At 39.8% G+C, this 144,179-nt stretch overlaps 1 long non-coding RNA gene and 1 other non-coding gene across 5 annotated transcripts; one reads left to right on the top strand and one right to left on the bottom strand.

Moving 5' to 3' along the window:
- Positions 1-41,017: 41,017 nt before the first annotated feature.
- Positions 41,018-104,959, top strand: LOC124231499 (uncharacterized). Of its 4 annotated transcripts, none has more exons than XR_006886572.1 (5): positions 41,018-41,145; positions 59,725-59,903; positions 70,863-70,939; positions 86,500-86,608; positions 104,751-104,959. It is a non-coding gene; the product is annotated as an uncharacterized LOC124231499 (long non-coding RNA). The 4 variants fall into 4 exon arrangements; XR_006886573.1 differs by lacking the exon at positions 104,751-104,959 and adding an exon at positions 89,682-89,895; XR_006886574.1 differs by lacking the exon at positions 70,863-70,939.
- LOC124231574 (U6 spliceosomal RNA) lies at positions 49,469-49,573 on the bottom strand. The gene has a single exon (XR_006886601.1). It is a non-coding gene; the product is annotated as a U6 spliceosomal RNA (small nuclear RNA).
- Positions 104,960-144,179: the final 39,220 nt, after the last annotated feature.

The raw sequence follows: 144,179 nt of genomic DNA, 5'->3' as shown, positions 1-144,179 counted from the left end.
TGATGGTGGCAACGATGAGATAGGAGTTTAAAGACTTTTTGGAGTATTAAGACAGTATTTCCTTCTTTGACATTTCCTTAAGAGGCAGAAAGAAAAAAACTTTGGAAAGTTCTTTTCATTATTTATGGCTGTCAACTATAGTTCTTTGATTACAACCCTAGGCTAAGCTTGGACCACGCTGGGCTCCAGAATTTAATTGGGTTTCACAATTTAATTGAATGCGTTAAAATAAAACCTTTGATTATTTCAAAAAACCTGACTATGTTTACAAATACCGTTTATAGAGATTTTAACATTTTGGATGACGAAGAATTTATGATTTAAGGTGATTATGTTCCAAAGCTCAAGATTTAAAGATGTGTATGATAATCCCATTGGATTAAAATCAATGTATTTTCAGATTAATTGTTTAGGAGCCAAGAGAACATGAAGTGTGTAAGAAATCGAGAGAAATGAATTTTTCTAAGATTTCTGCTGCCTGGAACTTTGAGAAGCAAGTTGCTCTCCTTTGGGAAGTACATTAATATTTTGAGTTGTCTCTGCTGGCAAATACAGTCATGTGTACAAGCAGGGCCAAGTTCACGTGTGCGTGACGTGTGTAGTCTCACAGGGCCCATACTAAGAAGGGCCTTATGCTTGGTTTCATGCTCTGTTGCCGCCATCTTTAGATTCTTAAAGACTTTTTAACAAGAGGCCCCATATTTTCATTTTTCACTAGGCCCCACCAATTTATGTAGATGAACTTGTGTATAAATGATAAACAGACGTCTTTTCCAGATTCCTTATTAATTAGTCACAAGACTAATTTATTTTTAATTTACTTTTTTTTTTTTTTTACATTTTTTGAATAGGTAATGCATTCACCTGTCTCAAAAAGCTAAAATTATTAAAAGCTAGGCAGGAAAATATATTTCCCATCTCTGTCTCCCATCCATCTTGTTTCACTCCCTCTGCACGTAATTAATGTTATTCATTTCTTATGTTGTATCCTTTCAGAGTTTCTTTACGCATACAAAAGACTATGAATGAAGAGTCTCTTGTTTCTTTGTTTTATCTTACACAAAAGTTTACACGAAATACACAGTGTTCTGCATAATATTTTTTCCATTTAATATTTCTTGGAGATCTTACTATATCTATACATAGGGGACTTCCTCTTTCTTTTTTACAAGCTACGTAGAAAGTCATTGTATCAATGAACCGTTATTTATGAACTGGTCCCTATTGCTGGACATTTGGCTTGTTCCCACTCTTCTGCTACTATAATCAAGGCTGAAATGAATAATATTGTGCGCTCATTATTTTGCTATGGATAAGTATAGCCATAGGATAAATTCTCCAAAGTAGAATTGCTTAGCAAGAGGTTATATGTATTCATAATTTCAGTAGATATGCCAGTTGCCTCCAAAGATAAATTAACTTATACCAATGATGCTTAAGAGCAAGTTTCGCTACAGGCTAACCAATATAGTGAGTTTCCAAACTTTTGAAATGTTTTTTTTGCCAATCTGATAGTGATGTTTTAATTTGCATTTCTCTCATTATGAGTGGGACTGAACATCCCTTTACATGTTTAATAGCTATTAATTTGAACCAAATAAAATTGCCAATTTTTGAACATTTTTGACACACAGAAACTGCAATTTCATATGATTTAATTTTACACTTCTTTTTTCTAAACTATCTGCTGATATCCCTTGCCTATTTTTCTGTTGTGTTAGTCTTTTCCTTATGAATTTCTAGGTGATCTTTATATATCAGTGAGATTAGTCTTTTGTGATATGTATCAAATATTTTTTTCCAAAATGGCTTTTTGACTTGCTTTTGATATTTCTATTCATGCAGAAGTTTTATGTTGTCAAATTATCACCTTTTTTCTTTTATGGTTTATTGAATTATAGTTAGAAAGATCCTCCACAGTCCAGAATTATAAAGGAATTTCTTTAAAACTCCAAGGTTATAAGGGAGCTATCGTTTTTGGGGGTTTTTTTGCTGAGGAAGATTAGCCCTGAACTAACATCTGTTACTCATCTTCCTCATTTTTTTTGCTTGAGGAAGGTTAGCCTTGAGCTAACATCTGTGCCAATCTTCCTCTCTTTTGTATGTGGTTCGCTGCCACAGCATGGCTGATGATTGGACTAGGTCCCTGCTCGGGATCCGAACCTATGAAACTGGGCTGCTGAAGCAGAACATGCTGAACTCAATCGCTACACCACAGGGCTGGCCCCTAGCTATCTCTTTTTAAAAAAGAATATTTATAGTTTTATTTTTCCTATAAAATCTTTAATCCATTTGTAATTTGTCCTGAAATAAGATATGAGCCATGGATACAATTTTATTTTATTCTTTCTAGTTGGCTACCCAGTTGTCCCATCTGGGACCTTTCTCCCCACTGGCTTGGTATGGCGCCTCATCATATGCTAAATCTCGACAAACATTTGAATTTATTTTGAGACTTTCTAGCCTCTTCTACTGCTGTGTCTCTTCATGTGCTAGTACCTTACTGCTTTAATTATTGAGATCAGCCTCATGACCCACAGCAACATCGAGCAAGAGAGAAAAATCTGTGCCAACAAGGACAATTTTTCATCTTAACGCCCCATTAACTTCAGTTAAGGACATAAAAGTACTGTGTAAGCAGCTTTGTGTCAAAGATTTTTCTGGTAGAAGCTGACATAGCAGTAGAAAGTAGAAAAGCAAGTGTGATTGTTAATGCTACGTGTCATCTTGGCTAGGCCATGTTTCCTAGTTTTCTGGTCACACACCAGTCTAGATGTTGTTGTGAAGGTATTTTTTTAGATGTGGTTAACATTTACAGTCAGTAGACTTTGAGTAAAGCCCATTACCCTCCATAATGTGGGTGGGCCTCACCCAATCAATTGGAGGTCTTAAGATCAAAGGCTGAGGTTTCCTAGAGAAGAAGGAATTTTAACTCAAGACTTCAACATAGAAATCCTGCCTGAGTTTCCAGCCTGTGGGCCTGCCCCATATATTTCGGACTTTCCAGCCCCCACAATTGGTATGAGTCAATTACTTAAAAGAAATCTCTCAGAGGCTGGCCTGGTGGCTGAGTAGTTAAAGTTGGTGCATTCCACTTTAGTGGCCAAAGGTTTCACTGGTTTGTATCCTGGGCGCAGACGTGGCACCGCTCATCAGGCGGTGCTGAGGGGGCGTCCCACATGCCACAACTAGAAGGACCCACAACTAAAATATGCAACTATGTACTGGGGAAATTTGGGGAGAAAAAGCAGAAAAAAAAAGAAGATTGGCAACAGTTGTTAGCTCAGGTGCCAATCTTTAAAAAAAAATAGAGAAATCTCTCTCTCCATATCCTATTTATCCACGGAACACTTTTGTCAGGGCTGGTCTTTGACAGAAATGTGAAGCTCATCCCCCTTTTCCTTCCACAGCAGTTTCTCTCCTCCTTCCTGACAGCTGTCCCCTGTTTGGTACCCTGTCCTGCCCACAGACATCCGTCTTGCACCCTTTCCCCCTACCATTCTCTCTAGGTTGCTGTATTTTTACTGGGGAGAAGGGCTGTAGGAGATGAGTGGAAAGATTCTTTAGTCAAGGAAGGACCTGAAGCTCATTTTATTTGGGGGATAATATATTCTGCTTTTCTTTTGAAGTCTGAGATTGCTACAGAATAACATGAGCCCCTTGAAATCATTGAAAATTGGCCTTTTCTAAAAGAATGTTTACTCAGGAATTGATATTATCACTCTCTGTTTTGAAAAAAAAAAACTTCTTTTTTTAAAATGCAGAGATTGGGCCGGCCTGGTGGTGCACTGGTTAAGTTCGCATGTTCTGCTGCTTGGTGGCCCGGGGTTTGCCGGTTCTGATCCCAGGTGTGGACATGGCACTGCTTGGCAAAAGCCATGCTGTGGTAGGTGTCCCACATATAAAGTAGAGGAAGATGGGCATGGATGTTCGCTCAGGGCCAGTCTTCCTCAGCAAAAAGAGGATTGGCAGTAGTTAGCTCAGGGCTAATCTTCCTCAGGAAAAAAAAATACAGAGATTATTTAACACTTTTCCAATCTTTAGAGGTCTCCCAATCCTCCACTTAAACCATGTATATGTATGTATACACACACACACACACACACACACACGATGATGGTTTTACTACAAAGGGTGCCGATCAGGACCAGCCAAACGAAGAAACACACAGAGTGAAGTCTTCATGGATCCTGAACACAGAGCTCCCACACCCACTCTTTGCCTCCACTAAATTTTAAAAGAAAAAGATTACATTACAGCTTTGTTTTAACTAAACTTTTTAGTGGTTGAGTTGGTTTTTTTCTCACAACACTAAGCAATCCAAGATTGTATAGTCTGAGAATTTCACACGTACGTAAGCATAGTAAGATGAATAAGTCTGGTGTTTATCGAAGTGCCACTGCTTTAAAACAAAGGGGCTGCTTGAAAGCAAGAGGCCGATAACTCATACATGGTGACAGTGTTTTGATTTCCCAACCAACTGTAGGTCTGGCCCAGTGAATACAACCATTAGAGGTTTCCCTGTCTTGGAAAACACCACGGCACATAAATTGCGCATTACACGCATAGAACAGGATTGGCAAAGCTATAACGTGAGTCTGAGTGTACCCTGCTCAACTCGAGTGTTCTCGGAAAAGACCATGACTTGCAGAAATGAAAAAAATGAGTATCTGGGTATTTGATTGAAGCTGGTCTTTCTCATCTCTCAACCACAAAAAAAGGAAACTCATAAAAGAATTTTCCAAATTTGGGCATGCCAAACTAAACCTGATCAAAATCAAACCATCAGGATAATTTTGTAGAAACAAAGACACAGACCTAGGAATGCAAAAATCAATAAAAAATGATGTTTTCTACTCACATAAGAACATTTTTGAAAATCTCATAGGACTTTGCAGGCTTTCAGGAATTAATGCTGATTTGCTTATCAAAATACTGCAGAGTTTTGATCTGTCACTTTACATGAGGAAACCAAGTTTAGTGCAGTGGCTTTCACAAATTTTTGAAAACTGTGAGCCTTCTGTCTAAACATTTTATGAATGAGGTCGAGGTAGGGGTGGGGTCAATACAGAAGACAAATCAAAGCAGAAGTACTCTGAGTGAAAGGGGTCTGGCCTTGGAACCCAGCTTCTTGGCCATGCCACCTGCCTTGCCATTACTAGGGAGGAGCCATGGAGTCTGGAATTCTTAGTGCTGTGCAGAATGCAGTTTGAAAACTGTCAGTTCAGTGTTTGTTTGCAATCTTAGCACAGCGCTCAAATTAGGGTTCCAGCAGGTTGACAGAGCATCTTGGAAGATCCTCAGGAAACTACACACATCTCAACTTATCGAGTGAGAGAAAAGGCAGCCTCTTGCTGGAGGAGACGTGACTGCTCTAGGATAGGCTGCATCTCTGGCTGTAAGGGTAGTGGTAATGAGAGATGCAATGGAGATGTGTGTCCTTAGCACAGTCCCATCCACAGAATATTAGCTGTTACTATTACTGCAGCTGCTAGTACTAATGGCGTGATTCCTACTAGGACTGCCATTGCTACTGCTATTAGTGTCTACTGATTGATGATCTGACACTGCCATTTTTTTCCTGACCCCAAAGAGCAAAGTGTGAGTATCAAAATGAAAAAACGAATGGCCACAGACCTCTTATTTTAGTTTTCATTTATGCTCCAGAGTTCCAAACTTCATTGATGGTAAATAGAATAGTGAAATAAATAACTAAAAATAGTTGATCTTGTTTATCCAGTTATTGGCATAGTGTAGCTACAAAGTAACTGCTGAACATACAGGATGGCATTGTATTCTCATGGCAACTCTGTGGGGCGGGTACTTATATTAGCCCCATTTTACAGAGGAGGAAACTGAGGCCCAGAGAGGTCGATTCAATTGCCCATAGTCGCAGAGCAATGAAGTAAAAAAAGTAGGACTAACTGTTCTGTTTATATTATGATTGTTTTGAGATTTCATCCAGAAAGGGTTAAGAGACATTGAGGGAGTGATGTTAATCACCCAACCCAAACCCCACTCTGAGGTTTACACACTCAGAGCCCCTCTGTACCATGTGTGCAGAGAAGCCTTGGCAGAGGGCACCTGCTGCTTGATGATCGAAGGGGAGGCAACCTCAAGCAAGGGGAGCAGAAGGATGGATTTGGAATGCTCAAGATGGCTTCCAGCAAAAGGGGGTCACTTTTTTCCAATGATTCTCTGGACTGGGGGTTGGCAAACACTAAGCCAAAGAGGAGGCAGGGTTCAAGGTGCTCCAGCCAGAAATCAAAGGACTGAACATTCATGAATAATGGAGGAGAATTGTTTGGTGGGTATCCATCAGTTCAGCCACGCAGATAGAAATCAACAGAAATCTTGATTGTCTGTATCAGCTCCAAATACTCCTTTAAGTCTTTCAGTAGCTCCTTTTGCACCCCTACATTACAGAATCTCTTATTTGTACCTTGACTACCAGGCAGTACCTTTCTACCTTCCACCCATCATCTCCTATTTGACAGTAGTCAGTTTTCTTCACTATTAAACAGTTGGGTTTTATTTTCTTATGCCTGTCTATTTCAAGCTTTTAGCTCTCATCCAAGTTATTTTTTTCCTGTCCTTTAATATTCAGAATTGGATTCTTAAGTCTCTAAGTTCCTCTTTTTCTTTTAGAAACTTATCTTAAAAGCCTTTTCCTAACTGACCCCCTTGCCTGACACCATTGCTCACCTCCTGTCCTTCCTGTGCCCTTCAGGACAGGGGCATCATGTGCATTCAACAATGAGGAAGGCATTGGCCTCGGTGAAGAATTAGTGTCTACAAACTGTTGTGACGATTTCTGCGAGGAGTGAATAAAACAAGAATACTCAACTCCTAAGGCCATTTACCAACGCCTCAGCTCTTCTGGTAGAAAAACATATTTTTCACCCTAGAAACTTCAGAAGAACCAATCAATGGCCAAAGGAAGACTTAGGGGCCACCAACAAAACTCAGAATAAACCAAAAATACAAACAAATAAAACAGGGACCCTAGAAAAGCTTAAATCACTTAAAACTTTGCCTAAGGTTCATATGGAAGTGGTTTTGATATTAGCTTTCACATCCAAGGGAAATACCAACAGACCTTTAAACAATCAAACTACTAATTGCTTCCTAACTCAGATTTGTTATATTTTCATCGCATACGGGCCAAACTTTCAGCATCACTTAGGGGTAATTTATTTTGGTCACCTACCCAAATATTACAAAATCCTGAATCAAATTTCCTTCTTGACTGGGCTCTAAGTTCCAAAGAGTATGCCCCAAATTCACAGTGCTAATGGTTTGCATTTAGTGAACATTGGGCTACTTTTAATGTATTTTATGGATCAACATGTTGGGATGTTTATATATGATTGATACTTACATATGGAAATGGCAAATACTCCTGAAATGTTCTCTATTTTTCTTCCGCAAACCTTTCCCTTTTTTTTTCTGTACCTTTAATGGGTTCATTTAGTAAACACTCTTTAAGTACTTTATGAGATCTTATTGAGGATGGATGATTGCTGTGCTGGATGTTGCAGATGTAAAGATGACAAGACATGGCCACTGTGCTTTACAAATATCCAAGAGAGTCAGACGGAACCAGAGAGAGGAGGCTCTTGGCCAATGGTCAGGTGATTAGAAAGACCTTTATCTGAGGTCCTCATTAGGTAGTGTCTTGCCATCAACCAGGAAGTAGCACAGGCTCTGGAAGAGAAGGACTTTATTTATTATTACTTATTATATAATGCTGGGGAGAGTTCCTCAACCACTCTGAGCTTTAGATTTCTTGTCTATTTAATCAGTATTATTTATCATAGGTTTATAAATGAGAGCCATCATTATCTGAGTAATTCTTTTGCTCTCTTCCTTCCTTCTCAGTCTATCTAAAAAACTTTGAAAACAACATAGATGAAAAATAATGGAATGAATTCAACAAAGACACCGTTCTCCTCTCCCCAGGGACATTGTTCATTCTCTGCCAAAATGTTCATTTGACCCCACGAGGTAATTTAAAGTTTGATGTAGTGTTATGCTTGGATAGACTTATTAAGAAAAATGGCAGAACCTAATCCTATGACACATCAAAGTGATACAGAACCAGGTGTGGACTTCAATGGTACCCACTTGTAGACTCTTGGGCTCCAGAATTCTATCAGCACATTTAGTGTAACCATCTCGTGAGCACACCACAGAATCCACACTTCTTACCTGAGTCTCATATTACATTGAACCTCTCCTTCCCTAGAGAACGAATCGCCTTCACCGAGCCAGACTTCAAACAGAGGCTCCTGGTGGCCAATCTCCTGGCTCTTTAGTAGTTACTTGTCAACTCTGTAGTCTGTGAATAATTTAAAACAGACTCTTCATGCATTATTCAGTAAAGCCAAACCTGTAATACAGTGTGTGGGTACCACATTTCCTGAAGGGAATTTGCTGCCTTTGATTATTTGTACATTTCCTTTCCCCCAATTCCCAAAAATTCAATTTCAAGATTATCTGCTGATCTGAACCCCTGTTTTATTAATGTCCCCATTCAATTGTATTGACATTGTTGTTTTCAGTGTTCACATAGCTTCCAGATACCTCATATAATGGGCAATTCATGAACATTCCTGTTGAATTTACAGTGTTGTCCCAGCTGGACCTGACATCTGAGTTATTCTGATTACACATACCCATATTTAGGCAAAACTCTCATTCCTTCACTTTCTCTCTTAGAAAGGAGAATTTTATTTGACTGATCTTTCAGCTTCAGTATTTTTAGTGAAAAACTTCTGACATGAAAATTTTGCTATCCAAAATACTTTTGGAAATAATGACTAGGCCGTGAAGTATGTATGCTATCAATTGAACAGCATTCTGTAATGCTGTAGACTAAAGAATCTAAAAGTATCCTATTAAAAAAGAGAAATTTAGGGTACTAGTTCCAGCAGAAGCCCCAGTTTTGGGTGAAAGCTCCCCGATTTGATTGGGCAAATGTTCGCAAGAGGTTTACTCTCCCACTTTACTGTTTTTTCCCTTGCCTTCTGTTGGGCCAAATCATTAAGCTCCTCCTAATTCTGTTTGTTATTGACCGAAAGGTAAGTACCTCCCCTGGAGAGGAGTCCTCGAGTCAAGCTCATATTCTCTCTGGCACAAAAACAAACAAGTGAGCAAACAAACAACTTTAGGTACCCAGGTCATTTCCAAACATGCTATTTTTGTTTCCTGAAGGAATACAGTGAAGAGAAAACTGTTTCCTGTGCCTTCCGTAAAAAATCCCCACAAACTAGTTGTTCTGAAACAACAGAGATGTATTGCCTCACAGTTCTGGGGGCTAGAAGTCTGAAGTCAAGGTGTCAGCAGGGCCACATTCCTTCTAAAGGCTTTAGTGGAGATTCCTTCCTTGCCTCCTCCAGCTTCTGGTGGCTTCTGTGGTTCCTTGGCTCATGGCTGCATTAACTCCAATCTCTGCCTCAATCTTTACATGGCCTTTGTCTCTGCTCCCTGCGTCTCCTCTTTTCTGAGTCTCTTACAGGATTGTCACTGGATTAGGGCCCATCCTCACTTCATTACACCTGCAGAGACCTCTTTTTCAAAATAAGATCACATTCATAGGCTCTGGGGATTAGGATGTGGACACATCTTTCTAGGAGCCACCACTCAACTCACACCATAAGCTGAGCTTTTATCGCTAGCCATTTCTCTTTGAGTGTATATAAACTATTTCGTAACCACCATTTACTTTCATCCTATCAGTCACACAACCTTTGAATTCACTTAAACAAACTTACTTGCCAGAATCAGGAAATTACTTTTCCTTTATAAGTTCAATTCAGTATCAATAATTTATCCTGGAGACTTTTGCACAAACAGCTTGAAAATGGCAAAGCTACTTTTACCAACAGGTGCAATTTGTTTTCGGCAGATGAGTTGTTGAAATTGACCAGCCACTTCCCCAAGAGCTTTGTTCAAAGTTGAGAAACCCAGTGTTTGCAATTCAGCGGTAGTCACCACTAGATGGCAGTCTTGGCTCATTGGAGGGCATTCATCGCTTGCCTGATAGTTTCTCCAGGAAGTGGTTGCACGGAGACCACCACTTCCTAAGGCGGCTTTTGCTTCCCTTTAAATACAACACAGTTAAGACACTAACATACATATGAATAAGTTTATACTCCACAGGAAGAGAAATGAGATCCCGAATTAAAACAAAAACGCAAGAACAGAGTTCCCAGGCATTTTGAGAAAACTTCTTCAAGTTTTTTTTTATTTTGGGCTAACGCTATGTGTGATTATTAACCCAGGTTGCCTTACCCATACCCCTTTGGTGCAGTGGTTCTCCACCTTGGCTGCACATTGGAACCCTCTGGGGAGCTTTCAAAGGTACTGATGCCTGGGTGTCACATGAGAGATTCTGGTTTGTCTGGGCATTGGCAGCAAAAGCTGAAAAGATCCAAAGAGAGACAGAAAGCAGCTAGGTTCATAGGAAGGCAGAGGGAGCTGTACTCTGGAGTAAACACGGAGGTAGAGGGGAGATGCAGGAGGGAGGGAAAGAGGGCTGAGAAGGTAGAAGCCGACAGAGGGAGAATTGCCACATCACCCTAGTGGCAGAGGTTCAACAAACAGCTGTGGTTGAGTGGGTCCATTGGTGATTTGGAATTCACATTTCTTTCATTGCCCCAGATAGCCACCTAATAAGTCCTCATGACTTGAGACAGCCTGTGGGACTCTGTTTCTTGCCACCACAAGAGCAGAGCAGGGAGGACCTTCCCCCGGACAGGATGTGGCCTCGGGACTTGAGCACAGTTGATTTGGCTAATCCTCCTCCTGCTGCTTAAAGTTACCAGGTGACGGACTCATTGCCAACTCAGGCACCAATAAAGCCAGAAGCAGAAGACACTGGAGCAGGGGTTCCCAACTCTGACGCTCTCTGACGTGAAATTCTGTTTCTATTAGAGATTTCTTATAAGTTCGTGTGTGTCTCTTTTGAACATTAATGTTTATAAGTTTATGTCAAATGGAGCACCATGAGAGGGATCTTGCTGGAAGAGGAAGCATAGAGCACTCAACTTCTCTTAGCCCCTGCCCCCCATTTTTGTGACCCCCCAGTTGGGAACATAATGCAGAAGAAGATGAATGGTTCTCAGCCAAGGAGGGACGGTGCAACACTGTCTTAGAAATGGAGGTGGGTTTTATCCATTCTTTGTCTAGAATAGAGTTCTATGCACACTTTTCTTGGACAGAGAGGAGAATCACTGTCTCTGTCTGTCATTCTCAACTTTGATTACATAATGAAATCCCTCTTTAAAAATACTGATGCTGGAGTTCTACACACACAGATTTTGATTGAATGAGTGTGGAGTATGGGCTGGGAATCGGGGTTTTGGAAAAGCATCTGAGGTAATATTAATGTGCAGCTAAGCCTGAGAACTCTTGGTCTATGTACTCTCCCTAACTCACATGGTTATAGCCATAATTTTCCGTGTCCAACCACTGGCTCACGGTTAGAACGTTGTCTAGACAGAGGCATTTGTTTTACTTTATTTTCAACATATCCTTTAGAAAAGATAAAAAGGCATTTAAAATGTGCATATATACACTATCACTTAGATTATTTCCAATATGCACTTAGAATTCATTTTTTTCCTTCATTAATATTTCTCCTAAAAGTTAGAGGGAAGATAGAGAAACTTATTGGTTCAACGAGTGTGTATCGATCACCCCCATGTGCCTGGCACTGTTCTGTCAGATACTCACGGTGTGTTTTCTTCACACCAGCCATGGAATAATCTTGTGCTCTGTTTTCCACAGTTAACGACAGATGGAAACTGCCATACTCAGAACAGTCACATCGTGTCCAAAACAAAGATTCAGCAGAACACCTCAACTTTGGTACCCCCTGTGGCAGTCCGCAGGATGCTTGACAAGTGCTGGTTCACTCATTTAAGTTCTCTCTGAATAATACAAAATATTTTTAGCAACAACAATAAAGTCCCCAAAACTGACCAAATAGCACTTTGATATTCAGTGGAACTGGGAGAGTGGTTTGGAAAAATGTTCCTACTTTATTGCAGGTGTTTATCATCAAAATGGAGTCACGCTTCCAAGTTTTTGTTTTGAAAGCTGGCATTTGAAAAGATTTCAGAGATGTTTTACGGTGGAGTTCATCGCTTCAAGTTGCTGAAATTCATTTAATTTCTATAAATATATTATGTTATAAAGTGATTTAGCCACAAAATGGCCAAGCTTGTTAAGTTGTTAAAAACTTAGTTAACTTAGGTGTAACTAAGTTAATTAAAGTTAACTCACAAGGCATTGAGTTAACAGTGCTATGTTGGTGTTTGACCTTTATAGTAATATAATAACATAGCCAATGTTTAACAATAATAATAATAATAAAAATCTTCATATAGGTACTGTCATAGTCTTCCATGGGTAGGATATCACTGAAGCCCTTGTCTATGAGTGGTTAAGGCTGTGATTTTAGTCTGGTCTGGGTCCAAACCTTCTTTTATATTTTCTCAGGAGCTGCTGTCCACCAGCCCTAAGCTGGTGTACTTTGGTTCACATTTATTCAGGGTGGGTTTGCGGACCTGCCGGTCTAGAGGCTGAAACGAATATATGTGGACTTCTTGCTTGTAAGACTTTCTCCAGTTATTCATGTAATCCATATATGTGGGCTATTTTGTGCTAAACTTTCAGTAGGACTTGGCACCTTTTAGTGGCAAAAAAGAGTCGACTCAGAAAGCATCTATTTACCCCCATCCCAATGCGTTCATGAGCAACGTGGATTTTACTGACGTATTTGTAGAGGGTAAGGAAGATGATTTTACATCTCTGGAAAGTGGCATAAAATTTCATACATGTCCCTTCCTTGTGTCCCTTTTCCCATGCCCCTCGGACCTCCACCGAGTGTCTTGTCTTCTTTTCCTCTCTTTGCTAGCACTAATCTTCCCAGCTTTCGCTTGGTCGTCCATCTCTCTCCCTTTCATGTGAAAAGCTTTTAGTCTCAGCACCTTACAGTCAAGCTTGCATACTCAAATCCTTATAAAGCAGGAAGGCAGTAAAAATAAAAATAAAAAATAGCCTCCTATCACTAGGGTTTCCAGATTTAGCAAATAAAAAATACTGCCAAAGTTTCATGGGACATATTTACACTAAACACTTACTTGATGTTTGTCTGAAATTCAGGTTTAACTGGACCTTTTGTGTTTTACCTGGCGAGCCTAACTGTCGCTTTCAGAAGACTTTCTGATCTTCTACCATTTAATATTCTTCAGGAGTTACAATCTGACCATTATCATAAAAATTCGCCCTTAGCTACAGTTTTGCTTTTTAAAAGTTTCACATTTAGCACACATGAATTACAGTGTTATTTCTTTTTTGCCCTTTGTCAAACTCTGGTGAAAATTGTCAATGTCCAGACTGACCTGGCTCTTTTAAGTGAGAACGTGCCACAAGGACTATTCCTCTATACACGGACTGAGGCTCGTCTCTGCCAAACCGCTCACACCAGTGGTACCCACCTTCCCGCTCTGCTGGATCTTATCCTTCCAACTTTCTGCATACGTTAGAATACGTCCAATGATAACAAACCATAAATTGTAAACTTCAGTTAGAAAGTTGGTGTTTTATCTATATACAGTCAAGATGGGGATATTAGATATCAATTTTGAACTCACTTTTTCAGTGTTTACAATTGGATGTTTGGTAAAATGTAGAAAAAATTTTAAACATATGTTGTGGGGCTGCATCTGCTTCTGGAATTGTCTGTGGAAATGGAAATTGTAATCATTAGACATGGCAACTTATTTTTCAGACTTGTGTCCAGACGTTTGGTAGGGCAGCAAGAAAAAGCTTGAGTTTAAGATTTTCATGAACCTTTCCTACGAAAGAAGGCTTTTGGTCCAGGTCTCATTAACTGATGCTCTGTAAAATTCTTATGAGGTCTTAACATAACATATTTAGAATTACTAAATTAAATTATGTTAGCAGTTGCTGTTCTTAAAGGTGTTGATATGAGGCATAGAAATTGCAATCTAAGCATGTGCTGCTCTGAATTTCTTCAAGGATCCTATTGATGGAGTTTTGGAAGATAAGAAACTTATGTTGATCGAAGTTAGAAAGTTGGAAAGGCACTTTTGGCTAAAGGAGGTGGATATTTGGCCAATGTGTAAAATCTCAGCAATTAATAGATATTTAGATTCTTACCAAAATGAACCAATAAATTGTCTTTCACAAAATGAACACAAGGAATCCTTTATCTATATGTTGATAAACTGTTTTTAATCACATGCGCAAATGAAAACATTCTTTCACAGTCACATGGCAGAACCAAAATACTGTCTCTGGGAGCAGAGGGCTGGCATGCTGTTTCCCACGAGGCCAACAGGGTGGCATCATTGCCTTGGTAGATGTCATGTTTGCATTGGCCTTCTGTCTTGCAGGCTCTTAAACTGGATTTTGGCAGAACACTGAAAGCAGATCCATCTCTCATGAGCAGACTTGTTAAGCAAGCTCACAAGGCCCAGGAATGAAGTCAGAATGTCCATCGACCTCTCCCACTGCATCTCCAGGCCTCTTCCCCATTGTTCCTTCTGCTCCAGTCATATGAGTTTTCTTTTAGTTCTTGAATGTTTCCTGCTCTTTATTTCCTATCAGTGTACTTACATATTGTTGCCTTTTCCAAGGATGTTGATTTCTGCTATCAATGCCGCCCCCACCCCATCTCTCTCTCTTTCACACACACACACACACACAACACAAGCTCAGAGAAGTCTTTATGTATGTGTTACCCCTGCCCCCTCCCCCTGGCCCAGATTATGTTAGGCCCCCACATGCCATAACTTTTCTCATGCATGGCATTTATCATTCTTATAATTATTTATTCAATGTCTACCTCCTCTTTGAGGTTGTGACCTCTACGAGAGCAGACGCAATCTAGCACTGGGTGGCATGATGGCTATGGAATTAACGGTGATGACTTCATTGCAGAGTGTTCTCTGCAATGTCCCTTTGACAGCTTGGGAGCTCATATCTCAGTTCTATGAGATCCTAGTTCTACGACTATGCTAGCCATCAGTGGGCATCTCTCTGGATGATTCTCAAGAAAGATGGACATTCTGCTTCTTGTTGTTCAAATATGCTTCTTCAAGGATTTCTGCCCATGTCCAAACAGAGAAAGGAAGCAGCACATGGCATGAGGACTTACGTTTGTGGTTTTCTACCTAAGCCATAGATTCTGGGAGTGAGTGGTGTCTAACCACGATGGCTGGCTCAGGCCTTGGCAGCTTGACGCATGCTGGCTAAAGTTATTGGGCATTACACCATAAACCAACCCAAAAAGTTCTTTTGGGAACTTTTCAATGACTTCCCTGTAATGACTTTGTCTTTCAATGTCTTCCTTTTAATGCCTCTTTCTTCTAGGATGAGAAAACTGTTTTTTGGAAATTAAATTAATGTCAGCAGGTTTTGTTTTGGCATGGATAGAATCAGACAAAGGGAGTTAGCTGATCTTGTAGATTTCCTTCTGGCCTTGTTGGGACCTGGAAGGAACTCTGGGCTGGATTCAAACGCAGAGAAGTTGTGTCACTGGTAGCCTGGCCTTGCGTGGGTCAATTTCCTCATTGACATGCTTTCTACAGTTCATTCAGATTTGAAATTTTTCATTTAGTATAAGGGGAAGAACATATGCTATAAAGGAGTCCAGGGATCTTGGAATCCCAGTGCCACTGTTAATGCATGTATGATAAACATTCTGAGCCTCAGTTTCCATTTCTGTAAAATGGTATAACATTGGCATTCACTTAATAGAGTTATTGTGAGGCTTAAATGAGATAATCCATGCAAAGTCTTCAGTGTGGTTCTTGGCACAGGAGAAGCAGTCGTTACACTGTTACTCCTATTTGTGAAATGGGATCAATAATGCCTCCTACTAGGGTTGTTGTAAGGATCAGGAAAGAAAGCATATGTAGATGCCAAGCTTTATGTCTGGCCATGTACTTATCCAGTAAAAGTAGCTTCTCTCCCCTTCTCTTTCCTCTTCCACTTCAGAATAATGATATATCTTCCTGAAAACTAGAATGGGCTTCCTTCTTGCTCAGATAGTTCCGAAAACACAACACATTTTCTTCTTTTTAAAATTATTTATTTTTCTTCCGACTAAGCTGGTAAGTGATCATTATTGCACTGATGTTATAATGACCAGCCCGTAACCCAAACCCTATGATTTTACTCCATTTCTTCATCTTTTCCACTATCATATATTCCTTGTAGCGATCTTGGTCTTGAGTGATTCTGAGTTATTTTATTTGTGGGTCTCCTCTATGTTATTTAGATCTCTGCAATCCCGAAGAAAATGAGGGCTACTGTGATTTTTGCCTGTCTCTTCTGTCATCTAATTATGTAGGTGCTCCTCAATTTTTAAACATGCTACACTTTGAAATTTCTTTTTGATTGCTTTTATGAAAAACGACACTGACAACTCGTTTGGTTGTGAATTTGATTCCTTTTAAGCAGAACATATCTGAATTCTGAGCCCCCTAGCGAAATTCCAGATCAAACTCCTCCTTCTGTTTCATTCACTGGAAAATTAAGAGCTTTCTAGAAGAAAAGCTTCCTTTATTTCATGGGTCTTTTTATATAGGACTGGCACCAATATTATTTACATCTGTGTTTGTGACACCAAAGATGTCACATGCAGGTTTCTTTTACTTACTCCAGTACGTTTGTTTTGATTGAATGTTCTTTCTCCTAATGAGTTTTGGTCAATATGTTCCATTACCAAAAGCCGTTGCCAGTTTTATAGCTTATTTTCCAAGAGAGGCTTTATTTTCCCTTTTTATAGAATTTACTTGAGTTTTTAAAAAATTTTCTACAGGAAAGTTAGAAAGAGCCATTCTGTCCCTTCTCTCCCATTTATGCTTGTGTTCATTCGTCTTCCTCAAGAGGCTTAGGGTCATGACCTGGGCTTCCAGAAATTCCATCAAGATTGACTGTGGTCTCCTGTGAAGTCATTGCTTGGTTCTGTCACCGTGCTCCCTTCGTTCAAAGCAGCTTCCTATTGCAAATAGAAAGAAATCTTGTCTTCTCGTAACAAGATTGCAGTTGACGGCTCTCTGAGAAGTTATTCTTTTCTTCTTCGCTTATGTAAGTCTGTGTCCATGCTTACTCTTCTGTAAAGTTCAGCTCCTCTCAGCCATCTCATGACAATAATTTTTAAAAGATTAGATCATTGGCTTTTTTCAGATTCCATCTGGGAATAAATTTTTTTTCTAATTTTATATTGTTTCCCATCCTAAATTCAGGGCATGCAGCATGGAGAGAAGTCTAAATAAAATAAATACCTACTATATTTTCATTTTATATGTTTTTCTTTAAGTTATGCAAGCTGCTTCTATCAACAATTGAAAGTCTTACGATACTTTTGTTTCAGTTTTTTGGAGGTATAGCTGAGAAATAAAATTGCAAGATATTTAAAATGTACAACAATATGATTTGATATATGTATACATTGTGAAAGGGTTCCCCCCATTGAGTTGTTTAAGACATCTGCTACCTAACATATTTAACTTTTTTTTTTGGTGAGAACATTTAAGTTCCATTCTCTTCGCAAATTTCAAATATATGATACAGTGTTAGCAACTATAGCTGTCATGTTATACATTAGGTCCTCAGAACTTATTCATCTTATAACTTAAAGTTTGTACCTTTTTACCAACTTCTCCCTATTTCCCCCACTCCCCAGCCCCTGGCAGTCACTTTTCTGCTCTCTGTTTCTATGAGCTTGACCTTATTTATTTATTTTTTTAGATTCCCCATACATGTGACACCATGCAGTATTTGTCTTCTTCTGTCTGGCTTATTTCACATAGTATAATGCCCCCAAGGTCCATCATGTGTCACAACTGACAGAATTTCTTTCTTTTTGAAGGCAGAATAATAGTCTATTGTCTTTACATTCACGTTTTCTTTATCTGTTCATCTGTTGATAGACACTTAGGTTGTTTTCCATATTTTGTCTATTGTGAATAATATTACTCTTTTTTTGGTAAAAAAAAGTAGTCATCTGCATAGAAACATTTTGCAAATTGATTTTAAAAATATCATCAGTCTTTCTTATATGAAAGTAATATATCTGACAACAGAGAGCATCAGTATTTCTAGAGAATTACAGTTCCATGATGGGGTATTAGATTACTTTTTCTTTTTTGTATTTTAGGACTATTTTTTAAGAGCAGTTTTAAGTTCACAGGAAAATTGAGAAGAAGGTAGAGAGATTTCCCATATATTCCTTGCCCCTACACAGGCATAGCTTCCCCATTATCAACATGCCCCACTGCATGGTACGTTTGATGAACCTGCACTGACACATCATAATCACCCAAAGTTCATAGTTTACGTTAGGGTTCACTCTTGGTATGTGTCGTACAGCTTCTGAGTTTGGACAGATGTATAATAACATGTATCCATCAGTATAGTATCACGTAGAGTATTTTCACTGCCCTAAAAATCCTCTGTGCTTCTCCTATTCATCCTCCCTCCCACTAACCCCTGGCAAACACCGATCTTTTTACTGTTCCTGGAATTTTACCATTTCTGAGATGCCTCTTTCATGTCTGTTGACCTGGCTCTGGAGGAGCATATCCCAAGTTCCTTGAGATAGGACCTTGAAAAGAACCCGAAAAGTGAAAATAATAAAAGCCATGTTAGTAGAAGTTATTTAGGAACCAGAGAGAGAAAGGATCATGCTTTTGAGAAACTCTGGAGATCTATAAACATGATGAGAAAGCGCTTGCTGTCTCAGCAAAAAGCCTTGACTGCAGAGTAGTGTAGCCTGACTGGGGGACCTGGTGATGGCTGAGTGATGTCACTGAGCAAGGATATCACAGTCATAGCTCAGGAGCAACATCAAGCGGGGAAGTGGTCAAGAGCCAGAGCTGCAGGGGCAGATAAAGGCCACCAGGAGAAGAAGATGTTGTCAACTGTGGCTACAGAAGGACTGTAATGGCAGCTTAGAGGAATTCCTCAGTCTTCCAGGACTCTTCCATAGAGTTGGGTATTGAGGGGTTTGAACAAATTTTTTACTGTGTAGACACTGAGTATGACCACTTTAGAGAATAAAGCCTTAGTTCAGCAAATATTATTGTGATCTCTTTGAATCTCAAGGTTTGAAGGAACTTTAAAAGTTGTCTAGCTCAGTTTCCCAAAGTTACCCTAGCAAAACCCAGTGAGGCATCATTTGCCACATCAGTACCTGGTCCAAAGCTATCGTGTTCATGATGGGAATCCAGTCCTTATTGGATTCTAGGCTCTTCCTTCCATGGGAGGTTTTAGTTGGAGGGTTTTTGTTTGCTTAAAGTGGAACCCATGATCAGTTGGCAGAGGGTGTTACATGTCTAACATAAAATAATGTGGCAACAAAAGAAGAAATTCTCAGGTGACAACAGTATTAATCTCAGCTATAGATGACTTCTTTTTTGTAATTTTAAAGAAAACATTTATAATAAGCCTTTCTTGCATACTCAAAGAAGGCCAAGAGCTGTCACAGGTAGGCGTTTGGAGTTGAATTCCTCCATCTTATAAAGGAATAGACATCTTGGAGCTGTCGCTTGGTGCTTGAGATGTTGGGAACTGGAAGAGGGATGACAGGAAAGGTCTGGGGAGGAAGTGCCTGAGAAGCACGGCAGGAGGCCGTGGACCAAGGAGACAGAGGACCCATGAGAAATGCTTGTGGAGTGGCTAAAAGTTTTCAAGAATAAGGTGTCTGATATTCTATTTGAAGTTCTTATTTTCCTTTCTGGTATGTTGTGTCTTGATTCCTTTATTAAAATATAATTTTCGAAAAGTTAAAATCATTATTATCTTACAGAACTTTTATTTAATTCATAGTTTAAATTCACTTGTTTAAAGGATAGCTATACACATATACACACGTGTGCGTGTGCACACACACAAATATATATGTGTATGTATGTAATATGTGCACACACACATACATGTTTAGATAGTCAAGAATGCTGAAATGGATGCAAAATTGAGTAATATCTTACTAGGCAATAAAATGTAATGTTTGGGGTCATTTTTATAAGGTAGAAATCAGTTGTAGTTATACTGGATAAAATTTATTTATGTCATTATCAGTTTTCTACAGCTTACTCTTACAGAGTAGTAAACTAGCCTAGTCAGTAGGTAAGACAAGCAGAAGCGCATACTCCTGGGATCTTCCTTTAGACAATGCCATCACTGTATGGAAAGGGCACCTGATTATTGGTTTTGCAATTAGTGCACCCATTTCCAAGTCTTTGATAATTTATCTTGACATCCTCCAGAACCCTTCAAATATCATAAAATTCTCTTACAGCAGCCATGTTTTAATGGTGCTTTGTGAAAATGAAAGTGGAGTGAATGTGGACAAATGTAGAGCAAAGCAGAACAGAGCGGAAACAGCACATAAAGAATGCCAGATTATCAGTGGATGCCAAAACTCAAGCTGAGAGTAGGATTGAAGCTGAGATCCTCAGGAATCCCAAGGAGTATTCTGGCCTTTGCAGCATTGGGATTGGGGACTTAAAAATTTCATTTGGAGAGTAAAGTAAACGATATCTCGGAAGCCTGGAAGGCTTATGGACAATTGGGTTAATAGATTGTTTGATTAGTAGGATTTGTGAGAAAGGAGGAGGAAACACCTTAAATGAATTCTTTGAACTTTTCCTCCCCATTAATGAGCATTTTTAGAGTTTTAAGAAAGATAATACATGGTAATTAAAAATAGTTTATAGATAATACTTTCACATAGTTCAAAATCTCAGATGGATACAAAAACACACTTATTGAGAAGTCTCATTCATGTGCTGGTTCCTGTCCATCCTATTAGGATAACATTTTATTACATTTATATATTCTCCGATTGCTTTTATGCAGACATAAAATTCTTATTTTTCTCCCTGTTTAACAATGTTAGCATCATTTATGCTGTTTTGTACCTTTTATTTCACATATCTTGGAAATCTTTCCATGTCAATACCTAGAGGTCTTCTTCATTCTTTTTGACAGTTACATTGTAAATCATTATGCAAGTGTACAATAACTTATTTTATCAGTTCCTTATAAATGGACACTTGGATCGTTTTCAATCTTTTTACGTTGTGTGATAATGCAATAAATTACCTTGAACATGCAATATTTCCTGTGAGTTCAGGTATAACTGTGAGATAAATTCCCAGAAGTGGGATTACTGGGTCAAAGGGGAGGTGTACTGTAGTTAGTTGCATTTGAATAATTGTCCTCTATGGGGTTGCACCATTTTGCACTCCCATCACTAATAGAGAGAAGAAGATATGATTCCCCACAGCCTTGCCGTGCTCGATAGTTTCCATTTACTTCTCCCCACCCACTCTTCAGTGTTCTCCGTATTATCTGTACCCTAGGAGGCTAATCTTAATGTTCAGCATTAAGAGACTGCTTTGTCCTGTGGCTTCCTGTTGGGTTCATCTAATGGAAGGAAGAGAAAGAAGCCAGAGAGGGAGCAGAGAGAGGTCTCAGTACTTATTCTCATTCCTTTTCATGTTGTAGATTGACTGAATCCCTCCACCAAAGACCTCACATCTGCCTCCTCCTTCTGTCCTCTCGGGGTTCGGGTCATAGCTTCCTCTCCTTGCTCCTTCAGGCCTAAGGGTGGTAATGGCTTTCAGCTTTTGCTAATCTGTGCCTGTTTTTTCCCCTTAACCCACATCTTTGTAAGTGTTCCCTTTGTAAATAGTCACCCCATTCAAGTGTGCCATCTCTTTCTATAAATGACCTTGACTGAAACATATGCCAACAGAATATGTGGCTAAACTTTAGTTGAAGGCTGACATGTGGGATCAGTATTTCAGTGCAGTTTTAACTCATTGTTTTTTCATATTTTGAGAAAGCCTGAACATTTTTTCATATGTTTAAGGGCCATTTGTAATTTTTTAATTCTGTGAACTGCTCGTTTCCTTTGTCCATTTTATTCACTTATGTCTGTAACTTCACTTATACATTATTCTGAAATATTTTTGTTTTACTCTTTTGTATCTTTACATTTGATTCATTTGGAGTTTTTTCTCATTATGATGTGAGGTATGGATCTGACTTTGTATTTTCCAGAGGCTACCCTGGAGAAGGGGTAACAGACGGATTAAAAAGACCATCTTCCAAAGAGTTCTTAGACTTGGCCCCAAAGCATGATGCATAAAAGGAAATTGATAAATTGGGCTTCAAAGTTAAAAAGTTTGCTCTGTGAAAGCCCATGTGAAAAGGATGAAAAGGAAAAATATATCCTGGGAGAAATATTTGCTAACCACGTATCCAACAAAGACTTGTATCTAGAATATGTAAAAATTCTCAAAACTCAACTGAATTCAAGTAAAAATATTCAATTAGAAAATGACAAAAGACATGAGTAAACATTTTAGTAAAGAAGACATACAGATGGCAAGTAAGCACATGAAAAGATATTCAACATTATTAGCCATCAGGAAATGCAAATTCAAACTTGATGAGATACCACTACATACCTATCAGAATGGATAAAATATAGTGACAACACCAAATGCTGGTGAGGATGCAGAGAAACTGAACCACTCACATGTTGCTGTGGGAATGTAAAATTGTACAGTCACTTTGGAGAAGTTTAGCAGTTTCTTATAAAACAAAACCTGCAATTACCATATGACCTAGCAACTGCACTTTAGGGCATTTATTGCAGAGAAATGAAACTTTATATTCATATGAAAACCTATACACAAATGTTTACAGCAGCTTTATTTGTAACAACTTAAAAGTGTAATCAGTCTATTTATCCTTCAACTGGTGAATGGTTAAACAAATTTTGGTATATCCATACCAATCCATACCATAGAATACCACTCAGCAATAAAAAGGAATGACTATTGGTACACACAGCAACTTGGACAAATCTCCAGGAAATGATGCTGAGTGAAAAATGCCAATCCCCAAAAGTTATATACTATGTGATTCCACTTATATGACTGTGGTAGTGGATACACAAGGTTTCTTGTTGTTTCAACTACTTCAAATCAGATATTCTGTGACTTACATCAAAAACATTCTAACAGATACATCTAATGCTTACAGAAAGCCAAAGGAACAAATTTTAGTGAAAAACATGTTCAATAATAAATAGAGTAATCACAGTTCACACTCCTTCCCTACTCTTACCACACTTGTGTGAGTACCTCCAGAATAGGATTATGTGCAGTAGCCTTGTGTATCATGGGGTGATTATTCTGTGACTTGCACTTCATTCTGTCCCTACTGTGAAGTAGGCTGATGGAGCTGAGCACAGGCAGATAAGCTACTGGTCCTGTGACCTCCACTCTCATGTTAAAATTGTGTAACTTTTATCTTAAGCCAGGCTGCCTATACAAGATGTAGGAAATTCTACCCATGTTTTCTTCATGCCTCAAGTTTTGAAAAGCAACCCTGACTCCAGTATTGCTTACCCTTCCTCCATACTGGAGGTGTCACCGATGAAAGTCTCAAAAGTCTACCAATTCTTCTGTTTGTTGCCTATCTTTTCTGTACGATCACTCCTACTTACCTCTTCAATCTCTAACTCTCTACTGGATCTTTTGCAGCATAACCTAGACAGTCTGTCCTAGCTTAACAAGATCTGCCCTCCACCTTACTTTCTCTCCCAGCATTGCCCAATTTCTCTTCTCTTCTCCAGTAACAACTGGAGAGTGTGTACTCTTAATGTCTATTTCCTTCCTTCCCACTCACACTTCAATCTTTTATAACCTGGCTTCTATACCTATCACTCCACTGAAACTACTCAAGTTAATGTCAACCAATGACCTTTTATATCACTAAATTCAAACACCCTTTATAGTCTGCTTTGTTGAACTTCTCAGAAGAATTTGATATTGTTGGGAAAAAACCCAAAACAAACCCAACCCTAAATCATTTCTTGATTTGCATGGAAACTCATTCTCTTATGCTCTGGGTTTTCCTTCTGACACTTGAGTTGCTCTTTTTCTAGCTCCTTTGCATTCTCTTTATCAATCTCCAGTTCATGGTTAGGGTTAAAGGTTATATATATATATATATACATACATATATATATATATACATACATATATATATATGTGTGTGTGTGTGTGTGTGTGTATACACACGTTCTCCTGAGCATTACACCTGTGTTATCCATCTGTTTTCTGGACATGTCTACCTGAATTTGTGTAGGCAACTCAATAAATCTCAATGAGTGCAAATATCAGATCCTCATCTCCAACTCTCCCTTCTACTCCCCAACGCCGGACATCATCTTCTACAGCTCCCAATTTCAGTAAATGGCAATATTAGTCACTCATTTGCTCAAGCCATAAGCCATGGCCTCAATTTCTTAATCTCTAAAAGAAAAGGGTTGCATTAGATTATCTCTAATATTACTTTCAGCTCAATAATTTTTAAGATATTAAAAAAATTAAATGAATAAAAGGGATTTGAGATGAGTTTTGCTTGAAGGTCCTCCTTCATTAAAATTTCCCCATTACTGAAGCAAAACTCTTCCTTTCAGGAATATGTAATTGTCCTTTTGTAAGTTTCTTTCATACCAGATTTTCCTCATGGAATTCTTTAGTAAAAACAAGACAGATACAAATTTAGATGCAAGTTGAAGATAAGTTGAAGAGATACTTCTTCGCAGAATTAAGTACATATTATCAAGATGCTCATCTTTTCATTTTTGCACATCATTCAGGAATACATAATTTAGGAACAAAGGAAATAATGCTTATGTCTTCCAATATAGTCTTGAAGTACAGAAACATTTCTACTTTTAGTGACCTTGATGACATCCATATGAGATCATCATATCACTAGAGAAAAGAAAGGAATCAACAATTAACAAAATTTCAACGGAAGTGTGAATGGTTATCTATATGGACATTTCTTCATATTGGCAACAATTTTCAGTAGGTAAGCTTGATTCTCCAGATATCTTGATAGAATGCTCTGGGAGGAATCTCAGATTGGTTGAATTTAGAAACCAAGTAAATCATAGTTAAAGATAACCTTATCCATCTCTTTTATTTTGAAAATGAGAAAACTGAGCCTGGGATGTTCAGTGATTTACCCGTACTTACACAACTTGGCAAAACCAGCCAACCCTAGGATCCGGGTCTCTGTGTTTCTAGCCAGAGTTGCAGGATTAAGAATGCAAATGATAAAGAAAAGTTGGGAATCTACTCTTAAATTGTGCTTGATTTCCTTCTCTACAAACATAATCTCACAGCATCTGTAAGATTTGTGCCATTCTCGATATTTGTAAGCAGAATCCCGGCCACAAATTGCAGCCTGGGAGTAGTTTTCCTGTTATAGGACATCAGGTTTCAGGTCATAGAAAAACAAAATCCAACCACATTAGTGAAGTTTTGGCTTTCAGGGAGATGTGGTGGTGAGACTGGTGCAGAACATCAGTACAGCATCACAGCTGGAATTTTCCCAGAGATGGTCCCTGTCTTTGGATTCATCTTTGCAAGTACTCCCTCCACGCATGGCTGGTGACCTTGGTGTGTATTATTCCTGTGATCTCCATGGCACATTGTATATATTTGAAATGTAATTGCTAGAACAGCCCCTGTCTTTCCTGATAAACTCTCCTTGTCCACCCAAGGCGTATTCTGGATGAACATTTTCTCTTCAAACAATCTTTTAGATTTTTGGATATTAAGAGGTAGGATCTTCTATTGATATGCTCCTATGTTTCTTTATATGAGGTCCGTTCCATGTCCTTACTGAGCACTGTATTTCCAGTTGTTAAACATGCTTAGTATCTACTAGGTGTCCAAGTGTCCTTTGTTGATAATAAATGAGGGAGTTACTGAGTGAAGGAATAAGTGGGGGAGTTTAAAACAAAGCATTTATAGAAGAGCCTGCCTTAATTAATCATTAGCCAGCTTTCCTGCAAGCACCTAAAATCAGGCCAGATATCTAGCGTATTATTCACGCACTTGGACTGTGGGATCTGGTGTGGTCCCAATCCGAGACAGCGTATGAATCAGAAAATGTTTTGCTTATCTTCTGGCACCTACTGGAACTCAAAATTAAGACTGGAGGAGAGAAGGTACTAGAACTATTTGTCCTAACTGATGGAGGTTTGGGTCTCATAATTATTGAAATGAACAAACTCCTTCAAACAAACCGAGAGTACAAGCTGCAAAACAATTTCTAGCTGATCAAACCCATACAATTTTATGTAAGTTAATCAATCACTATTGGATGCTTACTAATTCCAGGCACCCTATCACTTTCCTGGGATGCAAAATGAATAAGATGCTGTCTGTCCCACTGAAAGTATCATAACTCAGAAAGATAGACTCAGGCAAGTAACAGTAACGTAATGCAAAATGATCATTATAAATTCTTAGTGACGACAGAAGCAATGTAGTTGGGAGCAAAGGAGAACATTTGGTTAATGCTGCTGGAGAATTAGGAACAGTTTCATGGAGGAAAGTGGTATCTGAGTTAGGCCTTGAATGATAAGGAGAATTTTAAGAGACAGAGAAGGGGATAAAAGGACATTCTAGGCTCAAAGAATTACCGGAGCAAAATTTTCCCAAAACATTATAATTTAAAAAGATATTAAATGAGGTAATAATTGTAACTCATTCCAGATTTTTCCTCTGACATGAAGCAGTTAAGAACATTCTTAGGTATAAATAACCTCTATCCAGAATTGGATAAAATCTGAAATGGTTTTTAAAAAACTGACATAATGATGAATAATTCTTATGGTGTTAAGACAGTGTAATGAGCTGTCGTATAGCCAGGGACAAGTCAGGCAACATTTTAAACAAGCTGAATATGCCCCATAAGAATATTTTAAAGGCCAATTAAAATATTTTCTTGAGTCATAGCGTGCTTTCAAAGTTTACGTGTAAATCTTTTAATGTAAACAAAGATGTTCTCGGCTAAGGTCGTCTTAACATCTCTCATTTTTTGACTTCTAGGTCTTGCTTAATATAGGCAAGGTTGGGACATACATTTTATTACTGAAGCCTCTTGAATTTATCTTCTGACTAATTGGACTGTGATTTCAGAACCACAGAACAATACATTTTCTCCACATTGTCTCTTCCATTCTTGCAAACCCCAGAAAACATGCCATTTGAGTGTGATGGAAATTATTTCACTTTCTCTTGATTTATGGTTAGTGGAGAGAGTATTGAAGACGGGCATCAGGTTACAGGTTTTTTTTTTTTTTCCTTTCAAGTTTTCTCATTGCAACGGCATGTTCCAGGGTAACCACTCTCCCCACCCCCAACCGCTTTCCTGAAACAAGATTCCAGGAAGCACCAGTCCTGAAAGTGATGGGTGTGGAAATGACAAACAGTTGGTCTGCTGGGTCACGGTTCTGAAAATAGTGCCCTCAGAGCATTTTGTTCCAAGCAAGGTGCTGTCCCCTCAGGGGATTCTTGGAAAGTCAGTTTGTGTGTCCTTTATCCATATTCTTCCTTCTTCCTAAACTTGAGCTGCCTCACAGTAAAAGATTAACATAATATCAAAACAGACATGGAGAATAAAAATCCACAACAAAGATTGGGATGGAGAGTGGGATATGTGCCAACTAGACCAAACCCCTAGAGCTGGTGTCTTGCCCTAAGCACAGTTGACATCCTAGGCTGGGTAATTCTGTCTTACGGGGAGTCCTCCTGTGTGTTGTAGGATGTTTAGCAGCATTCCTGGCCTCTACTCACTAGATGCCAGTAGCAGCCCCCGGTTGTGACAACAAAAAGTGTCTCCAGACATGGCTAAATATTCCCCAAGGGCAAATCACCTCCATTCAGAACATCTGCCCTAGACTAATAAGAAAATATCCACTTTACACTTTCAATTGCTCTCTCCCTGAATCATAACTCCAGATGGTGCACATACATTCCAATATTGTAATCTAGCACTTAGCTGTCATACTTCCTGTTCTCAGAGCACAGTGGCGACTACAGAGTGGGATTCAAATCTGGGCTCGCCACTTACTAGTTGTATGGTGACTACATCTCAATATCTTTATCTATATAATGGGAATAACATCTTTATTTGTGAGGCTGAATTAACATTGTGTTTCTAAGGCACTTATCACAGTGTCTGGCATGGAGTGGGTGCCCCATAAACCCTAATGAGTAGAGTATGGGTCTTTTTTTTTTTCCTTAGGAAAAACAACGTCCTTTCTCCATCCTGCGTCATTTCTAGGGTAAGAGAAGAGAGGTGGCATATGGTATTTACTTGAGATGAAGGAAGAGACACATAGCATAATTATTTCAGGAGATATCTAAGAAGAGTGCTGGGAAAGGTCTCAGGGTCTTGTAGATATCTGACTCATGTTGGGAAGCCTCCTTCCCCATCCTTTTCCCTTCTCCTAGAAAGAAGTGGAGCTGAATAGCTGAGGAAAACTCAAGGAGAGCCCAAAGGGAAAAGAATAGGAGTTTAAGGAGACTGGGTGGCCGTGGAACGTAGAGAAAAGGAAAAGTCCCAACAGAAGGATTTTTTCCTATCTATCATGAACCCAGTGGCCCGTTGAGGAGGAGGATGTGTGTGAGAGTTTGTGGAATGCTCGTAAGTGGAGGAGCTTGTCCCCAAACTGTACCTCTTTGTGGAATCCTATGTGAGCTGGATAAATCTTCTTCAACAACAAAAAACCTTGCTGCAGAGATTGCAAATAAGAATCACTCACTTATGGTGCAGTCAGAAGGTAAATTCAGCCCTCAGACAGTAGTTACTCTGGCCTTGGAAGTACTACCCCCTCGTGCCCAGAGTGCTGGTTGATGACTTTGGTGCGTCCAGATTTAATTATGATGTAGCCCATGAACTGAAGGGCAGAGGATGGTTAGTCAACATGTGACCCTTGTATGCCATTCATTCAGTGAAAACTATTGCTCACACAAGAAGTCTTTTCAGAAATGATTCAGAATAGGAAACCCTTACAGTTAGAAAGCTCTGAATTTTTGTCCTTGGAACTGGACAGCTAAAACTTGAGAAACATAATTTTAGCCTGTGCAGGCTCTTTTCACGTAGGACAAGAGAGCCTTCACTTCACGGATTTTCTGGAGAAATTTTTCAGTTCACTGCTCCCCTGTTTGAATCATTATGACCAAGTAGGAGAGAATGAGGAACTGTTCCGACGGGAAATATTTAAATTAGGAGGGATTAAAAAATATCTACCAAAAATACCATTATTTTGTATCATCTCCAAGGGAACCCACAACCTCACTTTAATAATATGCTAGGAAATTTCCATCTGGAATAAAAAAGACAATGGAGTCCAGTTATAGGTGTCCTGGTGTACACATGTGGTGCTGTTAGGACCCAAACCTCTGGCTATGTCCTGCTTTGCTGAAAGTTCTAGTAGATCTCGACCTCCATTTTGGGGGAGACAACCAGGACACCTTCGATGTGTTACTGAGCCGAAGTGTAAGTCCAAATATTATGTTGGCTAACTCACGGCCTAGCATAAAACTTTTGCAACTTTAAAATTTTTCATAAGTACTTGAACATCAGCCAGGGGCAATGCCAGAAACTGCAGGCCAGAGATTGGGTCTCTTTTTAGAACCTGGGGGTCCTAGGTGGACCTAAGATAATTGACACCTGGAGGCATTTCATATCTGCTGGTGGACCAGTCAGGATCCTTACCAGTGTACAAAGTGCACCTGGATCCAGAGCAATGGTGCTCAATCCATCAAGAAATTGGTGGAGGAGGAACCTGGTCTACACACTTTGGTACCTGTGAGATGCTGCATTGGTTGTGCTCTAGATGAGACTGAAGAGGAGCTGGATCTTCCCTCATATCTGCCCTATCTAGGAGTGAGTGGTAGGCTGAACATGAGGAGAAGGGTACTTCTTGGCTGAAAATTGGGGAAGAGGAGAGAAAGGCCCCAGTGACTTTGAGCTAGGAAGTGAGGTGTGAGATGGTTGGGCCCTGAAGTGGAGAAGAAGTGGTATGTCCATACAGGGGACACTTGGAAATCCTCCATGCTTTAGGCTGACACATGAAATAAGGTGGATGTGAAGAGTGGCCATTGTCCAAGTGGCTGGATGCTGCTCACTGCATGCCTAGGCAGTAAGATACCTCAATCCTTTTCCAGGATTCTGTGGCTGTAATGGGGAAGGAGAGGCACTCATCCTTTGAGCAGACTCAGAGAGTTAGTTTAGCTAGAGAGTGTGGCTGGATGGCCTTTTGCTTTCCCTAATCTCTGAAGCTCCCTATAGCCCTATTGCAGCTTGGTACATGGGTAAGAGAGTGAAGCCCAGGGTAAGAGAAGTGCATGCTGTTTGAGCAGAGGAATAGCACATGGGAAATGTGCTCTAAGAGGAGGTTACCTCCAGCTGTGAGATGACTCAGTCCCTCGGAGATACAATGAGAGGCAGATTGTCTTCTCCCCCTTTCCCACACTTTCCTGACACCTTGATTGCCTACTCCTCATCCATAAAGGAAGCAAATGGAACAGAACAACTGGCAACCATGTTAGAGGATGAGATGAATAAGAGGGAAACGGGAGGATGCATACAGGAGCTAAAGGGACTGAGCGGCCCTGGGAGAGGACATTTATTTCTACCAGCCGTAAGACACGTGGCTATGAGGGAAAGTCTCATGAGCCATGTCTATCAAGAAATTGGGGGGCCAGCCCGGTGGCGCAGTCGTTAAATGCGCACGTTCCGCTTCTGGCCGCCTGGGGTTTGCCGGTTCGGATCCTGGGTGCAGACATGGCATGGCTTGGCACTCCATGCTGTGGTTGGCATCCCACATATAAAGTAGACGAAGACGGGCATGGATGTTAGCTCAGGACCAGCCTTCCTCAGCAAAAAAGAGGAGGATTGGCAGCAGTTAGCTCAGGGCTAATCTTCCTCAAAAAAAAAAAAAAAAAAAAAAGAAAGAAATTGGGAAGGATGAACTCAAGAACGAAAAGAAGCCACTTCTGAGCCCTATGAACTACCACCCATCCACATACACACCAGCCATTTATGGGTTACAAGATGTGACCTGAATGTGCAGCAAAAGCCTGTTTTATCTGCTCTTCTGGGTTCTATGTGTGGTTACAACAGATTACAGTAAAGACATTTCATAATGAATTTTACAACCCCTTTCTTTCATTATTAAAAGCGTTGCACTAATTGGCACTATATTGTTGTTCTTGTCAATTCTTTGACAAGTATTCTTAATCAGATAGGTTTATGTGCAGGCTGAAGTCCTCAGTTCTGAGTTCTGGTCACTGTATGGTAATTTCACCAATTTTTCAAGAACATGATTGTTTTTTTTAAATCTCATGACTGTGTTTCAAATCATGGCTCTTTAGCTAGTCATTACTCACATTTCTGACTTTCTCCAATTTTTCCTGAAGCTCAAATGGAGGAAAATGGAGCCCAAGACACTGAATATTTCCTTCTGTTTGGAGGTTGATGCTGACGCCTATCAGGCACAGTGGCACTTCTCTAGTTCCCCTTCAGATCTGGTCATGGTCGGTCAGGTTTCCTCTTGTCACCTCCTCAAGGAGTTGTGTGTTGTTGGAAATCTTTTTGGCCAGTTTGGAAGCCTCCATATTCACTATAACAGATTTTTGAAAGGCAATGACAAAAATCAATAATTTTCAAATCAAATGGTTTATTGGTTAGAACTTATTCAAGATAAACAGCCCAATTTTGGGATTAAGAGCCAATGATAAGTCAATACAAGATTATTGTTAGCATGTTAGTTATCTATTGCTGTGTAACAATATTACTACAAACTTGCTAGCTTAAAACAACATGTATTTATTATTTCACAATTTCTGTAGGTCAGGAGTCTGGCCATGGCTCAGCTGAGTCCTCTACTTCACACGGCTTCAATCAAGATGTCAGCTGGGGCTGCAGTCTCATCTGAGGCTTGACTGGGGTAGGATTCACTTCCAAGCTCAAGTGGTTGTTGATAGAACTCACTTCCTTGTGATGTGATGGATTGAAGGCTTCAGTTTCTTGCTGGTAGTTGGCTGGAGGATGCCTTCAGTTCCTTGTCTCATGGACCTTCCCCACAGAGCAACTTGCTTCCTCAAAGGCAGCAAAGGAGAGAGTGTCCTTGCAAGACAGACATTACAATTTTATGTATATCCCTCCACCTTTGACATATTGTATTGGTTAGAAACAAGTCACAGGTCCCGCCCACACTCAAGGGGAGGAATCACACACAGGATTGAGTACCAGGAGGATACTATGATTATCAGGTGGATCATGGAGACCAACTTAGAATCTATCTGCCAGTTAGCAGTGCTTAAAAACTAATAATACCCATGGCCAGAATTAGAAGTCAATGTAGCTGTCACTGCACACACATGCTTTGCCAAAGCACATGGGGGAAAGACATGGAATGATCCTATTACCGATTCCCGGCCACTCAGGAATGGTGAGCCTGTCTCCCTCTCTTCCCGGATGGGCACAACCTTCTGTTGTACAGGAGGCAGCATCTACTCAGATCTGCAAATACGTCTATTAGAGGACAATACTAGATAGGGGATTAGCTGCCCTCTCCGTTCTCTCCTGGTAGGTAGATGCAGAGTCAAATTGGTGGACTGCCAACGGGATATGTGTCTTTATTTTTTAAAGGACTTTTGTGTGTTTGTGCATGTTCTGATCCAAGATAGGTGTGTCAGAGGTAAAATAGGCTTCATTGTAGCTTCTCTCGGTCCCCTACATTCTTTGTTTATTACTAGGTCTTTCCTGTTTTCATCTTCTTTTGCTGCCTGTTGGGCCTCTGCAGAAGTATTTCCTGCTTGAGTTTTCTCTTGCTCTTAGGAGTTTTGAACACACTTCGAAATTTTTATGTTTAAGCTAACTCACTCTAAGCTCTCTTTTCCACACCGTAAATGGGCATGCACAACAACTTACAAATACAGTTTGTCCTTCTGACACAAATCTTAGGCTTGTATCTTGGACTAGTGCTAATGCTGGGTGTTTCTGCTTGGCTATCTTGGGTTGGATCTTCCTAGTAACAGATTCTACAAAAAGGATTTGAGTATAAGTGGTTTATTTGGGAGGCAATTCCAGGAAACAGCAGCAGAGAGTGGAGAGGTGAGATAGGAAAGATAGTGAAGCTATTAAAGGGTATGATGTCAAGCAGGTTACTGCTGTGTGTGGCAGCTCTTTAGTTCTGCCAGGGTCTCTTATAGGACCTGCTTCAGACGTGTTGCCTTGCTCCCGCCCCCAGGGCGAGGGAGCTGGGATTTTTCCGTCACTGGTTGAGGAATGCCTCTGGGGCACATTAAATCCTTAGCATTTTTTGCCTGCTCCATCTGGTCCAAATGGGCTACAAGGGCCAGAGATTATTTTAGGGAGAGAGTGGCTGGTGCTTGCAGTTGAAAGCCATTGGTTTGGGAGCATCTATCACATCTGCTTAACTGTCTCTCAGTTTTTCCCCGAAAAGAACATGGCCATACTCATCACCTCTTTTTCTGTCAACATATCTCTTCCCCTTAACACCTCTGTCTGTCAACATCACCACTCCTCCATCACCTAGGCTTGAACTTACTGGATTATCTTCATTTTTCCAATGAGGAAGCTGCAGTGCAGAATGCTCAAGTGATTTGCTCAAAGTCACGTGACTGGTTGGTAAGAGGTCTTTCCACTAGTCTGTGTAGCAGGGTCTCCCAGGAATGTAAAGAGGCCAAGCAGCTTTGCCTGCAGACACTCTGGCTTCGACAAAGTCAATGACCTACCCTAAGGCAACAGGGGTCACATTCCAGTAGCATTTCTTTCCTTCTGTTTCTGAACTTCCTGTTTCCTCCTAGCTGAAACTGGTGCACCAGCTCTCTGTAGTTACGTAGATGGTTTAATAATTCTCCTGAATCTTTGCCCTGCTCCCAATTCCAGTTAGTTCTAGAAGCTTAGACAAAGCACCAGCCCTCTCTAGAACTGATTTTTCTCATTCTATGAATTTTGGGCACCCTTCGAATCCTGACAGTGTGAGACAGGTGACAGAGGCCTTGCTTTTTATAGCAGGCTGTATACAAAGGGAAAAAACTCAGCCTTATTTATTTTTAATATAGACTGTGGTTTGGATAACCTTCATATGTCAAGCAGAAAATATTGTAGACCTTTTCAAAAGATCCATGGGCATGTTCTTCGTCTTCTTGTGCAAAGACTTAACACTGTGACAGGAAGAGCAGCCGATGTGACTAAATACGGCCATAACAGTGGCCGTGACACGTAATGTGCTAGAGGTGGCATCTCCAGAAGTAACACACAAGCTGCATTCCTCTCTTCCTGCGTGAGTTCCTGCAGGTTGTCAGCAATCTGAAGGCGACATCCTTTCTTAGGGTAAGCGAAGATATTCAGTTTTACCCCAGAGGGAGTATCAAATTATCTGGGAGGGTAAGGAATACACAATGGGAGAGATTTTATTTCTAAGGAGCAGAGATTGAAAACACATTTGGAAGTCTATCGTGATGTTTCTTTTCCTACCTCAGTCTAGTGATCTCATTGGGTTGAATTCTCCGTGGTTTGGCTTTGAACTTTTTTCGTTCCCATCTTCATCTTTCCAATTTGCTGCCCCATTTTTATGGTATGCATCTCTCCCTCCGAGTTCTTGCTCCTTTTCATCTTCTTGATTCCTCATCTTTATCCAAGCTGCTGCAAGCCCCTGCACTTAGTTTTGTAAAACAGATTAGCGCATGTGGCAACCGGGGAGACAGAGCAGAAGAGAGACCAGCAAGCGTCTCCAAGCCAGGCTGTATGATTCTCCTTTATGGCTTTCTATGCACCCCCCAAATATCAGATAATAAATTGAAGAAAAGCTTTGTACAGCAGACAGGGAAAATGAGTCACCATGGGAGTAAAGACTCATTTGGGGTTATACAAAGTAAGTAACCAAAAGAACAAACTTCAGGTCATTTGATTTTCACTGTAAGCTTTGATTCAATGAGATGACTCTTCCCTCTAGAGGTGGGGTTGGCAAACCTCAACCCCTGGGCCAAATCCTGCTCACCACCTGTTTTTGCAATTAAGGTTCTATCAGCATACAGGCACGCCCATTAGCTTATGTGTCATCTTTGCCTGCTTTCCTGTTATCATGTGTTGTCATGGCAACACTCAGTAGTTGCAGCAGAGATGATTGAGCTGCAGAGCCTAAGATGTGTCTTCTCTGGTTCTTTGCAGAAAGGGTTTGCTGACTCCAGAGGTGATGAAAACTTCGAATTTCATGGGTTTGATATTTCTCATAATAAACTCTAGCAATATGGTTGGAAGCCTAACTGAAGCTCCAGAGGCCTCCAAGAAACTCGTCTATGTACGGCGATTATCTTTCCCATCATTGTATGAGTCAGGGTTCTCCAGAGAGACAGAACCAATAGGATGTACATATATAATTTATGTATATATGTATTCTGTATGCATATATGTTATATAATTATATGTGTTTGTGTTATATATAAGAAGTTATATATTTATATATTATATATCTTATTATATATTCTTATTTTATATGTGTAAGATATTATATAAGAGATATATACATATATATGAAATTTATTATAAAGAATTGGCTCACACTTATGGAGGCCAAGAATCCAGACCTAGGAGAACCAATTCCGAGTTCAAGTCTGAGTCCAAAAGCAGGAGAAGACTGATGTCCCAGTTCAAAGACAGTCAGGCAGAGAGAAAGAATTCTTTCTTATTTAGCCTTTTATTCTATTCAGGACTTCAGCGGGTTGGATGGGGCCCACCCACCCTGGAGAGGGCAATGTGCTTGACACTGTCCACTGATTCAGATGTTAATCTCATCCAGAAACACCCTCACAGACACGCCTAGAAATCATGCTTAACCAGATATCTAGGCACCACGGGGTCCTGTCAAGTTGATGCATAAAATGAACTATCACAATCCTTCTTCCCACCCCGGGAGAGGGAAGTCGTGATTTCAGCCTCTTCTCCTCCGTCCAGATAGGAGCTGTGAGACATCCTGGACCACTGCTGCATTATGAGACCTCCCAGACTCCATGTGGTAGTTTGTGCTCTGAGGACAGAAGTCCTGAAGAGAGGCTGTGCATTTGTGGTCCCAGAAGTGAAGACACATCAGTCCTTGTCCAGTCAGAGTAAACGACAGGGATCCCAGACAGGACCAGCTCCATAATTTGTGAGGCCCAGGGCAGGATGAAAATTCTGGGCCCTTGTTAAAAAACATTATTATGAATTTCAAGATGGCAACGCAGAGCGTTAAACCACATGCATGACCCATCTGAGCACATGTACAGGTTGCATGCCCAGGAAGCCAGCCTCGATCCTAGGACATTGGAGCTCAAAGGGACATCAGAGGGCAGCTATTCATAGATTATGGCGGTTGCACTTTGAAGACTGGCTCTGCCACACTTCTCAGCTGACTACCTGAAGTGAGAGTGCAGTCGACTCTGGCAGGCCTGGAGAGGGGCCCCACCAGGAGTGTCTGCTTCTCCAACTTGGCATGAGTTGCTAGACTGTGCACTTTCTGGATCTAAAGAACAAGTCTGGATGCACAAGCCACTCAGCTCCAGCCTACTCCCCACCTCTCCCAGTACCTGGATATTATTTTTAGGTGACTCGTGGTGGAGAGGTTCGACTTGTAATTTTCATGTCTGAGGATGAGGTTTCACAGGAAATGTTTCAAAGAATTTAATACAATGCACCACACGCATATGAACAAGGGTATATTGGCTTTGTTCTTGTTGCCTTACCATTGAGAATTTCTGTTCTTAGTCTCTCTCTCCTTCTCACTGCTCCTTCCTAACTCAGTTTTCTCCACCTTCACAATTCTCTCTTGTGCCGGTTCCTGAGCCCCTCACTGCCACACGGAATTTCTTTCCCTCATTTGCTGCCAACCCCTCTGGTTCTCTACAATGAATGAGTTCGTGTTGTTACCAGTTTCTTTTTAGTTTTTTCTAGACTCCCTTCTTTTACTCTTTGCTCTGATTGGATTCTCCTAATTTTTAGACCTTGAATCTAAGGACTGACTTTCTCCCTTTGTCCCTCTGAACTGATCTCACAGCGTAACTCATACTTAATCATGGCTCCTGCCTTCCTGTTGTTTTCTCAACCCTCTCCTCAGACTTCCATCTTCATTAGATTGGTAAAGGGTCAGGAAATAAGTGACTGGCCACTCTGAATGCCTTAGCTCATTGATCTTTTGTCTTAGTTGTACTTACCCTCCCATCTTCTTAGAGCTTTACTTGGTTTAGATGTCTAATCCTTTTATATTGCTGAGAGGAAAATCATCCACTGTACTCCCCTGCCCCAAAGTAAAAAGAAAACCTGCACATAGTATGTGCATGATCTGCCTGCATTGGAAGATGAAATGAAGAAGACATTGGAAGTTAAACCACGTAGCGATTTAGCTACCAGGTGGTGCCTGGGTTAGCCGAGGTCAGCCTGGTTGTGCTATGAGGTGGCCTCAGGGTGGGCGGGTGCACAGCTCATAGGGAAGGCATGGTTGAACAATCCGCCTATTGTTCAGAATAACCAAGTCTATCTATAGACACTGGTAATGAATCAAATGCCTGACTTTTCCTTGTGTCCTTTTGAGTTACAGAGAACATTCATGAAAACTGTGCCAATGATCAAGTCAACTTACTTGACTTCAGTCACTAGAATTCAGGTCTTAGAAATGTGGGGTTGGGCTTACACATTTATTTTAATGTTTGGTTCAATATACATTTTTTTTTTTTTGGCTAGAATATATCTTTTGTTTTCTTTCTATACCTTTCTCTCTCCCTCATCTAATTTACTAATAGATGGGCCAATCCTTTCTTCATAAAGATAGGGCATTGCTCTCATTTGTCTTATTAACTATTTTCCAGGCATGATTTTTATCACCTCATAGGTGTATAGACATTGGGTACTGAGTAACTGCTTGTTGAACGACTGTGTACTAGCCACCTGGCTGGCTCTATCTGATAGTGTCAAAACGTGGTAATACATCCTCTCCATAAGTGCTAGATAGTTCTTCTTCATCATTTTAGAGGTAAAAATAAAGACAACTCCTGAGAAATTCTCCCAAATATCTTACCATCCAAGATGTTACACCTCTTGATTTACTCCCCCAAACTCTACAGTGGAAATATTGTTGAAACCACGAGGTTCAGCTTTTTTGTAAATCTCTGATGGGTGGAAGATATTTAAAGTAAAATCCAGAACCAAGAAGATTTGGGTTGCTGAGAAAGAAAGAACGACTGTGCAGTGAAGGGCCTTGAGTGAAATGTACATACATATACATTTGTGTGCACACGTATGTGGTAGCCTAAGGACAGCCCTTTAACATGCCACCAAACGAGGATCAAGCTTGGCTTACCTTCAGCTTCAATCACCACACTTGTGGTTTTGGCCATTTTGCAGAAATGATATTTTCCCTCTCGTTTAGAATCTGCTGCTTTATAGTGCATTTTCTCCATTGCAGGGATTGTGGGAGCCATTATCCTGGTGCCATTAGCCTTCTCATTTTGGAAAACCCCATCCCTCGTGATAATGAAAACAACTTGAAGATCTCACACCCATTTTTCTAATGCCCTGCACTTTCTATCTCTGCACACTCATGTGCTTCTTCCGCCTAGAGTTCTTCTCCATCTCTGCCTGGCCAACTCTATCTACTCCTAAAGGCCCAGATCAAAATGCCACCATCCTCATGAGGCCTTTGTCAGTCCTCGCCAGCAAAATTAATCTCTTCTTTGTCTCTTCTTCTCTAGCTTTTGGTTTATGCCTCTTCTAAAGCAGGGATCATGGTTTGTCTGGCCCAAGAGCAGCTCATTCCCAGGAAAGGTCTCAACTCTTCCAGCACTGCAGTCAGATTCAAAGTAAGGACGATTACTTGCTGGATCTTACATTGTTCATGGGGCCCAGCAAAGTGCCTTGTGTATAATAGGTTCTCAGTAACTATTTGTTGAATTAAATTTGTTTACATGTTATACATGTTTATAAATGAGAGAGCACTGCCTTATATGGTTTACAAAAAAAAAATCTGTTGGGATGAAGACAGACAAGTTGAAGAGTTACGTCTTACACAATGAGGTTGTGTCATTGAGATTTTTGGAAAGCCTCTTGGAATTTATGCTTCCTAAAGTTCCTGCTGCTCTAGCGTTTTGCCCTCATGCTAAAAGGCATCAGAATGGGTTTTGATAAAAACAGAATATTTTTAGGCATTCTAATCAGCCCAGCTCTGACAAATTCCTGGCCTTTGGTATGTGCTGCTGAGTAATGTCAGATGCTCACACGTACACACAATGACATTTACAAGGCCTGAGGTGGGCTCAGCCAAGTTCACAAACAAAGCCCCCTTTTGATTGGTTCACCAGAACTTCCTCAGATGCCTTTATGGTTTGCTACTAGAGGAACTGACAGGCTGCTGGGACCAAACGAATTTCCATTCATTTCTTCACTCCTGGAAATAACATCTGCATACAAGGGTCAGGTACTCCGTGAAGTTTTGGACTCACAAGGACTCAGTCGTATTCACTCATATTCAACTGTGTGAGGGGGACCTCGGGCCCCCTGGCGTTGGCACTGATGGAGTCTGCGTGTAGGGCTAGGGCTGTTTAAGAACTCTCTGGAGTAGGATTCGTACAAACGAACGTGAATAGGTCTCCACTCCAAACATGTACTGGACGATCTCAGAAAATCCAGATAAAAATCCAAGAGGCCTACTCTCTTCTTTATGAAAAATGTTACCTTTTGCCTAAAATAAAATAAAATAAAGAGAAAGCACTCTTTTATTTTTGCACTCCATAAAAACACCTGAATATATTTAGCAACCTCTGCAATTCCACTGCATTGTAGATAGGGGGGCATCCCAAAAAGGAGAGAGCGGGACAGTGTGTGTGTGTGCATGTGTGTGTGTGTGTGTGTGTGTGTGTGGAAGGACTGAATCTGTCTAGACAAAAATAATAGCTAGGTAGGTTATAGGAAAGAATTTTATAAGACTAAACAAAATGAATTCTATTTCCAAAATAGAGCTGTCTTATGAAAGATATTTCTTTTCACATTATGTAGTTAACCCTATAAGAGTTGTGAGTAGCTACTTCCAGAGATGAAGTCCTGCTGGGAATTCAAATCGCCACTCTTAAAGGCTCATACAGGCTTTCCGAGTTCCTGGGCAGTTTTCCAGTTAAGGCCCAGGGTACCACCCATTGCACCTTTTCTTCACCTGCTGAGAATGTTCAACAGTAGGCTCCCATCAGGGCTCCATGGGATGGGGAGGACCCTGACAGTCTGGAATGCAGGCCAAATGCAGGAGGGCACGTACTTTTACGATTGAGGGCACTTAGGCATTCTGGAAACATCTAAGCTGTGTCCCAGCACCTTTTACCTCTAAACCCTGATGCATCATTATCGTTAAGTTCTGAAGTCATTCTGTGGAAATGAGGCTGTGGCGAGGCCCATTCAGAGGGCAGCCATGGATGGAGAAGGATGGGATCCCTCTGCACACGGGGACGTCTGGTAATACCTGCCGCAAACCGCCTGGCCTCTGCCTTGAGTCACCGCGCTGGGACAGTGGGATGGTCCTGGCTGCAAGCTTTGGGTGGTAGCACCTCCACCTTACATTGTACAGTGATTTCTACTTTTCAAGTTCTTCTCACACTCACTGTCTGTAAAATAACCCTGGGAAGCATGCAGAACTGGCCTTATCCCTTTCTTCTCTCTTCTTTTCCCCATCAGAGGAAGACACGTCTAAGGAAACATGGTCAGTAACAGACCAAGTTGAGAGTGTAGCCTGACAGCTCATTCAGGACTCTGCCCACTGTGTGCAGGCACCAGTACCCACAGCCAGGCAAGTTCTGTCTTTAGATGGAATAATGCAAGCAGGGCCATGTGAGCACCTGTGGCTAATTGAAACACTTCCATTTTTTTTATAGCAGAAGAGGAAAATGTATCTATATGGCAAGAAGAATAATTTTCTAGAAGAAGCTTCTAGGTTATTGTAGGGCATTTCTATGTCTGAGGTACGACTGGGCAGTCTCACATACCTCATTTAAAAATGTCTTAGAGGGACTTCATGACGTCAGAGACAACGCACAGCTGGGTGAGGTGTTATTTACAGAAATAGCAGCTGTTTATTTGGTCTTTTAAGCTCTCATGAGGATGAGTTGACTCACTCTGGTTGTTAGGAGAACCCAGCGGACCAGATGATGATCCTGCTTTCAGGTATTTTGAATTTTTATTTGTTTCAGCTCTGTAAGAATGGACATTTTTGCTTTGGGGCCAACTAGTCTATTTACTGGCAAATAGGAACTGATAAAATGTAGGTTAGAAACTGGTTTCACATCTTAAATGCAATAACCAAATTTTAGAGATTTAAACAAGTTGAGTGGGAACCAGTCATTTTACAAACAGGATACTAGACTAACTGATTTAGACTTAGAAAAAGAGTTTTATCTTCCATTCAATTTACCATTTTTCTATAGCCTCTCTGTGAACTAAAGTTGTTTTTTTTTAAACAGAACTTTTGGTCATAGCGGTTCTGAAAAGAACAAAGATGTTAAAAATTGGCTTTTTAATTTTTCTGTTTAAATCTTCATTTGTAACATCTCTCTGCCTTCAACCAACTGCTGGCTTTAGGTACAGGGTATTTCAAAAGAAAATGAAAAGAGAAATATTTTAAGTCTACTCCTTCTAGAATAATCTGTCGCAGAGTTTTTACTTAGCACATGGTACCTATATTAACTAACCGTCTTCTCTATCAATCATTCTAAGCTCAACAAAGTCCCTTTGAACAGTAGGTGTGTTTACAAGCATCATGCAAAATGATGCCTGGTTCTTTTCAATGTCATTTAAGAATCTGTAGATTTGATAGGATGCCAACAGCCCTCAGAAGTATTAGGCAACGAATGCCTTAGGAGTTCCCTGTGTCACGATCGTGAACTAATGTATCTTAATGTTCTTTGAAGTCTCCAAACATGGTGAGTTTGGAAGAGCTGGCTGAAAAGTTGTGTAACTAATATCTAAGGCCCAGCTGTATTTTTGTTGCCCGAAATTCTTTCTTTCATTTTTTGCAAGAGAGACTGAACCAGCTTCTACACTTGACTCAGACACCAATGAGTTGTATTAACCTGGAAATTCACTTAATTCCTCTGAGACTTTGTTTTCTAATCTGTAGAGTGGGTTTGGCATAGTAGACATCAACGGTTGTTTTCAAAGCTATTAAATTAGTCTATTAAATTGTCACATTCTCTACTGTGATGTTCTATACAACAGTGGCTCACAAAGTGAGAACCTTACAGCTAAGGATTACAAATCTAAAGAGAACCTGCTTTCATACTTAAAAGCTTTTTCTTTTCTCTCAAAACTCATTCTATAATAAGATTTTCAGGTGCTTCTTTTTTCTTAATTTAACCTAGATATGTGACTGAATTCCTTCATATATGAATATATTTCTCCACTGTGTTATGAACACCATAAATTAACACACTGTCTGTGAATTTCAGAAATATTACCTGGCCATTATTTCTTTCTGCCTTCAAGCTGAGCATAGATTATCTGTTCTTGGCAAAGCAGGGGCCCATTCAAACAGGTTGGTTAAAATAACAGTGATAAAAGGATTGACAATAACTGATTATTTTTATTTCTCAGCTGGTTGTTTGGGTGTGAGTTTGCTGTCTTGTCAGAGATTATGCCAATTTTTGGAAGAGAATGTCAGTGTTACAAAGACATGAAAACACCTCTGATGTTCTTGTAAGAGGTGCACACACTTTCTCTGGCCATACTCATTTCTTGATAGACTGATCTGTTAAATTGGCTGAGGGCCATGTCCTTCTAGCCTTCTCCTGACATATTCATCTTGCTTTGGAAATTACCACCCTCTTAGTGCTGAGAGCAAAGACCATGTTATAATAGCAAGATTGCCTCTTAGAGGCTCATACTACGAAGATCAAGTTCAAGGTTGCCAAGTGCTTAACCATATTGCTATTCACACCTCTTGATTCGACTCTTAAACTTACAAAAATAGCTTTTTGGAGCAGTTTTAGGTTCACAGCAAAATCGATGGGAAGGTACAGAGATTTCCCATATACCTCCTGCCCCCACACATGTATTGTCTCTTCCTTTATCAACATCCCCCACCTCAGTGGTACATTTGTTATAATTGATGAACCTACAGTGACACATCCTAATCACCCAAAGTCCGTAGTTTACATTAGGGTTCACTCTTGATGTTGTATATTCTATGGGTTTGGACAAATGTATAATGACATAAACCCTTCATTATAGTATTACCCAGAGTATTTTCACTGCCCTAGAAATCCTCTGTGTTCTGCCTATTTATCCCTCCCCCTCCCCCACCTTCTGGCAACCACTGATCTTTTTACTGTCTCTATAGTTTTGCCTAGAATGTCATAAAGTTAGAATCATACAGTATGTAGCCTTTTCAGATTGGTCTGTTTCACTTAGTAATATGCATTTCAGATTCTTCCATGTCTTTTTGTGGCTTCATAGCTCATTTCTTTTTAGTATTGAATGATATTCCACGGTCCGGCTGTACCACAGTTTATTTACCCATTCTCCTACTGAAGGACATCTTAGTTGCTTCCGAGTTTTGGCAATTACGAATAAAGCTGCTACGAACACCCGCATGCGGGGTTTTGTGTGGACATACATTTTCAACTCCTTTGGGTAAATACCAAGAAGGATGATGGCTGGATCGTATAGTAAAAGTATGTTTAGTTTTGTAAGAAACTGCCAAACTCTCTTCCAAAGTGGCTGTACCATTTTGCATTCCCACCAGCCATCAATGAGAGTTCCTGTTGTTCCACATCCTTGTCAGCGTTTGGAGTTGTCACGGGTCCAGATTCTGGCCATTCTAGACTCTTAAACTTTTTAAGCAGTGACGTGGCTGTTAGAAATGTTTTGTGGAATTTTCACTGTGTGTCTTGTATGCCAAGAAAGAGATTTGTGCTCTCAAGTATCTTAAAATGGACTCTGGAAGCAAGTACCTTTGAGCCTCCAACCTTGAGGAAGTTATTTCAACTTTCTGAGCCTCAGTTTCCTCCTCTAGAAAATGCGACAACAATAGCACCTACCTTATAAGTTCTTGTGAGAAAATATGTGCGGAACAGTGCTTATAAGTATATACTATTATGATTATAAAGATATTGATCATTATTTTTACTATTGAGAAGCAAATCACATTCTTCTTTCTGATGGAGGCATAGAATCACAGGATTTTAGGGTTCTAAGGGCCCTTAAAGGTTAGCTAGCCCAACCTCTTGGCCAATGCCCGAATCTCCTACGATAGCAATGTTAAGAAGTGGAACAAACCTGGAGAGCTGAACACAGCCCACCACTGGGTGGGCAAATTCACCCTGGCTGAGGAATCTGAAATACCAGGTCTCCAAAATCTGATGTCTTAAAAGCAGATCACAAAGTGCCTGGTGTTTATTGTACATCAAGATTTATCAAAAATCTAGACCAATCTGCTCAAGCATAGATGATTTAGTGGTTTTGGCAACATGAATAATTCAGCTGCCCTCCAAGTATTTGGAGAAATCAAACTAGAAAATGGAAATTCTATAAAAGTTCTAAGGAACAGGGCAGAAATATTCCCACCCCACCCTTACAGTCTCCCCTCTGAGAGCGGAAAGAGGGACCAAGTTTTAAACGCAGCTTAGCTCCTATAATTGATAATTCTGCATGTTTTCCCAGAAGATGGAATATTTCTTTCCATTTCTCTATTTTCACTTCACATATTCTGTGTCCAGAATCTTTTTGATTCCCTGGAATTTTCTGTAAGAAACCCAGATATTCTAGCAATAATTCTCAAACCTCACAGAATCCTCTAAAAATAACTTGAGGAAAAGAATTGAACCCAAGTGGTCCAATACTTGAAGGAAACTGGTGTAAAAACAATGATATTGTCAAATGAAAAAGAACTTACTCCAGTCTACAAGATTCGCTACAAGTGTCTATAAATCCACAAGCACAGGATACTTCTGTTGTCTGGAGGAATTTTCCCTCCAACGTTTTCAGAATTATGTAACATGAAAATTCATTTTAAACTAGTAATGTGGTAAGAGTATTGTGACTCTGGAATGTAACTTCATCTTCATTTCTGGAAGTTTCTTTTGAGGGTTGGGTACTACTAAGGCGTGTGTGTGTGTGTGTTTTATGTAGGATCATCCAAAGTAAGCTAATGTGTATTTCCATCATTACCCATGGGTTTGGAAGGTTTTAAAGCCGTTCTGTGCAAACTGCAATAAATCCCGCACAGACTCAGAGAAGGAGCTGCTAAGCAGAAGGATCTGCTCCAGCATTTTAACAGATGAGTACAGTGGGGCTCAGTGAGGCTCAATAGGCAGGCTACAGTCATACAATCAGAAAGACAGAATGTGGCTCCTGCTCTGGGTCTTCAGCGCAATTCTAGATTTGCTCCCATCCACTCTTACACTTTCTCCTCCCCAGGACATAGCCACCCCCCATATCTGAGCATTATTTTAAATTCATCTTCTCCCCTCCTCTTCCACATTGAAAGCATCACCTACACCTGTAGACTCCACGGCCACAACATACACAACAGATCCCTCCAGATCTGCCCATCCCCATTCCTGTCAGTAGAGGGCATCTTCCCATCCTGTGCCATTGCAAGTGATTTCTGCCTGGGGATCGTACTCCGTTCTTTTCTCCTTAATACTCTTTCTCCATAGAGGAGCCAGAGTGATCTTTTTAACAGGCTTAAAGTCTTCCAAAGGCTTTTCTTCCCACCTACTATAAAATCTCCAGGCTGGGCTGGCTTATCCAGTCACCCAAGGTGCAGCCAGGCCTGGCTCTCAGACCTCTGTCCGCCATCCTCTCCCTTCCCTTCTTCACTCCTGACGACAGGCCTTGTGTGTGCTCCTCAAGCACGTCAAGATGCTTCCCCTCTCAGGCCTTTTCACCAGCTCTTATGTCTTTCTGGAATGTTCTCTCTTCATAGAACTTCACATAGATAATTTTTTTTTTGATTGGCTGTAGCTTAATATCACCTCTTTTCAGTCCACTTACTATAAAATAGCCTCTCAGTCACTTTCTATCACATCACTCTATTTTGCTTCTCAATATAGCTTATATATTTTATAAACTATATTTACCACACATATATTCCTTTTTTGAAAACATCTATTATCTGTTTTTCTCCTTCATATTGCATGTATGGTAGTGAGCAAGGTCATTGCTTGTCTTATTCACCTCTGCGTTCTCTGTGCCCAGCAATACTTGTGAATGAATGCAGGCTGGTGCTATGTCTAATTTTTCTTATCTCACAGCATCACACTTTCTTGCTATCATCCGGCTTAATGAAAGGACAGGGGTTCACGCAATGGCGAGGAATGGACTCTGAAGCCAGATATGCAGGGCTCCAGTCCAAGCTCAGCTACTCACTAGCTGGGCTGCTTTAGACAAGTTAATTCCTTGGAAACTCAATTTCCTCCTCTGTAAGACAGATAGGCTAATAATAGTATCCACCTCATGGAGTTGTTGAGACAATAAAATGTGTAAACCTGGTAACATTGATAAAATACACAGAACCTTGTCTGCCACAGAGTAAGCCCCATGTCAATGCCAGTCCTTCCTCCTGTAGGATGTGTCTATATTATTCATATCCACACAGTTTTGTTATATATATAAAACATGACATTTATTACTTATTATATATGTCTACATTATATATATAGTGTTAGCTGTTTTTATCATTCTCGTATTTGATACAGTAGCAAATAAAATGTGTTACAAGATTTGTGAAATGCCAAATACTAAATGTCAGCCACTCCTCCCTCTCTCCATTTCCCCTCCTTCCCCCTGCCCCCTTCCTCCCTCTCTATTTTAAATAGCTTTTATTTATTTGTTGTAAGAGCACTCAACATGAGATCCAGCTTCGCAACAAATTTTTAAGCTCACAGGGCAGTATTGTTAACTACAGGCACGATGCCGTACAGCAGATCTGTAGAGCTCGCTCTTCTGCTGTAACTGAACTTTATGTAACATTTTTGACGAAGTAAACAGCCGCAGTAGAACATGCTGTTACGACAAACGTCCTGGAGGTGGCAGCAGAGGTCTAAGGTTTGGAAAACGCTCCAGGGTTCTTGTAGACACGATACGTGATTTGAAGGGGGTGGGAAGGGTTATCCCATGGGCCTGTTTTTGTATTTTAAAATTCCCTTTCATTATTATTATTGCTGGGAAGGGGTGTGTCTGGATATTTCGGGAAGCTGCTCCAATGCAAATGATATCTGGGAAGCGGGAGCCAGTTATTATTCATTAAAACCTCAGACAAAATGAGAGCGTTAGTGCATAATAGGATGCAAGGAAGTTGAAGCCTTGGTGGAGGCCACAAAGAGGGTGAGAAGCAGGAAGAGAAGGACTTGGGTCTGCGCGGGCATGTCCCTTGGCTCCAGGACTCCTTGATCTGTAGGGAGGGGCACAGCCAGGGGAAATCAGAGCTGAACCGTCTAAATGGGAGGCGTGGGGAGCAGAGCAGGATCCCTCTCGTCCGGGTCTAAGGCGGTGAACGCCTGGAACAGCCTCATCCATAAGCTTTAAATAGCATGTAGATTCTACAATGTCTATGCGTACAAATCGGATTCTCTGTATCTGTTAGCGATCAGGGAAGTAATAAATGGGTAAAAGGAGACCTGGAACACTGTCAAGGGTTGGGATAGTCCCTCTCCAACGGACTATACAGTGCATGTAACAGGACTAAAGTGAAATACTTTGTATAGACCACCAGATGACAGTATTGCCCCACAAAATGCTACACCAACCGGTTCCCTCTTGTAAGCTCAGTCAACCGCCTACAGTCACATGTGTTTCCCATTTGTGGCAGTAATTGAAATTATGCTTATAAGGAGCAATTATTCTTTATTTGCACTTTTTCCATAAATGAATAATACTCTTGTTGCTGTTAATAGCAGCTGCTTTAGGTATACTTAAGTTATTATCTTGGGAAGATGGGAGTCTAAAAGTTGTGTTGTCTGTGACTCTATGCATTTACTGATTCAAAATTATCAGTGAAAAAAACTAAGTGGTGTGTGAGTTGACGTATAATATCCCCATGGGCAGAATATAGCAGCTGCTGCAAAATCGCAACAGAAAAACAATATAAAACTGTTCAGATCATAATTTATTTTTTGCTTTGCAGCCTATGGATTTTTCCTGAAAGCATAAAACAAAATGGTAACCATAAATGTACAAAATGTAAACCATATTTTGTATAAAATAGCTCTCTGTGGATGCATTGATGTTGTTGAAGAATTTGAAAAGGGGATTATCAAATAAGATCATGTATGCAAAATGCCTAGCAAAAGCCTCACAAATAGCTGGAATCATAATAATTGGAGGCTCTTGTTCCATTTATCAAGAAGCAGTAATAGATTAAGGAATAAGGTCAATACTCCTTTACTAGCGTGTCACAGGAACAGCCAGACAGTGAAATACCAGGCTGTTGCTTTAGTGGAAACATCATGGGGTGAGCTGTCTGCTCTGCGTCCCTAGCTGACTATGTCAGGGCCTGAAAAACAACTTAGGGTTCTCTCCTTCAACAGATGCTGTGGGCCAAAGTGTTCAGCAATGAAGCATTAATACCTTTTGAGGGTAGAGCATCCACGTTTTTCTATTTTACTTAATTTGGATTATATCTCCAGTGCAAATTTGAAAGAAAACTTCAGGGGACAGTTTTAGCTGGGATCTGGCGTCTGGTTTCTTTGGGAGCCTCAGAGCAATAGGACTTTTGGTAACCATGGTGACATTGCAGCTTCAAGACTCTATTGGACAATACAGGACATAGCTGGCAAAGATGAATGGCCTTAATGGCGGGGATCGTTCAGCTTTCACCATCTTCTTGTTTTAGACTCCTTCCTCCTCCTGTTAGGCACAGATGGGGTGAATTCTTTAATTAAGCAAGATATCTTGTTTGGACAAATTTAGACTCTATTTATTAACTGAGGGTTTTTTTTCTCCCTTCCTTCCTTTCTTCCTTCCTCCTCCCTTCCCACTCTCTCCCTCCTTCCCCTTTTTCTTTCTTGGCATCCTAATGCCTTGCTTCTTACTGTATTCAATTCATTCTAGGTCCAAACCTTAGAAGCACGTACTTTATTTAACTTGTCTCCTGTTATGAGCTGAATTGTGTCCTCCCCTTACCCCGTTCATATATTGAAGTCCTAAGCCCCGTATCTCAGAATGTAAGTGTATTTGGAGATGGGCCTCTAAAAAGGTAATTAAGGTTAAATGAGGTCATTAGGGTGGATCCTAAACTAATGACTGGTGTCCTTACAAGAAGAAATTGGGGCACAGACAGACACAGAGGAAGGACCATGTGAGGACACAGCGAGAAGGTGGGCGTCTGCAAGCCAAGGAGAAATCAACCCGGCCAACGCCTTAACTTTGGACTTCCAGCCTCCAGACTATGAGACAATAGTTTTCTGTTGTTTAAGCCTCCCAATCTGTAATACTTTGTTATAGCAGCCCTTGCAAACTAATAGATCCTCTTAGATTCTTACCTTTTTGAAAAAATATGAAACACTTCAGGAATTTGTACCTCATCCTTGCACGGGCGCCATGCTCATCTTGTCTGTATGTTCAGTTTTAGTGTATGTGCTCCTGAAATAAGTACTTCTCTTAGATTCTTTAACCCTCAAATACCGAAGTTTTTTTTAAAAAGTTGGCTTCCCTAGACTTCAGGTCTCCTCTCTGCCGTTGCCACACCCCACCGTTGCAGCACACTTGGCATTTGCCTGAGTGTGAGCACAGAGTGAGTCACAGCATTTCTGACCAGTTTTGTGGCACTTCTAACAGGTCCGGCACACTAAGTCATTTTCACGTGGAATATCACCATGCATACATCAGCACGATCAGGAAACAGAACAAACTTAAAATGGTGGCGTGTGGGCAAGGAAGAAAGCAGACCATGACGAAAGAGAAAATTTTGGTCTAAAACGCTTTAGAGCTTTTGTGCTGGCAAAACTTTTCTCCCTCAATCGGTTGGTCACGTATCTACAGAGCTCATTAAAATTCCCGCGTTTGGATGAAAATATTGAAATACTGCAGATGGCAGCATGACATTACACATGATTATTTTAGAGCAAAACCACTGTGTACTGTCCTCCTTTAGTATTTCTTTTTTCCTTTTTCTTTTTTCCTAGTGGGCAGATTACTGGAACCTTTATAAAATGATTATTTATGGTGAAAACTTGGAAAAGCGATTATGCCTGTTTTTCAAGTTCACTCCCATGGCCTGTGCTACAAAGTTCCAATCAGTAACATCCCTTTGCAGAGCCTTCAGGCGAATACATTGTTATTCTAACTCCCTACCTGGAGGATCCCAACATTAGATGTAAACATATTTTGAAATTAAATCTCTGAGATGTCCCCAACCTTCTTTCAAGTCCCTAAAGATAAGCTCACCAAACGTTAGCAAAGAAATAATTATTCTCAGAACTTAAGGCAACAAAGCGATGAGACTGTGAGCTGCCATTCAGAGTGAGACACATGTGCTACTGTGACAAATGGACAGACACAGTTCAATGTCTCCCCCATTCATTTTCTAACCAGAAAAAATTGCTTCCGGGAACTCCAGTAATGAGTGTTTTCAGCAAAACCTAAAACTCTAAACCAGGGATCAGCAAACTCTTTCTCTTCAGGTCCAGGCAGTAAATATTTTCAGCTTTTTGGGCCATGTGGTCTCTATCACAGCTCTGCTGCTGTACCCAGAAGGCGGCAGCAGAAGATACATACACCAGTAGGCGTGGCTGTGTTCCAATAAAACTTATTTACAAAAGCAGGCGGGCAGATGTGCGCATAGGCCATAGTTTGCCAGCGTCTGCTCTGACCCTGGGCTTGCTGTCCCTCTGAGGAAGATTCTTCTGCCTGTATTAGATTTCAACTCTTCTATAGCCATTTTGCCCTCCCTCATCTTTCTTTTTTTCCTTCAATGCTCCACTTTACACACATATTTCACGCATGGTCTTGTGTCATCTTTTTTGGAGGTAAAATGTTGGGTTGGGTGGAGTAGGGAACTGACTCTTGAGCTTGACATTGGAGACGAGTCTAGTCAGAATGTTGGCCTGGATATATCTCATTTTTTTCTTATTTCTTCCCGTGGGGCCCATCTGGCTTGGTCTCAACCTTAGGAATTAGAGTTTAGACTTCAGACTGTACTTGGGTCAGAACTGGCCCAGTAAGTGTGAAGGTCATGGAGCAAATGCTCTTCAAGTACCTTAGAAGTAAAGTGTGCATCTCTTAAGCAAACAGCCACCTTAGGGAGTAAATTACATTAGTAATTATATTAGACGTCATGTGCATATGCATGTAGGAACAGTGCCCTGTATGTAATGAAGTGCATTAAACAATTCTCAAAAAGGTGATGTATTTATTATTATGTTTATCAATAGTCAGGTCCCACAGATGCTAATTCCAAATACAGTTCTCTCAAGGCAGATGTCTAATCTCTAGTTGAAGATGCTCCAGATGTAGATGATGATGATGAGTTTGTATAAATCAGCAAACAAGAGCTCCCCAAGGCCACCTTAAGGCAGACCTGAGACCTAGTTGGCCCCAGACTCTTTTGTTTCTTGAAGGGATTCCCACGAAGGGGATTGATTCAGTAGATTGTTTCCCACCTATTTAGACTAGAGCAGACCCCAGAAGAGTAGAGTGAATCATTTCCAGGAATTCTCCATGGTAAACTTCTTCTGTGGCAGGTAGAGATGGAAGGATGCTTTTGATAGCTTCTGGCCTCACTTTAATTCTAAGCTTATAAGAACATTATAAGAAAGATGCTCTTGAGCACGAAACTGAAGCTAGTTAAGGATATCTCTTCTGTCACACAAAATCCACTGAGACTACTCTTGATATACTTTGTATGGATTAATTCATGAATAAACTCCATCACCAGCATGTGGACTATGATGCTCATTGACTGCAAAGTCTGTGGTTGGTTTTCAAACTTTAACCTGGGGTCATTTGAATTCCCGTTTCATGCCAGCTCTCGTAGGGAAGGCATTCCAGAGGCTTACCTATATACAAGGAAGGACCTTGTCTATTTTCATCTTTCTTGCCAGTTTGGAAATCTTATTGCGTGGTTTGAGTTGCAGAAATACACAAAACTAAATAGACAAACCTGCTTCATGGAATAGCCTTGGAAGTGTGGTTGCTAAGATATAGATAGGCTTTATGTAGGGAGAATTTCCATTATAAGTATGCTCAAAGGACCAGAAAAGTGAATTCACATGAAAAACATACATTGGGTGCTTGGAAAGTATGCTTTCTATAGACAGGGTGTGTAAAACCATATCAAGGGAATTCTCCAGAGGAAGACTTGAGAATTTGCTCAAGACCTTGGGATGAAAAGTACTACTAACTTGTTTTAATTATTGGCCAAAACTTGACGGAAAAAGGAAAAAATTCCGCAGATCATACAAAGTGGACTTTTTTTCTCATGCTCCACAGAGGTTTTTTGGGAAACATTTTCCGTTTCCACCCTTATTTGGCAAGCTTTGAATATGGATGTTCACTGCATACCTAAAGATCTTTCATATTTTCTAGAACTTGCTGTCCAATGTGGTAGCCACTAGCTCCATGTTGCTATTAAGCACTTAAAATGTGGCTACTGTGATTGAGGAACTGAATTTTTAATTTTATTGAATTTCAGTTAATTTGAATTTAAATAAGTCGTGTGACTTTTGGCCACCTCATTGGGACTGCACAGATATAGAACATTTCCATCATCATAGGTCTCGTCATTTAGACCACACCCTGTTCTAGACTAAATTTTTGCTCACCGGGTTGTTTTTAATAGTGAAGACTTAGTTTTCCACCAACTGACAAGTTCACAAAAGAATGCTATGGAGACGACAACTCAACTCCCATTTTGTTCACACCTTTTTAAGATTTGCTCAAACTTCTTTTCACCCCTCTATTCTCAGTAATTCTTTTTATTTTTATCGGTAGCATTTTATATTTAGTTCCTTCAAATGTTATTAAATCCAAATATACTAATTTCAGGAAACGCTTCTTTAATTAGTTGTGCTTGAAATGTCCTCACTAATCCTTACTGTAATAACTGAATGGCCAATTTCATGCTCTCAGTGGGAAAAACAAAAAAAGAGAAAGACCTGTTTTCTTTATTCATGCCAAACAGGAAAATGCTGTGGTTTAGCAATAGAAAATTAAGAGGGAGGAAGCTTTTTAGGTCTTCAAAATGGAGTAAAAAACACAAACGTCAACTTACCTTGCTCCTCTCCCTAATTTCTCAGAAGAATATCTGTGAATACGTAACTTTGGCTTTTTTAGGGTCTCACTTTAAGTACACGTTAGCTTCAGGAAACAGGGATCTTTATTTTTTAATCATGGTTTACAACATAACGTACATGTTTCAGGATGCGGCTCATGTTCTCAAAATGGTCATATACCGTCAAAATGGTCATTTTCTGATAATTCTATCAGGAAAAACTATTTGAAAGCAAAATGCCCTCAGGGTGCAATTCCCCCGAGGGCACCAGTCATGTCTGTTTTGTCCCCATGGTAAACCCATGGGCCCCCAAAATGCCTGTGCTGTTGCTGGCTCTATGGAATGGATATATTTAAATGTGAGAGCCAGGTCAGGTAATATTATTAGGGGGTGAGAAATGTTATAACTACAGAAATGTTGGGGATCAAGGCCGTCTCTGTATGATTTTCCTGGGCCCTAAGCCCTGCTGGGGTCCACACAGCAACTTGGAATAAGTAGCCCTGAGCGTAGGGAGCCAGGTTCCTTGTCTCTCCATGTGACTATTTCCTGTGCCACAGAAAGGGTCTTGAAAGGCAGACCCTGGTGTCAAGAGACTGACAGACTGAACTGTCCTGGTGGGCATTTACACTTTTGAGAGGGGAGTGATTCCCTAGGTCCGCATCACCACTCAGTTTCCCATTCCCTTCCCTTTGTCTTGTCTCATCCTTACATTGTCAGAAAAATACATCAGCAACACTGCACCCCACTCGAAAGATTGCCAACACCTCCAAATAATAGTGATCAACATATTTAATAGACTTCAGCTGTCTTTTTGGGAGATCTGGCAACAAATTTAACTGAACCAAAAGTCAGATTTTTAAAAAGGAACACTGCTTTATTGCTTAAATGTGGAAATAATACAGACCACCAGCTAAGCTAATGGTTTTTTGAGAAAAAAACTTAAATGTGTCTGTTACTACTTCAATAGCACATACATAAATGGAAGGTGACAAAAATGACTTGTATTCATAAAGGGGCTCATATTTGCCGGCAAGTTACTGCTGTTCTGAACCTTCCACCTGCAACAATGATCTGATCGTCACCTGAAGGAGCCACTGAAAGACAGTCCACAGACCCTTCAATAGCGCTGTCGTGAAATAAATAAAAACACAGCGCAATTCAACTTTTCCGTGTCTTCCTCTAGCCTGCTCTTGACTTGTGTTTCTCCCTGAATGTGATTCTTTATTTTCTGCTTCCCTTTCACCCTTCTTGGAGGCTGGGGTATATTGCTGGCTAGACTCCAATCAGCAATGGAAACTTCTGAGAGTTCTGGCAGACCCGGCCTGTGAAGTTATGCAGAGCTTGGTAAATTTAGCCCATTTAGCTGAGATGTGAGAGCAGTACAGTGATGTATATAGAGAAAAGCATGATTCCCGACAGCTGTTGAGAGCCCTTAAAAATAATATATGTTCCCTACAAATTTTCATTCTGAAGTTGGTGCACATTTCCAAGGCGGCCCGGGAAGCACATATGGCGGCTCATTTTTTTCTTTTTTTCTTGACATTCCATGAACCAATTAAGCTCTGAAAAACCATTTAAACACAAGTAGGCCATGATTTCAACACTTACACAAAAATAAAAAATTAAAAAGAGGCTGATATTTGAAGTCCTGTTTTCTCTGGCCCTGCCCCTAAAGCCTCAAAAACATTTAATAATAAATAGATAAAACTCCACTGAGGACAGAAAACCTTTTTTGTTCCCACCTAAAATTTTTTTGTATTAATTTTGCATGAGTATTGTACTAGTGGGGACTCTTGTCTCTTTCCACGTCTGAGTTTAAACCTCCCCAGCCCCTCAGTTTTAAATATGGAAGGGAGACGAGAACTCCTAGGATTTAACATAAAGATAAGATTTAAAATTCCACGAATTTTGAAATATCAGTAAGTGAAAGGAAACCTATCTGCCAATTTTGACTTTCCCATCTGGACTGATTGCGACTTTTATTTCCTCTGCACCTGCCTCTCTCATCCTTTTCGTTGGGAACAAACACAGTCAGCAGATTCTCTACAAAGGATATTAACATTCTTAGGTTTCTGGTTTGGGAACAGTAAGCTTCCACCCCCGGTGCCCAGCAAAGTGAGGTGTGAGAGCATCCTGAAGTTTTATCGCACTGACGAGAGAGCAGGAGGCAAAGACAGATTGGTCTTTGTGAAGTGGAGCAGACAGGAAATAAAGATGGCCGGGTCTATTTCCAGGGACAGTGCGGGCCTGACATTTACTGCCTCCTGTCCATATTCCCATCCTCGTAATTAGAAGTGGGCTTGCTCTCCAGGTCACTGTGTTGCAGCATGGACTTTGTAAGCAGGTCTCATGCCTGCTGTCTTGGCAGATTGCAATATATGGTCTCAATCCCTCACCCCTCCTTGTGTCTACACTTTCTGCAATGCAACTTTGAAGCTTTTTCCATCAAAAGTTAACATCTTGGGGCCAGCCCAGTGGCCTAATGGTTAAGTTTGCACATTCTGCTTCAGCGGCCCAGGGTTTGTGGGTTTGGATCCTGGGTGTGGACCTATACACTGCTCATCAAGCCATGTGGTGGCGGCGGCATCCCACATACAAAAAAGAGGAAGATTGGCACAGATGTTAGCTCAGGGACAATCTTCTTCACCTAAATAAATAAATAAATAAATAAGTAAATAAGTAAGTAAATAAATAAATAAATAGGATAGCATCTATTTCCCCAGCGTTTGCAGTTGGGCTGACCCACATTGGTCTTTAGAATGTGGTGGAAATGTTGATGGGCCAGTGGTGTCCAGGCCTCTGCAGTAGGCAGAGTTCCAAGGTGACCTGCAGTGACCTTCACTCTTGTGTCATCTCCTTGCCTTGACTGTGGTTAGCACCTATGAATATGATGAGCTATTGCCCTTGTGATTCCATAATAGGAAAAGGGATTTTTCAGATATAACTGACTTTCCAAATCAGTTGACCTGAAGATAGGGAGATTATCCAGGTGGGCCTGCCCTATCACATGAGCCCTAAATCTGGGTCTCGAGGTCAGAGACTGAGGAAGTCAGCGATCTGAAGCATGAGAGTGATTTGAAGTGTCCTTGCTGGCTTGGAGAGGGCCTTGAGAAAGGGAGTGTGGGCAGCCTCTGGTTGCCGAGAGTGGACTCTGACTGACAGCCAGCAAGGAAGCAGGGACCTCAGTCCTATAACCGCAAGGAATTGAATTCTGCCAACACCAAGTTTGAAATTGGAAGCAGATTTTTTCCCCCAAGGTCTCCAGACAAGTACTCAGACCAGCTTGTTTTCAGCTTTGTGATGGCCAGAGCAGAGAAGCCAGTCATGTTGTGCTGAACTTCTGATTTACCGAACGGTGAGCTGATAAATGATTGTTGTGTTCAGGTGCTAAGTTCGTGGTAATTGTTATGCAGCAATAGAAAACTAAGACAGTTTCAAAAGACCTGTGCATGTCTGTTCTCTCCTGGAACCTTGCCAAGGTCATGAGACCGTGCCCAGACTAGGCTGCTGGAGACTGAAAGACCACGTGAAGCAGAGCTGAGGCACCCCTGCTGACAGCTGGCCAACTTCTAGAAGCACAGCCACCTAACCAACCCGTGGTTGACCCCACATACCTGAAGGAGCTCAGCTAAGAGTAGAGCCACACAGCTGATCCTAGCATAGGCTGCTGACTTGCAGAATCATGAGTGCTGTGGTCTGAATGTTTGTGTCCCGTTAGATTCATATGTTGACATACCCAATGTGATGGTATGAGGAGGTGGAGCCTTTAGAAGGTGATTAGAGCATGAAGGAGGAACTCTTATGAATGGGGTTAGTGCTCTTTTAAAGAGGCTCCAGAGAGATCCCTGGCCCTTCTGCCATATGAGGTTACAGTGAAAAGATGGCCACTTATGGACCAGGAAGCAGGCCCTTGCCAGATACCCAATCTGCCTGCACCATGGTCTTGGACTTCTCAGCATTCAAAACTGTGAGAAATAAAAAATGCTGTTTATAAGCCACTCAGTTTGTGGTGTTCTGTTATAGCAGTCCAAACAGACTAAGACAATGAGCTATAAAAATAATTGTTGTTTGGTCCATTATGTTTCGGTTGGTATATTACACAGCAATATCTAATTGACAGGCTACCTGTCTTCATGAGCAGGCACCACACCTTGATGTCTTTACTTAATGCTAAGGTGTACATTACCGCGTTTGGAGAGGATGGAACTGATGGAACCGACTGTGCTGAAGATACGAAGCTTTTCTCTGTCTAGTGATGAGACCTCGTTTCAATGAGATATCCAGCCGTCTACGACCTTAGAGCTGATGAAAACTGTGGCATGGTTTTGATCAGGATTATCACACAGGCTGTGTCAAAATTCCTCATTGCCTCTCCAATTCGTGGTAGAAGTATAATCAATTTATAAACATTCGTTATGACCAGGAGCTCAGGGTAAATTATTTTAACAACCCAACTCTTCATAATTGTAAATATGACTTTAAATTGTAAATATGTAAAAAATAAAAGAAAATTGTCTTGCCAAATTTCTGACTATAGTCAAAAGCAGACAGGCTGTGGCAGGCAGCAAATGTGAAAAAAGGAAGATGGAAGATTTCAATGGTGTACTCATGTTGACAGAGTTTACAGCTGTACAGACATTTATATATAAGTGCAATATGTCTCCATGTGAGTCTGAACTGTCCTCAGTAAACTCAGGGAGGCTGTTTTACAAAGCTGGGTTTCTTCTTCAGCAGATCACAGCTTATTTTGTTTCCTAGATGAACAAGTAGGTGTGAAACAAAGATGTGGGTTGCTCAATTTCATTTTGAACTCCTGATATGGATGTTAAGGATCTTAGACTTACAAAGTTCGACTTCTATAGTATTATAATAATAGGAAGACTGCTATAGCATCTAATGTTAGTATCTCCATCAAGGAGCTATGATGATGGCTTGCCCCCGTTCCCAAATACACCAGGAAAGGAGAGAACAGACAACTGCGGTTGGAGGTCGCTGTAAGACTAGTGTGAGGGAAATAGATCAGCAAAAGGGCTGCCATTGCTGACAGATTCGGTGGCGGGGGGGTGAGTGCTCTTGCAGGGGAAAAGTAAACAGTGGCTTGCAAAAAACAGCAAGTGGGTTGTTAAAAGGTCAGACAGGGACAATGTCTCTGTATGAGAAAACTGGAGGTGAAGTGGGTAGGAAATTTAATTCAAAACATTAGTGACCCATAGAGAAAAGGAGAGCCAGTGTAAGGTGGGGATGGAGGAGGTGAATATTCAAGTTCAACTGCAGAGAGACCCATGGATATATTGTTGGTTTCACTGATACAGAGACCTGCAGATATCTCCCAGGAAAAGCCAAGTACTGGATGCTTAGTGTGTTTGACAGGATATTCAGCTGGACATTGTTGTGGATGCCTAGATGAGAAATACCATCCATGTTACCTAAGAGGAATTCTGCCACATCCCAGTAAATGAAGATTGCATGATTTGTATAAACAAAATTGCTCCTCATTTGCTATTTGGCTGGAGAGAGGTGATGAACAGAGGGCAAACCAGCTCTCAGTAACTCCTCAATCTTGCATAGTTCCTATTCTAGAAAAATCTAGGTATCACCAACAAGCAAAATTTGATCTGGAGGGAGAGAGAGATTTCTGTGGGAAATTCAGAAGAGGAGAATAATGATTAGGACTCAGCAAAAGCCTAGGTTTTTCTTGTGTAGGTGGAATCTTTCCCTCTGGCGGGTGGGGAATCTCAGAGGATTTGGATGTGCATGTCGGTCGTTGCTGGCCATCCATTATGTGAGTCTCTCTGGGAAACATTATTCACACAAGCTCTTTTATCCTGACTTGTGGACCCCTGTCTAGTCCCTTTCCACATCCCATTCCTCATGCCTACAGCTTTCTTTTGTTCTGGGCAAGGGAAGAGCAGCTTAGTGAGGTGGGTATCAGAGAGAAAGACTCGTAGGTGTGCCCATGACTCAGAATTATCTGCCTTTGTCAGTACCATTCACATGGGCAGCCCTTCCTTGGAGACCCCACATGACCTGACACATCCATTTACGACAGCACTCATTGCATTGTTTTTGGGAGTCCACTGATTTCCCCCCCACCCCCCCGCCCCCCGACTAGACCTTGTACTCCTGGCACACAAGTCTTTGTTTTATTTATCTCTGACCCTCAGTGCACATCACCGTGCCTGGCACACAACAACAGCACTCAAATATCCATTGAGTCGATGAGACTAAATATGAGAATACACATATGACCATGCTTCCGTTAAAATGTATATTTTTGGCCATTTCCTTTAAAAAAGGATGTGAAATGTTGAAGAGACAAAGGTCTCCAGACATTATATTTCTGTGCAGCACGTAGGGCTAGAAATAGCTGTCTTACTGACCCTGTACTTCAAAGGCAGCAGGAAGCTAAGTGTCGCCATCTTTGATCTATAGCCTACATCAAAGAACAAAAGGGCAGGAGTGAATGGGTAGTTGATGAAAGCGAGTATCTTGTTTCAAGTTCAAAGCAGTGCTTTTGTGACCTGTTATGTTATCAGGAGTGACACATCCTACCCGTGCACTCTGGACAAGCCTTTGGATGTCACCACCTCTGTCTGGGCTACAAGCTATTGGCAAGTCTTCCAGCTGAAAGTCCCAGTTGCACAGTCCCAAGGCGCTCCACAGCATTCCCAGGTCGCCGACAGTTGACTCCAGAGACTGCTTGCTTCCAAGCCAGGTGTGTATTTTATTTTCTGGCAGAGCTATTATTTCATCACTGTCATAAAACTTCAGACTTAGGGGACATTCAAGGACGCAGAAGGAACAATTGAGTCTCATTCCTGAAATGAGATATTTTCACTGGCAACTATAAATGGCTTCATCAAATAGTTGCTTCCCAGCAGATGCTGAATATGGGGAAGTATAATTATAATACAGAGTATGGCACTCTTTCAGAAGTTGGGTATTTATAGACTCTGGCTCCATCACATAGTATCTGCATGACCTTGGGTTACTCAGTCTTTCTAAGCTTCAATTTATTTATATGTAAAATGGACATCATAATATAAACAGGCTATTGGTGAGTGTTGGGGGCCGCTCGTTCCTTACTCCTGATGTTTCTTTCCATCTGAAAGGATCTCCTCCTTTCCCTCTGTTCCCTTCCCTTATTAGCCTGAGGCTTATAGCCTCCCTCCACTAACCCCTTGCTTATTCAAAATTTACTCACCCAACTGGTGGGTGTGAAAGAGCAAGTATAGTGCAGTCCATCCTTTATCATTTCTCCTGGGGCAAACTGCTTCTGGGGAGTAGGAATTTTTTTCTTCTGGGTTGGGGCAGGGAGAGGCCAATGTCCTCCCCCAGCACTGCCTGACTTGTCTGTCATGGTGGGCTGCCTCTGAGAAGATTCTGTATGATCGCTGCCTCATGGTGTTCATGTGCTCATATAATCTCCCCCTCTTGAGTGTGGGCTGGACCTAGTGACTTGCTTCTAACAAACAAATATGGCAAAAGTAATGAGATGTCCCTTCTGAGATTAGCTTACAAAAGGATTGTGACTTCTGTCTTGCTGGCCCTCTCTTTCTCTGTCTTATGGAGCCCTTGCTCTGGAGGGAAGCCAGCTGCTGTGTTGTAAGTAGCCCTACAGAGAGGTCCATGTAGCAAGGGACCAATGTCTCTGGCCAACAGCCAGCAAGGAACTGAGACCCTCAGTCCAACAGCCTGTGAGGAACTAATTCCTGCCAACAGCCAGTGAGTCTGGAAGCCAATCTTTTCCCAGTTGAACCTTTAGCTGACCACAGTCCTGGGCAACACCTTGATTGCAGCCTGTTGAGAAACTCTGAGTCAGAAGACCCAGCTATGCTGCACTCAGATTCCTGATCCACATCAACTGTGAGATAATAAATATTTGTTGCTTAAAGCTGCTGAGTTTGGGATTATTTGTTACACAGCATAGGTAACTAATACAGCTGAGTAGGTCTGGTTCATTCTTGTGTTCAGTTTTAGGAAGCCCTTTGTCTCTCTGACGAATCTTAGCCTCTGTTGGTCATGAAGGTGATAGTTTGCTTCCCATCTGTGTTTTTCTTTTTGGGTTACTTCTCAATTGTTTATTAATTAGAACCCTGGACAAGGGAGAGGTATGTTATTTCCGTCCACTGACCCCTCCACTAAAATCTTCAATTGAAGGCTCTCCATAGATGTTACTTGCCTTCCAGAACTACTGTGGGGATCGCTGCAAGCGAAGTAGTAGGGATCCGGCTTTGCTGGAGACAGAGCTTTCCCAGTTCCTCTTCTATCAACAAAAATGCACACGCTCTTTCTAGGCACTGCTACTGGACCTGACAAAGCCTGGTGTGCTTTGAAGTCCCGTTACCTCCAAACCTAATTCACAAACTTCTCCAAGGCCACTGTCTTGGGCTCGTCATTTGCTCCTATCAGAACATCCCCGTTCAAGCTTAGATCTTAGCAGTGGAAACCTCAAGTTCATGTGAAGCGAGTGTAGGAGGAATTCTGGGGCTTAAACAGCTGCTGAACTTTGAGGTCACTTCAGGAGGAGGACAGGCCTTCCCACTCGATCATAGTGGCAAGCCCATATAACTTTAGGGAAAGCAGACAGAGAAACCTATAATATTATTAGACAGTTAAAGACTTTCTAGAAAGTGTTAACAAGGCCACAAGCATTTGGGCACTCGTCGCTTTTTCTCACTTGTTCTCTCTCGGTTTAGTGAGTTTAAATGTGAGCACACTTAATTTCAAAGCTTTGGCCGCTCCTGGACATTTTTCACACATGGTCCAGGAGTGGGCACTCTATGAACAGCCTCTCACTGGGAGTCACAGCTCCCTGGAGGGAGAGGAGTGGGCTTTACTTGACCCCCTCCGGAGAGATGGCCTGGCAGCTCAAGAAGGTTAAAATGTGCTGTCTCCACTTCTTCCTTTGCGTCTCATTTCAGAATCTGTTTATTTTTTTAAAAAAAATATTTAAAAGCAGAAAAACAGCATTTGGATTTTATAAAATACAACAGATCAATTCCTACTTGTGGTTTTACCCTGGAACCTGGCATAGAGAAAAGTTCTAACAGATATTTTTCAAAAATCATTAGATTCACCAAAATTCAAGCTGGCCCACGACGTTTGGATAGGATCCATTTTTTTTAATCTAATATTTTTCCACCCCAAGTGGTCTCTGGCCTTTAATCCTGTTCTCTGCATCATGAATTTAGGAAAAAACCTGGATTTTCCCACTGAAGATCTATGAGTTCTTCATATCCATGGATTTCTGGGCAAACATAATTACTGGAGTAAGAAGGAAAAGCACAGTTGATAAATTTCCTGCCATTTAGGGAGGCCCCATGATTTTTAATAACCTCCCAATTTCTGCTACTCATCTCTCTCAATTTCCCTGGGCCTCCCTTGATGCTATGCTTATTTTCATATCTGCGTTGGATGACTTAGGCTAATCAAAAGTCATAGGTGATAATTACGAAAAAAATGTTTTATGTTAAATATAATTTGTATGGGGGTAGAATGATAGGCAAGATTTTTTACTTCTTGTTCCACAATTTCTGGATGTATTATTTTTGTGATTAACAACAGTGTGTTAAAGTAAGCCCAGCCTATTTCTGCAAAAAATAGAAAAAAATATTTTATTTTAGGAGACATTTATAATTTTAAAGTGTGGTTAATATATAATATGTCTACATAGTTAATTTGTAAAAGTACATGTCATTTCATTAGGGCGCTATTAGATTCCTATTGCTGCTGTAACATATTACCACAAACTTAGTGTTTAAAACAACACAAATTTGTTATCTTACAGGTCTGGAGGTCAGAAATCTGAAATGGGTCTCCCTGGGCTAAATTAAGATAACAGCAGAGCTGGTTTCTTCTGAAGGCTGCAGGAGGAAGCTGTTTTCCTGCCTTTCCCAGTTTTTGGAGGCTGCCTGCATTCCTTGGCTCATGGCTCTGCATTGCTCCAATCTCTGCTTTCATCATCACGTCTCCTTTGACTCTGACGTTCATGCCTCCCTCTTTCACTTATAAGGACCCTTGTCGTCATGTTGGGTCTACTCAGATAGTCCAGGGAAAGCTCTCTATCTCAAGGTCCTTAACTTAATCGCATTTGCAAAGTCTCTTTTGCCATGGAAGGTAACCTATTCACAGATTCTGTGGATGAGTATGTGGATACCTTTCAGGGGAGGGGGTCATTGTTCTCTTTACCATAGGCATTTTCAGAAGAATGCTGACTTGGGGGTCATGATGTAAAAGGGTCCTAGACTGTCTCTGCTTGTTGGTATCAAGGCCAGGATGAGACAAAAGACAAGAGTCCTTATCATCACTATTGCTATTATTTAGAAAAGATACAATGAATTTTGGGCTGGCTTGGTCGTGCAGTGGTTAAGTTCGTATATTCTGCTTCAGTGACCCGGTGTTTGCCAGTTCAGATCCTGGATGTGGACCTACGCACAGCTTGTCAAACCATGCTGTGGTAGGCGTCCCACGTATAACGTAGAGGAAGATGGGCATAGATGTTAGTTCAGGGCCAGTCTTCTTCACCAAAAAAGAGGAGGATTGGTGGCCGATGTTAGCTCAGGGCTAATCTTCCTCAAAAGAAAAAAAAAGATACAACAAATTTTTATTGCTGTTCTCTTTCTCAGGTAAAACTAAGGTAATTCAACTCTAACTGAGACCATTTTGGTATGCCAACTTGCCCAGTATAGAGGAATCACCCTGAATTCAATAAATAAACCATTCTGTAAAGAAATTATTAGTTTAGGAACCAACTGGTTTAGACTGCCTGAAACTATGCATATATTGCTATAATTGAATAACAGACTGTTTCAGATTATTACATGTATGCATACACACACTACGGGTAAAAAAAAGGCACATTTAACATCCACATGAATCTAAAACCAATTGCTGGAAAGTTTGCGCAAAGGCAAGACATGCCAGGCTGTTTTTTGAGTTTATCTACCTGCAGATTTTATTTAATGTCCTGACATACTTCAAGTGGAATAAAATCCTGATGACCTGTCCATATTTCATTTGCCGTAATGAACATTACAGATCATTAAAGATGGCCACTTCATGTGACTCTCCAAGCTGGAAATCTCCATTCATTCCCCACTGACCACTTTAACACTTTCTGTATGTCTCCCCCTTGTCTGTTACATGAACATCAACAAAACTCATGTTTCCACTTGTTCCTGAATATCCTTAGTGATTTCCAGCATCTCTATCTTTTTTCATCTTATTGCCCTCTGGCTAGAAGATGCTCCCACTTTCTCCACTAATCTTAAATCTATCAACCGAAGGCTCAAATCAGGTTATTTGGACTGGGTGACTCCTATAGCACGCAGGCTGCACCCAGTTTGCTTGTAATTTTGAGCAGGTTCTTTTTATTTGTGGCAAGATGCAATTATGAAGTCTACTCCAAAGCCAATAAATGATAAACAGGGGTGTGTGTGTGTACCCTGGAGTACACAGGGAGCACACAGGGACATGGGCAGCATCAAGAAGATCAGCTTCCGGTCCTAAAATTCCCGACATCCTCTTTGCTGAAACGGATCTGCCTATAGGCACATGATCTGCAGACTTTCTTCTTCTTTTCTTTTCACACTCACCCTTTTCCCATGTTTCCCCTTATTCCTCCTTATTCTTGCTGGGGGAAGACCCCTGAGTGCCAAACCAAGGGACCCTGTGAAATACTGATAATGAGAAAGCAAAGTACTCTAATGACTGGCAAACACATCCTTTTACAACTCAGGTGGTTTCTAATGTTTTGCTCTAAGCAAAATTGAAGATTTATTATTATTCAGGATTATTCAAAATAATGTTTGATGATAGACCTCTATGCTATGTTTAGGATGTAACTCTGAAAAAGGTCAAAGAATTGAAGGACATTGCTGTAACAAAATCTATTCCATTTCCAGCTACTTGTCTTTTTTTGATAAGTCCTATCAGTGCTATTTATTAAAATGGAGAATAACATTAATGCTGGCCTCTATCTCATTCTAGCAACAAGTAATATTCATTCGTGGAGATATGAACTAATTAGGAAAAACAAACCAGTCTTAGCTGTCTTATTAAGAGGTAAAATTCTGGTGGAATTTGCATTTTTATGTTTATCAACTTTTAAAGTATATTTGCATTCTTTTGATTAATTGTGTACTAAATGTGAAGTATTATGATAACTTTTCAGAAGAAAAGTTTTTAAAAAACGTTTGGATGTGCATGGTCACAGGGAATTTAAAAAAATTGTCAATTTACAGCCTGTTTTTTTTGGAGTGAATTATGATGGGCTTATTTAGCAAAATTCTTTAAAGTATAATATATTATTGTATTAGGGTAAAGGTCTATGGAGAAGATGAAATGGAAGTAAGACTTGGAGGAACATTATAAAAGAGATATGTATGTACATTTATATTTTTAAATGGACAATGCTAAGTATCAAATTCCTTTGGAATTTAGATTCCATTAGAAACATGTAAAGAGTGTAGTAATAGCTTTATTTTAGACTTGCAATATTTACACTTCACTGGAAGTCTTGTCTAGCAACTTCTTAACTTAGGATAAAAAGTGAATAGGTAACTTAAAAATGTGATAGGTAGGACACAGTCCTTTGAAATTACTTTAGGGAATAGATGAGCAAAAAGTGTTGAAGAACAGACAACCAAGATCATCCATAATGATTTAAAAGCAAGATTTCAAATGAGATTAATAACTATAGGCTAGGGGTGGCAGAGAGCATTGTTTCAAAGAATGATAGAGCGTGGACTGGCCTCTGACAGCAGGTGGGGTCTGGGATCGGAGGATGATAGAATTTGCAGAATCCAATCTGAGAATTGGCAGGACCCAAACCCTCACTCTCGTCTGCAACCCCAGGGAAGCAGAGGATGTGTGGACAGGAGCAGGAGAGTAGAGATGGCTGCATGGGGGAAATGCCCGGGATTGCATAAAGTTCCACTCATATGGTTCCTCCTAGTGTCTGCTCTGGGTTGGAAGCCAGTTGTCTCATTAATGCACCCTGTTTAGCTTATCTCCCTCCCCTGTCTCACTTTCCTCCATGCCCCTCCCAAAGAAGCTACCTGCATCCGAGTTCTATCTCAGGATCTGCATTTGGGGGAACCCAAACCAAGACATGTGCAGTCAGTTACTTTCTTAAATGGAATAAAGTTAAGTTCCATTCAATTTAGCGTGCATTTATTGGGTGCATTCTAGGTTGGCTCTAAGGATACCCAATAATTATTTATTGATTGATTAATCAGGATGGCATGGCCAGGAGTATCAACTGATCCCATCTCTACTGAGCGTACATGAACAGATTTGGAAAAAACTGACCTTGAAGAAATTAATCTTAGAAAGAGACGATATGTGTAGTGAGAAGCTGATCTGTCAAAAGCCAGAAAGGAAATGGAGAGACATAATGAAAGCTGAACATTTAGTGCAATTCTTTTGGAATAACTGTAATTTTTCATTAAACATTTTTTCCTTCTTACGAAATTTGCTGCTGTTCCCTTGTTGCAACCAGGAACCTTAAAAGAACCCAAGTGCAGTGTCTGGTTTTAAAACAACAGTTCAGCTTTATTCATAAGGGCAAATAAGAATCAGGTTCTAGTCTGAAGTTAATAGGAAATAAGCAACATTTCCCCCTTAACTTTCACTATGGCTCATGTAAGTGCTAGAAATGCAATTACGTAAGCGTCTAGCTGACGTTTGGAGTGTTGCCTTGATTATTTAACTGTAGTTATAAAATGTCTAATTTGCATATTGCATTTTTTTCTTTTGCAGCAGTGGTCTAAAGCTTATAAACAAGGCTTTATTTCTTAAGAAAAGTGTTTAAAACAGAGGCTTCTGGCAGTGAGAATACAGAGACTTAACCAGCATTTGGCTTTGAGCTTCTGTAGGGAGGTATGTTTATAACTACTATTGGAGAAAACCAAAATTAGAGAGAAATAATGAGAGAGAAATAGAAAAGTTATTAACGAGTAGAACCAGAGAGCTTGGAGGAGAAACTGAGTTTCAAATCTCTCTTAAATGGTTCCTCCAAAGGTGTGACCTTGAGCAAGTGGTGGCCTCACTTCTTCCATCTGAAATGATGAGGACCACTTGTGATGCTTAGAATCATCACTGGGGCTTGCTGTCAACTGGTTGCTTTTTCTTTTCTGTAAGGAAGATTGGCCCTGAGCTAACATCTGTTGCCCATCTTCCTCTTTTTGCTTTAGAAAGATTGTCGCTGAGCTAATATCTGTTCCCATCTTCCCCTATTTTTTATGTGGGATGCCGTCACAGCATGGCTTGATGAGCAGTGCTCAGTCCACGCCCAGGATCCAAACCTGTGAACCCCGGGCCGCTGAAGCGGAGCATGCAAACTTAACCACTACGCCACTGGGTTGGCCCCTGGTTTGCTTTTTGATGCTCAAAATTATTGAATAAGTTCTTCCTTCACCACAGTGTTGCAGTGTTTTAATAAGGAACAGACACAGATCAGAAAAAAAAAAAATAGAGCATGACAAGGCAATGCTGGTTCTTATATCCATAGAATGTCTGAGTTGGAAAGAAATTATCATCAACTACTTAAAAATCATTTTAGGGCTCTTACTATGTGCTAAGCACTCTGCTGGACACTTTACAAAGATAACCTCATTGCATCATTTCACCAATCCCATAAGGGGGGCATGATTATGTACATCTTATAGAGAAAGAGACAGGCTCCCAGAGGTAATGTGGCCAACGTCTTAAACTAAAAGTCAAAGAGGAAAGATTTGTTATGCTTTTTTTTAGCAACTTTTTTTTTCTTTTCTCTTTTTTCTTTTGGTGAAGAAGATTTGCCCTGAGCTAACATCCGTTGCCAATCTTCCTCTTTTTTTATCCCTGAGCCAACATCTGTGCCAATATTCCTCTATTTTTTGTCTGTGGGATGCCTCCACAGCATGGTTGATGAGTGGAAGAAGTCCATGCATGGAATCTGAACCCGTGAACCCAGGCCACAGAAGTGGAGCACATGGAACTTTACTCAGCCATGAGGCCAGCCCCCCTTTTATAGGAAGTTTTAACTGAATTTTTGTTAGATCATTTTATTAATTGATATATATCTGTAGTGTTCATTTTTATTTTATTTTATTGTGGTAAGAACACAATGTGAAATTTAGTTTCTTAAATTTTTAAGTGGACAATATGTTATTGTTCACTATGGGTGTGCTGCTGTATAGCAGATCTCTAGAGCATATTCATGTCTTGCTTAACTGAAACTTTATGCCCATTGATTAATAATTCACCATTTCTCCCTCCTCCCTGCCCTTGACAACCACCATTCCTTTCACTTTTAATTCTATGAATTTGACAGTTTTAGATACCTCATATAAATGGAATCACACAATATTTGTCTTTCTATGACTGGTTTATTTCACTTAACATAATGTCCTCAGAGTTCATCCATGTTTCTGCATATAGCAGAATTTCCATCTTTTTGAAGGCTAAACAGTATTCCATTGTATGTATATAACACATTTTCTTTATCCAATCTTCTGTTGATGGACGCTTAGGTTGTGTCCACGTCTTGGCCATTGAATAGTGCTGCAATGAACATAGGAATGCTAATATATCTTCAAGATCCTGATTTTAATTCTTCTGGATAAAAACCCAGACGTGGGATTGCTGAATCATATGGTAATTTTACTTTTAATTTGTGAGGAACTTCCATACTGTTTTCCATAGTGACTACACCATTGTTTTCATTCCCACCAACAATGTGCAAGGGTTTCAATTTCTCCACATCCTTGGCTGACAACACTAGCTGTCTTTTGTCTTTTTGATAATAGTCAACCTAACAGGTGTGAGATAATATCTCATTTTGATTTTGATTTGCATTTCCCCGAAGATTAGTGATGAGTATTTTTTCATATACTTGTTGGCCATTTGTGTATACTCTTTGGAAAATGTCTATTCAAATCTGTAGCCCTTTTTGTTTTTCTGAGGAAGACTCACCCTGCGTTAACATCTGTTGTCAATCTTTCTCTTCTTTTGCTTGAGGAAGATTAGCCCTGAGCTAACATCTATGCCAATTCTCCTCTATTTTGTATGTGGGTCGCCACCACAGTATGGATGACAAGTGGCTTAGGTCCCTGCCCAGGATCTGAACCTGTGAACCTGGGCTGCCAAAGCAGAGCTTGCCGAACTTAGCCACTATGCCATGGAGCTGGCCCCAGTAGCCCATTTTTCAATGGGGTTATTTGTTTTATTGAGTTATGTTGTATGATTTTTAACCACTATGCATATGTCTTCCTCTTCTTCCTCCCCCTCTCTTTTAAAATGAGACTGTTGGAAACTCTGTGATGTTCCAAGATGCCTGGAGTAATAAGCGACAGAGGACGTAGAATGTAGGCTTTGACTCAGGCAAGTAACTTGGTGCTGCACCGCTTGCCACCACCCCAGGCTTCCCTGTGCGACAGAGGAGATGGCTGACATGCGAGTGTGCCGTGACACGTAGACTGATTGTTCTCAGTGTTTCAAAATGACATCTACAAGCCCTGTAGCAGGTTTCGGAGGCCCAGATCCCTGGGGTACCAAAGGGAGTCGAGCTCCTTCGCTTCCTTTCCTGGACGCCTTCCTTCCCAGGAATAAAGAGCACAGGAAAGATTTTAATGGCCTTTGGCTGATAAATGGATATAATTATTATTCTTTAAATGGAAACAACTCACTCAAAGACTTTTCGGATGACTTTTGAAAGAACAAACAAGCAATTTTATGCCGGTAGCTTGGGTAGTTCTGTGTTACAAATCCCCTTTCCATTCATTTACCAGTTTCCTGTCTTTTCCATTAGACTCCTATTCCTGTTGACTTCGCTTTTCGTTTACCTAGAAAAGCTTAGTTCATCTAAAAATGGGGGACTTCGCTGTACCCTTTTTAGTTTTTTTTTCACTAAAAAACTTTTTAGTAAATTTAGTTCAGTTTTTCAGTTTTTACTAAAAGTTATTCCTAAACTCTCCCTATTTATTTTATTTTTAGTATTCTCTTTTATTATTATTATTTTTACCATTCTCTTATTTATTTATTTATTTATTTATTAAAGATTTTATTTTTTCCTTCTTCTCCCCAAAGTCCCCCGGTACATAGTTGTATGTTCTTCGTTGTGGGTCCTTCATAGGTGTGGCATGTGGGACGCTGCCTCAGTGTGGTTCGATGAGCTGTGCCATGTCGGCACCCAGGATTCGAACCAACGAAACACTGGGCCGCATGCAGTGGAGCGCGCGACCTTAATCACTCGCCTACGGGGCCAGCCCCTACCATTCTCTTTTTACGATTTCTTTTTACTTTTTGACATCTGTTTCTACACTACTTCTAGACTGAGACAAAACAGTCACCTCAAACTCATGATGACTCAATTTTTTTTTCCCTTGAAAAATCTCAAGTAACGTTTAGAAGTTAGTGATTATTCTTTACAGACACGTTTGTGTCTTCAAAGAGCACCACTGAAGGCACAAACCAAGTTTTCTTTCAACCAATAAGTAATTTTTATTTCAAGGGTTCGATGTCCACATCAAATAACCATCTATTGATGTGGATGTGTGTGTGTAATAGTTAAGAATGTGACCTAAATTACCTTCGTCAAGTCTGGCTCAAAACTGGTGTGACTTTGGGCAAATTGCCTAACCTTTCTTTGTCTCTTTCTTCTCATCTTTAAAATGGCAAAAAACGATAGTACCTATCTCAGAGGGTTCCTGGGAAGATGAATCAAGTCAATACCCGGAAAGTACATGGAATGGTGCCTGGTTCAGAGTAAGTAGCATATAAGTGTTAACTACTATATAGTAGCATGAATTCTCACAACTCTGCTATGGCTCTAGTTCAGCCTTGTCTGGTGCAAACATAATGAGGGTCATATACACAATTCAAAATCTTCTAGTAGCCACTTTTAAACAAGGTAAAAAATAAACAGGTGAAATTAATTTTAATAGTACATTTCTTTTAACCCACCATATAAAAATGTTTCAATGTGGAACCAATAAAAAAATTATTCACAAGATATTTTACATTATTTTTTATCATATTGCATCTTTGCAATCAGTGTGTATGTTTCACTTACAGCATCTCTCAATTTAGATTAGCCACGTTCAAATGCTCAATGGCCACATTTGGCTATTGGCTACTGTACCGGGCAATGCATCTCTAAAGTGTCAAGCATTAAGATGAAAATTCTGACATAACACTTCTTTTGCCATGGATAGTTTATGTAACATTGTTGCCAGACTATTTTAGTAATACTACTAATCTAGGAATAGGGTTGGGCTCAAGAAATGTTGAGAAGAATTTGAAATTTGTCTCTGGAGTTCCTCTCGCCCTGGCTCAGTGCCTTCCTCCGATCCGACACAGTGCTCCCTGCTGCTGTCAGGATCTCTGGTGAAGCCCATCCAACTTGCCTCCAGGCCACACTGCTATCTATTCTGTGCTCTGTACCCCCAGGACCCTCATGTGATGAAGTTGTTGTCGATTCTTCTTATTTATGGCAGTTATGTTCTATAAAGTCTTGCAAACACCGAATTAGCAAATACTGAAGCATTGCTCCTAGGAGAAATACAGGGTTAAGTTCCTGTGAGCCTCTGGTCACAATATTTTCATCAACTGATTAATACATAACCTCATTTGATATGTTTCTGTTTAAAGACACCTTATTTACCCTGCACTGTTGATTCGTTAACATTCAACTCATGGACAACAACATTAGAAGTCATGCCAGAATGAAGCTTATTTAATAGACATGCTGGACAGTACTTCAGTGCAGTGCTTGGGAGATCATTTTAAATAGTGAAATCGCCATCCAAAAACAAAAAAATGCAAGAAAACATGGCAGTAAATAGACTGCAAAAAGGACACTAGTTTTATGATATGAGAGCTGTAACGAGAAGGCAGAGAGCCCCGCCTTCTTCGACCTCAGCTGGGAATGTGTATGTTGGGCAACTCCAATTTTTTACTGCTCTGTGTATATCCGTGAATGACCGTGAAAGCTCCATGAGTATTGATTTAGGGGTTACAAATAAATTTTAGTGAGTAGACGAATCTGGGAATAATGAGGATTGGCTGTGTTCCTTTTTGACAGCATCTGCATTTTCAGAGATGTGGGTGGGCAATTGGGAAGCTACTGGGTTCCTTCAAACTTTGTCACATGGATGATTGCTCATACATGGTGAACTGCTCCTTCCTACTCCCGGGGAGTGGAGCAGCCAAATGAGTGTTCCCTGGGACTTGGTTGGGCAGAGTCAACTACAAGCAGAAAGAGCCAGAGAATGAGCAAGGCTGCACCTTGGGAAAAGGTAAAAGTTGAGGAGCTCAAAACAGTGATTCTCAACTGCAGCAAGGGTGGGAGATAAGGTCAACTGATGAGGATCCCATAAGAAGAGGCATTAACCGAGAGCCAGACACCACCCAGAAGCATGTGGAACAGGCCAGGACTCTTAGCTGAATAGGGATGGGGTGTCCAGAGTTGCCTTTTTTTGGGAACTTGCTGTGTGGTGCATAAGTAGATTTCTCTGGGATAAAGGCACAGGGTCGTGGGCCAGGACAATACCCTGGCTCACATGTAAGCTTGCCGCATATGATCAGTGACAGATTATGCAAGAATTGTTGATACTTTCATCTCCTCTTTTGTCTCCTCATTAATCAAGTTGACCTGGTTTTCTTAATTCACTGGGACCTCACCCTTTGTCTCTTTCTTCAAACCACTTTTTGTTTTAAACAAACAGAAGTGTAGGTATATGTTGTAAATGATTCTAATTTTACCAAGAAAACAGCAGCATATTTAAAATATATAGTGATTCTATTATTATACAATTTTACCCATTATTCTGAGCTCTCCTTTTGGTAATCTTTTTAAATAATTTGGGCTTTTTTTTGGAACAAAGATTGTGTTTAGCTTTCTGTGTATTACTCAATCCCATGGCACAGTAGACAATTTTTTATTGAATAAATTTGATGTGTAATATTGCATAAGTTTAAGGTGTATAATGTGTTACTTTGATACATTTATATGTTGTAATATGATTGCTAATGTGATATTTATCATATTACATCATTAAGTACAATATTATTGTCTATATTCATTATACTGTGCATTAGGTCTCCATGGCTTATTTATTACTCGTTTTAAGTTTGTACCCTTAAACACCATCACTCTTAGCCTACCCCCTATCCCCTGGTAATCAGAATTTTACTCTGTTAATTACAGGTTTAACTTTTTTAGATTCCACGTATAAGTGATATCATGCAGTACTTGTCTTTCTGGTTTTGACTTATCTTCCTTAGTATAATGTGCTCAATGTCCATCCATGTTGTTGCAAATGGAAGGACATCTTCCTTTATTAGGGTTGAATAATATTCCATTGCATATATGTACCACATCTTTTTTATCCCTTCATCTGTTGACAGGCATTTGGATTATTTCTATATCTTGTCTGTTGTGAATAATGCTGTGATCAATATGAGAGTGAATATATCTCTTCGTAATCCTGTTTCCATTTCCTTTGGGTATATACCCAGAAGTGAAATTGCTGGATCTCATGGTAGATCTATTTTTAATTTTTTGAGGAAATCTCATAATGTTTTCCATAGCAATTGGACCAATTTACATTCCCACCAACGATGTACAAGAGTTCCCTTTTCACCACATCTTCGCCAACATCTATTGTCTCTTGTCTTCTTGATGACAGCCATTCTAACAAGTATGAGGTGGTATCTTATTGTGGTTTTGATTTGCATTCCCCTGACGATTAGTGATGTTGAGCATTTTTTTCATGTGTCTGTTGACCATTTTGATATCCTCGTTGGAGAAATGTTTGTTTAATTCTTCTGCCTATTTTTAAACCAGATTGTTTGTTTTTCCGTTATTGAATTGCCTGTATTTTTTTTATATTTTGGATATAAATCCCTTATCTGATCTATGGTTTGCAAAAATTTTCTCCCATTCTGTAGGTTGTCTTTTCATTTTGTTAATTGTTTATTTAGCTGTGCAGAATCTTTTGAGTTTGATGTAGTCTTATTTATTGATTTTTTCTTTTGTTGTTTGTGCTTTTGGCATCATTCCCAAAAGATTATTGCCAAGACCAATATCAATGAGCTTCTTTCCTACGTTTTCTTCTAGGAATTTTATGGTATCAGGTCCTATGTTTAAGTCTTTGATCCATTTTGAGTTAATTTTTGTAAGTGGTGTGAGAGAGGGGTCCAATTTCATTGTTCCACGTGTGTGCTCCAGTTTTCCCAGCACCATTTGTTGAAAAGACTATCCTCTCTCCATTGGGTGTTCTTGGCTCCTTTGTCAAATATTAGTTGACTGTATATGCTGGGGTTAAATTCTGGGCTCTCTATTCTGTTCCATTCACAGTAGGCATTCTTTAACCATGTTTGTTCTTTTAACTGGAAATACCATCTGGTTGCATTGTTTCCAAACTGGAACTGATTTTTCCTAGACTTTATTCTATGTACAATTCAGCCATATCTCATGGTCTCTTCCTGCCCTATTCCAAAACACTCTCTACACCCTACCTGTACATGAAAATGCATTTATATTTTGTTATATTTTGAACAAAATTAACAAGTCTCAATGGGTGTATTTTCCCACTTTTTTGCAGCTTTACAAAAATTAGGGGAGAACATAAGCAAAGAGTAGGAAAAATGTATCTGGAATGATATAATATGGTACCATTGGAAGCTAAATAACCAAATTGGAAAAGGATGCTAAGAAATAATCAATAAATTAGAATCTGGATAAGGCAAAGCTTCGAAAAATTCATCCATCATTTAGAAGACCACTTTTATTGAAGATGTATTAGGACGATGATATGACAGAAAATTTTGAGAAATAGAAAAAGGATCCCATAACTCTTAACACTAACATGACTCCATAAATGTTGCTTATTAATTATTCTGCCATGCAGTATAGAATGGTGGTCAGGAGTGTCAGCTCAAGTCAGACAGACTTGGCAATAAATTCCAGGTCTGTCATTGCTGATTGAACAAGTTATTTAAAAGTCTCTGAGCTTTAGTTTTCTCAGCTGTACATAGGCCTAAATAGGTAATGCATCTAAAGTGATTAACAAGATACCTGAGGCAAGTTAACTTCTTGTTAATATAATTTCTTTCAACGTGTATCTCTTAAGCCCATCTTTATGTGCCGTGTGCCATCTTCATGGAGCTATCTCATAGACCATAGAGCTTATGGTCTAGAGAGGGAGGAAGACAATCAAATAAGCATGCAGATGGACAATGGCAGATGGAGGAGGAAAAATGCAGCATGTTAGGAGAGCATCAAACAGAGATCTGGCTTGATCTGGGGGCCCAGGGAAGATTGCTTGAGACAATGAGTTTGGGCTGAGAAATAAAGGAGGATTGGGGTTAAATAGGTTAAGAAGGAGGGGACCCTGGGAAAGGAGTGTATCCTAGCAAAAGAACTTTACATACAAAGCCTCTGAGGTAGTGGGGGTCGCAGGCTTTTCGGGGAACCGAAGGTTGGCTAATGTGGCTGGAGGACCAAGAATGGGTGTGGGAGTGGCAAGCGATGAGCCTGAACAGATGGGCAGAGGCCACATCACACTGAGCCTTTATCTTAAGTGCAGAGGGGAGCCAACGCAGGACTTTAAGCTGGGGAGAGGCACGATCTCTGTGAGAACAGAAGGAAGCAGGACAAGGGTGAATGCGTGCTCTGGCCATCCTTAAAGTGAGAGCTGATGGCGGCTCGGACAGAGTGGTGACACAAGCAATTGAGAAAAATGGAGAGATCTGGGGGATATTTAGGAAGTAAGATGGCCAGGAGTTTGATAGGCTGAGTAGGGCGGTTGAGGAAGAGAGAGGTGTTGAAGACTGGAAATTGAACATGTCGTGGCACCATTCATTTGCCATAGGTAATACAGGAAAGCTACCAACTTGTAGGGTACTTTTGTCCTTCCTTACATGCAGACACATTTCACAAATCTGAAACCACAGTGTGCATTTTGCCTAAAAACTTACTTTTATTCATGAAAGAGCATCAATATTCACATGTATGTATCTATGCAAACACAAGTCAGCCAGCCCGGGTGGTCAAGCGGTTAAGATTCTGCACTCTCACTGCCACAGCCTTGGTTAATTTCCTGGTCAGGAAACCACATCACCTGTTTGTTGGTTGTCGTACTGTGGTGGTTGCTGGGATGCTGAAAGCTATGTCACCAAGATTTCAAGTACCAGCAGGGTCACCTGTGGTGGACAGGTTTCAGTGGAGCTTCCAGACTAAGACAGACTGGGAAGAAGGACCTGGCCACACACTTCTGAAAAAATTGGCCATGAAAACCCTATGAATAGCAGCGGGGCATTGTCTGATAGAGTGCTGGAAGATGAGAGGATGGTGCAGAAAGACCAGGCAGGGTTCGACTCTGCTGTGCACAGGGTCGCTAGGAATCAGAATTGACTTGATGGCACTAACAACAACAAATGCAAGCACATATACACAAAAATATTATGTTACCCATCATTTTTGTAAGCTAGTCAAAATCTTTATTCAGCTTTATTTATTTTTCAAGAAATTTGAAAATTTTATACCATTATTATTTCTAGAAGGCTGTCTTATATGCTTTGTTTATAGGTTCTAAATAACTGTAATCCATTAAACTCCCAGTCAAACATTTATTTTCTCCCCATAGAAAGAAATTCATGCTCTAAGGATTTAGCATCGTGTTCAAGGCCCTGAACTACTTTCCTTCCTCATCTGCATCATTTCCCTGAGGGTTTTGTGTTTTCTTGGTCTTGATTCTGTTGGTCCCTCTGCCTCGGATGTCCCCTAAATACTTCTGCCCTAGTTGAACTCCTATTCATCCATTGAGGCCTCTTTGAAACGTCACCTCCCCTCTGAAGCTTTTCTGGATCCCTGTCAAATTGTTTCTAAACTGCCTTGTTCTGGGGTGAGTTTATATCACAGACAGACTTGAATTAAAGTGAAGTTGTTCCTAATCTCCTCCTTCAGATCAACAGTTTCTAATAATTTTGATGAATTTTACTCCCTATCAGTAAACACCGTTCAGTGTACCCTCTGATTTAAGTGGGTTTTCCCCAGAAGCAGGTCCTGAGATAAGGATTTAAGTGCAAGGAGTCTCTTTGGGAGGGAATCCCAGGAAGTACGTTTCGGGGAGTGGGGAACTGAGACAGGGCAGGGAAGGAAGCCTGGAGGAGGAGCATTAGTGAGCAGATCACCAGGCAGACAACCAGGGCTCATTCCGTCTGGGACTTCTGAGGGGCTGTGCAGAACATGCCTCAGGGTTGTCACACCTGAAGGCAAGAATACTGGAGAGATTGTCCTCTAACGTCAGTCAGTCAACAGTTGAGGCCTGCTCCAACGGGCCTTGACTCTCCAGCACTTTGGCTGGCCTGGACTGCTCTGCTCCTGGGCCAAATACACTCCAGCACCAGACGGCCCCTCATGCAGAGAGGGGCAGCTATCTACAGTCAACGGCCATTGGCAAACAGGGAACAGTGAGTGCTGAAAGCACTGATGATGTCTGCAATGCCCCCATATACACACAGAATATTTTCTTATTTCTAAGTCATATGCAACAGTGAAAGCTTCTCCTTCCTCTGAAACAATTAAGAAGATGTGGTATTTGGGAAGGGAAAGAGGGTATTACCAGAGGGAGTGTGGTAGGAACCTGGATTTTTATGAAATGTACCTAAAGTTTTTAGCTAATATATTTTAATGGCAAACATATTAAAAATCAGGGTCTCGAATTTATAGTGGCTGTAGAAGGAAAGTGAAAAATAACAAGGCTCTGGAGTCTGACTGTTTTTAGTGTGTAAATGCCACCAGCAGAAGGAAAGGGTTGTAAAATCTTATCATGGGATACGGGAGGCATTAACCACATAATTAAAAAAAGGAGCGTTTTCTTGGGAACAGTGTAATGCAAAGCCTGTTTAATGGACTCGGAATTTGGACGGGGCCTTGGTTTAGGAATGTGTTACCTGAAGTCTTGAAAAATAGCAGGCGTATGTTATGTGAAGTCTACGCATGGAAGCGGGCTTGTCTGATGCTTTCCCAAGACAGAAAGGAGAAAACTAATTCTTTTCATTCCATTTTCCTTATTTTTGTAGCACTCACTGTCCTTCGATTCTTTTCTATTGCATTCTCTCTTCACTCCTACTCCTTAGTACTTAGTACTCCTTAGTCCCACTCCTTAGTACTGGCTGCTTTTTAAGGTGATGTGATTTCCGGATTTGTGGAGTATGTTAATTTTTCAAGAAAGGAATCGGTGCTGAATTGCAGCCACCGTGCCTGAGTTAGAAAGTATTTAGGCAATTCGTTGTCTGTACACACACGGAGAAAGTATCTTACTTGAGAGAATGTGTATAGATTTTCTTATTCATCTGCAAAGTTCCTATCACAAATAACATTTTAAAATCAAAGGGAGATAAAGTCTTGGTGGGCTTGTGTTACTTTAAATTACTTTCAAGAACCAAATCACACCACTCATTGGCTAGTTTTTCTATTTCCAAATCGTATTCCCAGCAGAATGCCAATACAGTCCAGCAGTTTAATTCATTATTATACAAAGTCCAAGTGAGTGAAATTTTAACCTCTGCTTCTAACCACTTCATGTTGGTTTTATCTGTAATTAACTTAGTGAAAAGCATTTGATGACAGAGTCTTCTTGTGTCCCAATTACCTAACTTATGAGGTCCTTCAAGGAGTTTAATTTAACCACTTTCTACTGAAGAGTATCATGTGGTAGAGCAGGAACATTACGTAAGAATTCTAGGTGTTTTAACAAGGAATCCCGAAGGCATTATTGGATGAGCCCACACGGGGAATGTTTGTAAAGCCTTGACTGGTGTGGTTAGGTCTGGGGCATATTGTGGTCGAAAGAACACAGCACTGAAACCAAAATTAGCTTCAGAGTAACTTAAATCCTTAACATCTCTCAAAAGCAACGCTTTTAAAAATTCCTTTTCCTACCCCATTCTCATTCACTGCGCACATTCTCTGCAGGTGAATCTGGGCCTTTATTTTTCAAATGCTCTTCATCTGGGAAAATTTCTCCCCTAGCCTCAACTCTCCAACTTCCTATGCTTTTGTCCCCTGCCATCCACTTGATTCTGCCTTAAAAAGCTCTGAAGAATCAGTCCTGCAAAAGTGAGTGCTCCTGGGAGGGCAGAAAGAGGAGGACAGACTAGGAAAAGCTAGAACCCTTTTTTATGGGAAGAGGGATAGGAAAGGCAAGGAATCCTTATAAAATAATCTTTCTATTGAAAGTATAAAGATATGGGTATAGGAAAATTTTTTATCTGACATCACGAAGGGGAATTTTATTAATGGTAGACGTTGCTGTCCTTTATAACAGCTACCTGGAGACATTTGAGAGATGCTCAGATTTGGTAAATAACTTTATGTACTATCTACACCTTTCACGATTTCGACTTCACTCTTCTAACCCTCGTCTCTTAATCTCTCATATTTGAGACGTATGTCTATTCTCTTAAGTGTTTTAATTAACTTCTTTGGACTTCCCCAAGTCAACTATGTTTTCTTTGAGGTATGATAGTCAGATTGCTCACAGTACTCCAGGTGTATGAGCCACTTTTGTACAGGAATGACAGATTTGCTTGATCAACTTTTAGCATCCTTTTTTGCTAATGCCCAGCATTATTTTTGTTGTTATAAATTTCCAAAGCACCAATATCTTTAAAAAACACACCATACCGACTCCTACACCATTTTCCTTAGTGGTAACCAATCTTGAGAACTGTCCTAATTATCCTTCTGGAAATATGGTTTGAACTAATTGTTGCATCTGCCTGACCTGTACGATCAGAAAATATGATTTGCTATTTTTCACCATACCCAGGGGATTATAATCAACCCTGGGGATTATAACCAAGAGCAACATGATGGATATGCTAAAATACATAATAATCATTGACTACATAAGCATAGATAAAAAATGGGTCGAAGAAGGTACTTTTTGAGAGGGACACAAAAGCATTTCTGGTAGGAGGAACCAGTAAAAGTGAAACTTGATTTTCAAAGATCTTTAACAAAAGATTTTTAAGTCCACACATAAGTTTCATATTACTTGGTAGAACATTTTATTGGGAAGAAAGAATTATCTAAATGTAGGAAGCAAATTTTATTTACAAGAGAGTGATTGTCTTGCACTCTGTCCTGACTTATTTTAAAGGAGGCCCACAGAAGGAAAGCTGGAGTTTGCTTATCAAGCCAATGCAGCTGGTAGACTGCAGCAGTGGGTTTAAAGGGTAGTCTGGGAACTCCAGGGGTTCCCAAGATAAACTGAGAGGGTCTTTGAGGTCAAAACTATTTTCATAATCATGCTAAGATATTATTTACCTTTTCTGTTTACATTCTCTGACCAGAGTACGAAGTGTTCACTGCAACTCATCTTCAAAAAATACCAGTTGTTGAATTTTGGTATAGTATCAAAGAATACCCACGATTATCTGAAAGAGTTGTTAAAATACTCCTCCTATTTCCAATTGCTTAGCTGTGGGAGGCTGAATTTTCTTCATGTATTTTAACCAAAAGAGTGGATTGCAGCATATTGAATGTAGCGGCAGACATGAATCTTGCTGCTTTCTGTTGAGTCATACATTAAAGAGATTTGCAAAAATATAAAACTATGTAACTCTTCTAAGCTCTTTTTTTAAAAAAACATAGTTTTTTGGGCTAGCCCTGGTGGCCTAGTGGTTAAGCTCAGCGCACTCTGCTTTGGCTGCCCAGGTTCAGTCCCCGGGCACGGACCTACACTGCTTTGTTAGTGGCCACACTGTGCTGGTGGCCCACATACTAAAAGATAGAGGGAGATTGGCATGGATGTTAGTTCAGTGCGAATCTTCCTCAGCAACAAAACCCCCCAATACATATATATATATATATATATATAGTTTTTTTGCATAAGAATGTTATTTATGTTAACATTTAATAGGTTTATTATTGTTGTTTAAAAATGAATAAATAGATACTTTTAAAATTCCCAGCTTAAATTTCTAATATAGGAAATATCAATTGATATAGCCCATATAAACAAAAGCCCTTTGGAATTCCCAATAATTTTTGAGAGTGTAAAGGGATGCTGAGGCCCAAAAGTTTAACTGTCGGGCTTTGGAGAATCCCGATATCATTTACACATTCTCTGTGCAGATGATTATTTACTCCTTCAAAGGGTCCTGTTCTATCTCTTTCGCTTGCTAAGGTATTTTTATTTTTCTTAGAGCACAGAGCGGTTTCCTACTGGCTTAGAGTTCCGAAGTAGAATAGAGGACATGTAACAGCAAGGAAACACAGTAGTAATAGTAGGATACAAAGAGTAATGTCAATATTACCTTTTTGTAATTCAGAGAGAGTATCTAAAGTTCAGTATTTAGCTTCCAAATAAGAATTTTATAAATTGGGCTTATTATCTTGAAGGCACAGTCTTTCTTTTTCTGTGGTAGTAATGACCATCAAGAGAAAAAAAAAAAGTGTGAAGTTTGGGAAAGTCATCTAATTCTTAAAAAGTTTAGGAAATTCTGTGCTTTCATAGATGGGTAAGAAAGAAGCCTTCAAATTTTAGAGGAAATTGAACAAGGTGAAAAAGGAAAATTTATGAAACTGGCTGTTTTCCCACTCTCAAGATGAGTAAGGTTGACACTAGTGGCGCCATCTCATGGCCATATTTTATGGGCACCTCCCTCCTGGCTACATGTGAGATAAGACACCGCAGCATTTTATTGAGACCTACCAAGGACCAGCAATTTCTCAAAAAATACAACCAGATATTATAGAATCTTTAGATGATCTTTCAAATGGAAACAAAACATTGTGCAACAGATCAAATGCTATTGTAGTTGCAACTGACTGCTTGGGGTCCCTCAAAGAAATACATGAAGGAACTCTTCTTTGTGAAAACAGATGGGATCTGGAGACAGATTTGAGGCTTCCTGTGAAAAGTTACATTTACTGCAGAGTAAAACAACTAACGTATGACTTTGCCTGTAGGGAATGAAGCACTGATAGCAGGTGTGGTAAGCAGAATGGCCTCCCAAATATGTTTATGTTCGAATCTCTAGAACCTGTGAATACGTTGCCTTACATGGCAAAAAAAGACTTTGTAAATGTGATTTTAAAGACTGTGAGATGAGGAAATTGTCTTGGATTATCTGAGTGGGCCCAAGCTAATCACATAAGTTTTTAAGAACAGAGAATCTTTCCTAGCTCTGGTCAGGAAAGGGAAATGTGATACAGAATGATTAGAGATGCAATGTTGCTAGCCTCGATGATGAAAGAAAAGACCATGAGCTACGGAATGTGGATGGCCTCTAAAAGCTGGAAAAGGCAAGAAAATGGATTTACCGCCAGAGTGTCCAGGAAGGAATACAGTTCTGCAGACATCTTGATTTTGTCCCAGTGAGACCCTTATTGGACTTCTAATCTAAGAAATGCAAGACAATAAGTTTGTCTTGCATTTAAACTTCTAAAGCTTTAAGCTTCTAAATTTATGGTAATTTGTTTTAGCAGAAAGTGAATACAGTTGGCTTGAAATTGATAACCCAACCCCCAACTCCATTTTTTCTTCAAGTGCGGTATTGTTTGGGTTTCTAATATGCCTTTTAAATCAGTTGACCAAATAATAAGATAGGAAGTCAATAAGGCTTATTCTATTGTCCTATAATAATGTTCTGTCTCTTTCATGAGGACCCCATTGGAACCCATTTCTAAGTCTTTGATATCAGAATGAGAGAGGTAGAAAAGCAGACTCTAGAATCTTGCCTTTTCTTTTGGTGTGAAAAGAGAAAAGAAGTAGTGAAGAAGAGTCTTAAAAATTACTTGAATCAATGAAATAATTTATGGTGGTTAAGATCCAGAGATACATAAATTTTAGTTTACGGAAGAGAATAGGTCCAAAGAAATGTTAAAAATTGTTTGTCAATATGTTAAACCTTGGCCCAATGGTATGACAGCGGTAGGGGACAGGTCAAGGTGGGGCAAGAAAAAAGAAAAGATACAAAAATTTGCTAAGCTGTTAGAGAGAGAAGAGCAGTTTCTGTTTCTTCATCCTCAGGCAATTTTGTTGACTTAGGGCCAAAGAAGGCTGGCGGAAGGTGAGAAGGTACAAAATGACAGCAGCTGGGAATGGGAATGAGGCTGCTACTCTGGATGTAAAATCAGATGTGCTAAAGCAGTTTGAAGCCAGCCAGGAAGTTTGCCAAGCTATGAAAATGTCAGTGTGTAACTGGACTCAATGGGTCTGTCTCTTGGTGAGTGTGGAGCTGAAAAACACAACCAAGGCTGAAGTTGTGAAGAAAAAAGGTTTATTGCTTGCACAAACAATGGAGAACATCGGGGATGGCTCCCAAAGCAGTGTCCCTCTCCCCCTGTCCCCCCAACCAAGCTCAGTGCATTTGGAGATTTTATACACCAGAGTGCAGAGGATGTGTTACAACTGTATAACAGCTGGGCCCGATCAAGGCGTATGTGCAGGCTACTACATAATGAGTTCTATGCCATTACATAACGAGCTCAAGGCAACATGCCGGTATATAACAGTGCCGAGGTAATTTTTGGACACTTAGACCTGGAGCAATTTGCCAGGGTCCTGCTGCAACCGTGTAGGTTTCACTGTAAGATGGCAACATCTGCAAAAACGAGGACATCAACTTCTGAAAAATAGCACATTTAGTTTTCTCCTTGTCTGGAAAACATTTGGCAGACTTTGTTTAGTTATGGATCAGATCTTCATTAACCCTTTCCTTCCCTGGTTTCTGGTCACAAATGCTTACTGCCTTTCCATGGGAACCGGGACAATTTCAGTTATGTTACATTTAGCATTTTTATTTTGAAACTTGTACACTTTGTCATGACTTTTATTTAAAGTAAATCATTTAATTTAAATTATTGGCTTTAAATTACTGAAGGGTCATTTTAATACATCTTAGGACCAGCAGTGTTCCTAGGAGATGACAGCTAGAAGTCTGGGGGAAATTAGGCTTACCTGAAAGAATTGGCGTTTTTAGATGACTTTTCCTCACTGTGTCCCCTTAGACCCTACCTGCCTTGCATAACCCTAGTGGAAGGGGAATAATTATTTGCCAAAACCGCCTAGAACATGCTGAATACCATGGTAAAAAGAACATAACAGCTAATAAAATTGCTAAGCAAGGTGTTTAGAGGTACCATCCTCATCTCTTGTGTCTCACTCAGATGTTGTCCCAGATATAAATTTCTATCAGGAGACAAGGAAAGCAAACCTTTAACCAGCTGCACATTTTATTTGAAGTCTCAGGGCACTTAGAAAATGCCTCAGGAGTGCGAAGAAGTTTAATTGCAAGAGCAATGAATTTGGAGGCCTTAAAAAGAACCAGAGTGGACAGAAAAAGAGTTTTGTATGTGGTCTGCATTATACTCCTCAGCTAGGTTTAGCTTATAGAAAGTCAGCACTTTTAGCTAGTCCTGGCTTCCTTCTACTGGTCTAGGAAGATTCAGTTAACTTAGCTAATTTCCAAGGCACAAGAAGGTTCTATGAACTCAGTCTCCCAGCTGATGTTTGCATGTTCAGTGTTCTATTTCTTCTGTTCCTGAAAGTCACAAAGAATACTTTGGACAGCATTTTAACTGTAAGTTGACATTGGTGGACACTATTTCATAAGTATATGATATCAATTAGCATTAACCATGATCAAATAAGCTGCAAACCCACGAACATGGGGTAAAAGATTGGTGTTATGGCCTAGAACAATGTCTAAAATACCAAGAGGAGGATGGAAAAAATGTATCACCTTGTTAAATATAATGTTATTATACCATGATTTTTTTTCCTGTAACTAACTCTGAATCAGAGCCTCCAATAAATTTTACACAGGATGAAAGGCCTTCTATAAAAACCATGTTCTTTCCTGTGCCAGAGGATGCTGATAAACATAGGGGATGAGGAACATAGGAAGTGAAGTGTAATGGGAGTAGCCACAGAGAAGTGCTGCCTTTAGCTTGAACCCGTGGACAGAGCACTGGAGCAGGAGTCAGGAGTCTTGGATTTTGGCCTTTCTTCACCCTTAGCTTAAGGATGAGAATGGTACCTAATAATTCCTCACATGGATTTATTCTTCTGTAACATGGTGTCAATAATACCTACTCTGAGCATTATTATTATAAAGAGTATATTAGAAAAAGGAAGCAAGACATCCAACATGGTGCCTGACACTGGTGCTTAACGATGCTGGATTCATTCTTTCCTTAGCCTACATTTAGAAAACAAGGATAATAATGCTTATTTTATCCCCTCCCCTAAGCACTCCCTCTATCCAGCCAGAAATTCTCCTGGAAATTCCACCCCCCCCCCCCCTTTTTTGAGAAAGCTAACTATAACTAATAGTTCAAATACCATTGATTGTGATAAAGTTGTTGTAACAGAGGTACAATTGTGAGAACAAAGTTGAGGGGGAACAGGGAATACCACATAGTGGAGGGGACACTGGTCCCCTGGTAGGAGAAGGTGGGAAAGGGGCGACCCCTTGGGGAATGGAAAAGGGGTGTAGACCCCCTAAGGACAAACTTCTCCTCCTTAATGGTGCTAAGGCTCACACATTTTGTGGCCAGGAGCTGTTGGTATTAACTCTTTCTCATCTTAAGGATCAGTTGCTGGTTTATTTAGCGTCTGGTTTTTGGGGAAACAAAATTGGTCTAAACCTATTAAATTATATTGAATAAATCTAAGTAAAATGGAGAATGTGTTTAATATTTCAAGGATTTAACGGTGAAATTCTATGAAGTTAATTTGAGTGAGGCTCCTTGGCATGTGACCCGGCTGTTTACAGTTCATGTTTCACTGGGCATGACAAACCCTGTCTGAACTATCTGTTCTGTGCAGTGTTAGCAATCTCCAACTTGAAAAGAGGACAGACACGTTCGTGCTTGCAAACTTTTTCCTTAAAATACATTTAACAAGGAACTTACATGCCTGCCTTTGACCCTCCATCCTTTTATCAGTTATATCTTCTCGGCAGACAAATTTCTCTTAAATTTGATAAGACCTGAAACGGAACTAAAGTTCAGTGTACGCAATTTTATTTTACCTTTCTTAAACCTCAAAATGTCAATGATACTTTAAAAAAAACCCATGTTTGTCTTTTCTTATTTTCGTTTGGCCCATATTTATCCTCTTAAAAAATATTCAACTCAGCAGGCTGATCCACTTAGCTGATGATTTTGGCCCAGTGTACTACCTTTAGAATCTCCCTTGGACAATTTTTGTATATTTAGAATTTTCCCTAAGTGTGGTAGTAGGGTCATCCACAGTGTTCTCTAAGCCCTCATAGTCTGTTTTTGTTTTACTGTGTTTCAGGATTCTCTTGGTAAACATGTGGCAAACGTCCAATGACTCTAACTTTCTAAATTTGAGAAATGATTTTTCAAAGAGCATTTCTAGCACCCAAGTAAGCAGACTCCTGTGAGTAAGTATACTTTCCTGAGTTCAGTTTTTCTGGGATCTGTTGATTCACTCTTCCATTTAGATAGTAAATGCTTCAGAGCACAGTTGCATCACTGATGGGTATTTCTTTTCACCTTCCACTCCCCCATAGCATCAGTTGTTTACAATTAGGACGTGCTATCTGCTTCTAGTTACTTGCTTATTCAGTGAGAATATTAGTGCACATTCTATCATATAGAGATAAAATATGCAGTATAAATAATAAGAAGAATTGTTCTCTGGGACTCAGAGGGAGAGGAGCCCTATGAAAGCTACAATGAAATTGATTTAGCTTTCAAACTATCCATTCACTTTTCTTCCTTTCTTCTGCCTCAAAAAGTACTGTCTTTATCAGTTAGTTTGAGCCAAGTTATGATGCAGTAACAAACAGCTCTAAAATCTCAGAGGCTTACAGCAATGAAGATGTATTTCTCATTTGTGTAACATATTGGATTTGGCTTGGTTATAGCTCTTTTCCATGTCTTCTGCACTCTGAAGGAGCAGAGAGCATAGACTAATGATAGAACCACACAATGGCTCTTAAAGGTTTTGTTCAGAAGTGACCCATGTCACTTCTGCTATTTCATTGGCCATAGCAAGTCACAGGGCTAAGCCTGATGGTGACGGAGTGAGCAGGACAATCCTCCTGCAAGGCGGGGACCGGTAGGGATAGAGCATTAGGAAGGAGCTGGTATGGAAGAACAGCAAATAATTTGACAAAATAATTCAATGTACTCTCCAATCCTTGCTAATATCGCTCACAGATACACACAGAGACACATGTGCACCCAATGTGGCTGTAAAGTAATGAGCGTGATTTGTCCCTAAAATAATCTTATCTGAATTTTCAATCTCTGAATAACAGATGGCTCTCTGAAATTTTTTGCAACTTCTCCAACATTATTCAAAGACCTGTGCACATTATCGGAACATCCTCAATCCTTAGAGGGTGGTTTGAAATTCGGAAATTGCTAGCCCTCATTTCTAATCAATCTGTGTAACTGACTTTAAAGTGCTTACAGCCCGTGTGACATTTGGTAAGTGCCAGTGAGTTAGGCTTTAACTTTCCGTGCAGTCGATTCAAATGAACAGAATGGATCATACACTATTTTATTAAAAAGCAAATTTTAACTGAAATTTTAGATTTTCTTCTGTTGTTCACAAAGTGATACTGAAGGCCATTCCAAAAGATGAACTCCAACAATATTTTGAACAATAGTTGCACAGATTAAAACATGTGCATAACGTTAAGAGGTGAACACTTCAGAGGTGAAAAACTCACTTGGATTCTTACATTTTGGTTGATTTTATAAAGAATACAGCAAAACCATGGGATGATGTGAATTCTGATAAGTTTTGGCTGTGGGCTCTCATTCTCCACCCAAACGGTGAGACTCGGTTGGGGAAGGTATCAAGATTCAGTGCATGGTTTAAAAAAATAATTGGTCTATTTCTGACACATCTAAGAAGCGAAAATATTTTTGTTCGAAAAGTTACTAGAAGATAGAGTGGAAAAAATTGTTTTTCATTAACCTTACAGTAATTCAATCTTAGCTTTCATGAGCTTGCAACTTTTGGATCCTGTTTACAGCTTTGGTTCATTTCCTGTATTAGTTACAATATTTTATAGTCATTCCTCATTTCTTTTTTTTTTTTTTTAAATAATTTTAAGTCCCTTGAGGAGATGAAACCAAGTCTTTATATTCCTGGCATGAACCCTATAGTACTAGTAATTATAAATTACAATATCAATTAAAAGTAACGTGTAGTATATGAATTATTTATCATGTGCTCAGCATTATTTTAAGCAATTTCTCATTCTAACTATTTAAAGCTGTGAGATAGTCAATTTATGTTATTTCCAGTTTATAAATGAGAACACTGAGTCAGAGAGGTTAAGAAACTGTTCTCACAGCGCACAGCTAGTAAGTAGTTGACTCAGGTGGCTGCAGAGCCCACGCTCCTGTTAAAAGTACATATGCTTCCTTCTTTATGTTTCTAAGTTGATTATTCATTAATGTAGGACAAAAACTTAAGCAATAACTATGCGTCAGGCAATATTTTGGGCACAAGAAAGATAAGATAAAAGATCACAGTGTTGGTCTTCACGCTTGACTCAGCCTAGCTAGCTAGGAGGAGAAAGTTGAATAAAGTTTTCCACTGTTAAATCTTGAAGAAGTAGGGATTACTCAGAGAACTGGAAAGAGGTAAATGTCCCAGCCGAGAAAAGAAAATTTGAGAAATAAAATAGAGAAGAGATATTAAACCTTTGGGAAGTGCAAGTACAATTACATTCGGGTCTGTGTAAGCAAAGGGCAAGAGAGAGGACAGGAAAGCTAGGCAGAGGCCAGATGATGGCTGGTTTTGTTCCATGCTAAGGATTTAAGACTTTAGGCAGAAATGATGAGGGGAGGCATTGGAGAATTTTAAGATAAGCTTATAATGTTGGTGACTTCTCAGTGCTAACCTAAAAGATATCTGGTACCTTCCACTGTTGCTTTTCTCATAGTACTTTGAGCATATAAAGATGATGTGTATGTTGGTTAAATGGGATAGTGGCGCATAGACCTATTAAACATTCCTGCAAATTAGGTCAGAATAAATTCTCTATGTTGGACACTCTACAGTTCAAGGCAAGGATGTCCATTCACTGATAAAAGAATGGAAAGAAAACAGAAAATGAACTGCAGAGTGTACCTGGTATAAATATCTAATGTGCTTGAGGAATGGAATTGTCCAAGAAGTTGTTGCCAGGGCCATTGAATACAAAGAGGCCCCCTGTCTTTGAAAATCTGCCTTTGGAAGTGCATTTGTAATTACATCGTGAGAACTGAGCAGATGTATTCCGTAGTGGTTCAATGTTTTGTTATTACCATCCACTGCCTCTAGGTTTATAAATCAATCTCTAAATGGGCACATTTTCTGAAAATAGTTTGAAAAACAATTCTCTTTTGATCATGTGAATAAAGAAGTGGAAAATCCATGTTGAATTTTAATTCAGCTAAACACTGATGCAAAAAGACAAAATTAGCACTTTTCTTCATTCTTTCTGACAGCTCATAAAAGATCATTGATATATGTGCATCCAAGATGGATGAGATTGCAAGTGTATAACTGCTATGCTCAAGGCAAGTCATGTTATATAAACCATCTGGACCTAGGAGGGCTCGCTGTGCTTTAACACGATAAAGAAGAAGCCATGGTTTCTTGCTTGTTCTGCTAACACAAAGTGATGTGATTTCTAACAGATAAAAATGTATTTACCCTTGACAGGCTGTGGCATGCTTAATGGGTATCATCTTAACCTAGCCATGGAAATGTTGAAGGAGGGAGTCAGAACTTTTGGTTAAGAAATACATGTACAACTGACAAAATTCCTCATTCTTTTGAGGACTTTTCAATACTTGATATTTAGCAGAAATTTTTAGCCTCCAGCTGAGCTGGCTTAAAAGTGAATCCTTGTTAGGTTAAAAACATTACGAATCATGTTAGCCAAGTGTTTATTCCTCTGATAACATTAGCTTTAATCATTTGTTATGCTTGCCAAACTTTGGGCAAAATGTTGACATGCTTCTACATCTAAGACCTCTCACAAATACCACTTTCTTTGTAAAGACTTCCCTGGTCCCTCCCACCTTCTCACCTTCTTGTTTATAAGGATCTCTATAAAATTCACATATGTGTTGAATGAATTATATTACTGTTCATGTTATGCATATTTTTTTCATTTTTAACGGAGATATAATTCACTACCGTAAAATCTCCCCCTCTCTAAAGTGTATATTTCAACGGTTTTTAGTGTTTGCACAAGGTTGTGCAATCATGACCACTATCTAATTCCAGAACATTTCCATCACCCCACAAAGGAACCCAATACCCATTAGCAGTCACTCCCCAGTCCTCTCTCCCTCCAGCCCCTGGCAACCACTAATCTACTTTCTGTCTCTATGGATTTGCCTATTCTGGACATTTCATATAAATAGAAGCTTACAAAATGTGCCCTTTTGTGACTGTCTTCTTTCACTTAGCATGATAGTTTCAAAGTTTGTTATGTTCTAGTGTGTATCAGTATTCCATTGCTTTTTATTATAGAAAAATATTCTATGGGTGGATATAGCACATTTTGTTTATCAGTTCATCAGTTGATAGATATTTAGGTTGTTTGCACTTTTTAGCCACTAAGAATTTTGCTGCTATGAATATTTATGTGTGAAACACATTACACATTTATATATTTTATTAAAATTAAAAAATTATTAACATTTAGATATTTATTAAAGAATTACTACAACATTAAAATATTTAAAAAATATAATATTAACATTTTGGCTTATCTTCTTTTAGACTTCTCTGGTTACTTTTATAATACTTTCATTTAAAAAAGCCAATTTTGTATCAAAATATGCATACTGTTCTATTTTCTACTATTGTTACCTTACTTCCCCTAGAGTATATGGGGTATATATAGTGCTAGGATAGAATTTTTATTAATTCTATAAATGTCTATATTTTATTTTAAATATTAGATTATGTTTCTGTACATTATATTTATAATTCTTGAGGGCAGTTACTTTGCTTTATTTTTTATTTTATCCCTTTCCTTCCCTTCCACTAGTAGCTAACAAGAACCTAGAGTAGTATTCTCTCAAAAGTTTGCTGAAATGAATTTACAATATATATGGAGTCACAGAATTTCAGGTTTGAAGAGAATCTTAGGGGTCAACTGGTACTGTCACCAACATGGTGATACAGCATTTTAGTTAAAAGTGGATTTAGTTAATGACTATCATTTTGGCTCTTAAACTTGCATACTTAACTACTATACTATATTCTTTGATGAAACCATTTGGGAAGATTGAAAGAAGAGTAATAGGAAATTTGTTCCTAAGTCAAATCAGGAGTAAAGTTTAGCAACTTCCTGGATTCCTGTATGATAAAATTTGAAATTTAGAGAGAGTTGATGAATGATTTTTTTGCCAGTTTAACACTTCATTGTGAAAATACATATTATTTTCTGAAATTACGAAATGCTCAACAAAGTCATTAAGAAAAATCTCAGCTATCTCCGATGTGGTCAGATGTTCACAGCTTGTTTCAAAAGAGTAAAATGTGTTTATTCTGCATGTTGGGTCCATATTCTAACACCCTTGTTGACACCTTATCTGCTGTTGAATCATAGTAGCATCACTAGCTGTATATTGCCAAGTTGAGCCTGTTCCAGTTTTTAAAAATACTATTAATCCTAGCACCTAGATTGTGGTATTGAAATACTATTTCCCAATATAGGAATCCAGGGCTTCTTGGAGAAATGGCTGATTCCAGGTTTTGGGGCAGGATATGCACAAAATCAGTCAACTTGTTTTGTCCAATTCAAGGAAGTCATCAGGGACCACCAGGGCCAGAGACTACCAGGAACCAACCTGGAAAGACCAACTCACTGGCCAAAGATTGGAAAATTGGAGGTTTAATAATGATTTTAATTGCCACGAGGCAAGCACCATCAAATATATTTAAATTGCTAAATTCATAATTAAAAAAATAATTGGTCATTTTTGGAAGATGATAGAGAATCAATTCATTGTCTTGAAAACTGGCTTTTAAAAAAAGGGAAGAACCAAGCGTTTATTCTGTCTTTCTCATATGAACTGTCCTACTGGGTAACAAATAGTAGTTGAGAAGCATGTCTTCATAAAGAGTATTCCAATAAAGAAATAAAAAGAACTGACATAATTATAATATCACCATTTTGCAATACACGTGGAATATAGATCTAGGCATTGAGCTGCTGTCACAAGAGAGAAAACCAGACTCGATGTGCTTCCTGATGAAAGAATACACCACCAATGAGACCACCATGTGGTCTCGCCAAAGGGGTCAAATCTGAGACTGATCACGGCCCTGGATCCAGCTGCCAATTTGCAGGAAGAGTGGGCAGAGAGCTTGGTGATCTGCACCGTGAATATGCAATCGACAATATCCAGACTGGGGGAAGCTCTACAGGCTAAATAAATAGCCTGTGTTCTTCCACAGATACACTGAAAAGAAGAAGGGAATGGAAAGGGACACTGGAGGTTGAAAATGACTGAACAGGTGTTGAATTTTTTTAAAAATTGGGTAAGACTGAAGTACAGACAATGTCTGGGCTTGTGTTGGTGATAACACTATAAAATGCAATGAAGCAATTACTGTAAAGGCTAGAGAGTGGTTTCTTTGTGAGGAGAGGGGTGGCTGTGTTTGGGATGGGCCACATGGAGGGGTTTCTGGGTGACCGGCAAAGCTATATTTCTTGACTCAGGTAAGGGTTTCAAGGGCATCGTATTAGTTTCCTATTGTTTCTGTAAGAAATTACCAAAGAATTAATGGCTTAAAACACCAAAATTTATTACCTCACAGTTCTGTAGGTCAGAAGTCCAGGTGAGCTTGCCTGGATTTTCTGCTGTGGGTCTCACAAGGCGGAAATCAAGTTCTTGGGCAGCTGGGCTCTGATCTGGAGGCTTTAAGCTCATTCAGGCGGTTGGCTGAATTCAGTTCCTTGTGGCTGCAGGGCTGAGGATCCTGTTCCTTGCTGGCTGTCAGCCAGGAGCCTCTCTCAGCTTCTTAAGACCACCCACATTCCTTTTACATTGTCCGCTCCATCTTCAACGGCAGCAGTGGGTTGAGTCCTTTCTGTGCTTTGAATCTCTCTGATTTCTCCTTCTGCTGCAACTCTTTTGCTTTCCTCTTCTGTTTCTAAGGGCTTATGTGATTACATTGGTCCCACCTTGATAATCCAGGATAAGTTCCCTATTTTAAGGTCAGCTGATGAGTAAACTTAATTCCGTCTCAAAGTCCCTTCACAGCAACGCCTAGACTGGTGTTTGACTGAATAACTAGGCAACCAGAATCCTGGGAGGACATCTTTAGAATTCTCCCGACCACAGGTGTTTTTACCTTACACATTTGTTTCCTATTGTTTTATATATTTGTATTTTATTTTACAAATATAAAAGCTAAAAAATCATTGAGACATGCAAACAGGTGCCTTCTTGTGATATTTGAAAGACATTTATCAAAGATGCTTACCTTTTTTTAGGGAAAAAAAAAACCCAAACAAAAAATGATTTCTTTCCTTAGCTGAAATAATTTGTACTTTCACCTTGTCTGAGGATCGTAAAAATTGTAGGTATAAAAAAAGTAAATTTCTGGAATTTGCTGCTTTTATTACTGTAAGTAACTCTAGAACATTTGCAATAAAAGGTTATGTTTTAATAAAATTCACAAATCGTATGGAGTTATTTGGCATGGTTGTAAAGGTACATACTTTATAGTAGGTTCCAGATTCGTGGGATATGCCTGCATGAATCCATTTTGGCAATAGCTTTTATAAGAGTTGATACTTCTTTGTTTTTTCTGTCATTTCATAGCTATTTTGGGGGATAGCTGTCATTGCATTTTTGCTAACTTAATTGATAGTATACCAAAATTGATCTACACCATGCGCGGGCAAACTTTTCCTGTAAAAAAGCCACATAGTAAATATTTTCAGTTTTGTAGGCCATATCATCTCTGTTGCAGACATTCAAATCTCATTGTAGCCCAAAAGAACACAGACAACACATAAATTAATAGGCATGGCTGGATCTGGCCCATGAACCATGGTTTGTAGACTCCTGATCTGCACATTTAAATATTTCCTCTCTTATTGTGAGAGTTTGCTATGTTATAACTAACATATTTTCATTGTATGCATTTGTTTGAGCATATGATAAAAAATAAGCAAAATGGAGACAGTCAAAAAAATCTATATTCTCCTTTGGTTGTAGCATAACGATTTCAGTCTCAGAATCATTTTTTCAAGTTTGTGTAATGTGTGTATCTGGAACCTTCTGTGAACTCTGATAATAAAGCGAGGTATATTTCTGTATCAGCTGTCTCACTTTCTCACTCATTTATTCATTCAGCAAATAGTTATGGGGCACCCAGTATGTACCAGGCACTATTCTACCTCCTGGAGATAAGCAGTTAACCAAACACAGTTCCTGCTGTCACCTCACACACTCTGGTTGACCTGCTGTTGATGATGTCAAGTGTCCAGGATATAATAAGTTTTTTCTAGTAGTGTTTCTCTGACCTCCAATATGAATATAAATGTTAATGCACATTTATTGTTAGGTTTAAATATTGTTTGCATATGTTTTCCTAAAAATTGACTGTTCAATTACTGTTGAAAAAATCTGAGAGATTATGTTGCACATTCACTATATTTTGTATCAGATTTACGCTGGAGTATGGAGGAGTCAAAATTATTTTGCAAAATTTTACTGAGTAAATCCCATTGAAACCCTGAGTAATGTACCGTCACACTTTATTGTCTTCAAGTTGTATTGTGTGAATTTGAGAGACGTTGCTTTCATTGTACGTGCTGCTATGATTCACATCAACCCTAATGGAAGAATCAGCTGGAGATAGTTGGACCTTTTAACAGTTGAATTTGAGCCTCGTCAATTCATCATAGCCATCAACAAATTTTCTTTGAGATTTCATCTTTAGCTGGTGATGCCTATCAATTTTTGGCTTTAGAGGAATTTAGTTTTCTTACCTGGGGAAAAGAAAAAGGTAGATAAAGACTCCAAGACTTACAGTAACCCTATAATTAAAATAAACCATCAAACTTTAACCAGAACTTACAATAAGTACACAAAGTGTTAGGCATTCAGTTTCTATTGCATAACTAACAGTTATGCTGTGATGAGAGCATCCATCCTATGCCCCTGCTGGCATCTGACTGAGGGCATCACATATGTCCTGCAGTCACGTCCCTCCTCATGTTCTTTTATATGAGTTGGCATGCATAAGCCTAAATTAAAAAAAAATGTTGAGCTATTTACCTCCTCAACCACGTTTACAATATATTTATATCTCATTTACAGATACGGTAAGAAAAAGTTCAAGATCTGAATAAAAACAAGTTGTTCTGGTAGCACTAATTTCTACTCTAGCATGCTAGTTTGCACAGAGCATTTTCTTTCTTTATTTAAAAAATACATTACAAGCAGTTAAACTATAAAAAAGAAAGTGAATCACAACTTTGTAGATTTCCTGGAGCTCCTCCATAAAACTCCAAGTTTCTGATAAATTTGATCTAAGTCAATCCCTTTATCTTCTGAATGAGGAAAGTGATGCCCAAAGAGAAGATGTGTTCAATGTGGAAGCCTTGAAGTCAGACACAGGGGGTCTAACTCCTGGCGTGGTGCGTTCTCCATTGCTACAGTTTGACTTTGTGTTCAACAGGTGTTCCAATCTCTGTAATTTACTTTAAAGTACTTACAGCCCTGGTGACATTTGGTATGTGTCAGTTAGTTAGGCTTTAACTTTCTGTGTGGTCAGATATGCTGCTGGCAGGACAGCACAATCCAGTGGTGGCAGGTGGCCGTATGTGAGAGTGGACCCACTCCAGAAACAGCTTCTACACACTTTTCTGTTCTAGATCCTCTTGGTTAATTGTGGATACTTTATGCACTAGCACACCAGTTCAAAACTTGGGTTTCCATTGCCGAATCTTGTGTTTGTTCATTAGGGTGATGGATGTTAGAAATAGGCTCGAGTACTCACAGATGAAGTCAAGCGTATTTTGTGCATATGGGTTGGCTTCCACTCTTTAATGAACAGGATATAAGAATCCACAGAGGCCTGTACTGGTCTTTTTAGGGATAACAGTCCTGGTTTGATTCTCTAATTGGTTCTCAGTTCAGACAGACATTGGTTTCGGAGAACTTCTGATTACGTGGTGCCCTCTAGGCACAGAATCCTGCCTCACAAACCTTGCCGAGTGTGTTTCAAGCGAACTTTCCATACCCAGATCACCTAAAAAGGATTTATCCAATGTGTAGAACACGTTGTATAAACTCTCTTACGGTTTCTTGCTGATATGTATTTGCTAATAAATGTCTGTCTGTATGAAGGAATTTGGAATTTCAGTAAAACCTTGTAGCCAGGTTGTGAAAGAGAGTTGTAAACTCTCACTGTCTCAACCTTCTCTGGTGGCCACTAAAAAGAATCCAAGAGTGCATGACCAAACTGGCTGAGCTGAGTTTGCACTAGAGGTTATCTCATTTTGGAAGTCGGTGGGGTCTTAAGTCTTCTGCTCCCTTAATGTATAGTTTTCTTCTCCCCTATCCACAACCTTTTGTTAAATTTACAAAAAACAAAGAGTTGCTACTCTGGCTTCTTGTGACTTCCTGGGAAGTGATTGATTTTGTTGTCCTTCAATTTATTTTCCTTGCTGCTACTATGACTTTTGGGACTCAAAGATCATGATCGGTTGGGCCTCCAGCACCATTCCATATGGAACAGAGCCAGATCCACAGGTACTTGGTCTTCTAGGTCGGGGAAGGGAGTTGGACGTTTGACCTGGGGGCTTGGAGGTCAGGTGAGTTAGAGGTTGGCAGGAGATTCTAGGTATTATGGGCTGACTTGGCCCCCACAAAATTCTTATGTTGAAGTCATCACCCCTAGTATCTCAGAATGTGACTGCGTTTGGAGATAGGGTCTTTAAAGGTGTCACTAAGTTAAAACGAGATCAGTTAAGGTGGGCCCTCATCTAATATGCCTGTTGTCTTTATAAGAAGAGGAGAATCAGACACAGACAATTACAGAGGGAAGACCATGTGAAGACACAGGGAGAAGACGGCCGTCTACAAGCCAAGGAGAGAGGTCTCAGGAGAAACCAACCCTGCCAACACCTTGATCGCAGACTTCCAGCCTCCAGAATTGTGAGACAGTAAATTTCTATTGTTTAAGCTACCCCATCTGTGGTACTTTGTTACGGGAGCGCTAGCAAACTAGTACACCAGGTCAGCTTGTTTCAGGTCCGCCTCCCTTACTCCTCTCCTCTATGTGCTGCTGCAGCTTTGGCCCTGACTCCAAAGGCTCACACGTTGGAATTGGGTTGAAGCATGTGAGGTGCCTTGTAACATTCGCTCCTGTGTTGGAGTGAGCTCCAGAAGGCAGGGGAGAGCCCAGTGGCCCTTCAGGAGGAACTGGCTTCAGAAAAGAGAGCACCTCAGACTCTCAAATGAGAAACTTCCTGCAGCGGCTCCAGGCCCAGCTGGGAAGAGCTAACAAAGATGTAACATTCTGGATTATTTTAGTCTCCTTTCTGCAGGTGAGGAAAACTCTTTGCTCCAAGTTAAAAACACACTCTCCAATACCACAGGAACTGAGATGAGCTCTCAACTTTGTGTTCTCAATCCCTAAGGACGGGATGGGCCCAAGGTTTGTGCCTCCCCCAGTCCCCAGTTAGATTAGCCATCCTTGAAAGTCTCCCTTATCAGTTGGGAAGCAAGCCATTCAATAAACCCCAAATTGATTCTGAAATTGGGAAGAGAAAGTTATACCTATCTTCTTTAAAATGTGAAATAAATCAGATGGAGAAAGGCAAATACCGTATAATTTCACTCGTATGTGGAAGATAAAAATAACAACAACAACAACAAGCCAACACGTAGACACAGAGAACAGATTGGTGGTGACCAGAGAGGAACGGAGGAGGAGGGAGGGCAAAAGGAATAGAAGGGCACAGGTGTATGGCGACCGATGCCAATTAGACTTTGGGTGGTGAACAGAATGTAGTCTACACAGAGAGTGAAATATAATCTTGTAAACCTGAAATTTATATAATGTTATAAATCAATGTTACCTCAATAAAACATTAATTAAAAAAAGTAAAGGAAATAAATAAAATGCATCATCAATCCTTATAGTCTTAACGCCATGTCCAGAGTGAGGTTGGGATGTATCACGTTGTGTCTCTATCTTGTAATATTTGTGTTCTACTTACCCTCTGACTGTTGTCAATGATGGATACCCTGTTCCCACCACTGACAATCTGGTTAGCAGTCAGTTTGGATATTCAATGCATTTAGAAACAGTTAAATAAGTCATGAGTTTTCCAAAAGAGGGACACTGGAGTGGGATGAATCAGACTGTGGTCTGCCTAACACACTTTGTGCTCTTACCAATTTGAGACCTATCAGTTATGATCTTTTGGGATTGACGCATTTTTCGTGGCACATGACATTTAAAGAACTGTATTGTTTACTGCAGTAAAAGGTTACTATTTAACTTCTGTGACCCTTGTCTATAAAGCAGGAGCAACTCTACCTGTTCTGTCTTCTTACACGTGGTAGACAGAGGAACAAGACCGTTGTTTCGAAGCACTTGATAAGTGTGCTAAAGTCACGCACAGAGTGTAAACCTCCTGTAATTATCAATGCTTTCTAGCTCCTAGGGCCCTACCATCATTAATGAATCATTCAGAATTACTGGGCTCAGTAAAGAATTCTCAAGGGCTAGAATCTGGAGATAAAAACTACTGCAAAAAAACGTATGTGGATAAAAAGGAGCTAGATGGTGGAGTGACCTCCTTGTTCATCTCTGGAGGGGCCAGATAGTCTTACTGGGAGAATCGTTCTGTTATGAGTTAGGCTCTTGTGAATCCTGCATTCTGAGTTCCTTGATGGGGCTAAATTATCTGGATGATCTAAGTTATCTGGATGGTTTAGTCTAATGAATGTGTTCTCTTCAAGTCTTGAAAGACATTTGCAATTACAGTGTAAGAGACAGGTAGGGATTTTCACACTTTTTTCACTTATCTAGTGTTTTCAAGTCATACAACTGGTTTGTATCTGAGCTAAGTGTTTGAGTTAGGACTGTGGCTGAGAGTACCATTTTATATATTAAGTTCATTTCTGGAGTGAGAAACTGAATTTAAATCCACTTCCAATAATGTGAGAGAAATAGTGTCAGACACATTTCTAACTGGAGAAAATAGTTATGAAGGATCTGACTTAAATGATTGATAAAACACCTAAGCCGTGTTTATTTCTTTCTTCTTTTTCTTTTTTGCTTTTGCCACGTGGAAGGAAGAATAAGAGAGCCAGCACCGACTCGTCATAAAGGAGGTGGTTTTGATTGCTCACTTGAATCAGGAAATGTGAGATTAGGGGAATGGCTGAGACGTAGCTCACATCTGTGAGGAAGCTTTGGGTTTTTAATTTCTTTAATTAAAACAAACAGGGAGAAATGGAAAGAGAGAGTGAGAGCCAAGAAGAGAGAAAAAGCAGGGCATCTGGGTGCTTTGAGACATACGGGTGCCCTGGACAGCCTGATAATGTGGCACCACTTCACACCTTATGTTTATTTTAGAGGAGAGGCAACGTACTGCTTGGAGAATGACGGAGGAGGGGGGCTTGCTGGTGGCAGAGCCCACTCTCTTCTCTATTGTTAGAGGGATTCAGCTCTGGCCGCAAACTTGCCCATCTTCCTTTACCAAACAAGAGCACTGCACCCCACTGGGAGGAGTTGAGCGAGCACCTCTGTTTAATTCTAGCCTCACCTAAAGAGTCTTCTTGGCCACAAATGACTTATAAAGTTCTCCTAAACACGGGCAGTCCTCTCCTTGGAAAATATTGTGGTAAATACCGTTTTCTCCATCTTCTTGAATTTCAGTGGAAATTTAGCACCCTAGTGACATGTCACATCCCTTATAGCTTGGGACATGGGACAGTTGTTCATCTGAGAGAGGCAGAGGGTGGGAGAGAGCCAGAGGACAGGACTCAATGAAAGGAAATTCCACATGATTTAAAATTTGTTTTAAAGTGTGAAGGAGAAGTAGAGAAATGTTTAAAACAGCAATCATGAGGACGGTAGCAATTCGACCTTATGCTTCTATCTTGGGAGTTTACTTTGCAAGAGGGACTACTCTTTAATGTTTATGCTCTGCTGCTTGAAAAGCAATGTGCGCTTTAGACAATGGATATGACTGGTCATAGGACGGAGGGACCCGGGATTGTTATCGTCCACTGTAGAAGGAATGTCACAGACTTGAGCAATTTTCTGCTTTTCAATGAAGTGATAGAAAAGACCATATGTTGGCTTAGAGATTCTGCAAATTAAATTATGAATATTAGTACTATGGCAGAATTTATGTGTGACACTGAAACCAACATTTCCAAAGGGTGAGAATGACTCAGAGGATGTGTTTACGATTGTGGAAGCAACCGTCAAATGTACTTAAAGAAGCCACGTGTCCTAGTGACTAAGGGCATAAATGAAATTTATGGAATGATGAGGTCTCTGGCATTGCTGGACGGAACTCAGCCTTTTGGGAAATAGCATTAAGTTCCCTGAGTCTTCTAAAGATATTATGAAGAGTAGGTAATTCACCCTCCACTCTACTGCCGGTCATCCAGGTTGTATTTATCATCACTGTCTTCCAGGCTTGGAAATAACTTCATTTAATCCCGTAAATTCCTGATTTCGTATAGAATGAATATAGAGTTGGTCTTTGTTTACCTACAGGGCCGGACATCTTTAGGGAGCTCTTCCTTTTTCAATAACCTGAGGGTCGTAGCATTAACCCGAAACCTTCTTCTCATAATTAGGGCTCATTTTTTGCCTTGAGTTTTCACACAAGTTCTATTTGGACCTTTAGTCTTCCTTCCTCCAGCCCTCTTTTTCCCTCCCTCCACTGTCTGTTCTCATTTCTTTCCAAGATGTGACTAATTGTTTCCACATTCTGTTGGACCCCTCAACGGGCAAAGGTGAAGCACAGAGGAAATATCTGAATGAGCAGCAAGACCCCAAGCTGGCTGCAGTCTCTGAGGCCTGCATCCCTCCATGCAGGCTCCATCTTGCTCCATATGGTGCATCTCCCTCCTCCATAGTGAGGTATTTCCATTAGCCCCGAAGCCCAGAGTGCAGCTCAGACACAAACTACAATACGTCGTCCCTTTCAACAGGACAGAGCTTCTATGACACTTCTTGGACGCACTAGCTTAGTAGAAAAGATGACTGCCATGCACTGTCATCCTCCAGGGGTCTTGAAATGGTAGAGGCTGTCTGTATTTGAGAAGTTTTTTTCTGAGTAGTTTTATTGAATAGAAAGAAATCATATTCTTAAGACCTCAAGGCCATACACAGCAGCAAGAATGGAAAATATACTCGGGAGGTTTCAAAGATATTCCACATGGCTAAAGTGCCTGGTTGCATGGGAGAATAAATGTTACTTTAGGTTTTTATTTTGTTAAAAAAAATAAAAAGTATTTTTAAAAATCACGTGGGACAGAGTTATTTGCATCAGACCCTTTGCACATTTAGATGGCGAGGACTGTTTCTCAAGACTATAAATTCTGTATTCGGTTTAAGAAAGTGTATTTTTGATTGAGGTCAACACAGTATTTAAGTTAATGGAAAACATGCTTCCATTGCAGAGTATTTCCACCAGAATTGCTGGATTCTGGACAACAATCTGTTTCTATTTTGAAAAAAAAAAGAGCAGTGCTGTTGTATGACCTAAATATTCCTTTTTTTTTTTCTTATTTCATTCTTCTACATTCATGCGCTTGCATCTTCAGGTATATTCAAATAAAGGATGTAGTATGAATTCAGATGAAAATGTTTTCTAGTGTTATGCATCCAAATGTTTCAGAAAAAGATTATTTTGCTTAAAGTCTGAGCTTCATTTCAATCCAGGGAGCTTTGAGTTCCCATTATTACTCTCCAAATCATGGTAGAATTGGGAAGAGAGAAGCAGAGCTTCTTAGAAAGTGCCTCTTAAGCCTTGTGTGAATTAGCTTTTTCTGAGTGACACATCACTTCAACATTCATTGGCTCAAGCAATAATTTTTTCTTGTTCACATATGATTTTCAGGGGGAGGTTGGTTGATCTGGTTGGTCTTGGGTACAGCTGGGCTTGGATCCTTGCTTGGGGTTAGGCCGATCAATGAGTATTAATTCTGGGGCCCAGTCTGGAGAAGCAGCAGCTACTGGGGGACACCCTTCTCAAGGTGAGATTCAGGTGGGCAAGCAGGAACATGGCTTAAACTTGGAACTGGCTCTCTGTTACTTCCACTCGCATGTCACTGGCCAAAGTAGGTCACATGACTAAGTCTAACATCAACAAAGTGGGAAATTTTAGTAGGAAGAACTGCAGCGTCGAGTGGCATGAGTGTGGAAACATGGAGAGGAGAAAAACTGGGAGTCATTAATTCAATCTATCAGAAACTCCAATTCAGTCTCTTTTTTCGGCAGGCAGGAATGTTATCACTGTGTTAGCCTCCCTTCTCCACTGCGGCAGCAAGACATAATAGGGAGGCGATTGCTCTCAGGAATGACTCGCTCTGATCTCTAGGCATAGTTTTTCCCAGTGATTCTCAGACTTTGGTGTATGACGGGATTATTGGTGAGGCTGATAACAGTACGGATCCTGGGTCTCATACTCAAATTTACTAAATCAGAATCACTGTGGAAGGGCCAAGCCATTTATATTTTTAACAAGTTACTCTGGTAATTTTGATGCACTTCCACACCTGAGACTCACATCACAGAATAAAGTTAATTGAAATGGTCAGCCTCGGTCTTGAACTTGGTGGGGCTCTGGTAGTTTAGCAAGTGTAATAGATTGTATTATTATTCAGCAAATGTCACCCCCACTACCCCTGCACAGGAGGCATTTACATCCTTGTTTCAAAGCTTTTGGACCTGGTTATATGGTTGATTTTGGCCAAAGGAATGTGAGTAGCTATGACACACTTTCTGTTCAAGCAAGGTTTTAATTTTGTTTATGTCATTAGGCTTTATCTGTTGTGCTCCCGCCCTCTACCATGAGAAGAACTTGGCCTAGAGGCTACAGGCGCACCAGCCTGTGGGGGATGTTGTGTGTCCCAGAATGAGGGACATGAACCAGGTACACAGCCTGGAGCATAGTCACCGTAGCTGCCTCACAGACTCACATGTGAGAAATAAATTTTAGTTGGTGTAAGCTGATGAGATTCTGCATTGATTCTTACACGGCATTATTGCAGTAAAAGCTATCAAATATAGCCGAAAACTAAACAACGCAACCAAGGAAAATACCAAACAAGGACAAAAATGGGGCTCTGAATTCCTTTTCACATACTACTCTCAGATTTCTAGAGGCCTTTTAATGACTTATTTGAGGCTATCTTTAGTTTTGTTTTATTTTGACTTGACCTACATGAAAATGCTGGAAAACAGGAAAATTACCTTTGAAAGAGGGTTAGCCAGGACCTAGGACATTCCCAAGATTGGTCTTGATTCTGAATTTTCCCTCTTAGGGTCTGTTTTTCCCAGATAGAGTAAGAGTTTTTGCTTTTTTGGCTATTTGGTTGATCAGCAATAATAACTAGTAATAAATATTAGTACATGCCAGGAGCCATCCTAAATACTTTCTGTGTATTAAATGGTTTAATTCTCCCAACAATTCTATGAAGTAGAGACTATTACTGTCCTCACTTCATGGATGAAGAGCTGGGCTCACACGGGCCACACAGGTAGGAAGCCATTGCACTGGGAAGTCATCTTTGGAGGCTGTTCTCTTGGACACTGTGTGGTAGCCTCTAGAATAATTTTCATGCACACTTCCCCCCTCTTTATTTAAAACAACATAAACATTCCTCCTAGAAAAGCAAGTTGCCTAATTTTCACCTAGAATAGAAAGATTCCAAGGGTTGGCCCGGTGGCGCAGCAGTTAAGTGTGCACATTCCGCTTCTCGGAGGTGCGGGGTTCATGGATCGGATCCCAGGTCTGGACATGGCACCGCTTGGCAAAAGCCATGCTATGGTAGGCATCCCACGTATAAAGTAGAGGAAGATGGGCATGGATGTTAGCTCAGGGCTAGTCTCCCTCAGCAAAAAAGAGGAGCAGTGGCAGTAGTTAGGTCAGGGCTAATCTTCCTCAACGAAAAAAAAAAAAAAGAAAGATTCCAGATCTCAGTGACGAGATGTGTATACAACTACTTCTCTTCCCACTTTATAATCCCCTCATCAGAGAAACAGAAATTATGGCTTTTCATTTCATTGTGACCCAGAAACCTGAAGGCAGATTATACAATATCTAGCAAAGCACTTTGTTAAAATAAAAATCCAACAAAGCAACATATTTTTACATATTCCATGAGTTCATGGCAATAAGATACGGCTTGCACAGGATGAAGTAGCAATTTGAAAATTGTGTAAAATAATAGCATCTATTTATTCAGGACGGACTCTGAGGCATTTTACATATATTAACTTTACTTCTAAGAACAAACCTGCAGAGAAATTATGATTATCTTCTTTTATAGGCAAGGAGATTGGATTTTAAGAAAAGCACATGACTACGTGATGGAGCAACAAGGGAGCCTGATTTTCGTGATTCCAAATTCTGTCTTCCTGGACTCCGAACCTCATTGTTTCTCTTACTTTGAAGAAAAGATTGTTAAAAATCCTCAAATTACTGCATAAACACTAATTTTGCCTATTTATTCCATAATATAAAAAGCTCTGAAATGGATTTAGTTCTCTATCTCTTTTCTACATAGGAAGCTTAATTGACTGGCAGAGAACGAAGAAATATAGTTTCTCCTAAGTATATATTGTTGTTAGATGAATGGCTAAACAGGGTTTAAATATAGCAAAAGAGATCTGGTTCCTAAAAAAAAGTTGCTATGCTTTTTACTGCTTTTTTGTTTTTTGCTCCCTACTGGGCAAAGATGTTCTAAATCTATGGGACAATCTGCCCTCTGCTGCTTTTAATGATTAAGTAGAGGACAAATTCTCAACTGTTTCCTCTAGTCAGTTTTATCATTTCATGTCTTTGTTCAACATCATGTAAAACAGTAGTTTGATCTACCAAATTGTCCCTAAATCTGTTTGTAAGAAGACAGTATTCCTAGAAGACAGTCCTTTCTTGTTTGTGTGTCAGATTCTCCGAAGACATATATTAACAACCTTAACTCCTTTTTTGGTAGTAAGGGCACAATAAAAACTGTTAGAACAGAAAACTGCTTTAAACAATCTTGAAATTATCCCCTGAAGGAAATATAGCAGTTAAACACAGAAAAACACATTCTGTAATTTTTTGAGCAAAGTCAAACATTTTCCTAAATATTAAGGAAAAAAAAAATAAACAAGAGGCAGAATAAGAAAAAATTGATTTCCAATCTGTTTCCTTTCAAAACCCAGATAAATGGGAACAAGTCAGGGTTCTCCAGAGAATCAGGGCCATTAGGATGTGTATATATAGAGAAAGAGATTTATTATGAGGAATTGGGTCATGTGGTGATGGGGGCTAGCAAGTCCAAAATTTGTAGGGTGGGTCAGCAGGCTGGCAACCCAGGAGAGCTGATGTTCCATTTTGAATCCAAAGACTGTGTGCAGTAGAATCAGAGCTGATGTGGTAAAAGAAGTCCAAAGGCAGTCTGCTGGAGAAATTCTCTCTTGCTTGGGACAGGGGATGGAATCCAGTCTTTGTTCTAGTCAGGCTTTCAACTGATTAGTGGAGGCCCACCCGTATTATGGAGAGCAATCTGCTTTACTCAAAGTCCATTGATTTCAATGTTAATTTCATCCAAAACATCCTCATAGAAACACCTAAAACAATGTTTGACCAAATATCTGGACACCCCATGGTCTAGCCAAGTGAACACATGAAATTAGCCACCTCAGCAGACGTACAGAGGATCGAGTCATTCCACAGTGATGTCTAGGCAGGCCGAGTACCACAAGTTCCATGGAGAAAAGCAAAAAGGAACACTTTACTAAACTTGGAAAATCAGAAAATTCTTGTAATGAACACCTGCCAACCATCAATGAGCTATGCTGAGAAGTTGTGACGTAGAGTCAGCCATGTCTTCTACGACCCAAAATACAATTGGGATATCATTCTAAAATGTATTTAAGTTCTGACCCCAAGAGATAAGAAAACTATGAAAAGAAGTTGGAACAGAATATGTTTATATTCGGTTGACCCAGTAAGAGGTGTAACCACCAGGTGGGGATTACAGACCCCAACTAACATGATTTGAAAAGTAGATAATGACAGAACTCAAAACGAGTTTCATGGCCTCCACACTCAAACCTTTCTTTAAATTTGGAGCCCACAACATACTGTCTACATAAAAGGCTTAGCCTGGCATTCAGGTCATGAGAAAAATTGCTCTATTCCAGATTTTACTTCCTTGTTACTATCTTAGGCTAAGAAAATTCAATAAACTGAGAAGACATCCTAAAAAATTACTACAAGAGATAACTCCAAAATTGTTTGAGATGATTACTCATTCAGTGGGCAAGCGTCTTTCAACCTCAGGAAAGTTTAGAATCAAACGTAGAAATGTTTAATAGGGCCAAATCTACAGTATCAATAATTTATGGATTGCATTTGAGAATACTCTTGTTACATCGGTATTGTAAGTATTTATAATAGTTAAGAGAATTTGGTCTACGTATTAGGATAGGCTTGGTCAGGCTATGATAACAAATAACCCCCAAATCATAGAGACTTACAAGTTTTTTCCTGCTTATACTGTATTTTCCCCAAGGATAGGCAGGAAAATAGGCTTTCTTAAAATTTTAACATATTTTGGGGCCAGACCAGTGGAATAACGGTTAAGTGCGCACTCTCCGCTTTGGCAGCCGGTGGTTCGCAGGTTCAGATACTGGGTGTGGACCTACCACCACTTGTCAAGCTATGCTGTGGCAGCAACCCACATACACTGGAGGAAGATTGGTGCAGATGTTAGCTCAGCGACAATCTTCCTCACACACACACAAACAATTTAACAGATTTTACTTATTTTTTTCCAGCTTTATTGAGATATAATTGACACATAACCGTGTGTAAGTTTAAGGTGTATGATGTGATGATTTGAAACATATATATAGTGAAATAATACCACAATAAGGTTCGTTAACATCTCCATCACCTCTCGTAATTATCGTTTTTTTCTGTGGTGAGAACATTTAAGCTTCACTCTCTCAGCAAATTTCAAGTATATAATACAGTATTGTTAACTATAGTCACCATGTTGTACATTAGATGCCCAGAACTTATTCATCTTATAACTGGAAGTTTTTAACCTTTGACCAACATCTCCCCACTCCCTTGTAACTACCATTCCAGTCTCTATCTATGAGTTCAGCTTTTTAGACTCCACACATAAGAGAGAACACACGGTATTTATCTTTTTCTGTCTAACTCATTTCACTTAGCATTGCCCTCAAGGTCCGACCATGTTGTTGTAAAAGGCAGGATAGGAAAATGTGCTTCATACTGTCCTCGTCACGGACTGAGGCTGATGGAAGCACCACCATCCGGAGTGTTGCTGGTAATTGTTTCTGCAGGAACAGAACACAGAATTGGTCCTTGAAGTTTTCTGACCAGAGAGTGATGTGTTGCTTCTGCTCATATTTTATTGGCCAAAATAAGTCACATGGCCAAGGCTAACTTCAATGGACAGGGAAGCACATTCTTACCATACATCTAGAAGAAAGGAAAGTGGACTTTTGGTTATTAAACTAAATGCCTACCATCAGCCATTAAAATAACATTAGATAAGAATTCTAATTTGAAATGTGCAATCTGCACAGTCATTTTAGACTTGTGATATTAAGGTCAAAGGTTGAAGTTTATGAATAATATTGGAAAATTTAGGAGAACTTGATTCCATCATATTTATAAGCTTAATTTATTATAGACAGAAGAATTACTTGAACACTTAGAAAGTGTTTTTTTTTTTGTAAATTTCACAGTTAAGTACCCACATTTATAAATGCAATTAAAAATATTTAAAAAGGGGCTGGCCCTTTGGCTGAGTGGTTAGGTTCGTGCACTCCGCTTTGGCAGCCTGGGGTTTGCCCGTTCGGATCCTGGGCACAGACCTACATACCACTCATCGAGCCATGCTGTGGCAGCATCCCACATAGAAGAACTAGAAAGATCTACAACTAGGATATACAGCTATGTACTGGGGCTTTGGGGAGAAAAAAAAAAAAGAGGAAGATTAGCAACAGATGTTAGCTCAGGGCCAATCTCGTCACCAAAAAAAAAAAAAAAAATTTAAAGAAACCTAAATAACTAAGTTTTTAAAATAGTATTTATAAATTAATCTCAGACTCTTTAACAGTGACTGTTAGTATTTTTGGAGGTATAAATGGAGTAATAAGATTTGTATGTTGAATTTAACAATTTAAGAAGGAATGAGGTTTATGAATTTATTACTTTAAAAATAAACATTAATTTTAAAACCAAAGTAAACTTTTGGACAGAAGCTACCCCTTTGGGGTATCAAAATCTCACATTTAATCCTAGTAAGTGCTGTTATAATCTAAAAGCCCACTTTATTTTCCTTTCTGAGCATATAAGCCTGTGGAATGATTATGTCTAGAAACTTCAGCATAAAGGACACATTACAAATGTCGAGCAAAATAGACAAAGATCTGAAGATGCAATCTGTTAGAGTTCTCGACAGTGATTGTCTTTAGCTTACATAAATGAAATTTTAAAAAAAAGACAAAGTTTTAAGTGAAAAAAAATCATGCTTTCAATTCTCTCTAATGTCCCTCCTTTACAAGCCTGAACTGCAGTAAAGATAAAGTTGATGGCAGTTAGTATAGGTAAAGGACTTATTTGAATTGGATGGAGGTAGAAAAAGAAGAGAAATATTGTATTTGATGAAACCCACTGTTTACAGCTCTGTTAAAGTGTGGGCCTATGTAGTGATTTACTTCTGATGAGTAGGAGCAAGTAACATACTCAAAAACATTTAACACAATTTATGCAATATGTGTGCATATATTTATTTATAGCTTCATCTGTACCACCAGAGAAATTATAATGGCTTTGCGAAGACCACAAATCTTTTTCGTACAAGTCAAAGTGTCTATTCCACGTGGCTTAGGAATATGTGTAAGCTTCCACATGGGAAAAAGATTTTCTGCTACTCAAATAAAGAATCAAGCTTCAAAGAACCTACTGAAAAGTTTGACAAATATAAAAAAAACACCACAAAATTTTGAATTCCAGTTTTAATGTCTACACATTTTATTTTGCAATATACTTTATCATTTTGTAATAGAGCTGTACAGAAGTTTCTGCCAAAGACCACAGGATTTAATATATGATTATACTATAGGTACAATGCATGTATGTATATATCTATATGGATATAAACATTTATTTCAAATTGCCGCCAGTTTACATATCCTACTAGATGCCCCAATGATTGACTATTGCTCTCACAGTGAAACTAAAGAGGTGCCAACTTTCTTGAAGCAAATTCCAAACCCCAGAATAGTGATTATATATTTGATTTATACAGTTTCTTTCTCCCAAAGTGTTCGTTTTAAATTAACTCCACATTGACGTGAGTGATCATGCTAACGCTGACAGCACTAGGTTAGGCTGACTTTGTGTTAACGTCATCAAGAATGATAACAAAAAAAGAAAGAAAGAAAAGGAAACAAAAAGAAGCCTAACACAAGAAACCAACATTGCATTAAAATTCAGGTTATCGCATAATGTTGAACTAGGCTGTTCTTTCCCATAGGCCACGTGACGTGATACTTGAGGTCCATATATTGCCGCAGATCCCCTTTCGTCTGCATGCTGCACTGCATACGTTCCAAACCATGGCCCACAGGCTAGATTTGGCCCATTGCAATGTTTCATTTGGCTTGTACAATGTTTAAAACATTTTTGAGCCAACATCTTGAAATTGGAAGCTTTCACATAAAAACCCAGATTTCTGGCATCTCTCAAAAAATTAGGAGATCTGGGAACACTGGACTCACATTACCACATTGCAGTCTATGGCTGGCTGGGCAGCTGCTGCCCTCTTTAGACAGGCATGTGTTCTCCACGGTCCCACCAATTCCTGCTGCTTCACAACACTGACGGTGTCAGTTCCCACTTACTGCGCTTGCCGTTTCTCTTTTAGTAGAAAACAGTTCTCTCCACCGGTGGCTTTGTCAAAAGTAGGTAGAAACGTGGTAGAGTTAAATCTTTAAAGTAGACTGTTCTTTGTGGATTCTCTTCTCCTTTTCTCTCTCACGCGTTCAGGCCAATTTCTCTTCCCTCTCCCATGAAATTGAAACAAGGATCTAAGAAACTGCTGACCTGTGGAAGTACTGGAAGTTTCTCAGAGGCATGTTTGCTGGCTTGAGATTTCTCCCAGAGACCAGATAAGATTGGGTTTGAGGAAAGTAGGAACGAAGGGGAGAATGGAGACACAAATAAGAGAGTGGGCCAGTTGGCTTCCAAACCACCGTCTATAGTTCGCTTAGTGATGCTGGGACCTGGACTCTGCAAGCCACCTTTTGCTTGCCCTGTTAGGCTCTACCAGCAGAGAGTCCAGAGGGAGACTTGCAAGGCTGGAGGAAGCTGAAGGGACTTGCTCCTTCTTGTGGGTTCCTGCGGGCTTCTTGTTTGCTCGAAGCTCGTGTGAGCGTCACGCCAGCAATACTCCCTCACCTTGGCAGCAGCAATTCCTTCGTGACACGGCAGCTGCACACAGTTTGCAGTTTTTTCTACATTTACCAAACCAGCTTCATTGTGTGACCCCTTCCTCCCACCCGCATTCCCTCCTCAGAGGTCTAAGTCCCAGCTGTGGGGACCTCTCCTCCATGCTTCTAAATTTAAATAGAACTCTATTAAATATTCTACTCTATTTAAATACTCTATTAAAACTCTATTAAATATTTCAATTCTTCTCTAATTGATTTAGATTCAGTGTCATTCCAATAAAAATTCCATCACGTTTTTGTGTGCTTGCATTTTTGTGTATGTAACCTGATAGGATAATTCTAAAATTCATGCGAAGATGAGAAAGACCCAAGATAACCAAGATAATCATGCAGATGAATAAGGCGAGAAGACTGACCTTATGAGATATCAAGATTAGATATCAAAGTTTGAGTAATTCAGACAGCGGATTGTGAAAAATGTTACATTCTGAGCCGAGCTTGAGATGTTCCATTACCTATTTCTGTTTTGTTAGAAAGACCCCCAAAATTTTCAAGTCAAATTTGTTCAGTCTTCATTATTATTACAATGTTGAATCCAGGGGACATGAATATGGAGGAAAATCCTGAACTCATGTAATCCTCTTTGATTTCTACATTTCCTGATCAACAGAGATTATGACAATGAGCTTCTCAACTTCTTTTGGCTTTCTTGAAACGTCTTGGACAATGACGGAGGTGCTGAAACTAGAAACGAGCAAATGCTGTCAAAATAGGCATTAAAATCCTGAAATTAACAAAAAAAGATTTTGAACACTATGGATTGGTGAACTTGATGATCAACTTGAGACAAAGTACTCCAACAAAGTAATTAAAAGATATTTTTGGGGTCCTGTGGAAAAGCACAAGTGCTTGTGACAAGTGATTATGAATTCGTTTAGAACGAGGTTCTTCAAATTTCCCAAATTCATTTTTTTAACAAGGTGTCTAGGTTGATTGATGAGGAAAATGGTACAAGTATATAAGCTTGTTATGCTATAGAGATAATATCTTCTTGAAAAAAAGAGAAATATGGTCAGGATGATAACTTATTTAGGGGAATTTGTGAATCTTTGAGTGCTAGGTTGCACCTATAAAAATAATCAATATCAATATCTTTGACTGTCAGGAGGTCGCTGGCTAGGTGCAGCTGGTGTTTGAGATTATGCCTACTCAGCATTGTCCATGTGCTTAGGAAATACAGAGTTAACATGAACTTCAGAGGGTTAGCTAATATATTGGATAACAGAATTGAGATCTGGAATCAGGTAGAAATAAAGGACCAAGTTTAACAAGATGAAATGTAATAGGGATTAATGTAAATTGTTACGAGTTAAAAACTCAACTGAACAAATATAGAATGGACAATATGTGTCTTAACATTAATTTCTATGAAGAAGACTAGTGTTTTTTGCCAATCATGAGCTCATGACAAGTAAATGATGTAATATGTCTGCTTAAAACCATATTCAATCTTAGGTGTCCTAAGTAGACAGGTAGGCCAGAGTGTCAAGGAAGTGACAAGTATAGAGTAATATTGGTCCACAAGCCAATCTCACCTCATTCATCACACTTCATGTGGACATCACATTTGGAAGGTGATGCTGATAAACTGAAAAGTTTTCATGGAAAGTCACATAGAATAAAGAAGGGATTTGAAACCTAAAAATATTAAGAAAAATTGTACACATTTAGCTTAGAGGAAAGAAAACGTGGTATCATTTTAGGAGTTATCAAATATTAAAGTATTTTTTCCAGTTTTCTAGGAGGAAAAATTAGGAACAATGGGAGGTAGATGTAGGGATGTCTCCTCTACAGATGGAAAAGTTTGCAATCATTAGAAATGTCCAAAAATTAAAGGGTTACCGTAGACGAGACTTTGGTTTCAAAGTGTTTGGGTTTTGAATGGTATGCCTCTAATATTATTTTTCTCCTAAGTCCTGTTGTTATTTTAGTTATTTAGAGCCAAATACTTGAATGAGATTATTTGAAATTTGTCTATACTACCCTACATTTGGCATGCACAGAAGTTGTGGAATCATAAACATAATTTTAAGCACCCTATAATTTCCAGGATTTTTGTATACTTGGCAGGAAATGGCTTGTTTTCACTCAAAGAGCTACCACTCAAAAGGTCAATGTCCCCATTTATTAAAAATTTGAGATATTTTAAGAGTTAATTTAATTTATTTCCATTTTGTGTTTGCCTTTCTCCCCCTCTCGATGTGCACTGGTGTACTGTCAGAAGCCCCAGGGTAAAGAGCTATTACAATCCAAGCCTATCTAGGAAGCTTGGCCTAAGATAATGTCATTTATGGTTAAGAAAGATCATTGTTGTGCTAAGTAATTTTTTGTGGTTGGCAGCCTTAAAGTTTGGGCTTGCTGGCTGCCTTTTGGATATTATATCATAAGTATGGATGAGTTGCAGTACAAACACTGAAAAACCTTCAGTATGCTTTGTCCAAAGAAAAGAACAGCCATCCAAGTTATGAAGAGGTACATCTCAAGTATTCTGACTTCTTGAGTTTTTTGTTTTTTGTCTTTGCTCTCCAGTTATAATTTTTCATGGTGTTGTAACCTGCCAGTGTCAATAAATTTGTGTTTTCTGGTAGGATACTTGAGTTGAGATTTTTCTCCTCCGACATGAAGTCAGAGCATTGAGTTACAAACCTATGCATCGGATCTTTGTAGTAGAGAAAGCTGATTCCTCCCGGAAGTCACCCCTGGCATAATTTAGATACGACAGGACTACTGCCTTTTTGGATAAACAGTTAATTTCCTATTATTCAGGAGCTGATCTTGCAAGTTGTATATCATTCAGATTTTTAGCCTTTCCTTTTTTGAGATTTTGCTGTCAACTCTTGACTGTCTCTATATCTTTATATTTAGACTACCTAAGCAGGAACAAGACATTGATCATTTAAATTTGAAAATTTCAGCAAATGAAAAGTTTATGCAATATGCAAACATATTCAAAAATGTGCTGGGGTATGAAAGCAATTTATTGAGCATCAGGAAATGTCATCAGCAAAAAATGTTAATTGATCCAAGCCACTTAAAATGAATCTTGATAAAAGCTAATACTTGCTGTGCACTTACCATGAGCCAGGCATTTCATGTCGCTAATACTTGCCGTAGACAGAATATGTTTTCTTGTTTTTCAGCTGGAGAAGTTAAGACTCTGAAAGGTATATAATTTGCTGGAGATCACACACTGGTCAAATAGGAGAGCTAGGATTTGAACCTAAGTTTTTCTTACACTGACGTCCTTGTATCATATTTCCTCTGGACAATGGACTTACCTTGCTTTGTATTTTAAAGAATTAGCAGTGATGTGGACTGTCTGTCTGTCTCCTCTTGTTGAATGGTTAGCATGTCTTTGGTTGTGTGAAGGATAGTCACATTAGTGGAAGCATGATGTCATCATTTTTATTTGGAAGTTAAAGATGGTAATAGTAATGGGATGGATGCTGAATTAATGAATTAACAAGGGTATTGTAAGGACTGCGCTGGCTGGGTTGTTTTCAGCTTGGTACCATCGCCAACAGGCCCTTCTAAGGCAGAGAACCACATTTCCATGAATCCCCCTCTTTGTGTGGTTCTGGGTTAAAATTTGTGAATGAGAGGAACTTGAGTGAGATTTGGAGGGTGGAAGTGAAATGGAAGCGGTTATCCTGGGAAGGTCCTGATGGTTAGATGCAGCTGGCTTCTAGACCTCTCCACAAGCTTCCACTTAGTGGTTCTGGCACTTTCTTGGACTTCCCCAGATTATGATTTCTCTAGGTTGTGGCAGAGGAAGTGGTTTCTAGACCTCTCTGCAAGGTCCCACTTCATGGTTGTGGCAGTTTCCTGAACTTCCCAGGCATAAATGGCTTTTTCTCCCTCACCAGTTGAGAGATTGTCCGGCCACCATCTTCTAAAACCTTCAGTGCTGCATCCTCTCATATTTATGTAGCCTTAATTTCTATTTCCATCCATTTTCTCCATAATGTTGATATTGACTTTGTTTTCCTGATCAAGTCCAGACTGGTATATAAATGTGACTTATCATACATTTAAATAGACTGTAATCATGTGCTAATTTTCCATTTTGGTTTAGGAGTGAGCAGTAAGATAGGAAAAATATCAATGCAAAACTGGAAGCAATGAAAGGCTTAGAAGGATCAAAAGTTGAAAAAAGTCCTACTAATTGTACTTATTCCTTCTATAATAGCACATATTTCACAGCATGGATATAGTACTCAATTTTATTTTGTTCAGGAAACATTGACTGAGTAGCCACTATGTAAAGCTGTGAGCTGGATGTGCTGGGAAATTCACACAGAGCAGATACTTATTGAGAGCTTACTATGTTTCAGATGTTTAGATCTTCAGTTTACACCACAAGTCCATCAGGTAGATATTATTATCCTTATCTTACAGATGTGAAATTCAGGCCTAGCGAGAATGAGTAACCTGGCAGAGGTCACAGAATGGTTTAAATACTTAAGCTACTGTTTTGATCTGTCTGAATTATCTTAAGGGACTATCATATGTTGTTGGTATGTTAGGCTGCGGAAGTTCTAGTCATAACATGGTTAGATTATATTTGGTACATAATTTGTCCTTAGTTGGCCTCTGTATTCTCAAATGTATTAGAAGTATGCCACCCAAAGTTGTGAGGAAAGAATAAAGTAAATACACAATGCCATTTTTAAGAGTTTAAGTAAGTTACACTTGAGAGCTTTTGGCTGTGTATTACAGAAAAGCTCCGTTTAAATAGACAAACAAAAAGGACATTTATTTTCTTCCATTTCTGGCAATCCAAAGGGTAAAGTGGGCTCCAGCGATAATGAACAGCAGTTCAATGGAGGTATCGAAAATTCAGGTTCTTTCAGAAGCTCTGCTCTGTCACTCTTGATCTTAAGACCAGTTCTCCTCAGGGGAGCAAGATGGCTCTCTGTGACAACTGGGACTTCGTGTTCCTTGCTCAAGCCTAGCAGGAGAAAGAGAGAGACTAAGCCTTTCTCTCCAGTTTGATTGGGCCAACTTAGATCGCGGGATCATCCTGGGACCAACATCGCTTTCCTGGGCAATGACACGCCCACGATTGGTTTAAGCTAATCAGGATTTTGCCAGTGATGAAGATAGGGTGACTGCCTGAATAAAATCAGGGTTCTGATAGGAAAGAAGGAATACTTGTTGTGTAGGTAATCATCAGTATCTATGCGAATTACCTAACATTCATTTTAATAAAATTAGTAAACATATTTTGCATTTTAAGATCTTAGGGAACCAAAACTATCATATTCTTGAAATAATAAAAAGCTTTACCTTAATAGGAAAAAATGTAGTGAAGCAACCTCAGAATCACAGTTATTCAAATCAAATTCAAAGATCCTAAATCACAGAAATGTGGTAATTTAATTTTCTACCCCAAGCTAAAGAAAAATTTATGAGACAGGCATAATGTGGTATGCTGTGGGCTGTTGGAATCTGAACAAGTTGTCTTACTTGATTTTCACATTTTAACATGTTTTTCTCCTCGTTCCCACCTACTCCTTTTCTTTAAATTCCTATTAGATTTTTCTTTTTTGCAAAATAATGGCACATTAGTAAATGGCAGACCTCATTTCCTATTTCTCTGTAATGACATTAGCAGAGATCCTTTGGGATGATTGACGTTAAAAAAACGTCCAGAGAAAATGATGTGTTTGAAAGAGCATGGTCTGATCTTCATGATAATGCTCTGTGTAAGATATTATATCAATTTGGTAATTGTACAGTGCAGACAAAAGTGAAATCTATTGTTTTGATAAGTATTCATTTTGATTTGGCTCAGATTGCAACTTGCAGTTAAAAATTCATAGGTGATCATCCATTCAAGTGACAATGGTTATAAGTTAAATAACACTACTTATATCAATTGTATGCATAAGATGTGTGACACTTTCTATTTTGTTCAAAGTACCCTATTTTTAGCAAACTACACTTTCATCTATCTCCCTAAAAGCCTTAATTCAGTTCAACATAAGCAGAATACTTTTTATAGTTTTTCTTCTAAATCACTCTTCTGGTAGATTCCTATTATAGCTAAGTTCAAAAGTACAGTCATTTATTAAATTGCTATATTCCTTATTCATAATTTGCATGAAATCAAGGTAGGGGTCGGGAAAGAAATACCTCTAACTGTGAAGTAGATCCTTATTAAATTTTAAAAGTACTGGTATTTGACAGTTGGCAAAGCTTTTATTGGAGCAGAAAACTATGCACTTTGGCACAATTTATGTTTACTTTCAGAACGGAATGTAGTCCCAACTATACTCCTGAATAGAATTTACTCAATCTGTAGAAATAATAATTACACAACTTGAACTATGGTCTACCCTCTTCTTGACAGTATTTTTGACACTTTTAACTTCCTTCTTCTCTCAGCGAATCACTTCTGACATAATACTCTCTTCTGATTTCCCTCCTACTACTCTGCACCCCTCTTTATACCCTTCACTGGCTCTTATTTGCTCTCTCACACCTCAAATGAATTCATTCCCTAAGGTCCTCTTCTACTTATTGTCCCTGCCCTCCTCTCCTCAACCTTCTGTTTCCTCCATGCCTATAATAATTTGTAAGATCAAGGTTGAACTGAATGATCTCGAAAGTCACTTCTCCCTCTAAAGTTCTGTGCTTCCTAGACTCATCAACTCAACTCAATCATTCATTCAACAAGTACTGAATACCTTCTCTGTGCAATGTACCATGTCAGATGCTAGAGATACAATCAATGGTGGGCCCCGCCCTCAGGGAGCTTACAAACTAATGGCAGGGACAGACATTTATAAATGACCACATAGCTCTATTCCTGGAATGAAATAGCTATCTCTATGGAACCAAAACACTCCACATTTTTCATGCTTTTTGCCACAGAACCACCTCTGACACTACGATTAGGTCTAACTTTCAGGATCTTCTTATTGGAAAGTGAGTCAAATGCTTTATTTCAAAAAAGTCTTTACATACGGAAAGTTTGCTTGAGCATTTTGGTAGTGTCAAAAGATGAAATGGATTATTTTTTATGCTGTTATCATAATCTTTCAAGTTCCCAACCCCTTGCCCCTGCCTTTAATGGGTAGGTGTGGAGGAGATACAGAGAAGAGGAAGTATAAAACATCATTAAGGCGTCTTCATCCCTGCTGATAAATTCAGCCTTGAATAGTGATTTGCATTCTAATTTCATTATTAAGCTCTCAGTCTCTTGTGGAGTAAATATTCATGCATATTCCAGAATCACTGTACTCTGTTACTGTCTTCTGTGTAGCTTCAAGGAACCTGATAGAGAAGAAGGGAAGGCCTGTCTTTCTTCTCAATCACTCTCTTGTTCTTGCCCTGCATGTCTGTGTATGTTCCGGGCAATGCCCAGGGCATCCCATGCCTGAGTGGAAAGATTGATGGAGAGCCTTTTGTATGGGTCTTTGCCATCAGCATGGTGTATGTGAGCATGTGGTTGTGGTATCTATTCACTCCACGTGGGAGCTGTGCAGTGTGGGCTTCTATAGCCCCCAACTCTCACCCCTGAGATGTTTTTATAGGCAATGAACAGTGCTAGCCTCTGTTCCCTCTGCTGTAATGCCAAGGCATGGTGAACCACAGGGAGCTGGAGTTGGGTGGGGTTTGTGGCTGAGCTCTCAGAGTTACCCCAATGCTACCTTCTGTACCATCTTCTGGGCCTACCTTAGCCCATCCCCAGAATCTTAAGTACCTTTTTAATTCCCTTCCAATACCCTTGGTGGGAAAATAAAAACAAGATCTGCACCATATTTCAGAGACACCCTCTATGGAAGATTGTACTTTGCAAAGTTGGCTGTTATAGTATCTCGCACCCTCGTGTTTTTCTTCAATATGACCTTACCTTCATCAAGAAGAGAAGCCTATTTCCCTTTTTCTTGGATCTAGGCTGGCCTAAGTGACTTACTTGACCAAAAGAATGAATTAGAAGGAGTGTTCTATGACTTCTGAGGCTAGTTCATGAGAAGTCTTGCAGCTCCTGCCTGGAATGCTTGCTCTTGGACCAGTCCTTCTCAGACTTCCCACACCCTAACCAATTCTGTGAGAAGCCCAAGTCACATGGAGAGGCTACATGCAGGTGCTCTCATTGATAGTCCCAGATGTGCCCCAAGCTGACACTCAGCGTCAATTCTTAACCATATGAGGGAGTCATTTTGTACACTTGGCCCATGAACCTTCAGAGATCTCCAGATCCAGCTGCTACTTGACTGATACTGCATGAGAAATACCAAGACTGACCATCCACCTGAACTCACTCAACTGATAGAACTATGGAGATAACATGGTTATGTTAAGCCACTAAGTTTTGGGGTTGATTGTTCCACAGGAAGAGATAACTGGAACACCCTCACAACCTTATGGGAGAGTCTATTGGGTCAAGATTTGGAGGAGGAAGGACAAGTTCAATGTTCCCCTTCCTCTCTGATTTCCCCCCAAACCCAAGGAGGAGTTAAGAAAGAGGCAACTGCCTCCTCATATCTTCCTCTCTCTCTCCCTAGTTATCTATGAAGAAAGGGATAGGGCATGGTGTCTTTCAGGATATGCTTGAACGCATCAACCAGCTTACTGTTTATGGGGTATCTATCAGGACATCAGGCTTTCTGTGGGGCAAGATGTGGAGTGGGGGAACACTTAACACTTTCTCTTCGTAGTCATCCTTAGGTTACCCATATTATAATGATACAGACAGACAGCAAACTTCCATAAGTACATGCTGAAGGTTCTTTCTTGAGATAAAGGTATTTTATCAAGAGACCCAATCATCCTTTAGTTTAGTGATTCTCAACTTTACTGTGAATTAGAATCACCTGGGAAATTTGTTTAAAACTTCTGAATCTCAGCTCTATCTTTCAGAAAGTCTGAATTTGTGGGTCTATGGTGGGAACCAGGAATTTGCATTGTGAAAAAGTAGCCCAGGTGACTTTATGCAGAAATTCAAGGGGTCACACCATTCAAAACACTTTTTGACCCTTTCTTCTTTGAAATTTGTGTCATTTTTTCTGAATCCCTAAACATTTTTAACTGTCTCTGAAACTTTTTAGTTATTCTTAGCTTGTGTTAGGCAGCCTTTAACTGAAGAGGATCTTGGACAAAAATTGACAGTGAGATCAATGAAAGAATTCAAATATATTTAGAGAAGAAGGCATTCACTAGAAATCAGAGACTGGGACCAGCGCCATGGCCGAGTGGTTAAGTTCACTCGCTCCGCTTCAGCGGCCCAGGGTTTCACTGGTTCGGATCCTGGGTTCAGACATGGCACCGTTCATCAAGCCATGCTGAGGCGGCATCCCACATACTACAACCAGAGGCACTCACAACTATAATATACAACTGTGTACTGGGGGTTTTTGGGGAGAAGAAGAAGAAAAAAGAAGATTGGCAACAGATGTTAGCTCAGGTGCCTATCTTTAAGAAGAGAAAAGAAATCAGAGACTGACTGAAGATAAGCTGGATTCATAGAATATCAAGAGAAGTCTTATCTGAGACCCTCCCTAAACTAATTTCCCAATGTAGACTTGTGAGTGCACGTAGTCAGTAGAAGGTCAGTGCAGCATGGAATATTAGAAAAGGAATCTGGCTGGAAAGTTTGCCCTATCTCCAGCACTCCCAAGGGGAGAACAAGTAGATTACCTGCCTGGTCTTGTAGACTCACTCCTCAGGCTTCCAGACTAGGAGGAGAAGGCTCTGTAGCATCCTTGATGAGGGCACTCCCACCCAAGGGTATGCACATTCAATTTCATTCCTTTAATTCACCAAAAGGCCTTCAGATTTGTGGTTTGGCTCCCTGAGGCCAAGTCTCCGGGGCCCATAGCTGTGACCTCAGTCTGGAGAGGCTTTGGAGCTCAAATGCCAATCTCTCACCACATTAGTAAAATTGTGGAGCAAGGCAATGTTTGTACCTTTCTAAGGAAGTAAAAAATTAGATTTCCAGTGTTTTACGTTGCCTGCTCATCATAAGCACCAGAACAAATTATAGATTCACTGTGAAATAATTATTAAAATAAGGAGTTGATCTACCTGTTTCTAGGATTTAACTTTCACAAAGAGAACTAAGATTCTATAAGTTGTTCAGGTCGTTGGAATGTAGTCATAATTTAATACTTTCTTCTGTGATATCTTTGGTCATTAACTCATCCAATTCAGGAGAAGGGAGAAACATAAGCAGAGAGAAAGAGCTGATTCCTGTGGCTGAGACTTGAGACTGGCTAGATGTTTACCAAATGAATTTCCACTGATTCCTGGGCATTCAATTCCCAGCTTTCTTGGCAGTGAGCAAAAAGGGTGTGTTGAATTTGCAGCAATGGAATTTGGACGTTAGTGCTACATACAACTTCAAGGCTTGACTCATGGAGTCTTATCAAATGCAGTCCTCTATGCTCTTGCCCCGTCATTGGCTCTCATCTCATCACTGGCTTAATGCAGAGAAGGATGAATCCTTGGAAAGTGGCACTACCATAAGACGGCAGGAAAATGCATCCCTGAATGACTCCGTGGAGCATAGCTCCTTGCTGATCTCATTTGATTGTGATGTGAGGAAGCAATAAACTCTTAATGCATTTGTCCAACGAGATTTTGCGGTTGTTATAGCATTTAGTGCATCCTAATACAGCTTCTGAAGATGATCTACTTACTAACAAGTCAGAGGACATGACTTTTTGAGCATGATATTTCCTATGACCCCCAACATATGGTCTTGAGTCCCATGTTACCCGTCTCTGGAATTCAGAACTATCTGGGCACATTTGCCTAATTGATGTGGCAGATACAACAGAGGTCTATTTGCAATAGACACTGTTGAATCTCCTGGGAGAGAATTTTTCCTCAGGGACAGAGATCCAGGAAGATAAGCTTGGCCTGATAATAAAGCAGTGCTTGCATGAGAGAAGTGGTTGCTCTGAACATGGCTTACTGTTTGTTTGTTTTTAGATTCATCCCTGGCCCAGGTCCAGCTGCCTGGGTATTAGGGAGAGAAAGGCTTGGTAATAAAAGCTGAAGTTGTGTAATCCATATTTCTTTGCTGCACTTGTGTGTAAAAACCACAATGTTTATTTTTCTAAGTTAGATAAATCAGTTTCAGTTCCTTTTCAACAGGGTTTGTAGGATTTTCAAACTTGATCATGTTTTGGTGGTTGTCCATGCCACCCTAGGGTCTTTAGAGCAACCAACAGACTTTCCCCATCTAGAAGATTGAGACAAAGATCCTCTGGCCTTTGGTCCATCATTGTATATTCTGAGATGGTCATTATTTAAGGTCATCTCCTCCATCAGGAAGTGGGTGTCTCTGTGCTCTGTGTAGGAAGACTTCTAAGTGGTCAGTTCTCACACCTTTATCTAGCCCTTTCTCAGAGGTCCTACTGCCCTTGAGTAAGGTTGCTAAGGGGAGACATAATTCCCATTCCTTGAGAAGACTGTCATCACTGACTTCTTTCTAACTCAGAGAAGCCCCCCTGGGGATTGGGGCACTCAATTCAGCTGAAAACATCACCTTCTATCCCTCTTCCTGGCTTACTCTGTCTTTGTGGCTCCGAAATAAAAATGTGCACTCTCCTCTGGAGTGATGCTAGAAGGAAAGGTTAGACCTTTAAAGATACAAATGCTAGCATCTTCTATCTGGAGTGAAAGTGGGGGAAGGAGGAGATTTTTATTCCTTCATAAGTCTACATCATCAAAAACAAAACAAAAATGCTAAAAGCAAAAAAACAAAACAAAACCAAAACCAAAAAGAAAGCCAAAGAAAAACAATAACAAATAAGTTTTTCTTCTCAATAGTACATTCTGTTAAAACTATTTTCACTAAAATGTATAACATTTGGAGGGACAGTATAAATCCTTTAGTATCCACCTGAGAGTATCAAAGAAATGGAGCTACATTTTCCTCCGCTCTGCATCAGAACACCATATATATTTGGCACTGTCGTTGTTCTTGGTAGCAGCTATAATTTCCAGCAGAACTGACAGAGGTGTCAAGTAGAAGCTGAAATGTTAATTGAAAATGGAGTTTCCAAGAACAAAAGGTGGGGGTGCTAAAGAATGGCATATTACTTAAATCAGAAGGCAGCTGGGGCAGGTAAAAAAGAAATGTTTGATGAACACCAAGTAAGTCCTAGCTGACTTGGTTTGTTTTTGAGCCCACATGGGACACCTAGAAAGGACTCCCAGAAGTAGTTGGTGGTGGCAGTGATGAGAGGAGACTTTGCGGGTAGCCATATTTCTGCAAAAGCAGGGATGAGAGATACATGAATTACATTTAGAGTGAAAATGTTTCCATTGGATGGTGGCAGCTCTTCATTCCACCATAGCCCCATTTTAATTGTTTCCAGGGTCTACCTGTTGATTCCACCCTTTCTCAAACTCAGTGAATCATTTCATAAATTGCTTCCTTTCTGGATACCTGAAAAATTTAGAAATAGTCATGTCATTGTTCACACTGTGAGCTCCAGCCTCAAATGGCCTGGTAGCTTTTGCTCTTGCTGCCCTGGAAACCCTGAGACCACTGTGTGAAAGAGCCCAATCTAGCCTGCTGGTGGATGTGAGGCCACATGGAGTAGAAACAAGGAACTGTGGCAGCCAGCTTCCAACCATCGTGTGAGTGAGGCCCTCCTGGATCATCTAGCTGCCAGCCAACTTGCCAGCTGACCCCAGAGATATGTGAGAGCCAAGTAGAATCAGCTGTGCTGGCTAAATAGTCATTCTTTTAAACCTCTACGTTTTGGAGTAGTTTGTCATGCAGGATGAACTAACAGATAAACCACTAAAATCATGAAGATAGAAAATCTGTACAGACCTATAACTAGTAAGGAGGTTGAACCAGTAATCAAATACCTCCCTACAAAGGAAAGCTCAGGAGTAGATGGCTTCACTGGTGAATTCTATCAAATATTTAAAGAAGAATTATCAGTAATTCTTCTCAAACTCTTTCAGAAAATGAAGAAGAGGGCTTACTTCCAAACTCCTTGTTTTTCTTTGAGGAAGATTAGCCCTGAGCTAACATCTGTGCCCATTTTCCTCTACTTTATATGTGGGACGCCTACCACAGCATGGCTTGCCAAGTGGTGCCATGTCTGTACCCGGGATCCGAACCAGCAAACCCTGGGCAGCTGAAGTGGAACATGAGAACCTAACCACTGCACCACTGGGCCAGCCCCCAAACTCATTTTTTGACGCCAGCATTTCCCTGATACCAAAGCCAGAAAAAGACACTACAAGAAAGGAAAATTATAGGCCAACTTCCCTGATGAACATAGGTGCAAAAATCTTCAACAAAATACTAGCAAACTGAATTCAACTATCCACTTAAAAAGACCATACACAATGACTATGTGGGATTTATCCCTGGAATGCAAGGATGGTTCAACACATGCAAATCAGTAAATGTGATATACTACATTAACGTTACAAAACCCACATGATCATCTTGATGCAGAAAAAAAATTTGACAAAAAATAAAATTGAAAAAACAAATTGTACATTTCCTTTCCTCTGCTTAAAATCCTAAATTACACCTGCTGTAAATAGGGCCCTCAAGATCTGTTCCCTTCTGACCTGTCTAGGCTTATCTCTTATGAATCTCTCCTTCATAGTTTCCTCTCTAGCAATGTGGAAACACTTTAATTCTCCATGTGCACCATGCTCCTCCTTCCTGTCCCTTTGCTCTCCTTCTACCTCCTTTTCACAAAGCTGCCTTCTACTCTTCCTTCAAATCACAGATCAGATTCCACCTTCTCCAGGAAGACTGATGGGTTGGATGCCTCTGTGCTCTCGTGAATCATATAGCTATTACTGCACTTAAGACTTTCTTTTAAAATGCTTATGTTCATACTCCCTAAGTAGACTGTGAACTTCTTTGAAGTAAAGATTGTGTCTTATTCTTTTGTATTCCACTGTCTAGTGCATTGCCTGCCTTTTGAATAAACTCATGTTCCAGGTTTCAGGAATGTAAAAATAAATAAAATATGGCACGAAATAGCACCCAAAGTTTGTGGCTACTTTTTGCCTTCTAGAGATCAATAATAAACACCTATGGTTTTTGATCTTTTCATTTCTATGTCTATGAATTCTATTTCTCTCCTACCCAAGAAGTTGCTTTCTAATTGATATGAATGTTATTGATGCAAAGCAAATTAAAAGCAAGAACACAGAGATCTTTTTTTCTACTCGCAGCAATTTTAAACCATAATGCTTATATTAAAATGCTTCAAAACGAAAGACTTGATGGTGGTGGGGGGTAAAACTGATGTCTTTTGTTTTTATAATTCTGGACTCACAATTGATGTGTTCACCTAGCTTGGCTTCCCAGACAAGGGAATTCTACAATTGGTTTTAAGGTTCACAGCTACCTAACCATACAAACCCACCCAGCAAGGAGGCTTGTCAGCTTTCAAAATTTATGAGCTGTGAATGTGAGTTTTTATTTAATTAATTAATTAATTTTTTAAGATTGGCCCTGAGTTAACATCTGTTGTCAAGCTTTTTTCTTCTTCTTCTCTCCAAGGTCCCGTAGTACATAGTTGTATATTCTTGGTGTAGGTCCTTCTAGTTCTGCTATGTGGGACACCACCTCAATATGGCCTAATGAGTGGTGCTAGGTCTGTACCCAGGATCTGAACCGGCGAAACCCTGGGCCGCCAAAGGAGAGCATGTGAACTTAACCACTCAGCCTCAGGCCAGCCCCTGAACACAAGTTTTGACTGAAATCTTCTGCTAACCTCAGACAGAGGAGCAAGGCATTTGTGTGGCATGAGAGGAGGTTTATGGCACCTAGATGAAAAATATTACACATATCATGATGGGATTCTCAGGTCTCTTGAGAGCAGCACCCTGAAGTTCATGTTTTGTTTCTTTTTTATTTATTTATTTTTTCTTTCTGGTAAGTGCCAAGGCAACTGCCCTCTATTATATTAGTGAAAAAAAAATTGCGTATCAAAACTATGTGTTAATATTTTTGACTCATTGTGCGTCAAAATTCACCCAAATGATAACCTATGAACACATCAATAGGAATGAAGGTGGGAGAGAAGAGAGAATCCAATGAAAACAAGAGAAATTAAAATCTCTCAAGATCATCATTCTAATATCATTAGAAAATGAGTAAGATAAGCACATAACGTACGTACCCACTTCGCCCACAAAATTGTGGCAAGGCTGAGTCAGTCTACATACAGAAAAAGATATGAACATTCTGCTTGGAAATCCAGTCTGCAAACAAAGAGAGGAAATGACTTAGCAGGAGATTTGCATTTGAACTACTCAATCAACTCCAAGAACAGCAAGGCAGGCTGAACTACCTGGAGATGCCGCTGCCTTTCCTTTTAGAAATCATTGGATAATCGTTATGCCATATTTTGAAAGTTTGCTTAGGATTTCAAGTTTCTCTGTGGGGTTCCTGTCATGTGGCTTCTAAGCAAAATTATGCCAGTGGTGATTTTGGAAATGCAGTTTTGAAAATGCTGATGACATGTGATGCTGTGCTGGGGACTTGGGTAAAAGTGACCGTCAGACTCTGTCCTGCTTACAAATGGGCAGTGCTCATTTGGATGGAGCCTCATAGCACAGATAATTGAATAAAATCATGAAGTCAAAATGAGAATGGGCAACAAGTTGCATATATTATCATTCAAATGAAATTGTTTTTTCCTACTGCAATACGGATTTAACTCAGGAGAAAGATGTGATATTTAAAAAAATTTTTTTCCTGAATCTCTTTGAGCTCGGACAGGTCACAACTGCCAAATTACGGCAGTGGGAGTAAGGGCACATAGGTTGAGAAGGGGAGGACTGGCCATTTGCAATCAGACAGGCCTGCTCCAAGAAGCTAATTTTATGAAATAGAAGCAAAAGTAAAAGCATAATTTGGTGCCTCAAGGGAAAGCCTAGTTTCATGGCTTTCTATTCTGTCCAACAGGGCTTCATTTTCAGTTTCGACACCGGTCAGAAAGCTGCTCATTCTGCAAGAAAGCAAACTAGAGCTCCTGCCCTCTCTAGAGAAGCATGGGACGGGCATGTGCAGAAAACTGTCCACATGTGACCTATGGCTAAAGAATAGTATCTGGCATCAGTCACAATGAGAAATCCTTCCTGGCAAAAGTGGTAAAAAGTTAAACAATGAACCATTATTAATGGAGCATTTGGAGCAGTCTCTATTTACTGAAGATAATTAGTGCATCAGAAAAGGCCATTTAAAAAATAAAAGAAAATACTGATAAAAATCCTGAGTGAAGGAACTGTAGCCAGAGGAGCAAGAACAGTGTGGATAAGGGTCCCTACTAGTTTCTCTCTTTAGTGGAACTAGCCCTTTAGTAAAGTAATGCAACATGGTGGTCTGGGCTGTATGTCCGCCCAATATGGTAACCACTGGACACATGTGGCTATTTAAATTTAATTTAAATTAATGAAAACCAGACAATATAAAAAATCTGTTCCTCCAGCACACTCACCACATTTCAAGGACTCAGTTGCCCTGCGTGCCTAGTAGCTAGTGTCAACAGCACAGACAGAGGAATTCCATTATTGCGGAAAGTTCCATTGGACAGCACTGGAAGAGCATCGTCAAGGGAACCTGAGACTGAATCCCGGGTGTGCAGCTTGGTAATTGTGTGCCTCTGCTTCCTCATATTTAAAGTAGGGCAAAGTAATAGTACCTGTCTCCTGAAGTTGCTGGGAGAACTAATAAAAGGATTTTAAAAAAATGAAGTGCGTTGATCTGTGCCTGGCACATAGTAAGTGCAATATCAAGTTCTTAAGTGAATGGGTGTCTACTGCCTATATTCCATAGTTTGCATACCTTGATGCTTAAGTTAATTTTTAGTCTTATGATGACTAACATTGATTGTGCACTTGCTCCTTGTGGGCTAAGTGCCTTACCTGCTTTGTTTGGTTTAAGTGCCATTAAAATTCCAGGAGAAAGAATCTATTATTACTTAATAGTTGAGGACACTGAGCCCAAAGGTCATTCAGCTAAGAGATGATTTTTGAACTTGGCTGACTTTTAACTGCTAAAGCATTTTCCAGTGTGGTGAGCTATCAGCCTCCAAAGTCTATGCTAGACTGTCTTTTGTCCTGTAAACCAAAATCAAGACGTGTTCCTTCTGGCTTTACCCCTGAATTAAAGAAATGCTTCAGGGATAAGTTATGTAGTGATAACAGCTAACCATCAAACAGTACTGAATATACTCTGGGCATTGTTCTAGGAAGTTTACATGTATTATATTAATTAATTACATCCTCACAATAATTCTCCGAGATAGGTACCATTATTATCCCATTTTATAGCTAGGTAAACTGAAGCTCAGAGAGGTTCAATATATTGCCTAAGTTCACATAGCCAGTAAGTCACACAACTAGCCCACTGGGACCCAAATCCTATTTTAACATCTTTTTTCATAAATCGCTATGCTCATTGCATAGGGTTTCAGTACAGAGACAAAAGTACAAAGACAGTTGGCCTACGGGGATGCTGCCTGACTGATCCAGAATGGATGCTGGTGCTCAAAATGCACAAAGCCAAGTAACTTCACTTAATAGGGTACAGAACTACTCAAACAAGTCTATTTCAGTCCTGCATGCTATGCGTGCATATCCTGACTCGCCCTTTCCTTGGGGAAAATAGGGAGAAAAGTACATACATGGAAATGTACTATTAGTTTCTGCACCAAATTTGGCAAAGACCGCGAATCACAGCCTCTCAGTAGAGGAGCACTCCTCTGCTGGCAAATGTTCATGCTTCTCCAGCTCAGATCCACTGGGTCCCTCCCTGCATACTCCCCAGTTTCCCTCTGCATCAGTTGGATCTCTGGGAAAAGGAAAAGTGATGTATTTGGAAGTCAGATCTAAGCAAAGACCAACTCTCTGCTTGCAGTTCTTAAAATAATTTTCAATGAAATAAAGCATTCTGAGTCAGAGGATATGACATCCTCATTTGCATGATTCAGAATGGCAGTGACGCCACAGGCGATCATTGAGGAGGAGTTCCCGAACACGGAAACAGTGAACAATGAAATGGGTACTGTAGTTGGCACCAAATGAACTGTTTTGCATAACTGAAGCCCGTTCCATCGGCCCCAGCACAGGAAGCTGGTGGCTATCAGAACTTCACAGTAGGTGATTCTTGTTCCCTCCCAACGTTTTCCTGGAGCCAGGGGCTGACAGCAGACAGTTTTCTGAGAGGGACAGAAGTTTCTGGGCTTCTTACCTGGAGCTTACAGTGTTTAGTACCTATATCTCTTTCTTTGGAAAGACTCAGGGAATATCTATATTATATCGGAATGAAAATTTGTAACTTGATAGCCACATAAAGAAAAAAGGTCTTTAGGGCATTTTATAAACCCCTGGAAGCTGTATGCAGAAGATGTTTTTGGGTCCTGGGAAAATGACCCACAGACTCCATCATATTCTCAAAGGGGTCTCTGGCCTCTAAAAGAATGGAACTGTGTTTCTGATAATTACACAGTTAAGAGATCACAAAAACATCTTTATTACATATTATAGTGAAACAGAATTTTAAAAGCTGGCCTGCTGATTAAGTAGCAGGATTCACTGCAAGGAGTGTCTTCATCTCTCAATATAAAAAAACTCAAAGCTCTTGGGGCTGGCCCAGTGGCCTAGTGGTTAAGTTTGCGTGCTTTGCTTTGGCAGCCCGGGGTTTGTCAGTTCTGATCCCGGGCATGGACCTATGCATCGCTTGTCAAGCCGTGCTGTGGCAGACATCCCACAAATAAAGTAGAGGAAGATGGGCATGGATGTTAGCTCAGGGCCAATCTTCCTCAGCAAAAAGAGGAAGATTGGTGGCAGAAGTTAGCTTGGAGCAAATCTTCCTCAAAAACAACCACCACCATCAACAAAAACTCAAAGCCCTCCTGTGTAGATATTTTTAAAACACATGGGAATGTGGGCACGACTGTCATGCTACACTTGACCAATAACAGCCCATTTAGTAGGCTTCTTGTTCTGTCTCTTCTATTCCTTAAAAAGCTTGCCATGATTTTGAAGGGAACTGCCATGTGCTTTTAGAGTAACACTTTGCACCTAAGCAGGAGTTAAAAGTCTCAGATGTGGATTTTCAGTGGTAAATGATGGCCTTTAAAGAGGAGGCATTGAGCATCCTGGCTTGTGGGGAGAGCCAGCTACGTTCACCTGCTCTGCAAGATTTTGTACACTGCTGCCAGGAGGCTTTTGACAATGGAGCGCTGCATTCCTAACCTCTAGAGAGAACTGCCTCTCCCTCCCTGCACATGCATTCAGACTTGCTTCCTCTCAGGCCACATGGAGAAAATGCTCCCTTTATAGCCATAGCAGTACCCATAATCCTGTGCACCGCATGAGCATACTATGGTTAGAGTTTGGTTGCTAGTGTTAGCGTAACGCCGTGAATTGCCAGAAATGGGTCAAATCAAGTGTCAATCGTGGTAGGAGCCATCACAATGGGAGGAAATGAAACTCTGACTAAAAGTCTCTTTTGTGATGTATTGACAATTGAAATAAACCACCTCAGCCAGAGGACTGCTTCTGCTTTTCTTCCTCATCCCACTGTCAAACTCCACTGCTGTCTTCCCCATGATGATTCATCCTGGGGATATTTACTGCCAAGAAATTACAGATTTGGGCTTTGTGTTAGCTACTGTCACTGGCTAAACCAAACTGTACAACAAGTACTGGAAGAGAGAATTAAAAGAAGTGTCCTGATGAGGTTTTCAATGAATATCGTTTCCTTCCCTGTCAGCCAAAACCTACAGCCTATTTCACTGGCAGCGGGGTAGGGGGGACAGAAAAAGAGGATTGGTAATGTCGAGATCAACAAAAAATGAAAATGCATTCTGCTACTGCTCCCTAACTCTTCTGTCTACTAAACAGAAACTTAAGTCCAGAAAATAGTTGGCAACATTCAAAAGATTTTACACTGTTAATGAGAAACATTAGTTAATAAACTCTTCTGTTTAAAAGAAGTCATTTAATTTTTAAAGTAAGATTTAGATTAGAATGCAAGAATATCCACGTTCAGCTACAATTCTGCTGCCACAGCTTAGTCTCTTTTTTAGCTATTCATCAAGAACATCACGTGACATAATAAAGATCTCATCTGGGAGCCTTCCCACTCAGATTCCTAACAAGCTGGGTGCTTGTTGGAAACTCAGATTCTCCAGCTTCAATCCAGACATCCTAAAGCAGAATCTGCGTTTTAACAAGACTCTCAGGGAATTTGTATGCCTATTCAAGTTTGAGAAGCCCTGGTTTAGCGTAATATTTCCCAAGCTTAGGTAATTGTCCTAATCACCTGTGTGTGGAGCTCTTAAGAAATATTGTAGAGATTCTATTAATTCAACTCATTCTCTGGCTTAACAAACTTTCTCTTTTATTTCCCCAAAACATACTGATTAGCGACCACGGCGAGCTGACATCTCCCAGCTCAAAGCCCATTCCCTAATATTCCAAAGCATTTCTGAACATGCCATTTGATGTAAATACTTTCCAGAGCCCGTCGTGTTTGTTCCGAAACCTACCAATGACACAGCGTAAATAACGTAAACTGATAAAGTATGACTGAGAAGAGAGTGATAATGTTTGTTTATTGTTGTCTGTGGATAAGGAAAGTGGGATTGAAAAAACTGTAAAAATCTAAGAGCATATGTTCAGATTTCTTTCAAATGTCTTTAAGTCCTTGTTCTACTTCAAAGAAATTAAAACCGGCAATGGTGTATCTAGTCTTGTGGGTGTGAAGCACGCGAGAAAGATGGCTTCACTCTTCAATCAGTAGACCACATGCGAAAAGAATTCTTTAGATCAAAAATGTGGCAAATGGATATATTTATATATTTTAGGTTCTTATAAACTCTTATAACTTAAAGGTATGCGTATGCCATATTTTTTCTGATGCCTTGCTGTCCGCAACTTTTGTGTTGAACAAATCGAATGCCAGTTATAATTTGGTCAGGAAAGAGGCTTTTTACTACCCATATTCCTGAATCTCATCCCAGACCACTGAATTAGGGTGGGGCTTGGAATATGTATTTTTAAAAGATCTGGCCATCAGATAGGTTTGGAAATTATTGAATTAGAGACTTCTGACTGACCAATCAGCCATAATAGAAGTAGGAAAAATTCAACAGGTTTAAGTATTTTTAAAATATTACTAACACATTTACTAAGGAGTTTCCAGAACTTTTATAATAAAAAAAAGCCTTAGCTGATTCCACAGATAATATTTTGGACATTGTCTACATTTCCTGGTATGATGTTTTTGAAGTTTTCCTGGGATTGGACCAGCTGGCCCCTCTGAAACAGTCCATCTGTAAACGCGGGAGAGGGAGAGCTTGAATTGTGGTCAAAACTTCCCTGTGTCCATTTCAGAGTATTTACGTCTCCTTCTGCACTCCCATCTCACTGACATTGGTCGGAGTGGCCCACATATTTTCTTTGGAGAAGCTCATTACTTTCTAGTGACTTCCTGTTTCCTTAGTCACTGGTAAGCTGACAGAGTAAACTGAGAACAGGGCATTTTTGAGGAGAGAAAGCTGTATTGATTCTTGCCGGACTAGTGAACTAAGTTTGTCCTTTGACCTCTTGATCTGGCTTATCTGCTCACAACATGCCTTCCAGGCTCCTAAGGAAACCTGGATGCTGGAAAGTCTTTGATTTATGGAAAGATAAACAACCTTCAAGGGACAGGAGGGCTGGAAAATGAGATTATCACCTGCCTCTTAAATTACAGATGACAGCTACCGTTATTCCTGGATCAGATCTGAGTCTTGTCTTTAAGGCTTTAAGAATGGAGGTTTAAAAAATGATGTTTTAAATGAGCCATGTTCTGGACCTGTCACGCAGTCTGCAGTGGACTCTCATAGCTGCTCTGCATTGCTCAAATTGTTGGCTATCGGATACACACCCAACATCCACCAGCACATTTGCTTACATCAGGATCCTGGCTTTGAAAATTCACGTTCTGGCTATTTTGGATGAGAGATGTCCAGTTTATTTTGATTTTCAGGGCCCAGGTTGAAATATCTGCTCCATGTAGAGGTTATTGCTTGACGATAACGGACCTAGTTACTCTTATTTATAACACAAGACAGCGCCACAGTGACTACACCCTTGGCCCCAGAATCTGGTGGTCTGGTTGTCATTTACCACTCACTTCCTTCTCTTTAAATTACCAGTGAGACTTAAAGAAACAGTCCACATCTGAGCACACTAAATGTGTCAAATGTCTCCAAGAAGTGATCTGAGGAGATTCTGAGGTAAATTCTATGGTTTCTCACACCAGTCCAGTGTTTCCCAGATTTCGCTAATCTTGAAGATCATTGTGTATGGTGTGGAGTGAGGGAGGGCTATACGTAAAAAATATAGACCTCAGGCCTTCCTTCTAGAGATTTCCACTCATTAGGTCCCTTAGGAAAGGGAGTAAGTGATTCTCACAAACAGGCAAGTTCGGGAATCACTGCTTTAATGTTTTAGGGTTTACTTCATTCTGATGTCCTGTGAATAACACATGCTCAGTAAAAGATGACTAGTGATGGTGGTGAACACACTTAACATTGAAAGACAAGGGTGAGGTGTGCTAAATGTTTCTCGCGATTCTGAAAAAGTCAATATGGTATATGATATATGATGCTCGCTTGTTTTGAGCAGCAGGACCTTTCCAGAAGGTTATTCTGCAGAAACTATGATCTCATCTGGACTCATAAGCATAACAAAGAAAGCAAAATTGGTCTTCTTTATAATAATTCAGTAACAATAAGCAATTCTTAACTCACTGTGATTGCAAAGATCAATTGACATCATATCAGCCTTGCAACTATGAAGTAAAAAATATATTTTGGCTATTTTTAAATATAGATACCATTAAGTTCGTACATCACATAAAAAGGCAGTGAATTTTTTATACTCTCTCTCTATGTGTATATATCTGTGTGTATATATGTGTTTATTCACACATGTTATAAATGTACACATGTATATATGTATATGCACACATATTTATACATGTATAGGTACACAGCAGTACATATGGAAAGTTTATGGACTGTACTTGACTGGTTAATTTTAGCATTTGAAAAAGTTCCAAAACTGTTCAAATGGAAGGGAACTTTCAAGTCATTGATTGCAAATGCTTCATTTTACACATCAGAACATGGAAACTTGGGGAGGCTAAAATGATCGACAACTATTGTTGGAGTATGAATGAGAACTGTTACTGTAAATGTTTTATTCAGAGCACATTTTTATTTTCTTTAAAATGAACTTTATCAAAGTATAATTTACATGCTACAAAATGCGCACATTTAAATGTACAGTTCAGCGAGTTTGACAAACGTACGCACTTGTGTAACCACCAACCTAATCAAAATACGTAACATTTCCATAACTCCGGAAATTTCCCTCCTGCCCTTCTGTAAGTTGATCACTTGCACCCCTAGCCCCAGGCAACCGCTTCTCCGACTTCTATCATTATAGACTGGTTTTGCCTGTTTTAGAATCTCATATCAATGGGCCACACAATATGTGCCCTTTTGAGCTTGGCTTCTTTTGTTCAGTATAATGTTACTGAGATTGATTCATGCTGCTGCCCACTTCAGGAGTTTGTTTCTTTTTATTGCTGAGCAGTATTTTTTTTTTTTAAAGATTTTTATTTTTTCCTTTTTCTTCCCAAAGCCCCCCGGTACATAGTTGTGTATTCTTCGTTGTGGGTTCTTCTAGTTGTGGCATGTGGGACGCTGCCTCAGCGTGGTCTGATGAGCAGTGCCATGTCCGCGCCCAGGATTCGAACTAACGAAACACTGGGCCGCCTGCAGCGGAGCGCGTGAACTTAACCACTCGGCCACGGGGCCAACCCCTGCTGAGCAGTATTTTATCAAACAAATATACCACAATTAGCTTATCCAATCACCTGTTAACGGACATTTGGATCCTGCGTAGTTTTTAGTTATTATTAATAAAGCTGCTATCAACTTTCATATACATATCTACAGTGTTGCTGTGGGTATATATTTTCATTTCTTTTAATTAAGTATGTAGGAGCAGAATTGTTGGGTCACATACTAAGTTTATGAGTGGGTTTGAAGTGGTGTATCATTGTGCTTTTTTTTAAAAAAATGAGATATATTTGGCAATTAAGAACTACATATATTTTAAGTGTACATTTTGATAGATGCATATATTGTGAAACAATCGCTACATTCAGGCTAGTTAACATATCCATCACCTCAGATAGTTACCACTGCCTTTTTTTCCCCTGATAACTAGTGATCTTGAGCATCTTTTCATGTGCTTCTTGACCACTTGTCTTTCTTCTTTTGTTTGTTCAAATCTTTGGCCCTTTTCTTTATTGAATTGGTGGTCTTATCATTGTTAAATTGCAAGCGTTCTTTATATTATGATGTAGGTCCTTTTTTTGAGCATATGTATTACAAATGTTTGCTTCCAGTCTGTGGCTTGCCTTACCATTTTCTTAATAGTGAATTAACTAAATATTTTTTCAGAATCTATTTTATTTGCTCTATTGGCTTCTTAGCTATATTTCTTATTAGTTTTAGTAATTGTTCTAGACCTGAAACTTATCAAAGTCTACAATCATGCATTGCCTACCAATGGGGATATATTCTGAGAAATGTGTCCTTATGTGATTTTGTGGCTGTGTGAATATTATAGAGTGTACTTACACAAACCTAGCCTACTAGGCTAACCTCCTACACACCTAGGTTATTTGGTACTAATCTTATGAGACCACCATCACATATGCGGTCCGTCATTGACTGAAACATGTGGCACATGACTATATTTAGAATCAATATTGGGGTACTTTACACTTCACAGTTCTCAGTTAACACTTGCCACTTCTCAATGCAATAACCTTACAATAGTACAATTCTATTTCCACTCCACCCATCCTTTGTGCCATTTTTGTGGTACTGTTTACCTCTAAAGTAAAGAGTCCACCATCGAATGCTATTATTTTTGCTTTAAATAGTCTGTTGTCTTTAAGGAAATTACAAGAACAACAACAAAGAAGTCTTTCATATTTACCCACTTATTTACCATATCTGGCAGTCTTCAATTCTCATAGATTTGAGTTTCTGGCTAGCATTTTTTTCCTGCAGTTTGAAGAACACCCTTTAACATTTCTTTTAGTGCAGATTTGTTGCCAAAAAATTCTTTCAGTTTTTATTTATCTTAAAATGCCTTTTTTTGATCCTTACTTTTAACGGACATTTTCAATAGATATATTTACCCTTGTAATGACATTTCTAGTGCTCTTCATTCCTCTGGGTTTGTCTATATTCCATCTGATATCATTTTCTATTTACCTGAAGAACTCCCTTTAATATTTCTTTTAAAGTGAATCTGCTGCTGATGAACTACTTAAACTTTTATATGTTGGAACAAGTCTTTATTCAGCCATTATTTTTGAAAGATATTTTTGATAGGTATAGAGTTGTAGGTTGATATTGTTTTTTTGTTTGAGTACTGTGAAGGTGTTTCTTCTTATCTCATTTCTGAAGAGGAATCTGCTATCATTCTTATTTTGGTTCCTCTGTATTAATTAAGGTGATTATGATATGGCTTGGTGTAATTTTCTTCACATTTATTGTGCTTAAGAGTTTTTTAGTTTCTTGGATCTGTCAGCTTATAGATTTCATTTAATTTGGAAAAAAATTGGGCATTACTTCTTTAAATATTTTTTCTATCCTCCTCTCTCTCCTTTACTTCTGGTTCTCCAATTTCACTTGGGTTAAGATGCTTGAAGTTTCCCCACAGCTCACCGAAGTTCTGTTCATTCTTAACTTTGGGGATTCTTTTTTCTGTGTTTCATATTAGATAGTTTCTATTGATATGGCTTTAACTTTACTAATGTTTGCATCTGTAATGTCTAATTTGCTGTTAATTGCATCCAGTACTTTGTCCTGTAAACTACCTGCTTTAGTCTTCCCAGACTCTGAGCTCTGTGTCCTCGACTCATGGAGTCTGCTAGTCTCTGCCCATGTTCCTGCTCACTGTGCCATGAGCTCGAAAAATCTCTCAAGGCAGTAATCTGGGCAATTGCTTCTCATCTGTCATCTCTCGTTGCCTGATAGCCAGTTTAAAAAACCTGTTCTTTCACATATTTTTCCTGTTCTTGGTTGCTTCAGGTGGGAAGATAAATCAGTCCCTGTTACTCTATGTTGGCTGGAAGTGGGAATTTCTTTTTTTTTAAAGATTTTTGTACGTAGTTGTATATTCTTTGTTGCGGGTCCTTCTTGTTGTGGCATGTGGGACGCTGCCTCAGCGTGGTTTGATGAGCAGTGCCATGTCCGCGCCCAGGATTCGAACCAACGAAACACTGGGCTGCCTGCAGCAGAGCACGCGATCTTAACCACTCGGCCACAGGGCCAGCCCCTGGAAGTGGAAATTTCTTAATTGCTTTTTCACGTAGCTTTTTCAATTTGACCACTCTCAAGCTATTTACAAGTTTATTTCTAGTTATGAATAGTAATAATAACAATACCTTATATTTGTATGGTGTTTTAAAGTTTGTGTAACATTTTGAGTCTTCTAAAAATTAAATAATCATGGTAGAATTCTATTTATTTGACAAATAAGGTAATAGAAAGAATCTCTTTGAACTTCAGTTTTCTCATAAGCAAAATGAATGAATTAGACTGCAGTATCTTTAGGGTCCCACATGTAATAATATTTTCAAAAATCTTCCAAAAGAATGTTTATTGCTGGGCTTGTTTTAATTTGAGTTCAATAAATATCAGTTAAAAGCCACTCTCTTTTGGAATAGCCAACTTTTTGAATAACCCTTTTCCTGAAATAAACCTTAACCTTGAAACAAGAGAGCTCTGCAGAACTTACCTGTTTGTTTTCCAATCTAATCTCTCTTATCCTTTTCTACTGATGTGTAGCCAGAGCTCAGTGGTGATGTCACTCTTCTTCAGTTGATTTCGGTAAGTTGGGTGAATGGCTTAGTAAGTGGATTTGTAAAAGGCTAAGGCCCATTTTAATAACGAGCAAAAATATGGTAGACGTAAATGTATCTATTCATCCGCCAGACAAAAGTGGTTAGACCCTGCCTTTCCTCCCCAATCACTGAGCCCTGGCATGGGTTTATTCTGCATGGAACAAGAGAAGCCCGTACCCACCACAGTGTGTGGTCTATAGCTGGCCTCTTTGGTTCTTGGCGTAGTCACACTGAGTCATGGGTCAGTGTGGGTGCCCAGGTGCAGACAGCTCATCCACCACATTGTTTGTTCAGTCCGTATATCTGACTTTCCGCCTTAGGTTCCTGGTTACTGTTCCTGGTCCTCACTGGGCCCTGTTGCAAACTCTAGCCCATTGAGCCGGGGACATGATAGTCTTCTCAGCCCTTTCCAGAGTCCTTCTCTGGAGTCTCTAGGTCTCAAATAACCTTAGTCCCTTGTTAGGAGACTGATACAAAATAGATCATTGACTTGGAACAGTGGTGACATAAGACACGTGACTGTGAGTATGGTCACTGCCTAGAAACCGTGGTGGCCACCCTCCTCTTACTAGATTGGTATTCCCCTTGGATGTCACAGCAAACTGACCCCACCTCTCTGTTTTTACCCTTTTATCCTTTATTTTAGGTATGTGTGGGGGAGTATGACTTTGTATGTCTTGTAGGGAGAATGGATCAGTTTAGAAACGTGTCAAATAGCAAATTTTATGGGTAAGATGATTGGCCATCTCCAAGGACAGAAGAGCCTACTTCACTACGGCATTCAAAATTCCTGTAGTTTGCTCTAGCATAAACCTTCTCTAAAATCCTGGGTAAAATCCTAACATAACTTTTTCTCTGTATTTTTTACAAGGAGTGAAAATGAACATTTGTTGTTGTTTGTTTCCTTCTAAAAGAAGGATCCTAAGTTTTAGTTAATACAGTTAACAAGCATAAGTTAAAATAGTTTTCTGAGTTTCACAGACTTCTAGTTTTTCCTTGCTCATGAGTCTGAAACTGCTGGCATTTGCTTGGCACTGCAAGTTGGCATTAGAATTTTAAGAGACATTTCCTTAGATTTACTGAGTCATATGGTATTTATCTCAGATTATGGTTTGTGGGAATCATGGTTCCTTAATGTTCTATTGATTTGCATGTTATCCGTAGTCCTTAGCAACCCAAACCAGCATTAAAACCATATTACTTTGATAGGAACATTAATTATTGTTGACAATGGAGAAGAAAGGAAAGCACTGAATCACTAATTCTTCTATTCAGCTCTTTTGCAATGAAGAGGTCTGTCCGCACAGTGTTTTAAAGGACTCAGGAGAAGGTGTAACAAAGAAGAGCAGACATAAAATGAAGATTTTTTTGGTAGTCAATGGGTAGGAGAGAGTGAGTACTCTTTTACTAGTTTAAGTTAGTGTCTTCGGGAGAAATGCTAATGGGTGGTAAAATGAATGTTTCACAAATGTCATCCGTGACAGTATCATGTGATTTGGTGAAAGTGAATTCAACTTACAAAATGGTGCTAAGTTTCCTTTGGCTTCGATTTGCTATTTCAATTTCTTAATGCCACTTTGTGGTATTTACTTTATGTGCTCTTAAAGATACGTAGCCAGAAAATGACTTCTCATAAGACATTAAATTATGTGAGTGATCTCTAATCCTCACAAACTTTTCTCTGAAACCACTGTGTTAGTTTATCAGAGCTGCCATACTAAGATACTACAGACGGGGTGACTTAAACAACAGAACTGTATTTTCTCATAGGCTTGGAGGCTAGGCATCTGAAGTCAAGGTATGGACAGGGTTGGTTTCTTGTAGGACTGTGGGAGAAGATCTATTCCAGGCCTTTCTTCTTTGGCTTCTAGATGGCTCTCTTCTCCCTGTGTCTTCACATCGTCTTCCTTTTGTACGTGTCTATGTCCAAATTTCCTCTTCTTATATGGACACCAGTCATTGAATTAAGGCCCACCTTAATGACTTCTTTTGACTTAATCACCTCTGTAAAGTCAATATCTCCAAATACAGTCACATTCTGAGATACTGGGGGCCAGGACTTTATGTGAATTTTTTTGGCGAGACGCAACTAGCATGCTTGGAATACCCCACCAAAAAGTTAGATTATTATCATATATAAATTTAAGCCAAAATTTTAAGAACTGAAGTTTCATTTTCCACTGTTAGACTAATAAGTGTTAAAAATGGTCACCAGTCTTGAGTGAGATGTTGGCCAAAATATCGTCAAAAAGTAAAAGTACTCAAGTACTGGAGGAGAGCAAGTGTTCTCACGCAAGTGAAAGGATGAGTTATGGGACAGTGTTTGTAGGATCATTGACAGATTAAAAACTAGTTTTTCCAACAATGTTGGTTTACATAGTAATTTTAGGAAAAAAGAAGATCAATCCAAATACACAGTCAAAGGATGTTCACCTGCGATTGACCAGTATTTAACCAGTGATTCTAGCTTTGTTCTAATAATTTATTCAAAATAAGATTCCAAGTTGAGTTTTGACACAAATCTTTTATTTATAGTAGGGAAAGATTTAGATGCGTAAAACGAACGACAAATTACATGTCAACATATAAGCCATTAATCAAGGAATAAGTGTACAGTAATTATAAGGAAATAGGCCAGCAAATTCCTTTTGTAAGAAGTTCAAGCAAAAAACATTTCTGTTTTTGTGGGTATAAGGTTGCAAGCCATGAAAACCTGACATTTTCCTTTTCTTTTTTTTTTCTTGAGGAAGATTAGCCCTCAGCTAACATCTGCCACCAATCTTTCTCTTTTTGCTGAGGAAGACTGGCCCTGAGCTAACATCCGTGCCCATCTTCCTCTACTTTATATGTGGGACGCCTACCACAGCATGGCTTGCCAAGCGGTGCCATGTCTGCACCCAGGATCTAAACCCGAGAACCCTGGGCCGCAGAAGCAGAATGTGTGAACTTAACCACTGCACCACCAGGCTGGCCCCCTGAACATTTTATTTTTCAAAGTGAGGTGGCTAAGAGAGAGACCTGTGAGGGGTTTGAAATTCTCAAATGACATTTCAAGCAAAACTAATTTTAATATGCTTATTGCAACACTTATACTATAAAGTTTAAATTCCTACCTTAATTTTGTTACCCCTTGGTTTTATTTTTCCTGTTATTCTTTTTACATTTAAGACACTCAAGAATTCCAAATAAAAGGATATTAAACATTGGTTAGACTTTTTTATTTTGCCATTTCCAGGAATAGCCTTCAATTTTAATTGAAGACCTTTAGAAATATTATTTGGTCCAGGCATTGAATGAGAAAGTGTGATGTGATGGACTGCTAGGTGACAAGAATCAACAGATTCTTTGGATTATGAAGGAATGACTTTTGCTTGCCTCCATGTGGCAATGATCAAATGCTTCGTAGAGCAGAGAGAAGAAGTGTAACTAAACAAGGCACATCCTAGAACTTGTATCGATGGTGTGTTGATTAGGAGCCCAGCTATAAATAGTCATGGAATGTGAAATGGAGGCAGTGAGAAATGTATTATTGGATAACTGTAAGTATAAAGTCAGCACAAAATTACATATTCTTGACATGTCATACAAGGTCCTTCATTATTTGGTCACTATTTGCTTCTCTAGCCTCATTTTATAGTATTTTCCCTTCTTCCCCCTACTCTAGCCCTACTCAACTTGCTCTAAGTTCTCAAGGCTAAACCACTTCCTACCTCAGGGCCTTTGCACAAGCTGTGTCTCTGCCTGGCAAGTTCTTCTTCCAGATCTTAGCATAAATGTAGCCTTCCTCAGCAAGGCTATTCCAGACCACCCAATTCAAATTAGCCACTAAGTCATTCTCTGGCCTATCTCCTTGCTGTACATCTCTGCCTGGCTCTTGTGTCCATGTAGGTTTTTCTTGTTTATTTTTATATTTTTGCTAGTTCTCTATGGCTGCTTCACTGGAGTCTAAGCTCTATAAGAGCAAGAGTTTATCTTGTTATCACTGTACCTCCAGTGCCTTGAAAAGTGCTTGGCACAAAGTAGTTTCTCATTTAATATTTGTGGACTAAATGAGAAGGGAAGACAATTATTTTACTCCCTATTACCCTGGTTAGGTAACATTTCAAAGGATGCTTTGAGTTCTTAGAGTTGGAGAGAGGCAAACTGGAATCCATTCAGAGATGAGAAACGAATAAATAGTAAAGGATATAAAAAACCATGCTATAAGAGGAACTGTTAATATCCAACCTGGGAAGTACTGGAATAAGTGGGATATAGAAAAAGAAATTATAAGAACACAGTATTCAACTTGTTAAAGGAAAGAATTTTCTGATAATTCTGAGCTGTCCCACAGTGGAGATATTCAGCCAGGAAATTTTCATGTAACAACATGGCAGGGTCGTGTATCAGGGAAGTTTTAGAAGGAATTTTGTAGGCGATAGAATTCAAAAGCTTCCACAGTTTCTTACAAATCTAATCTAAGATAACTTTTCATGCAAAAAACTCTAATATCTTCTCAAATCTAAAAGGCAGGTGGAGAGTTTTATTTTATAGAAAACAACATAAAATAGAAACTAAAATGCATCAGATGAAGTCAATAATATTTTTAAATTTCTTGCTCACTCTGATCTCTCCTTCATCTCATCTTTAGCGAATACATTTAAGACAAGTTTCATCGCTGATACTGGTGGAGGTAAATCCTTCTTTCAAATGATTTTTTTTTCTCATTTCATTTGCAGGGCTTCTTGTCATATCTGATGAAAACTGTCCTTGTTTTTTAATCTCATGATGTGATTGAGAAACAGCTTGTTCCCCAAGTAGAAGAGGAGCTAGTTCTGTCATAGCCTTGTTTTTGTTTTTTCTTCTGTAAGGAAGATTGGCCCTGAGCTAACATCTGTTCTGAATATTCGTCTTCTTCTTCTTCTTTTTTTTTTTTGCTTGAAGAAGATTGTCACTGAGCTAACATCTGTGCCAATCTTCCTCTGTTTTAGTGGGTTGCTGCCACAGTGTGTCTTGATGAGCGGTGCTAGGTCCTCACCTGGGATCTGAACCTGTGAACCCCAGGCTGCCAAAGCAGAGAGTGCGAACTCAATCAGTACACTACCAGGCCAGCCCCCTTGTCTTTTGCATTTAGTACTCTCTTCTATCGCCAAGAATGTTTTTTGTTCATTTTTGGTGAAGAAGTCTGGCCCTGAGTTAACATCTGTTGCCAATCTTCCTCTTTTCTTTGTTTTTTTTGCTTGAGGAAGATCCATGTCAATCTTCCTCTATTTTGTATGCGGGTTGCCACCTCAGTAAGGCCGCTGATGAGTGGTGTAGGTCTGTGCCTGGGAGCCAAACCCAGGCCACTGAAGCAGAGTGCACTGAGCTTAACCACTAGGCCATGGGGCCATCCCCGCCAAGAATCTTTTTTAAGCTGCTTTCCCACTTTTTGAGGATTAAAGAAATGATGTCCAGATACTTTGATTCATTTGACTGATAAGTTGAAAGTGATCAAATGAGTGAAGTTTCCATTGCCAACCCCTATCATTATGAAATGCCCTCTCTGGAGATTTCATGTACTTAGTGTGATGAGTGGCACCTGATACATGAACCTAGTGAAGATGTCATTATTTGTACTTTAAATATTAGTTGAGATTAATTTTTCATTTTTGATCTAAAAATCAACAGCTGCTTATATGTTCTTATTTCTCATTGGGTTGCCTTGTACCTCCTGTCATTTGCGTGCTCCGCTTTGGAGATCCCTGCTCCAGCTCCTGGAAAGCAGATAGTATTAAAAATATTAGAACAATTGTTAAGCCTTTACATTTCAAAGCTAATTATAATGTATTAGTGACTAAGGTCCCAATCTTGCAGAAGGTAAATGAACACAAGCTTCCACATCAGATGGATCACACTTCTAGTGATGTCTTTCTGGATCTTCCAGTACCAAATTCAAACAAGGGACCAAATAAAAGTGCTCCTACTCCTGGTTTTCAAATAGCCACAATGACAAAAAAAATCCCCTACACCACTTTTTGGGGCAAATACTTATTGTAATGAGCAGAGCTTTAAGGCTCAGTCCACTTCTTGGTGCTGAGTCTTTGGTGCTGATGCTGGAGTGCGCACGGCCCCAGGCCTATGAGTTAACATTCCCTTTGCCGGTCCTACATTCTAATCTCATTGTTCGAGGGAGATTGAGGAAGAGAGAGGGAGTGGCGGGGAGGGATGAGGAGGAAGAAGAGGAGGAGGGAGGAAAGAGGGAAGGAGGGACCTTAAGAACGTATTTTTCATCTCTTTCTCCCTC

This window comes from Equus quagga, chromosome 21 (genome assembly GCF_021613505.1).
Source record: "Equus quagga isolate Etosha38 chromosome 21, UCLA_HA_Equagga_1.0, whole genome shotgun sequence".
Lineage (NCBI taxonomy): Eukaryota > Metazoa > Chordata > Mammalia > Perissodactyla > Equidae > Equus > Equus quagga.
Note: the sequence above shows the minus strand (reverse complement) of the source record. Positions and strands in the feature narration are given on the sequence as shown.